Below are 141,318 nucleotides of genomic sequence, written 5' to 3'. Positions count from 1 at the left end.
AACGGTCGTGGTCCCAGCAGCCACCTGTTTCTTCCACATCAAAAAGTCCAGAGGCCATTACAGCAGCCGTGGTTTTATAAAGGCTGGGCACGGCGGTGGAATAGCCCCGTCAAGAGAAATGAGACCATCATGCACTAAACATAGAGAAAAGATAAATGGAAACGGAGTCTTTCAGTCTTCATTATCAAGTTTCCATGGGTTTGCCAAAACCATAGCAACCAGTTCAAGCAATGATTAACCTAATAATGTGGAGGCAAAGGGGGGGAAAAAAAATCCATTCAAGCCCCTAAAGAAGTCACTAGTTCTCCAGAGGTAGTAAATCCACTCGTTCTCCCCCCACACACCCCCCCCCCCCCCAAGCCCCCTTCCAAGCCCCCACCAACATGTAGCCCCATGGCTGGAAGACCAGAAGCATCCTAAGCATCGGGAGAAAAGAATCTGCAGTGCAGTAGAATCCACTAAAGTGCCTGATTTCCAAAATTACAGCTGTGTGGCTCCCTTTGGGGGCTTCTGCAAGACTTGCTCTTCACAGGGCTCTCAAGCTTTTCTTGCCCATATAGACCCTGAGTTCCCTGCTGCAATTTTTAGGGGGAAATAAAAAAATAAAATCAGCAAAGCTACTTTTGCAGACTGAGTGCATTGTTGTCCTCCTGAGTCCCACAGCACCCGCAGATAGCCAGGGCAAAGTGATGCCTCCCATAGGGAGATATCAGAGCAGAGCTGGGTTAGCAGGGAAAACATTAAATGATTTTATCACCCAAATAATCACAGTGTTTTGCCTGTGGCCACACACGGAGGCCTTGGAGCACTTTGCAGACTGTCAGAGTATGAAAACAATACCCAATTCAGCTAGGAAGGGGGGAAGGGGGAGGAATACTATTAGGTCTTTCATTCTGCCTATCTGATCTACGACACAGATAGATCACGTTCAGGACTATAGCGGTACACACAGAGATAGGCACACACTGCCTTTTCCTAGTCCTCAACCTTGCCCCATGGCCTGTGTTTCTCCAGCAATGTGGGTATTGCCTCCCAAAGCAATGAATAGGCAAAGCAGTGGAGCACTCTGCACGGAGGAACGGGTCCCAGGAGGCAGCAGGAAGAGCAAATCTCAAAGAAAAGCTCATGTAGAAAGTGAGACCTTCTCATCTTGCTTGTTAGCAGTGGCACCACAGTGTCCTCACTCCCTTCTCCTGGGCACACAGGGCACTGGCATTTCCTCCTCTGTGGAACAGAGTGACCCACAGTGGATCAAGACCACAAGAACGCATCGCTGCTTCTCCAAGATCCACCAGGCCCCACGTGTTTTCTGAGCTGACAAGTGCCTGCTTAGCACCAGGGCCAAACTGGCCTCTCCCTTCACCACAGAACTGGGTGATGTTGCCTAAAGGTGGCTGAATGCCAAGCACTGCCCAGCTCTCCCGCACTCGAGGACAGATGAGCCGGGCAGGGGTCAACACCAGGATGGACTCCCCAGAGCCCTATGCCTGGCCAGACCTTGAGGGCTGGGTCCTGGAGAGAGGGGAAGCGGCGAGCAGGGGGGAGCACTGCGCCGCGCCCCCGGCAGGGCCCGGTCCCTTCCGCCTCCTTCAGCACCATGGCCAGAGCCCGCGGGGCCGGTGCGGGACGGGACGCGGGAGACGCTCCCCGCAGCCCTCAAACCCTCCCCACTCCTGGGGGCTCCGCCACCACTTCCCGCCCCAAGTTTCCCGGGGAGCGGCAAAGGTGAATGGATGAGTGAATGAATGAATGGATGGAAGGATGGATGGATGGGTGGATGGATCGCTGGATGGATGGATGGAGCACCCCCGCCGTTGCGGCTCTAGCCTTGGAGTTGGGGGGGTGGGGGCAGGTTGGCGGGACAAGACCCCCGTGGTCCCGTACCGGGTCAGGTTTCACGCTCGCCTCTTTTGTTGTGGTGCGGGATAGGGGATGTTGGGGTGAGGGGGATCTGTTTGTGCGTGCGTCTTAGTTTCCAGTAACCAAATTTCTTTTGTTCTACAAATTGCCTCAATAGCGTCTCTTTGCCGCGGGCAAACGGGCTCAGATGAGAGTAATTAGCATCACAATGGGCTTTTGGCCTCGCGGGCCGCTTTGTCTAGCGGCTGCCGCCCCGCTGGGGCAGCGCGGAGCGGGGACCGACCCGGCCGTAAATCTACCGGCTACAAATTGAGTCCCTGGGAGTAGAGGGCCGGGGAGGGCTCCTAGGATTCATGTAGCTCCTCTTCTCGTCTCGATGTGACGTGGGAGGTGTTGCCTTTCCCACCTCCTGCGTTTTTAACACGCACACAGCCCCCTGTCCCAGCCTGGCAGCAGCCACCCGCTCAGGGCTGCGGGTTCTTCACAGCGGCCGGTCCTCCCCAGTCCCCGCGCAAGCCCCGGCTAACCGTTCCTCTCGGGAAGGATGAGGTTAGCCTGGGGAAACGCTGCCAAGGGAACCTGGCAGCGCTGTGCCCCGGGGACATCCCCAAAATAGCCCTCAAGAGCCGAACCTGTTGCTGAAAATTCGCCTGCGTGGGGAGGAGGGCTGCAGTTAGGCACACCTTTCCTGGACGCAACGGCCAGAGCCGGGGCAGCTGCCCGGAGAGACGGAGCATTACACAGACCGGCCAGGCTGGCTGCAAACAGAGGCCGGATTGTAATGCGCGGACATAGAAAGGGTGCGCACAGGCTCAGGATCCCGCTGCGCCCCTCTCTATCACCTGTCCTCCCCACTAAGGCATTCGACACACTGTCCCCGCATCAGTCACACCGTGGCCACACCAGCCGTACCACTCAGGCACCAGGCACACCACCCCGGCACCGCGCTCACCACCCCGGCACCGGGCATACCACCTTGGGCCTTCGCTGCCCTCCACGCCACGGACTGCCTCCGATTTTGAAACCCCACGTGAGTCCTCGGTGGGTAAAAAAGGGAAGTCACACAGGTGGGACCACGATACACTTTATTCACCTCTTTTTTCCCTTCTTCTTCTTCTGAAACAAAAAGACTCTAAAATACAGGCGACACCTCGCTCCCCGGTAAAACAGCCGGGGCACCGCTGCAAAAAAAAATACTCTTATATACAAAATATATATTTGTTACGAAATATAATCAATAAATATCGTTAGCGACAAATTAATATAATTTACCGTTTCCGAGTACAAAATCGTGATTCGTTTTTGCCCGCCCGCCCCCGCTGCGCTCCAGCCAAGCGGGACGGGACGGGATGGGGCGGGGGGAGAGGGGCACCCGGCGCTCAGCGCAGGGGGGGGGGTCCCTCTCCGCCCCACCGGCTATCCGAAGGCCAGAAGTGGGGCGCAAGCAACCGGGCGGAGAGCTCAGAGGAAAGCAGGGAAGGCGGCAGGGCCGCGGCGCAGGGCAGCGGGCGGCGGAGCAACGGGGCAAGGCGAGTCCCAGGGCCCCGGAGACGCGGCAACGGCGGGGGGTGGCGGCGGCTGGGGGGGGGCCTCGGGCAAGCCCTGCTCAGCCAGGCGGAGGCTCTGGGTGAGCGCCCAGATGTAGTTGTGCGCGAAGCGGAGCGTCTCGATCTTGGTGAGCTTGGCGTCGTCAGGGAAGGTGGGCAGGACGCTGCGGAGCGCATCCAGGGCGGAGTTGAGGTGGTGCATGCGGTTCCGCTCCCGATCGTTGGCCTTCATCCGCCGGCTCCTTTTCTGCTTGCTCAGCAGACCCTCGCTCCGCGCCTTGCCGCGGCCCCCGCCGCCCCTTCCCCTTTCTGCGGGCTGCAGAGGCCTCCCTCGAAGGCAGCGCGTTGCGGGACGGCGAGGCGCCCCGGCTGCCTGCGCTACCGCTGGCGGCGGAGGGGGGATCTTCAGCGCCGCCGAAATAGGGCTGCCCTTCGCCAGGCGAGCGGTCGCTCTGCGGGGCCATCCTGCAAAGCCAAGCCCGTGTCAGTCGGAGGGAAGCGGCCGGCCCGGGGGAGCCCCTCGCCCAGTGGCTGTACTTGCTGAGCTCGGGAGAGGCTGCGGGACAGGAGGGCGGCTTTGGCTGTGTTCCCCACAGTCGTTCCCCCTTCCTCGAGTGCGAGCAGCAAAGGCTGGGCGGCCGGCACACGACTGCCGTTAAGCCCCTATATATATAGGGCCGATAGACAATGGGGATTTCCCAGCCGGGCGGCGTGTGCGCCCCCCCGCCCGTACCCACCCCTTGGCACACTTTTATCTTATCAGCCCGGCGGGAGTGTGCCGGGCTCGGCACCGCCCGCTGCTCCGGCCCCGCCACGCCAGGCCCCGCCGGCTCCCCACGCCGCGACCCCCATCCCGCCCTCCGCTCCCCCCGCCTTCCCCTGGGACGGGACCGACTCTGAGAAGGAGGGGGCTGCACCTCGGTCGGGGCGGCCGCGCACGCCAGAACTCCGCGGGGGGTTGCAAGAGGGAGGTTCCGGGCCTGAGCCCCGGCGGTGGGATGGGGCTCCCGAGGCCCGGGATGCGCAAAGCGGGGTCGCCCCGGTGCCAGCCCTTGGGGATCGCCCCCGCCTGACTCCCCAAGATAGAGACACCATCACCTCCCGCCGGCTAGGCGCTGCAGGGAGCTCATGGGATAGTCGTCCTCCCCGCGAGGGGAAGTGAGGGGACCCTGCTGCCTCCCACGATCCCTCTTCTTGTCTCCGAAGTGCCGAAAACAGCCGTGCACCTCTGGGGACCGACCGGCGGAGCTGCCCCGTCGCCGGCCAGCGCCGGCGCTGGAGGGGAGACACACGCCCTTCTACTGCCCCCTCCCGCTCTGTGTCTTTGCTCCCCCCGGAGAAACGAGGGCTGGGCCCCGCTGGGGAAGGGTCTCCCCGCTGACCTCGGCCGCTCCCACCCCTCCAGCCCGGCTCCTGGCCCGGGAAGGGCTGCTCTGCCGCCGGGGCTCGGTGCGCAAAACGTGCCGGGGACTTTTGCGCACCGGCTGCGACGGGCGGTGGGGACCGGCCCGAGCCCGGGGCACCTTTCTCCAGTGCATGAGGGGAGGCCGGGAGCGGCGGGACCGGACCCTCCTCTGCACGACCTGGCACCTCCTGGGGTGCGAGCAGGGTGGCCGGGGGGGCGCAGCCCCGGCGAGACGGGAGCCCCCCTGCTCCTTCACCAAAGTGGCAAGGCGATTCCCGGCCGGGCATCCCGGCGCCGCGAACGGCCGGACAAGCCCTGCGGGTCTGCGACGGTACGGGGGGCAGCTCGGGCAGCTCGGCCCAGTCACCGGCCCCTCGGGGCGGCCGCGGTACGGGGCGGTGCGGGGAGGTGCGGGGCAGTGCGCTCTGCCTCTCCAGGAGCGCGGCGCGGCGGGCGGGCAGCCCCGCGGCGGCGGCACTGGAAAGGCGGGGGAGCGGGGCCCGGGGGGGGCGGCCGCCGCGGCGGCTCGGGAGCCCTTTCTCGAGGGGCGGCTCGGAGGGCAGGGGAGGATGAATAGGAAGGGCCCGGCGCGGTTTTCTTTTTTTTTTTTCTCTGCCTTTTTTTTTTTTGTGCCTGTGCAATTGGATGACAAAAAAATCTGGCGAGCGAGTTTCCAAGCCTCAGACTGCCCACTTCAAACGTCCTTCAAACAAAAGCTGAAGAGGAAAAGAAAGCCCCACCTGGTACCGCTGTTTGCTAAAATAATAATAAATAGATTTCGTTTAATAAATAATTACAAGAGATTGTAAAGTGGAGTGCTTTGGGAAGCATTAATCATGGGGCTGGGGGCAGACATCACCTGCTGGCAAACAAGACAACTTTATTGTTAAATCACCTTCCCACTGCCACTTTCCGATAACTCCCTCTCGTCGCCACAAAGCCCGGCAGGGTATGTTTACTCATAGTTAGCATAACAAGCACCATATTACCACCAACGTGATAAAAATCTGCGGGGGCACCTCTGCGGGCTCTCGCTCACACCTGGCCGGGCCGCCCCGGCACGGGGCTGGCACCCAACGGTCCTTCCAGGAGGGGCCCTTCTGCCGTTTACATTGGCCTAGGTTACCCTGCTTTACAACAGCTTTACTGCAATCCCTATCTCCTGGCCCTATTTGTCTTATTTTATTGAAAACATATGGTAACCAGCCGGGCCCCGGCGCATCTCTCGCCTGCCAGGCGTCGGGGCCGTTTGGCGAGCCGGAGCACGACCGCTGCCCGCTTGCCCGCCGCGAGCTGCTCACTGGGGTGAAAGGAGGACAGATAAGGCCGAGCCCGCTCCCGACCCCTCTTCCCCAGGACCGGGGGGCCACCGGCCTCCCCACGCCCTCCGCCCGCCCCAGGACCCCGCGGTGCGCGCCCGCGCCCTCTCCCCGCGGGGAACGGGGGAGACGCGGCGGAGGCACCTGCGGCAGGGCCTCCCCGTCCTGCCCCGCTCCCGGCAAGGGCTGGGACTGCTCAGGAGGTACCGTGATTTGCGGTGCCATATGTTGGGCGGCTAGGCACAGCCCTTCAGAGCCGCAGCAGCTGCTGCCCCGGCCCTACCTTGCCCGGCGCATAATACCTGGAGCCGCAACCCCGCGTCCCCCCTTCGAGAGGGTAGCGCGGCCGGGCCGGCTCCGCGCCTCTGCTTTGTGACTTTATTGTAGGGCTCAACAGATGCACGCCTGCCCCTCCTGCCCCTCGCTCCGGTGCGAACGGGCTGCTCGGGACACAAGGAGCACAGATGCCAGGCGCAAGGTGCGCCAGATGCCACCCTTTGTGAATTCAAACAATATTTCTCCCTTCCTCCCCCCAACCCCATCTTTTATCCGACAAGAGGGAGAGAAGAAGGCGCGCAAGAACAAAATATATACTAAATGGGGAAAAAATATAAATAGGAGCAGAAAGGGAAGCCCCGGGAAGCGGCCCCGGGAAGCGGCACCGGGAGCGCGTACCCTTGGAGCCGCCCGATGGAGCGCACGGTCGGGCGCACTGCAGCGGCCCCGGGTAGGGAGCCGCGGGGAAGTTTCTAGCCCCGGGCAGGAGCTTGGGGTGCTCGCCTTGGGGAGAGCAGCCTCTCCTGGAAGTCATTAACCAGCCCACGAGCACTGAAGCAGCGTTTCCGCAGCGCCGGGAACGGGCAGAGAGGCGGCTTGGGACAAGAAGGACAGAGCTTGCCTGACCACCATAAACCTTCACGCCCGGAACCTTTCAGAAGGGAGGGTCCAGAGCAACTGGTGCTTGCACGGAGGGTCTGGCTAGCAACATTTCTCCCCCAGTATGGGCTGGGGCACCTGGAAAATATATCCCTCTCCTTGCATATCACACTCTGCAGAACCAAATCATGATCTGCTCAAGGCTGTGCAAGGAGAAATATCTCCCTAAAGTTAGACTCCCTTTTCTGCACTGGCACAAATCCCACCAGATGCAAACACCAACACCCTCCATAACCATCTAGCTACAGAAATCTGCCTCAAAGGCCTGATCCATGCCAGAGCTGATGGGATATCCTCTACTCCATTGGGAGCTGGGCTCCACACTTGACGTGTTCCAGATTACAAGGGCTGGGGAGAGAGGCTCCTCAGGGGCAGGAATAACCCAGCTGAGCCCCAGGGTGAGGGATGATACCACTGTGCCAGAAAAGGAAATAAAGCCCAAGTTTCCAGTGCAAGCCTGCTCTACAATAACACCCTCACAGCATCCCAGAATGGTGGGGGTTGGAAGTGACCTCTGCAGATCATCTAGTCCAACTGCTCTGCTACAGCAGCTTCACCCATAGCAGGTTGCCCAGTACCATGTCCAGGTGGGTCTGGAATCTCCCCAGAGAAGGAAACTTCACAGCCTCACTGAGCAGCCCGCTCCAGGGCTTCTGCATCCTCACAACAAAGTTTCTGCTCATGTTCAAATGCAGTCTCCTGGGTTCCAGCTTGTTCTTGTTGCTGGGCACCACTGAAAAAGAGTCTGGCCTCATGCTCTTGCCCCTCATCCTTTAGCTATTGATCAGCACTAATCAGACCCCCTCTCTGTCTGCTCTTCCAGGCTAGACAGCCCCAGGTCTCTCAGCCTTTGCTCATCACAGAAATACTCCAGTTCCCTCAGCATCTTTGTAAATGGATGGAGCATCTCTTCAATGCTTGTGGGCCCTTAAAATGCAGCATGACAGGAGATAGCTTCATAAGGCTGCAAGAGCAGCCAGCTGCTCTGACACTGAAACATACTTAGGGTCAGAATGCAACAATGTCAAGCACAACAGAACCCTGGATTATCTCTGGCCAGGAGAGAGATAAGGAGGAAGAATGCCATGGAAAGGAAAGGCAGGGAACAAATACCAGGTATGAAAAGGTCAGTGATGCCTACAGGTAGGTGCAGTGAAACCTGTTACCTTACAGCATTTACCCAACCATCTGAGCATCTGCCCAAGTATCACAGAAATACTGTCCTCACCTCTCTGTGAGCTGGTTCACCTCCTGTCATTCACAGGTCTAGCCAGACTTGCTCCCCTCTGTTTGTGGCAAGGATTCCTTGCTCCAGCGGTTTCACCTGCCAGAAAGAGGGCTTCTCCTGCACCCTGATGACATCTAAGGCAGAAAGGATGAGTTACGTGTCCAGCACACTCTCTCATTTGGGTTTTCAAAGTGCTTTAATCTTTATAGTAAGGTTCTGGTGAGATGTCACAGAAGCCATCCCAACTCTCCTTTGAGTGAAACACAATGAGGGCTTAACAGGTGTACAAGCACTGCTGTACACCACAGACCTCAGTGTTCATTCATGTCAACCCTCCTTTAGACATCAATAAACAGTCAGGAACCATGGATAGGCTGATGTCAGGCTGCCATCTTCCTGCCTGGGACTTCTGTCCTGCAAGGACAAAAATCTAAGTGCATTTTGATGCATGGTGAGGTTATAAGCAGTGCAGACTGGTCATACGGCTCTGAAACTCCTCACCCTTGCAGCTACCCATCAAACAGACAGATGGTGCTTCCCAGGCTCCAGAAGTAATTAAAGATATGCTTTCTTCTCTGAATTAAGAGGCTCCACCAGTCAAACTCTGAACATAAGAGAAGGCACCAGAGCTGGCTTTTGAGAAGTGGGGAAGTTGCTAAAAGCCAGAAGTCTGGAAATAAATTCCCCACACGCCCTGGAAACAAGGGCAGGCAGTCCTCATAGACTCACATATCACTAACCCCTCTCCAGAACTTCATCAAAATCCTCAACATGAGACAGAAAGATGTGGAACATTGACCCTTCCTTTGCTCACCTGCCCATGCCCCCAGTGCATGACCCCTTTCCCTCCTTGAACACCTCTGTACCAGCACCATCTCTTCTCCTCCCTCCTTCCAGTTTCAGGAAGCAGCATCACTCCTCACCCACCTTCCTGTATCTGTATCTCACCATGCTGTCACTCCCATCTCCTCATATTCATGCCCCTCTCCTAGCATGCCTTGCTCTGATGTCTTTGCCAGGCAGCCTGGTTGCCCCATCCCAGCTTTCCCCAGCTATCTCTGTCCATCTGCACCCATCCCATCCTAGCTCCTGAGGCTGGTATCCCACTTCTGACCCTTCATCCAGCACTGAGCTTCTTCTACTGAGTTCCCAGCCTTTGAATTGGAATCTTCTCCTGCCCTGTACACCCCTGCAGTGCTGAGTTGAAGACACGTTTACATCCAGAGGGGATGGTTTTCTTCCCTCACTCAAGGTGTATAATGAACCTGGGAAGCCCACAAGCAGCACAGCCTCTCCTGCCAGTCCATACCAGGACATCTAGAAAGGTGATCAGCCAGCCTGGCTTCTGCATCTCAATGAGGAATGATGTATTTGCAAGAAAAAGGGGAGGGGAAACAAACAAGCAAACAAACAAACTGGAGAGGGGAAACAAACAAGCAAACAAACAAACTACCCCTCTGGATATTTTCACACCAAACACTGCGATGGTAACAGAGGACTTCAGCTCTGCAAGACAAGTCACCAGTTACCACCAGCCTTGGCAAGATGATCTGGGGACTCAAAACCCAAACCACACGCCAGCAGGTTGCAACAGAGAAAGGCAGTGAGCTCATGGCAGGCAGACCTCAAAGCACTCACCCACCTGCGTGCTTTGTAGCCATTTTCATGGCTATGCCAGCCCCAGCTGCAGGAGGGGAGCATCATTTCAAGCAGATCTTGAGCCCAGGCTGGGTTGGGGGGTTGCTCCAACCCATGGCCCACAGTGGTCAGGATTCTCAGCCAAAAAATTCCCCCAGGGTGGAGAATGTCCCTAGCCACCAAGTACCTTGAAGCCATATGAGGGTCTGGGCTGGGTCAATGGCACAGTGGTGGAAACCTGGGAGGCACAGGGCTGCCAGTGTGCATGCAGCATCCCCGGGTCCCAGCAGCTTCCTGGGGGGTTTTCAGAACCCTTATCAGTTTTCTTTGCTACCATAGTTCTTCAAACCTACTATAGCTCCTTTGGGCACCCTGCCCCAGCCACCTCCAGCAGCCCTCAGGTACCAGCATTATTTGGGAGGCTCTAGCTCTGGCCAAGCCCCTGTGCTCAGGGGCACATCCTCCCACATCCCCTTATCATCATATCCCCTCACCCCAGGGGCTACACCTCCCTCCCTCCCCCCCACCCCCAGCTCTTCACTGCCATCTCGCCACCGTTTTCCACCATCATTTAAGTTTCTGAAGTAATTTCTTTTTTTGTCCTTTCCTCCCCCACCCCTCCTTTTTTTTTTAAAGGCAAACCATCTACCATATGTTCTCCCCTGAAAGGGGTAATTGTTAACAGATCATTAAAACACCGTGGCGAGTGCTCTGAGATTCCTTCCCTCCTTACGCATTATCCTGTCTCTGTCACCCTTTCAATGAAGCTTTGAGGGCTCTGCTTTTCTAACTTCCTTCTCGGGGGAGAAGAGAAGAAAAAAGAGAGAGAAAAAAAAAGGGAGAGAAAGAGCCACTAAAGTGACCCTCTTCACGGCTCTCCTCCTTGCTTTTCAATGTCTTTCTCGACACCCAACAATAATTGGGGTGGGGGGCTGGCGTGCTGCAGCCAGGCTGGGGGCAGCAGGGCTGCATCCTGCCCCATTCACAGGGGTTGGGAAGGCAGGAGGAGTCGCCCTGCGGCTTCTCCTTCCACTGCTGGGCAGTGGGGCTGCTCAGCATGGGATGCTCAAAAGCTATAGCCTGTCCATCCCTTTATGCCCACTTGTGGGAGGGGGTTGTGGGGTGAGCCCAGACACACAGATCCCCCTGAGAGAGAGGGCCTGCATTAGGAATAGTGTGGCCAGCAGGAGCAGGGAGGTCATTGTGCCCCTGGACTCTGCTTTGGTTAGGCTGCACCTTGAGTCCTGTGTCCACTTCTGGGCCCCTCAGTTTAAGAAGGACATTGAAACACTTGAACATGTCCAGAGAAGGGCAACAAGACTGGGGAGAGGCCTTGAGCACAGCCCTGTGAGGAGAGGCTGAGGGAGCTGGGATTGTTTAGCCTGGAGAAGAGGAGGCTCAGGGGAGACCTCATTGCCCCCTACAACTACCTGAAAGGTGGTTGTAGCCAGGAAGGGGTTGGTCTCTTCTCTCAAACAATCAGCACCAGAACAAGGGGACACAGTCTCAAGCTGCACCAGGGGAGGTTTAGACTCGAGGTGAGGAGAAAGTTCTTCACCGAGCGAGTCGTTCGTCATTGGAATGTGCTGCCCAGGGAGGTGGTGGAGTCCCCATCCCTGGAGGTGTTCAAGAGGGGATTGGATGTGGCACTTGGTGCCATGGTCCAGTCATGAGGTCTGGGGTGATAGGTTGGACTCGATGATCCTCGAGGTCTCTTCCAACCTTAGCTATACTGTGATACTGTGAGGGCAGCCTTGCACAGCTCAGTTCCTTGGCTGGGATGGGATGCTTTCAGTGGCACAAACACATTTCATAAGGAGCTAAGCTAACAGCTGGCTGGGAACTGAGCTAAGCCCACAGCTGGAGCTGTTTTGAGGGGCCTGGACATTTCATCTCCCTTTCCTGGAGGATGAACACTATTTAGGAGATACAAAATGTTGGGAAGCTAGGGATCATTAGGGCACAGCCCACTTTTACCCAAGACCCAGTCTCAGCTGAGGTGAGCACAGGCACAGCAGTAGCATCTGTCCCGTTTGCTGGGACAAGAACCTTTCCAAACCTGCACTCGTGTATCTCCCAGCCCCATGGACAGGGAGAGGGTCCCTGGGAGGGCTGTGAGCACTATTAGCAGCACTGTTAGCAGCAGCACTGTTCAGGGCTTGTTCAGTAACAGCATTTTCCAAGGAAAGCAAGCCAGCAAAGCTACATCAAGCCTGGGATATGTCAGGTGCTGTGGCAAGCTAGGGGACTGAAAATGGAGCACCCCTCCTGTGAGGGCAGACTGAAGGAGTTGGGGCTGTTCAGTCTGCAGAAGAGAAGGCTCCCAGGTGACCTCATTGTGGCCTTCCAGTATCTGAAGGGGGCCTACAGGAAGGCTGGGGAAGGACTGCTCAGGCTCTCAGGTAGTGATAGGACTAGGGGGAATGGAATGAAGCTGGAGGTGGGGAGATTCAGGCTGGAGGTGAGGAGGAGGTTCTTCACCATGAGAGTGGTGAAGCCCTGGAATGGGTTGTCCAGGGAGGTGGTCGAGGCCCCGTCCCTGGGGGTGTTTAAGCCCAGGCTGGCTGAGGCTCTGGCCAGGCTGATCTAGTGTGGGGTGTCCCTGCCCATGGCAGGGGGGTTGGAACTAGATGATCCTTGTGGTCCCTTCCAACCCTGAATGAAACTATGAAACTATGGTTACCATCAGTTTAAGAAAAGCCTGGATGAGGCACTTAGTGCCATGGTTTAGTTGATTAGATAGGGTTGGGTGATCAGTTGGACTTGATGACCTCAGAGGTCTCTTCCAAACTGGTTGATTCTGTGATCTTGGTTGCTTTGAGATGGTCCAGGAGGGCTTACAGCTGCACAGCCCCTCACTACAGACAGAAGGGCACAGAGAATACCCCAAACAGGCAAAATTACATCTCAACAGCAGCATTACACATGGCCAGCTCCAGGAGGGTGGCTACCAAACTCATCATGAGCTCAGGTTGAGGGACACCCCTTTGCAGACTCCCTACTCTTGTGATAGGAAAGGTTGAGGCTTTCAGAGCTCACACTTAGGTTCCTTACCTGCATCTTGCCTCCATCCATCATGGACTTGGCCATTTCCCAAGAGGACTGTGCTCAACTCACCACACTCTGCAGCTGAATTTCAGGCACCATTTGCAGCACTCCTTTGGCACTGTCATCTTTACAAGTAGTGCACAAAGCCCTTTGAATCTGCACTTGCCCATCCCTGCAACAGAGCATGGGACCAGAAAGTGCCCAACACCTGTGCTGGGAAAGATGGGCAGGGGCCAGCTGTCCCAGGCAGCAAAACCCAGTTACATTTGAAAAACCCCAGAAACTTCAACCCCCTGCATACAAACTTCTCCAAGAACCAGTGCTCTCCAGCAGCTCAGCTCCTTTGCCAGCGCCTGCATGTAACTTCAGGGACCACACAGACAGCTCCTTCCTCACCCAGGCACCTGCCAGCCTGACACCCCAGCCCATTCCCCACCCCTGGCTCTTGTCCTTCAACCAGCAGGTTTGCCCCAGCACCCTCCAACCCCTCAGGGTGTTGTTATGCTTGTTTTAACCCAACAGGTTGTGGCCTCAAGCAGGAGGAGGCAGTCCTGCTCTGCTTTGCTCCAGCTGAGGGACGAGCCCCATGTTTTCACTGTGTGTTCAACCAAGCACCCCAGGAGAGCTTCAGCAAGCAACACTCAGCCAATGCCAGCAGCTCCTTGTGATTCCCAGGCAAAGCCTCCTCCTCCTCCTCAAAACCTGCTACAGGCAGTGACACCCCCACCCATGATGCTGACCCACAAAAGTCTCCAGGTGGAACTGGGCACCCCAACAGGCTGTGAGGTGGCTTTACCTTCTCGTGTGCATCCAAGATCTTCTGCTCTCTAGGATGGCAGTTCTCACCTACCTCTGCCTCTTCATGACAGAAATAAAACACTTCCCATGGAAGAAGTACCTCATTCAAGGGAGCAGGCTGGAAATGGGCAGGACACCCTCTTTCCCAAGAGGATTTAACAGTTGCCTTTGCTGAGGTCTTTTACTGCTGCTGCAAGGCAAAATTTTAGCCCTTACGGCTGCAGAGCCAGACCTCAGGCCAGGAGCTGAGCCCAAACAAAAACACTGAGTGTGAAAACAGGCTGGGGCTGGGTCAGCTTTAAGAAGCATGATGGCCTGAATGCAATTTTGGCAAATTAAGCAGCAGTGTTGCCCTCCCCACCACAGATGAAGATGCTGCCCTCTCTCCCCCTCCCTAGAAGAGTTGTAGACATCAAATAAGGATGCAAATCCAAAGCAGCTTCACATGCCACCAATGGGCTTGGCACCAAGGTGATCTCTGTGGTCCAGTGGAGCCCAGAGGGTCCCAGGCAGCAGGAGCACAGAATGGCAGCTGTTGGAATGGACCCCTGGAGAACATCTAATCCATCCAGCACCTGCACTCTGCAGTTGAACACCTACCAGCTTACTTCTCACCAAAAGGCAATTCCTGAACCCGCCTTTCAACAAGCAGCTTGTACAGAGAAGTCAGGAGCATTAGGAAACCCTGGTGAAGGAAAGGGTCTCAGGAGCACTGCAGATGAGGACAGCAAAGCTGGGGAATGGCCTGGAGAACATATCTTATGAAGAACGACTGAAGGAGCTGGGGCCATTTAGTTTGAAGAAGAGGAGGCTGAGGGGAGACCTCATTGCTCTCTACAGCTACCTGAAAGGATGTTGTGGAGAGGTTGGTGCAGGTCTCTTCTCACAGGTAATTAGTGATAGAACCAGAGGGAACAGCCTCAAGCTGCAGCTGGCCATTAGGAACATTTTTTTCATGGCAAGAGTGCTCAGGCACTGGAATGTGCTGCCCAGGGAGGTGGTGGAGTCACCAGCCCTGGATGTGGTTAAAGGTAGTTTGGATGTGGTGCTTGGGGATATGGTTTAGGGGTGAGCCTTGTAGAGTAGGGTTATTGGTTGGACTTGGTGATCCTGAGGGTCTTGTCCAACCTGAATGTTTCTCTGTGAATACAGAGCTCTTAAGCATTTAAATGGTTTTGAGACCTTAAGCCCCAGTCAGGAGGAAATCAGCTCATTCCACCTCCACAGCTAGTTCTCCAGCAGCCGTAGCTTGAGTGCCCCCCACTAATAGGGGATTTCCATCTTTAGTTGGAGGTCAAAGCCCACGGGAGCTGACCCTGCATGAGAGGGCTTCTTGGGGCAGGGCAGGGGACAGGCCATCAGGGAAACTGAGAGCCCTGGGGAGTTTTAGTCTGGAGAAGACTGAGAGGGGATTTAAGAAATGTTTATAAATATCTGAGGGCTGGGGGTCAAGAGGGAGGGGACAGGCTCTGCTCAGCTGCACCCTGGGATAGGACAAGAGGTAATGGATAGAAACTACAGCACAGGAGGCTCCACCTCAACGTAAGGAGGAACTTCTTCATTGTCAGGGTCACAGAGCACTGGAACAGGCTCCCCAGAGGGGTTGTGGAGTCTCCTTCTCTGGAGACTTTGAAGACCCATCTGGATACATTCCTGTGTGACCTGTGCTAGATTCTATGGTCCTGCTCTCGCAAGGGGGTTGGACTTGATGATCTCCGGAGGTCCCTTGCAACCCCTAACGTCCTGTGATCCTGTGCAACCTCGGCTGCTGTACAGACACAGGGAGCAGAGACTTGGTGCCTGGTGACATGGCGAGCCCTCGCCACCAGAGGGAGCCCTGCTCGGAGCTGTGCTAATTTTTACTGCGCCAGTTCTGGGCCCCTCTGTTTAGGAAAGATGTTGAGATGCTGGAACGTACCCATAGAAGGGCAACAAAGCTGGGGAGGGGTCTGGAGCACAGCCCTGTGAGGAGAGGCTGAGAGAGCTGGGGCTGCTTAGCCTGGAGAAGAGGAGGCTGAGGGGAGACCTTACTGCTGTCTACAACTACCGGAAGGGAGGCTGCAGCCAGGGGGGGGTTGGTCTCTTCTCCCAGGCAACCAGCATCAGAACAAGAGGACACAGTCTCAAGCTGTGCCAGGGGAGGTTCAGACTGGATGTTAGGAAGAAGTTCTTCCCAGAAAGAGAGATTGGCCATTGGAATGTGCTGCCCAGGGAGGTGGTGGAGTCCCCATCACTGAAGGTGTTTAAAAAGACTGGATGAGGCACTTAGTGCCATGGTTTAGTTGATTAGATGGTGTTGGCTGTGGTAAGTTGGGACTTGATGATATTGAAGGTCTTTTCCAACCTGTTTTCATCTGTGATTCTGTAATTAAAGCTTTTTATCACATATCATAGAATCATTTTGGTTGGAAAAGACCCTTTAACATCCCCAAGGCCAACCATTCTCTAACTCTAGCCTGGTGCATTCTTAAGTATAGTGATTTTTGCAGGTTTAAAGGCACATTTTAGTCAACACCAAATACCAGCAGGAGACACATGGATTTTTAACTGCTATCAACACATTTCCTAGCCAGAATTATCTGTGCTAACACCAAGTCATGCAGTATCTACCACCCTGCACCATGCTCCAGCCAGGCCACCAGCTCACCAGTGTGTATCACCCCAAGTGCTGTGCCAAGACTGTGCCTGGATGGGCTGTAATGATTCAAAATACAGAGGGGGAAGCTTTTATTGCCAGCTGAATGGTGCATGATTCCCTGTGTTGTGAGCAGCACAGTGACCCTGCTCCCTGAACCCACGGGGACAGAGAAGGGTTAAATTGAATGTCACTGCCCAGTAGCTCAGCAGGCAGCACTGAGGAGTTGTAGCCCTTTAGTTTCCTTGTTGCTGAACAGGCAGCTGCTCTATGCAGCCCTCCCACACAACAGGCAGGATAGCTTTGGGATGCAGGCAGGAGGAAGGCAGAAAGCACCAGGAGGCTGATTTCTGCAGGCAGGGTGCAGAACAGCTGCCCAGCATCTGCAGAAGGCAGGGTGATCTGGGGCATGGGGAAAGCAGGAGCATAGAGAGAATGAGCCATGGGAAGCTCACAGCTGTCAAAGCACTTCAAATTACAGACAAATAAAACCAACCTGTAACAGTTCTGGGACTTTGCAGAGTTGCTTCAATCTTTCAAACACAGGAAAGGAGCAGGTTTAAAGCTGCATCTGCAAGGAGTGGCCCAGTTGTGGCTGCTCCTGCCAAGGTGGCAAGGATTGAGCTAGGTGAGTGCTGTGCATCTGCTATTAAAATTTCACATCAGCTGTCTGGAAAAGCCCAGATGAGCTCCATCAGCATGGCTACAGTGGTTTTCACTTACAGCCAACCACAAAAATCAGCCCAGGACAACATTTTGAGTATGTGCCTTTGCATGCTTCCAGCTGATTTGCTCGTGGACACAGGGATGTGCATGTTTCAAAAGAAAATGCTGGCTGTAGGGTCAGTGGTGTGTGTGGAGCACCAGCTACAGAAGAGCCACAGGTCCACTAACACCACACCATATCCCCTCCAGACCTTGCTCCTGCAGGTACACTGGGCAGGATGGAGCCCATTCCTGCAGGGTCAAGGGCTCAGGATGGAAACAGCTGCTTGTAAGCACACATACACCTTGTGCACACCACAAACCTGCTCAAAAATCAATCTGCTAAGAGGGCATAGCATGGCACACTGAGAAGAGCCAAGCTTCAGGCTTAAATTTACCTTGCCACTGCAGTTTCCCCACCATCCCTGAGAGCTCAGGCGCTGCATCCCTCTCCTCCACCTACCTTCTGATTGTCATCATCTTTCCCTCCAGCCTCCACGGGCCTGTGAAGCCAAGAGTTAAATTTCCTCAGATCTGAGGGAATGGGAAGGGTGAACAGTATCTGAATCAATCCTTTATTAAACAAAGTCACACATTTAGTTCATGACTCTCCTCACCCCCCTCAGGCCCTGCATGTGACAGAGAGCAGTGAGGGTGGCTGGTAATTCAGTACAGACCATGAATTTCCTTGCTAAAGGGGAACTGCTCCCTGGTGTCTCCAAACACTCTCCCTGTTCCATTTTAAACCACACTTCCACTGTCATTTGTTTCTCCAGGTATCTTGTATTTCAAACTACAACATTTACAAGGCACTGCTATTGAAAGGGGAGGGGGGGGGAAATTTACCTTTGTCACCACAGAAAAATTAGCTTTGTCATTCCCACCTTCACAATGCCTCAGAGCCCCCCTGCCATCTCAAATCTATGCATTAGTTCCCTGTTGCCAAAGGCCAGGGCATGGCTCTGCCTCTGGTGATATCTCAGCATCTCCTGCTCTCAGCTCTCACCTTCCCAGCCTTCTCTCCACAGGAAATCAGTTTCAGCTTCAACCTTCCTACCTTTCACCAGCAGTCAGCTTGGTCCTCCAAAGCTGCCTCCTGCCTTTTCCACTTCCTCTCTTTGTACACAACCTTACCCTTGAAACACACCTTAAGCTTTTCACCTTGCCAAAATACATTATTCAGGACAGAAACCAGGAAAGTGCAGATGACAAGGATGTGGAGGGATTAAATATGCAGCCATAAGCAGGACCCAACACTAGAGTGTGCTGTGTAGGAAATAACCTCGCAGTGCAGACCATGGGCTGTGGGATCTCTCCTTCTAGACACCATCAGAAACACTGAAGAGCTGGAGGGGTCTCTCTTCTTTTGGCTCCTGAAAACATATGAAGCCTCCTCAGAAATCCTTAGTGAAGGCAGAGAGCTAAGGAAGAAGTCTTAAAGAAAGTTTTGAAGCAAGCAAAAAAAAACACATCCAGGACAAAGAAATTAAAACCAAAAGCAGGAGAAAAGCAGCAAGGAGAGAATAGCATCAGATATTCCTCTGGGTGGCTTAGTGGAGTGTCAAAGAAGAGAGTCACAAAGACAGGATATGTACCAAACCTGCTTTATTCTCATCCTGAATTCATCTTGAACACCACAATAGTTAGGTTTTGCATTTTGCCTGCAGGCCTGGGCTGGGGCTGGAAAGGCTGCAGCAGAGAAACGCTGAGGACAAAGCCACAACGACAAAACCCCAGAGCTCTTGGTGACTCCCCAAGCGCTGTCTCCAGCTCACTAAGAGCTCCAAGCAAGGCACTCTGTCCCAAGCATGTGGTCCTGTCCAAAAGCCCAGGCAAATCAGCACCCCAGGCAGAACCACACCTCAAGGCATTTCTACCTTTTGATTCAGCATTCTTAGCTAAGAAAATAAAACACCTCTTGAACATCTTTGTGGGGCTTGAAAAACAAACAAACCCAAATGAACACAAACATGAACCACAAAAACCCCAACCAATCACCCAACAAAAACACAACCAAAACCAAACCAACCAACCCACCCCAAACTCCTTCTTGGGTTTTATTTTGCTAAGAATGAATTTTAGAACCATCTCAGTGTAGAGAACTCAAAAAACCCCTTAAAAACAAAACAAATCTCTCAGTTAATTTACTAAAGAGAAGAAATACAGTACACACAAGACTCAGGCATCCCCTAAGTCTATACAAAAGCCAGGCAGTAATAAATTGCATTAAAGTAACAACCCCCCCCAAAAAAAATCCATCAAGCATCACACCTGACTGATTGGACACTGGCACCTGCCCCATTGTTAGAAGGCACAAAAGACTGAGCACTGAAAGCATTCAGCTTCACATCCATTACTGTCAGTAAATTCGTCAAGATTAGCATTAACCCCCCCCAAAATTTACTATTAAACACATGTTTAATATTCACCAGTAAGAAATCTGGTTTGGAAGGAGTAAGAGAATCAAAAAGCTGGGAAGGACAACCACTGAAAGAGGACATCCCAAGACAGAAAGGGCTCCTTTGGAGAAATCTACCTTCCCATCTTCCCAGGGGAGTTTTCTGGGCTGTGCAGCGCTCAGCAATTCCCTCCGAGAAGATTCCATCCCCCACAAGCCCACCTTCCAGCAGCACCACGACAGCACAGCAGCATTGGGGGCAGTGCAGAGGGAGCTCTTCTGCTGTGTCTTTGGTTGCAGACACATGGAAAGCAAGGAGAGCACAGAGGGATGGGCGTGCTGCTGACCCACCACCGGTCTGCTGGCCCATTCCTTACACCCCCAGTCTGTCACAGCCAGCACAAACCAGAACAGCTGGATTTGCCCCTTCTTGGGTTTTTTTCAGCCCTGTTTGAGGGTTCTGAAGTCACCCTGGGTAACACATGCAGCAGCCAGCTCCAGCAAAGTCAGGGGCAGATCTCTGCTCTGTCTCTTCAAAGAGTCTTTCGCTCAGCTTGTGCTCGGTGATGATGTCTTCCACCCGGGTGATGTAAAGCAAGGACAGCAGCACTCCCAGGAACTGTGAAAGGAAGGGGCATCTCTGGTCAGAGGTCACACACTGCTCATCTCAGGAAGGTTTTACACATTCTCTGCACACACATTGGGTATACAGCAGGAGTAGGGCAGTGACTGTGCTCCTCCTGAGCTTGGTGAGGCCACAGCTTGAGCAGTGTGGTCAGTTGTGGGTGCCACAGTGTACGAAAGACATTGAGGTCCTGGAGCCTGTCCACAGAAGAGCAGTGAGGCTCATGGGGATGTGGCATATGAAGAGCCACAAGGCTGGTGGGGATATGGCATATGAAGAGCAACTGAGGGAGCTGGGGTTATTTAATCTGGAGGAGAGAAGGCTGAGGGCAGATCTTATTGCTGAAAGGAGGTTGGAATGAGGCCAGTGCTAGTCTCTTCTCCCAGGTAATTAGCAATAGGATGAGGGGAAACAGTCTTAAGTTGTGCCAGGAGAGGTTTAGATTGGAGAGGAGTAAAAATTTCCTTTACTGAGTGGTCAGGCATTGGAACAGGTTGCTCAGGGAGGTGGTGGAGTCACTGTTCCTGGAGGTGTTCGGGAAGTGTGTGGATGTGGTGCTTCAGGATGTAGTTCAGTGGCCATAGTAGTTGGGTTATGGTTGGACTCGATCTTAAAGGTATTTTCCAACCTTAAAGACTCTATGATTCTACCTACAGACAGAAACTCCCATTGCTACTCTTCTTTGCATACAGAGGTATAAACAGATCACTCTTGTAAGGAGCTAATACAGCAGAATTGCCATCCCTGTGCCTCAGAGCATTAGAAAGTCTCAGTGGATGCAGCTAAGGGAAAGAGGACTCAAAACATCCAAGCAAACCCAAATCAACTCACCAAATCCTGCAACACATCACAGCAATACTGCTCAACTACCAGAATCACAGAATGGTAGGGACTGGAAGGGGCCTCTAGAGATCATTTAGTCCAGCCTGCCTGCCAGAGCAGGGTCACCTAGGGCAGGTTGCACAGGATGCACTTCACACCCAGAGAAGGAGCAGTGAGTTTGGACCTTTGGTGTCATGCTGCCCTTTCTGGAAAGGATCTGTGGGCTGCTAGGCTTCCCTCAGTTATTTTGGGATGCCTCCTAAGCCAAATGCCTGTGAGAAGCAGGGGAATTGGGGCTGTGTTAGGGATGGGAGGAAGGGCAGCCCTAGAGGATCCTTGTGTGTGGGTATTAGGGAAAAAAAATCTTTGCAGAAAGGGTTCTCAGGCACTGGAACAAGCTGCTCAGGGAGGTGGTGGAGTCACCATCCCCAGAGGGATTTAAAAGACTTGTGGATGTGGTACTGAGGGACATGGTTTAGTGGTAGTGGCTTGGCTATGATGCAGTCTTCTGCAGGCTGAAGTGCCCCAAATCCCTCAGCCTTTCTACACAAGGAGACATTTTCTAGCCACCCAATCACCTCAGCTTATCAGTTATGCTAAGTCTACATTAAAAAAAAAATGATCATGAGATATAGTCACATGGAGTTTAGCATATCAGAGTAAGCAATCAGATCCTGCCTTTCATGGATAGCACACTGTTACAGGCTGAGGCTAAGCTTTTAATTGTAAAGAAGGTTTTCCAGAGAACTCGAGAGTCCGAGGGGTGGGCTCTTCAAAGGGGCTGAAGGGAGTAAGAGATGTGTTTATCCCACACCATTGGCCTGCAAAATTCCTATATAACCTGAGAACATGGCATGTTTCTCCTCTCTCCTCTTTGTTCCCCTCTTAGGCTCTCTCCTGAACTTTGCTTTTACTTCTCCTGCGCTGACCAATTGTTTCGGCTGTGGCAGTGGGGGAGGTAAGGCAGTGTGGCCTTCAGGCTGCAGCTTGTTCAGGGGGGTAAAGCTGTTGTGTACAAGTGGGGGTGGGGTGGGGGGTGTAGCTGGACTACTGTCTAGTTTTGTGTGTGGCCAGCAGGAGCAGGGAGGTCATTCTGCCCCTGGACTCAGCACTGGTTAGGCCACACCTTGAGTCCTGTGTCCAGTTCCGGGCCCCTCAGGTTAGGAAAGATGTTGAGCTGCTGGAAGGTGTCCAGAGAAGGGCAACAAAGCTGGGGAGGGGTCTGGAGCACAGCCCTGTGAGGAGAGGCTGAGGGAGCTGGGGTTGCTTAGCCTGGAGAAGAGGAGGCTCAGAAGAGACCTTATTGCTCTCTACAACTACCTGAAGGGAGGTGGTAGCCAGGTGGGGGTTGGTCTTTTCTCCCAGGCAACCAGGACCAGAACAAGAGGACACAGTCTCAAGCTGTGCCAGGGGAGGTTTAGGCTGGATGTTAGGAAGCAGTTCTGCCCAGAAAGAGAGATTGGCCATTGGAATGTGCTGCCCAGGGAGGTGGTGGAGTCACTGTCACTGGAGGTGTTTAGGAAGAGACTGGATGGGTGCTTGGTGCCATGGTTTAGTTGCTTAGATGGTGTTGGATGATAGGTTGGACTCGATGTTCTCTAAGGTCTCTTCCAACCTGGTCTGGTCTATTCTATTCTACTCTATTCTATTCTACTCTATTCTATTCTACTCTACTCTAGTCTATATTTTTGTGTATGTTTATTACCTTTTATAGTTAAGTTTGCATTTGTAAATAATAATTTCCTTTTCCTTCCCAGTTTCTGTGTAGTGTGGTGTTTTACTCCTCAGGGTAAATTCCATGTTCTCTGTGTGTGGTGGTTTTAGGTTGTGCCAAGAAAGTTTTCCAGAGATCTTGAGCAGAAAAGTGATAGACTGTAAATAAATTACCATTGGATGTAAAAGTGGATGGAGGTAGAGATGGGATGGAGGTAGAGATGGGATGGAGGTAGAGATGGGATGGAGGTAGAGATGGGATGGAGGTAGGACAGGGATAGAGATAGAGATGGGATAGGGATAGAGATGGGATAGGGATAGAGATGGGATAGGGATAGAGATGGGATAGGGATAGGATTAGAATAGAATAGAATAGAATAGAATAGAACAGAACAGAACAGAACTAACCAGGTTGGAAAAGACTTTCTAGATTATAAAGTCTAAATAATCCCATTGATCACCTATCTAACATAAAGTTAGTTTGTATTAGCTAACTTTCTCTCTTTTTGGCTTCCTTTGCTCTGGCAGGTACTAACTGGTGCTTCTGCTAGCTTGTTGACCTTGACTGCCTTCTTTGTTGTGGGCAAGTACTGATAAGCTCTCTCTCTGCTTTTCTCCTTGTCCCGTGTACAGGGTGGAAGTGGTGGGGAAGAGGAGGAAACTATTAGTAGCCCCCTGGTTTTGCCCAGGGAGGTTCTTGTGCTGTTTGTAAATTGTAAATACATGTAATTATTGTGTGTTTTGTACCTATCCATTGCATTTCACGTTTCTAGATTGCAGTTTTGCTGGTAAAGGCAGCTTCATTTGTTTCCGTCTGAGCTGGTCTGGGGATTTGACGTCAGGGGTAATTTCTGTAAGCAGCTTTCAACCCACCACAATATGGTGTCAAACCACCACACACACTGGCCCCTTCTTACCTGGGGCAGCAATATGCCCAGCAGCACACCAGCCATGATGTTGTAGTTGTCCAGAAACCAAATCAGCACAGCGTTGGTGCACCCACGGACATAGATGACGTGCTGAACACTCAGGCGCTGCAAAACAACAGAGCAAAGGTTCCAGCAGGCAGCTGCTCTGCAGCAGGGACACAGAGTAGCTCAAAATTCAAGGCATGCAAATTTACTCCAAGGAGAGAGAGGAGAAGAGAGAGGAGAAGAGAGAGGAGAAGAGAGAGGAGAAGAGAGGGGAGAAGAGAGGGGAGAAGAGAGGGGAGAAGAGAGGGGAGAAGAGAGGGGAGAAGAGAGGGGAGAAGAGAGGGGAGAAGAGAGGGGAGAAGAGAGGGGAGAAGAGAGGGGAGAAGAGAGGGGAGAAGAGAGGGGAGAAGAGAGGGGAGAAGAGAGGGGAGAAGAGAGGGGAGAAGAGAGGGGAGAAGAGAGGGGAGAAGAGAGGGGAGAAGAGAGGGGAGAAGAGAGGGGAGAAGAGAGGGGAGAAGAGAGGGGAGAAGAGAGGGGAGAAGAGAGGGGAGAAGAGAGGGGAGAAGAGAGGGGAGAAGAGAGGGGAGAAGAGAGGGGAGAAGAGAGGGGAGAAGAGAGGGGAGAAGAGAGGGGAGAAGAGAGGGGAGAAGAGAGGGGAGAAGAGAGGGGAGAAGAGAGGGGAGAAGAGAGGGGAGAAGAGAGGGGAGAAGAGAGGGGAGAAGAGAGGGGAGAAGAGAGGGGAGAAGAGAGGGGAGAAGAGAGGGGAGAAGAGAGGGGAGAAGAGAGGGGAGAAGAGAGGGGAGAAGAGAGGGGAGAAGAGAGGGGAGAAGAGAGGGGAGAAGAGAGGGGAGAAGAGAGGGGAGAAGAGAGGGGAGAAGAGAGGGGAGAAGAGAGGGGAGAAGAGAGGGGAGAAGAGAGGGGAGAAGAGAGGGGAGAAGAGAGGGGAGAAGAGAGGGGAGAAGAGAGGGGAGAAGAGAGGGGAGAAGAGAGGGGAGAAGAGAGGGGAGAAGAGAGGGGAGAAGAGAGGGGAGAAGAGAGGGGAGAAGAGAGGGGAGAAGAGAGGGGAGAAGAGAGGGGAGAAGAGAGGGGAGAAGAGAGGGGAGAAGAGAGGGGAGAAGAGAGGGGAGAAGAGAGGGGAGAAGAGAGGGGAGAAGAGAGGGGAGAAGAGAGGGGAGAAGAGAGGGGAGAAGAGAGGGGAGAAGAGAGGGGAGAAGAGAGGGGAGAAGAGAGGGGAGAAGAGAGGGGAGAAGAGAGGGGAGAAGAGAGGGGAGAAGAGAGGGGAGAAGAGAGGGGAGAAGAGAGGGGAGAAGAGAGGGGAGAAGAGAGGGGAGAAGAGAGGGGAGAAGAGAGGGGAGAAGAGAGGGGAGAAGAGAGGGGAGAAGAGAGGGGAGAAGAGAGGGGAGAAGAGAGGGGAGAAGAGAGGGGAGAAGAGAGGGGAGAAGAGAGGGGAGAAGAGAGGGGAGAAGAGAGGGGAGAAGAGAGGGGAGAAGAGAGGGGAGAAGAGAGGGGAGAAGAGAGGGGAGAAGAGAGGGGAGAAGAGAGGGGAGAAGAGAGGGGAGAAGAGAGGGGAGAAGAGAGGGGAGAAGAGAGGGGAGAAGAGAGGGGAGAAGAGAGGGGAGAAGAGAGGGGAGAAGAGAGGGGAGAAGAGAGGGGAGAAGAGAGGGGAGAAGAGAGGGGAGAAGAGAGGGGAGAAGAGAGGGGAGAAGAGAGAGGAGAAGAGAGGGGAGAAGAGAGAGGAGAAGAGAGGGGAGAAGAGAGGGGAGAAGAGAGGGGAGAAGAGAGGGGAGAAGAGAGGGGAGAAGAGAGAGGAGAAGAGAGAGGAGAAGAGAGAGGAGAAGAGAGAGGAGAAGAGAGAGGAGAAGAGAGAGGAGAAGAGAGAGGAGAAGAGAGAGGAGAAGAGAGAGGAGAAGAGAGAGGAGAAGAGAGAGGAGAAGAGAGAGGAGAAGAGAGAGGAGAAGAGAGAGGAGAAGAGAGAGGAGAAGAGAGAGGAGAAGAGACCAGACCAGACCAGGTTGGAAGAGGCCCTCAAGATCATTGTGTCCAACCTATCATCCACTGAATCCACCAGAGACCTCCTCACTGATTTTCCCCATCTGTTTTTTTTTTTTTTCACAGTGTTCCACACCTGAACTTCTTCTTTAATTTTCTTCTAAACTCTTGGCTTGTTTGGGGCTTTTTTTTTTGGCACCTGCTTTTCTCAAAGAAATTAAAGCAAGCCTCATGTTAGACCCCCCCTGGAAAATGCAGAAGTCTCTCTCCAGGTTTCACCTTTGCTTCCAAGTTGAAAGTAGGGCAGTGGAAAAACATAAATTGTGGAGCAAGTGCTTTGCCACAACCTGTAAAAAGGGCAGGAACAAGAGGATTTCGGCCTCAGCCCTGCAAGCTGTGCTGCACCCTGACCCCAGCCCATAATATAGAAAGCACTTGAGGCTGCAGAGAGTCCTGAGCAGATGAATGGGCTGAAGTTAAGCATATGCTGAAGTGCTCAGGGAGTTAGAGCCAGGCTGGATGGAGCCTTTACCTGATTGAGCCAGAAATCAATGAACTCTAAATGAGGACAACTCACACGCAAAGACAACTGCTTGGTAATCCCCAAAACCAACAACTGAAGCTGCCATTGTGCACCAAGTGCCTCAAAGGAGCTCGGGGAGAGAGGCTTTTGCAGACCCAGCACCAGCACTCCAAGCTCTGTACTGAAGAACTCACTGGAGATCCAATTACCGATTTCCCTTCTCAATGGCTGAGCAATTAGTGCCTTGAGCCACCAGCCTCTGCTTTGGAGTCATTGGGGCTATTCCCAAGCCTGAAGAGGGAGGAGGGCCCATCCTGCTCCTAGAGGGATGAGAGGGCTGCCAACACAACCTGGGAAGTCCCACTCCTCTTCCAGGAATAACCATTACAGGCTTAAAACCAAAAGAGCAGGGGGCCCTGCCCATGGCAGGGGGGTTAGAACTAGATAATCCTTGAGGTCCCTTCCAACCCTAACATTTCTATGATTCTATAAAACACTTAGTAACAACTACATTGGCCTTACCAAAACTGATTTTACTCAGTGAGAAACTTCAGCTTTTTAGTACTAAAAGCTTTCCCCAGCTCAAGCCACTACTTAGAAAAGCACAAAAGAAACTTCCTTTGCATTAATGATGAGCTTTGGGAAGGTGTCCTTCCTGCACATCAAAGGAGGAATGGTGGAAGACACAGAGAAGGGAAGATGCCACAATCAAACACAAAAGGTATTCCAGGTAAAATAGTTTCAATTGCTGACTTAATTGCCTGGCAGAAGGAAGCATGCAGAAAACTGACCAGAAGCATGCAGAGAAGCAGCACTCTTTGCCTATGACAGTGGCCACTGGTTTACATTACCTCTTTGTCAATGGTTTTGTATCCACACATAGTGTTGATAATGCCTGTCTGGAAAGGAAACAACAAATATCAACTGAAGCAAAAGTAACAACCAAAACAAAATTATTGTATCTCCAGGGATGGGGCCCCAACCACCTCCCTGGGCAACCTGTTCCTGTGTTCCACCACTCTCATAATAAAGAACCTGTTCCTAACATCCAGTCTAAATGTGCTCTTCTCCAGCTTGAAGCCATTGCCCCCTGTCCCATCACTGCAGGTCTCTCCCCATCCTTCCTGTAGGCCCCCCTCAGCTACTGGAAGGCTGCTATCAGGTTTCCTCAGAGCCTCCTCCTCTCCAGGCTGAACCACCCCAGTTCCCTCAGCCTGTCCTTGCAGCAGAGGTGCTCCAACCCTCTGATCGTTTTCATGGCCCTCCTCTGGACCTGTTCCATCAGGTCCACGCCCTTCCTATACTGAGGGCTCCAGACCTGGATGCAGTACTCCGAGCGAGGTCTGGCCAGAGCAGCTTATTCCAGTGGCCCCAAGACCAGCTTTAGGTAGAGCTCTGCATGCTCACAGAGAAATCAGCATTGCCCATGTGTCATGACAGAAGATATTTGAACTGTCATCTGCCCAGCAACAGCGGCGTGGCATCAGAAACCAAAGCCAGCAATGACAGAGCTGTACAACCACAGCTGTTTCCACAGCTGGGTTTCATTTCAATGCATTTAGAACTGAACACATCTCATTAAGGCAATCAGAAATCAGGCCATCACAATGGCAAATTAAAGCTTAGCAATACCTAAACCCCAAGGAACAGCCAATGCTAAGAACTTTAACATTTTATAAGACAAAGCTGGCTGTATTTTTATATACCATCATATGTATGAATATAAAATTCATACATTAAAAAAAGACTTGGTCCTTGCCTTCATCCCTGATTACTCATGCATTTTCTCGAGGCATTTAATATGCCCTGTGGGTCCCAAAGCTCTGCTTGACCTGGCAAATGGTTTAGGTTGGAAGGGACTTTAAAGATCATCTAGTTTCATAGTTTCATTCAGGGTTGGAAGGGACCACAAGGATCATCTAGTTCCAACCCCCCTGCCATGGGCAGGGACACCCCACACTAGATCAGGCTGGCCAGAGCCTCATCCAGCCTGCTCTTAAACACCCCCAGGGACGGGGCCTCGACCACCTCCCTGGACAACCCATTCCAGGGCTTCACCACTCTCATGGTGAAGAACCTCCTCCTCACATCTAGCCTGAATCTCCCCACCTCCAGCTTCATTCCATTCCCCCTAGTCCTGTCACTACCTGACATCCTGAAAAGTCCTTCCCCAGCCTTCCTGTAGCCCCCTTCAGATACTGGAAGGCCACAATTAGGTCACCTGGGAGCCTTCTCTTCTGCATACTGAACAGCCCCAACTCCTTCAGTCTGTCCTCATAGGAGAGGTGCTCCAGCCCTCTGATCATCCTTGTGGCCCTTCTCTGGACACCTTCCAGCACCTCCACATCACTCTTGTAATAGGGGCTCCAGAACTGGACACAGTATTCCAGGTGGGGTCTCACCAGGGCTGAGTAGAGGGGGAGGATCACCTCCCTCGACCTGCTGGCCACACTTCTCCTGATGCAGCCCAGGATCTGATTGGCTTTGCGGGCTGCAAGTGCACACTGAGAGCTCATATTGAGCTTTTTGTCCACCAGCACCCCCAAGTCTCTCTCCTCCACCCTGCCATGGGCAGGAACACCTTCTACCTAGATCAGGTTGCTTAAGACCCCATGCAACCTGGCCTTGAACACCTTCAGGGAAGGGGCATCCACAACCTCCCTGGGCAACTTGTTCCAGTGTCTCACCACTCTCACTGTAAAGAATTTGCTTCCTAATGTCCAGACTATATCTGCCCTCCTCAGGCTTAAAGCCATTCCCCCTTGCCCTAACACCACAAGCCCTTGTAAAAAGAACCTTCCCAGTTTTCTTGTAGGTCCCCTTCAGATACTGGTAGGCCACAATAAGTTGTCTCTGAAGCCTTCTTTTCTCCAGACTGAACAGCCCCAATTCTGTCAGCCTGTCCCCACAGCGGAGGTCCTCCAGCCCTCTGATCAATCTTCGTGGGCAATGTAAAGCCCACCAGCATCAAAGAAAGCAACAACCAATGCCAGTGACATGGAAGAAATCCAAAATCCACAAATGAGGAAAATAAGGCAGAGCAAACTCTACTGTTTTCATATATCCTCCCCTCAAAATGAACAGGTGACGCTGAAATGAGATTTCTAAACTCTGGCGGCCTCTGAGCAGTAGGCATGGGGCTCCTAGGTCACCTCTCCAAGAAGGAAGAGGGATGTTTGCACCTGCTGCACACAAAGAGTGGCTGTCAGTGGGTCCATGTCCTCAGGGATCAGTCCTGGGACCAGTCTTGTTTAACATCTTTGTTGGTGACATGGACAGTAGCACTGAGGCACCCTCAGCAAGCTCACCGAGCACACCAAGCTGTGTGGCGCAGCAGACACTCTGGAGGGAAGGGATCCATCCAGAGGGACCCTGACAGGCTGGAGAGGTGGCCCTATGACAACCTCATGTCCAAGTGCAGGGTCACTTGGGCAACCCCAGGCACTGATAGGCTTGAGAGCAGCCCTGAAGAAAAGGGCCTGGGGATGCTGGGGGATGAGAAGCTCAACATGAGCCAGCAGTGAGCACTTGCAGCCCAGAAAGCCAAGCAGAGCCTGGGCTGCAGCAAGAGAAGTGTGGCCAGCAGGGCCAGGGAGATGATTCTCCCCTTCTGCTCCACTCTGGTGAGACCCCACCTGGAGTACTGCATCCAGTTCTGGAGCCCCTAGTACAGAAAGGATCTGGAGGTGCTGGAAGGTGTCCAGAGAAGGACCACGAGGATGAGCAGAGGACTGGAGCTGCCCTCCTGTGCGGACAAGGTGAGAGAGCTGGGGCTGTTCAGTTTGGAGAAGACTCTGAGGAGATCTTATTGTGGCCTTCCCATATCTGAAGGGGACCTACAAGAAAGCTGGGGAGGGACTTTTTGGGTGTCAGGTAGTGACAGAACTGGAATGGACCCAAGCTAGAGGATGGGGAGAATGGGGGAAATGGATCCAAGCTAGAGGAGTGGAGACTTAGATTAGATGTTAGGAAGAAGTTCTTCACCATGAGGGTGGAGAGATAATGAAACAGGTTACCCAGGGATGTGGTGGAAGCCTCATCCCTGGATGTTTTTAATGCCAGGCTGGATGTGGCTCATGATCTAGTGGCAGGTGTCCCTGCCCATGGCAGGAGGGTTGGAACTAGATGATCCTTGAGGTCCCTTCCAACCCTGACAATACTGTGAAAAGATGGAAGGAAGATGGATGTTAGAAAATAGCAGAAATAGCAGAGTTAGCTTTTTAAGCCCCCCTAAAGTTGGACTCTTACAAGGAACAAGGTTCAGCCTGTTCCTAAATAGAAGGCTGACTATCTTACAGGCCTGTTGGGAACATGTGAGGAGTATCCAACTGTCAACCACAGGTCATAAATACTCTTGGAAATCCAAGTTTGCAGTACTAGGCTGAAGCAGCCTGATCCTGTGTCTGCTGTGAGTAATGTCAGGTTTACAAAACACTTCAGCAGCACAAGCAAATGCAGGCGACAGAGGTAAAGGCATTAGCAACTGAGGTTTCCAGGCATCTGGGGACTCATTTTTTAGCTGCTGCACTAGTCTATGTCTACTTTGACTTGAAAACAGTCCCTTCAGAGTGCACCCAGGATGAGCCTGGCTCATGTTAGCACAAGGCTTCTTCAGAGGATCAGAATCCAAGCCCCGGCATGAGCTGGAGTTTTCCATGACTACAAAGCCAGTGAGTAATCACCAACCATATCTGCAGCCTTCTGGGGCAGAACTCAGCCTGTGTTTGGAAGCACTTGTCAAACACACCAGATTTATGCATCTGCTGGGTGGATTTTTTTCCCCCTGAGGCAGGCAGTCACAGTGTTAGAGTCATCCTGCTGAGGACACGTCTGTGACACCTGGATGTCACCAGGCACACAGATGGCATCCCAGGCTGGCAAAGCCACAAGGCCTACTGCACTGCAGCACCGTGCTGAACAGCCTACCTACCTCAAGAAGAAGTTTGCCTGTTATACTGGGGCATCTCCCCATCTTTCCATTAACTTCCCTGAGCTAAGTACCTCCCAGGCTCCAGCTGGGATGCAAGGAGTCTCACCCTCACCACTCTAAGGTTGCCAGTGGAGTATAGATTCATAGAATGGTTTGGGGTGGAAGTGATTTCCAAAGGTCAGCTAGTCCAACCCCCCTGCAGGGACATCATCCACTAGATCAAGTTGCTCAGAGCCCTGTTGAGCCTGACTTTGAGTATCTCCAAGGATGGGGCCTCAGCTACCTCCCTGGGCAAGCTGTTGCAGCATTCCACCACTCTCATTGTTAGGAACTTGTTTTTAACATCCATTCTAAATCTCTTCTCTAATTTAAAACCATTACCCCTTGTCCTGTCACTGCAGGCCTTTGGAAACAGTCCCTCTGCAGCCTTCTTGTAGGCCCACTTTGAGGTACTGGAAGGTTGCTATTAGGTCTGCCTGGAGCCTTCTCCTCTCCAGGCTGATCATAGTATCATAGTATCAGTCAGGGTTGGAAGGGACCACAAGGATCATCTAGTTCCAACCCCCCTGCCATCGGCAGGGACACCCCACACTACATCAGGCTGGCCAGAGCCTCAGCCAGCCTGGGCTTATACACCTCCAGGGACGGTACCTCAACCACCTCCCTGGACAACCCATTCCAGGGCTTCACCACTCTCATGGGGAAGAACCTCCTCCTCACATCCAGCCTGAATCTCCCCACCTCCAGCTTCATTCCATTCCCCCTAGTCCTATCACTACCTGAGATCCTGAGCAGTCCCTCCCCAGCCTTCCTGTAGGCCCCCTTCAGATACTGGAAGGCCACAATGAGGTCACCTCGGAGCCTTCTCTTCTCCAGATTCACTCCCAGCTCCCTCAGCCTGTCCTCAGAGCAGAGGTGCTCCAGCCCCCTGATCATCTTCTGGACCCACTCCATCAGGTTCATGTCCCTCCTGTATTGAGGACTCCAGAGCTGAACCCAATACTCCAGGTGAGGTCTCACCGGCAGAGTGGCAGAATCACCTCCCTCAACCTGCTGGCCATGCTTCTTTTGATGCAGCCCAGGATGCCATTGGCCTTCTGGGCTGCAAGTGTACACTATTGGTTCATGTCCAGCTTCTCATCCACCAGCCCCCTCAAGTCCTTTTGTGCAGGGCTGCTCTCAATTTCCTCACCCCCCAGCCTGTATTGATATTGAAGGCTGCCTCAACCTAGGTGCAGAACCTTACACTTTGCCTTACTGATCCTCATGAGCATACAGAGGATATATTACTTGTTTTCCTCAGAGCAGTTTGTGTGTTAGTGCTTTCCTGCCCAACAGGCTGCATTTGAAATCCTCCACATGTCTGATTATTTGTGCCAGTAGCCTGGAGTTACTAGTCACTGATTGCTGCTGTACTTGCCTTCACAGCACTGCTGTGTTTCACAGAACAGAAGAGAACAGAATCCTAGAATGGTTTGGGTTGGAAAGGATCTTAAACATCATCTAGTTCCAACCCTCCTGGCCATGGGCAGGGACATCTTCCACTAGACCAGGCTGCTCAAAGCCTCATCCAGCCTGGCCTTGATCACTTGCAGGGATGGAGCATTTCCATGCACATCAAGTAACCTTTGAAAATTAAACCTCAACAGAGGAGTGAGAGCCACAGAAAACCAAGAGGTGTTTTGAATGACCACTAAAAAACTGCCTCTATCTTCTTTTACCATGAACTGAGGGCAAAACCCTGAGCAACTCTGCTCAGCACAGCTGTGAAGCAGCAGATGCTGCTCTCACATACACAGCTTTCTTACTCTCAAACACCTAAGGCTTAAAGCATAACTGTTTAGCTTTGGTTCCTGAGAATAGCTCACCAGGTCAGTGCCAATTTCAACAGACTCTTTCTCACACACAGAACCCCATAACAGACACCTTCCTGGTATACAGATTTCTCAGCAACCCCTAGCAGGATTACTGACACAGATAACACTCTTGTTTTCCCTTTTATAGATTGAACACCCATGCTTAAAGGCAGACATTGGAAGGGCAGCACACAGGAGGCACCCACAGGCTATCCATCTCGAGCTCTGCTGTGCCTACTCTTATATGTAATGACAAGTTTCAATGACCAGTATTGTCCAGCAGCATCCTGTGACTCCTGGGTTGTGCTTGGGTTTTTTGTTTCTCCTTAAAGTTCTTCTGAACAGAGTCAGGTCTTGGATTGCATCACTGCTTTAAAAATGGCCTTTTAACCCATGTGTATGCCAGTTTAGTTCTCAGTTCTTTAGGGGCTTTGTTTTAGAGTTGAGGAGGGGAGGGAACTGAGCTTTCCTTCATTAGGAAATTGGGGAACAGCAACAGTGGTTTGTTTTCTTCTGACTTTGAGCAAAGTGATTAGATAGTGTTGGGTGATGGGTTGGACTGGATGATCTCAAAGGTCTCTTCCAACCTATTCTATTCTATTCTATTCTACACATACTCTATTTCTCTGTCTTATCTTCAGGACACAGACCAAACCCCAGTGAGGCAGGGACAACCCATAGTGGTTTTTGAGACCCCACCAGGAGCACTGCATCCAGTTTTGGTGCCCCCAGCACAAGAGGGACATCAAACTGCTGGAGTGGGTCCAGAGGAAGCCACAAAGATGATCAGAGGGCTGGAGAACCTCCTCTATGGGGACAGGGTGAGAGAGTTGGGGCTTTTCAGCCTGAAGAGAAGGCTTCAGGGAGATTTTAGAGCAGCCTTCCAGTACGTAAAGGGGACCTACAAGAAGGCCAGGAAGGGACTGACAGAATTGGGGCTGTTCAGTCTGGAGAAAAGAAGGCTTCAGAGACAACTTATTGTGGCCTACCAGTACCTGAAGGGGACCTACAAGAAAACTGGGAAGGCACTTTTTACAAGGGCTTGTGGTGTTAGGGCAAGGGGGAATGGCTTTAAGCCTGAGGAGGGCAGATATAGGCTGGACATTAGGAAGCAAATTCTTTACAGTGAGAGTGGTGAGACACTGGAACAAGTTGCCCAGGGAGATTGTGGCTGCCTCCTCCCTAGGGATGTTCAAGGCCAGGTTGGATGAGGCCTTGAGCAACATGGTCTAAGTGGGAGGTGTCCCTGCCCACAGCAGGGTGGCTGGAACTAGATGATCTTTAAGCTCCCTTCCAACCTAAACCATTCTATGAACCTATCAACAGTCCTTTATCAAATTCAGCATTACATCCACCCCTCAAATGAAAAGTGATGAATTAAAACTACTAAAAACTATATAAAACTCATTCATATGTAACTTAATGCCTGCTCCTAGTGCTGTCAGCACCAGTTAATACCAGTTCATTGCAGACTGAAGAACTGGTGTGGACTCCAGCTGACAGAGAGTCCTTCCAGGAAGGCTTTTACATGACTTAGAGCAGAGCAGGAGATTTAGTCTAGACCTGCACCCACAAGGATGCACTGACCCTGAGGTCATTTGCCCACCTTTCTGGACTTCTGCCCCATTTTTCTGGATGGCATGGTCACTCTGTTTAGTTTTCAATTCACACAGCAGCTGCTGCACATCACTCCAACCCCCACCCACAGAAGCAACTGGAGCCCAGCCTTCTTGGCCAAGCTGCAGCAGCAAACCCAGGGGAAAACACCAGCAAGACTTCATCCAGGCAAGCCATGAGGTTAGAGGAACTCACAAGATCTCTTCTGCTTTCTAAGACTAGTGGGACAGTAAAACAGCCAGCACATCCAATTCATTATTTTATCATTGTCAAGCTGTCAAGTCTCACACATCCATACACCCTGATTTGGGGAGAGGCCCATTTTCCTTCACTTCTAGATTTCCTACAGTAATGTACCTTCTCAAGTCAACACCAATGCCCTGTCCAAGAGCAGTGATGCCAAGATGTCAGGACTGACCTTATTTGAGACACAGCAGGTGTAGGGCACTCCACATGCCAGCGGTCCTGGGGCTGCACAGTTGTGGTACACATTCTGTGACCAGTCTCTGTAATCTTCCCCTCCACAGCACTTAAACTGGGAAAAGAAAAAAGAAAGCAAACACAAATGGCAAAGGAAGGAAATAATTGTTATCTTCACAGAAGCTCTTCTAGGAAATAGAAAACAAAGGGGGAATAAAACAATCTTAAGAGTACTGAGTCCCTGGAGGTGTTTAAAACCAGGCTGGATGAGGCTCTGGCCAGCCTGATCTAGTGTGGGGTGTCCCTGCCCATGGCAGGGGGGTTGGAACTAGTTGGTCCTTGTGGTCCCTTCCAACCCTGACTGATACTATGATACTTAGAACAAGAGGACACAGTCTGTGGCTTTAATTCTTTTCAGTCCTAGAAAAGGATATCACAGAATCACCAAGCTGTGCCAGGGGAAGTTTAGGCTGGAGGTGAGGAGAAAGTTCTTCACTGAGAGAGCTGTTAGCCATTGGAATGTGCTGCCCAGGGAGGCGGTGGAATCACCATCCCTGGAGGTGTTCAAGCGGGGATTGGATGTGGCACTTGGTGCCATGGTTTAGCAGTCATGAGGTCTGTGGTGACAGGTTGGACTTGATGATCTCTGAGGTCTCTTCCAACCTTGGTGATTCTGTGCTACCCTTTCCTAGGACTGAAAAGAATTAAAGCCACAGACAGTGTCCCTCCATCACTCATCAAGCTACTCCTCAAGGTGCCAGAGCAGAGCACTTGCTGCTAAGCTTCACTTTCCATCTTTCCTGAGTTGAAAGTATTATCTTTTCAGGCCTGGACATCATCAAGCAGCGTTTTCACATTCACTCCATCCTGAGCTGCAATATGCTTCTTCAGCTGGTTTTGGGGGGGCTTTCTTTTGCTTTGTTTTGCTGGTTTGTTTGGTTGGTTTGTTTTCAGGGGGGGTGTGTGTGTTTGGGTTTTGTTTGTTTGTTTGTTTAAGGATTGTGACTACATTTGTAATTAAGCCTAAAGGACAAAAAACCAAAGTGTTGCTGTAAGGCAGAAAACCAATGTTACCCAAATATTTTGGGGTCCAGTTCAGTAGAACTACAATCTGGCAAACAAACACTCTGAAGTTTTGCACTGACTTTCCAGAAACCTTCACTCTGTATCTTCAAAGAAGGGGGAAGGAGCAGTTTATTGAATCACTGAAGTGTCTCTTTGCTGGACATGCACATCATTGTGGGCAGTGCATGGAAAGTTTAAAGCATGATGAAGCCCAATGACAGCATTTCCTCAGGATGGTTTGCTCCTGACAAGACTTTCCATGCTAACTGTGTTTTTTCAAAGCAGGCTGCCATCTCCCTAATGATGTCATAAAACATACAGAGCACTGGCTGGAGAGCAGCCAGGCAGAGAGGGACCTGGGGGTGCTGGTCGATGGCAGGCTGAACATGAGCCTGCAGTGTGCCCAGGCAGCCAAGAGGGCCAATGGCATCCTGGTCTGCATCAGGAACAGTGTGGCCAGCAGGAGCAGGGAGGTCATTCTGCCCCTGGACACTGCACTGGTTAGGCCACACCTCGAGTCCTGTGTCCAGTTCTGGGCCCCTCAGTTTAGGAAGGAGGTTGACTTGCTGGAAGGTGTCCAGAGAAGGGCAACAAAGCTGGTGAGGGGTTTGGAACACAGCCCTGTGAGGAGAGGCTGAGGGAGCTGGGGTTGCTTAGCCTGGAGAAGAGGAGACTCAGGGGTGACCTTATTGCTCTCTACAACTACCTGAAGGGAGGTTGTAGACAGGCAGAGGTTGGTCTCTTCTCCCAGGCAACCAGTACCAGAACAAGAGGACATAGTCTCAGGCTGTGCCAGGGGAAGTTTAGGCTGGAGGTGAGGAGAAAGTTCTTCCAAGAGAGAGTGATTGCCCATTGCAATGTGCTGCCCAGGGAGGTGGTGGAGTCCCCATCCCTGGAAGTCCTCGAGAGGGGACTGGATGTGGCACTTGGTGCCATGGTCTAGTCATGAGGTGTTGGGTAACAGGTTGGACTTGATGATCTTTGAGGTCTCTTCCAATCTTAATGATTCTATTGCTAGACCACCCTTAGGAAAAGTCCCTCTCTACCCTTTCTGTAGGGTCCCTTCAGATGCTGGAAGGCAAATATAAGGTCCCCCTCAGAGTCTTCTCTAGGCTGAACAACCTCAGATTCTTTGGAAAACCTTGGGGCAGGCAGCAGAAAACACAAGTGAAAGAATTTGGGTGGAATTTAGGCTGAATTTGTCTGAATCTGGCTGGTTTGCTCAGGCTTTCAGCATCCAAATCACACCTAGCAAGGCAAAAGCTATGTTTTTTTGCCCCCACCTTCTAGCAGTGATCTAGAGGGCTTCAAATGCCAGCTGGGATGCTGAAGGAGCCTGTTCACAGCAACACCACAACAGAAGAGGCACGAGATCTTATCATAGTATCAGTCAGGGTTGGAAGGGACCACAAGGATCATCTAGTTCCAACCCCCCTGCCATGGGCAGGGACACCCCACACTACATCAGCCTGGCCAGAGCCTCAGCCAGCCTGGGCTTAAACACCTCCAGGGACAGGGCCTCAACCACAACCCATTCCAGGGCTTCACCACTCTCATGGGGAAGAACCTCCTCCTCACATCCAGCCTGCATCTCCCCACCTCCAGCTTCATTTCATTCCCCCTAGGTCTATCACTACCTGACATCCTGAGAAGTCCCTCCCCAGCCTTCCTGTAGCCCCCCTTATGTGCCTTATCAGTAAGAATTTGGTTTATCACATCACTCAGGCACTGAATTAGCCCTCGGGGGGGGGGAAAAAGAAACCAACAAACCTGCTTCTGAACAGAATCCATGATGTTCTTGAAGTCTAAATCATCATAGTAATTCTCAATTCCTCTCCTGATGTTATCATTCAAAAAGTTGATTGTCTAGAAGGCAACAACAAAACAAGATCCACAGGTTAAACACACCAAAACCACATGGAACAGCAGGTTAAAGCAACAAGTGTAACTGAGGAGCACAGAAGGAAAGGCTTTGGGTTCCTTTTAAAGAAAGAAAGAGAAAAAAGAAATGCCAGTTAGAAATACATCACAGCACAGTCCTGAAGGGCCAGCCCAGCCCTTCCCTTCCAAGGAAGCAGCCCCACTGCTGGGTTTGTGCTGGGAAGTGCTAACAGTGTGACATCTCCCCAGTGAGCTGCTGCTTTGCTGAGTCTGCAATCATCTCCCTGAGATGGTTCCATTATCCCCAGGCTGGATCCCTCCCAGTTGGCACTGAGACTCTCTTGTCATCTTCTGTGTGACAGAGCAGCAGGTTTGAGCAGTAGGTCTTGGCACTGTGCTCCACACCATGCCCTGGGTGACCAGAACTTTGTGTCTGTTGACCATCTGCCATGAATTTTATCTTCCATCAATTTTGTTTTCCACCATTTTCTTTTCCAAGGAATCCAGAGTTGCCAAATAAAGAGCTTTAATCCATCTTAAACACACAAACCCCAAAGTGTATCTGTGTGTTTCACAGTGGTTGTTTTGAGCAGCAGGGCAGTGGGGTAGTGACAGAGAAAAAAATTCTCTCTCCTCAGCTTGCCACATTAGAAATTAAACCCACAAGGTGCTTTTAAAGCTCAGAAGATGAGGCCAAAACCCCCAGCACAATCACAGCAGAGCAAAACCAGGGACTAATCATAACCAGAATGTAACAATTTTCCTTTCAATCCATCTGCCAAAATGATCAAGGCTAAATCTCCCCAGGTCTGAAGGAAACCTGGAATACAACTACTCATTTTCTCTGCATTACTAGTGGCAACAATTCAAAACAGAACAGAACCCTTACAGTGGTGAAGAGCAGTAAGAGAGGGTTTTGCAGGACTACCCTAACTGGCCAAGAAGAGCAGCAAACTTAAAAGCATAGAATGGCTTAGGTTGGAAGGGACCTTAGAGATCATCTACTCCAACCTCCCTGCCATGGGCAGTGATGCCTTTCAACTAGACTCAGCTGCTTAAGGCCTCATCCAACTTGGCCTTGAACACCCCCAGGGAGGAGGCAGCCACAACCTCCCTGAGCAACCTGTTCCAGAGTCTCACCACCTTCATACTGAAGTACTTCTTCCCAAGACCCAGTTTAAACCTACTCTCCTTCAGCTTCAAACCACTCCCCCTTATCCTGTTGCTAGACATCCTTAGGAAAAGTCCCTCTCTAGCATTCTGGTAGGATCCCTTCAGGTATTGGAAGGCAGCTCTAAGGTCCTCCCAGATTCTTCTCTTCTCCAGGCTGAACAAACCCAGCTCCCTCAGCCTGTCCTCATAGCAGAGGTGTTCCAGCCCTTGGACTATCCTTGTGGTCCTCCTCTGGGCTCACTCCAACAGCTCTTTGTCCCTATGATAGGGACACCAGAACTGGATGCATTATTGAGGTGGGGGTCTCACCAGAGCAGAGCCAAGGGGCAGAATCACAGTATTATCATAGTATCAGTCAGGGTTGGAAGGGACCACAAGGATCATCTAGTTCCAACCCCCCTGCCAGGGGCATGGACACCCCACACTACATCAGGCTGCCCAGAGCCTCAGCCAGCCTGGGCTTAAACACCTCCAGGGATGGGGCCCCAACCACCTCCCTGGACAACCCATTCCACGGGCTTCACCACTCTCATGGGGAAGAACTTCCACCTCACATCCAGCCTGAATCTCCCCACCTCCAGCTTCATCCCATTCCCCCTAGTCCTGTCACTACCTGACATCCTGACAAGTCCTTCCCCAGCCTTCCTGTAGGCCCCCTTCAGATACTGGAATGCCACAGTTAGGTCACCTGGGAGCCTTCTCTTCTGCAGACTGAACAGCCCCAACTCCTTCAGTCTGTCCTCATAGGAGAGGTGCTCCAGCCCTCTGATCAACTTTATTGTCTAGCTGGCCACTGACAGCTCTCATGCCACCTGTATCAGCTTATTTAGACTGGACAGATTTGAGAAGGAAATAGAGAAAGAAATGGGAAAAATCATTGAGACATGCAAAACAACTAAAGAGAGATTAGCACCCTAAGCCTTTACTACCTATTTCCTTCTCCTCCCTTTACCTCATAAAACAAGCACAGAAACCCATCCCTGAGCATAGCTTGCCCTGCTCAGACAGGTAATCCATGTGTCAAGAGAAGCCTGACAGCACACAAACCACACAGCAGGTTTTCTTTGCCCAAATGTCGAGAGCAACTCTCCCTCACCCCCTCAGCAAATACCATCTTTGGCATTTACTTAATTTTCTGCCAGCCAAATTCTCTGCATGCTGTGCTGCCCACACTCCTACACCAGGCAGACTGGATGAGTCTGGTGCTCCCACCACAGCTCAGCATAACTGATGTGGGGCCAAGGCAACACCTACAGCACCGGCTAAGGATGGCTTCTAGAAAGGAAGACAGCTCATCAGGAGTCAAGTTCAGGACTCTGGTCCAGCATGGAGAAAACACTGTCCAGAGAGAACATAACACCATTTCAAGATAACAATGATTTGCTAATGAAAAATACTGGGGGGGGTTTTAAGCTTGTTTTTAATATATATATATCATATGTAACATGAGGAAATGAGATTGGTAAGATGGGGTTGGGGAGAGAAGAGTCTTATTATTCAGCCATCTCCTTTCAATGCTCATGTTTTGCCAGGTTAGAAAGCAAGAAGTCCCAAGTCTAGAGGTCTAGAACTTGCCATAATGAACACATGTAGGTTTGGAAGCATTTCTAACTGAAAAAGAAACATTAAATGCTCTGCTGCCTTCTATTTAGTGAATGTGAATCTTTCTATATGGTCATACCACGCTCATAAATGATGCAGTTTCCTACAGGAAATAGTTGTGTTGCTTATGGATGTGGGCTGGGAAGAGCTGTCTTTTAGATGAGGTGAAACATTTTTGCCACTGAAAATGAAGGAAGTCTCCAAATGCAACTGGAAACCTCCCAAATCAGCGCTCTGACACCCAGAAGGCAAACAGAAGAAAGCATTTGGCAATACATGAAGAAGTTGGAAGCTGATTTTGCCTGTACTGCACATTCTTAGTTACCAGATTTTCTCCAAATTCTTCACTCTGGAATTCATCTTCAGAGTGGGTGGCCAGCTCCACCCACCCCTGAACCCTGGGGAAGTCTGGACCTGCCTTCAGACCTCCACCCATTACTGTGCAGGTGACAAGTGTAGCATCTCTCATTCGCTCAGTAACGCGGCTGTGACACTGCGGGCAGCGCTCTTGGGGATCAAAATCTCAGTGCAAGCAGCTCACCTGGTTTCTGAAGATCAGGGCTACCACTCCACCAGTCAGCTCAATCAGCAAGCAGATACCAAGAATGTACATGAACTGCAGGAAAACAATTGCAAGTGAGTCCCTTAACCCGAACGAACCCCAGCTCCTCCTTCAGTTAGCGCCCTTAAGTCTGTGACATTCAACTGGCAGACAAGATGGCATTTTACAGAGAGATGTAGAATTGTGATTCTGTTCCTCTAAAACTGTTTGTGCAGCAAGAAAGCCTTTTTCTCCTCACTTGAGTCATTCTGGGTTTCACCCAATTGGCAAACACGTTATTTTTTCTCTCTGCTGTGAATGGATTCAAACCCAACAGATGCATTTGTCATGCCAAGAAACAGCTCTCCATAACAGCATCCCAGAGAAGCACACTAATGGGCTGCTACAAGCTTAGTATTTATCTGTTAGCTTTGGGTAAAGCAGTGTTTTAAGATAATCCAAGCCATCTCACAGGATCACAGGATGTTAGGGGTTGCAAGGGACCTCCGGAGATCATTGAGTCCAACCCCCTTGCCAAAGCAGGACCACAGAGTCTAGCACAGGAATGCACTCAGATGGGTCTTGGAAGTCTCTAGAGAAGGAGACTCCACAACCTCCCTGGGGAGCCTGTTCCAGTGCTCTGGGACCCTCACAGTGCAGAAGTTCCTCCTCATGTTGAGGTGGAACCTCCTGTGCTGGAGTTTCCATCCATTACCCCTTGTCCTATCCCAGGGTGCAACTGAGCAGAGCCTGTCCCCTCCCTCTTGACCCCCAGCCCTCAGATATTTATAGACACCTATTAAATCTCCTCCCAGTCTTCCCTTCTCCAGACTAAAAAGCCCCAAGTCTCTCAGCCTCTCCTCATAAGGCACATGTGCCAGTGTTAAATCCAAACTAGCATTACCAGTGTTAAATCAAAGCAAAATGCTGGGCTTAGTAGCTCTTAGTGTGTTGCTTCACAGGAGGAAACTCTGCTGTACTGTGCATTGCCCAGGCAGGCACAGAGGCTGCACAAAGGGCACCAGCAGGACCTACCATCCTCAGTAGGAAGAAAAATGGCATCTATTAGCTCTCCATTTACTCATTCCTGTGTGTACACACACACATGCTCACTCACACACCACCACCACATGTGCATCTGTGACTACTCATCAAAGCCCAGGCAAAATATGAGTAACATCATAGTATCAGTCAGGGTTGGAAGGGACCACAAGGATCATCTAGTTCCAACCCCCCTGCCACGGGCAGGGACACCCCACACTAGATCAGCCTGGCCAGAGCCTCAGCCAGCCTGGGCTTAAACACCTCCAGGGACGGCACCCCAACCACCTCCCTGGACAATCCATTCCAGGGCTTCACCACTCTCATGGGGAAGAACTTCCTCCTCACATCCAGCCTGAATCTCCCCACCTCCAGCTTCATTCCATTCCCCCTAGTCCTATCACTACCTGACATCCTGAGAAGTCCCTCCCCAGCCTTCCTGTAGGCCCCCTTCAGATACTGGAAGGCCACAATTAGGTCACCTCGGAGCCTTCTCTTCTGCAGACTGAACAGCCCCAACTCCTTCAGTCTGTCCTCATAGGAGAGGTGCTCCAGCCCTCTGATCATCCTCCTGGGCCTGCTCTGGACACCTTCCAGCACCTCCAGATCCCTCTTGGAATAGGGGCTCCAGAACTGGACACAGTACTCCAGGTGGGGTGTCACCAGAGCTGAGCAGAGGGGGAGGATCACCTCCCTTGACCTGCTGGCCACACTTCTCCTGATGCAGCCCAGGATCTGATTGGCTTTGCGGGCTGCAAGTGCACACTGAGAGCTCCTGGTGAGCTTCTCCTCCCCCAGCACCCTCAAGTCTCTCTCCTCAGGGCTGCTTTCCAGCCAGTCCCTGCCCAGCCTGGATTTGTGCCTGGGATTGCTTTGACCCAGATGCAGGACCCTGCACTTGCTCTTATTGAACCTCCTGAGGTTGGCTTGTGCCCACCTCTCCAGCCTGTCCAGGTCCCTCTGGATGGCCTCCCTTCCCTCCAGCCTGTCTGCTGCACCACACAGCTTGGTGTCATCAGCAAACTTGCTGAGGGTGCACTCAATGCCACTGTCCATGTCACCCACAAAGATGTTGAACAAGACAGGTCCCAGGACTGATCCCTGAGGGACTCTGCTTGTCGCTGGCCTCCACTGGGACATGGACCCATTGACAGCCACACACATATGAAGAAATCCATAGCAACACCATGAGGTAGCTGCAACATGCCAGTATCTGAAATCCTTTTCCAACCCAAAGGATTCTGCAGGCATGAAAGATGGTAATTAGGTGAATTTAGGTCTGCTCCTTAGCAATGAACTTCATCAGGAGGAAAGTTTCATGGGCTCCTATGGAAATGATCTCTGAAAGATGGTTTAATTTCTGTGCTCTCAATAGTCAGTGTCACAAACTCACTGGACAGATATCTTCTCTCCTGATAAATTTGGAACAAGCCTGAGAAGCAGACACCAGAGACTCCCTTCATTTAAATACCCTACTGGATTTGCCAGCACAATGGGAACAGATAATGTACTTGGGAATAAGACAAGGCCACCCCACCCCACTCAAGAGTGGGGGAAAAAAAAAAGCCTGAGGTCTGACTCTCAGTAGAATTCCAGCTTAATTTCAACATCCACAGTTACTTCTTGCTTTGGCCTACAGTAATTCTTTAGACTGAGCTGTGCTGGAGGTGAAAATGATGGGTTTGTGCTTTATTTCTTGTTAGTCACATGTTCAATTACCATCTGCAACCACAGCATTACACAGGAATTGCTCAGAAATGTCTCCTTTTAGAAAGAGTGGGGAGAAAACCTCTCCCTATCTGTCCCACTTTCATCTCCCTCTTAGGGTCCTTCTCTCAAAGCCCTGCAGTGCCACAAAGCTGGTATCACAACATACACCTTTCCATCTTCCCTGCCTTCCACTTCCCAGCCAAGGGCAGACAGACTTCAGCCACTGGCAGCCTGAAGGGCATCAGCTTGAGCTGGGGTGCTTTTCTCTATCAGCTTCCACTGGGTTGAAACGAGAAGCGTTTGGAGAACCACCAGGGAGCACAGCTCATCTCTACACTTCATGTCCCATCAAGGAAGTTCACACAGCTTTAGGAAATCCCCTGTACCAACAGGGGAAGCTCTCCCTTTGGCCAAGGGGCAGCAGTATTTCCTCTCCTCCAACACAAATCACCCCAGCAGGGCACGTGCCGATGGTATGGGCAGACCAGCAAAAGAGCAGGCACTGTGGTGCCAGGCTGGCACCAAATGGTATGTCAAGAGCTGAGTTTGCTCAAGATCCACACCAACTGATAATAAGTCACATTCCTGGTTGTTTTCCACAAAGCCCTTAACTGCTGGAAAGGCTCTACAGAGGGACCTCGACAGGCTGGACAGATGGGCAGAGTCCAGCGGCATGAGATTGAACACATCCAAGTGCCAGGTTCTGCACATTGGCCACAGCAACCCCAGGCAGTGCTACAGGCTGGGGTCAGAGTGGCTGGAGAGCAGCCAGGCAGAGAGGGACCTGGGGGTACTGGTCGATGGTAGGCTGAACATGAGCCAGCAGTGTGCCCAGGCAGCCAAGAGGGCCAATGGCATCCTGGCCTGCATCAGGAACAGTGTGGCCAGCAGGAGCAGGGAGCTCATTCTGCCCCTGTACACTGCACTGGTTAGGCCACACCTCGAGACCTGTGTCCAGTTCTGGGCTCCTCAGTTTAGGAAGGAGGTTGACTTGCTGGAATGAGTCCAGAGAAGGGCAGTGAAGTTGGTGAGGGGTTTGGAGCACAGCCCTGTGAGGAGAGACTGAGGGAGCTGGGGCTGCTTAGCCTGGAGAAGAGGAGACTCAGGGGTGACCTTATTGCTCTCTACAACTACCTGAAGGGAGGTTGTAGACAGGCAGAGGTTGGTCTCTTCTCCCAGGCAACCAGCACCAGAACAAGAAGACACAGTCTCAGGCTGCGCCAGGGGAGGTTTAGGTTGGATGTTAGGAAGAAGTTCTATACAGAGAGAGTGATTGCCCATTGGAATGGGCTGCCTGGGGAGGTGGTGGAGTCACCATCACTGGAGGTGTTCAGGAGAAGACTTGATGGGGTGCTTGGTGCCATGGGTTAGTTGTTTAGGTGGGTTGGATTGGTTGATGGGTTGGATGTGATGATCTTGAAGGTCTCTTCCAACCTGCTTTATTCCATTCTATTCTAATTATTTTCCCAGCACTGGGCTCTGACCCTGCCCAGTCCTGTCACTGACAAGACAAAATACTGCTGCTCCCTGATGAAGGAGCATCCACAGATGTTAGGTTAGGGGTCTGCTGCCATAAAGCAGTTTTAGATTTAACTACAGTTTACATTTAATTTAAATATACATATTTTTAATACATATATTTTGTGTATATATAGAGATATATAATTATTATTTAATGGTTTGTATTTTCCTGTATTTTTATATATTTAAATAACATTTAAAATCTATAAATATAATATAATGTATAAGTAGTTTCATAGTTTCATTCAGGGTTGGAAGGGACCACAAGGATCATCTAGTTCCAACCCCCCTGCCATGGGCAGGGACACCCCACACTAGATCAGCCTGGCCAGAGCCTCATCCAGCCTGCTCTTAAACACCCCCAGGGACGGGGCCTCGACCACCTCCCTGGACAACCCATTCCAGGGTCTCATCACTCTCATGGTGTGTATCAATACATATAGTTATATTGTATGCATAGAAATTTATGTTCAGTTTTATAACTATACATTTAGAATAAGTTTTACTGCATATATAGAATTATGGGTTTGAGTTCAGATGACACTGAAAAGCAACAGCACTGAGTCTTAGGAAAACAATAAACCCCAACAAGGCTGGGGAGAGGCCTTGAGCACAAGCCCTATGTTTAGGAAGGAGGTTGACTTGCTGGAATGAGTCCAGAGAAGGGCAACAAAGTTGGTGAGGGGTTTGGAACACAGCCCTGTGAGGAGAGGCTGAGGGAGCTGGGGTTGGTTAGCCTGGAGAAGAGGAGGCTCAGGGGTGACCTCATTGCCCTCTACAACTACCTGAAAGGTGGCTGTAGCCAGGAAGGGGTTGGTCTCTTCTCCCAGGCAACCAGCACCAGAACAAGAGGACACAGTCTCAAGCTGTGCCAGGGGAGGTTTAGACTCGAGGTGAGGAGAAAGTTCTTCACCAAGCAAGTTGTTAGCCATTGGAATGTGCTGCCCAGGGAGGTGGTGGAGTCCCCATCCCTGGAGGTGTTCAAGAGGGGATTGGATGTGGCACTTGGTGCCATGGTTTAGCAGTCATGAGGTGTTGGGTGACAGGTTGGACTCGATGATCCTCGAGGTCTCTTCCAACCTTAGTTATACTGTGATACTGTAATACTTACTGCTTGCAGAAGGCATAAGTTGTCCCTTAAAGAAGCCAGAACACCCACAAAAGACACGAGGAACATTACAATACCCAAAAGTATTAAAATAATTGCTGGGGCTAGAAAAGCACTTTCTAGAGTTTTGTACTTCTGCCTTTCAACTTCTGCATAAATCCCAACAGCGAGGACGAGGGCTCCAATCACCTGAAAAAGAGAAGAACCAGGGTGTTACTCCTTCTGCCATCACCCAGCCATGACACTTTGTGAATGAACCTGTGGCTACTCACTTCAGGAGTAATTATGAACAATCATAGTATCATAGTATCATTCAGGGTTGGAAGGGACCACAAGGATCATCTAGTTCCAACCCCCCTGCCATGGGCAGGGCAATGAAAGTCTCAAATCAGTTCAGATGAAAATACAAACAAACCAACCCCCAAAACACCCCACCCACACCTCAAAGACTAAAGCAGAGGAAAGCAGAGTTAGAAAAAACAAACCCTGGGATTTGTATATATGCCAAGCACCACACAAGTTCTAAACCAGCCTGCAACCCACAGTCCCCTTCTATCAGCTCCTACTGTATTTAGGCTCAGTAAATATCAGAGAATTGAATCATAGAATTGTTTGGGTTGTAGGAGATGCCAAGGATCATCTAGATCCAACCCCCCTGCCATGTGCAGGGACACCTCACACTACATCAGGTTGCTCAGAGCCACATCCAGCCTGGCCTTAAAAACCTCCAGAGATGAGGCTTCCACCACCTCCCTGGGCAACCTGTGCCAGTGTCTCACCACCCTCATGGTGAAGAATTTCTTCCTAACATCTGATCTGAATCTCCCCATTTCTGCTTTTGGCCCAGTGTATCCTACACCTCCATTCCTCCTGCCACTGGGGGAAATGCACCCATTCAAAACAAAACCAAACCCTGCAAGTTGCAAAGGACACCCCATTCTCCAGCACTACCAGATAAAGCTGCCAAGTGAGGCAAGAAGTGATGCACTTCATGGAACGCAGGAAAAATGCTTGGAGCAAAATAATCATAGCAAAGTCAAAATCAATTGGTATTAATCCCACAGCATGCCTTAAGTTGGGTCAAAAAATGCAGAATTTGAGTTTTAATCATGAAAACTGCAGTGGAAAAACTTTACTGCTGGCTGCAACAGCCAGGCACATCCTCAGGGAAGAGCCCAGGTTCAAATCAGTCATTTTGGCAACCAGCCTTCACCTTTTCTGACCCAACCTCTCAGCACTGCCCCCGAGTCTGCTCCCTGCACAAGAGCAGCAAGTTCCTGCAATACAAGCTTTTGATCTCACATGGTACATCCCAAAGGTCTAGGTGGATATGTGACATAAGGAGATCTTATTGCAGCCTTCCAATATCTTAAGGGTGCCTACAAGAAAGCTGGGGAGGGACTTTTTAGGGTGTCAGGTAGTGACAGGACTGAAGTGTGGCTCAGGGGAGACCTTCTTGCTGTCTACAACTCCCTGAAGGGAGGTTGTAGCCAGGAGGGGGTTGGTCTCTTCTTCCAGGCAACCAGCACCAGAACAAGAGGACACAGTCTCAAGCTGCACCAGGGGAAGTTTAGGCTCAAAGTGAGGAGAAAGCTCTTCACTGAGAGAGTTGTTAGCCATTGGAATGTGCTGCCCAGGGAGGTGGTGGAGTCACCATGCCTGGAGGTGTTCAAGAGGGGACTGGACGTGGCACTTGGTGCCATGGTTTAGTCATGAAGTGTGTGGTGACAGGTTGGACTTGATGATCTTTGAGGTCACTTCCAACCTTGTTGATTCTATGATTCTCCTGCAAGCTCTGAAGCACTGACAACAAGCTCAATACTTGCCTGGCAGATTATCTGCTTAGAAAATTAAAACAAAACAAAACCCCCAAAACAAACCAACCAAAACCCATACAAAAAAGCTCCAAAACAAACAAACCAAATAAAATAAACAACCCAACAACCCCAACAACAACAAAAACCAAAATACTGAACATAAACCACCAGCATTATCTGAATTGTGGAAGTGTGTTGCTTCAAGACTGGAAAAGTTACTGAGATTACTTTCTTAGCCAGAGTTTTCTCATCAAAACTTTCCACTTTAAAGATTCAAAGGTGTCAGTGGGTAAAAACAAATCTGCTTTCCCACTTCAGGAGTTTAAAATATACAGATACATACAGATGTATTTGTACATCAGAGCATCACCAAGGTTGGAAGAGACCTCAAAGACCATCAAGTCCAACCTGTCACCACAGACCTCATGACTAGACCACACATACCTGCAGGTACCTTCATGCCCTTTCATCTCTACTTTGCTCACACACCCTCCAAGACCACTTCTAGCCTTTGAAGTGCACATGAAACTTTGTTCCTGCCTTTTGCTTTCCCAAACCAGCCTAGCTGAAAAAGAACACACCCCCCCCAAAAAATTCCCCATCCCCATTACAGCTTTTGCTGCCCCAAGGACCACAGTAGCCAAAATCACATCCCAGGGAAATGAAGGGCTTGGACAGGAAGCTTCTCGCCATGCCTCTGCTCTCTCCTAGAAGTGCCTCAAGAATCCCGTGTCAGGATACCAGACACTGTGTCACCCCCCATGAAGAGGAGTGGAAAATACCCCAGTAATGAAACTGCCTTTAACAACCCCAAATTAACTGTTCTGCAGGTGGTTTGAGGCAGAGGGCACGTGCCTGCAGGGAGGCAGGAGGGCTTCGTGCTGCCTTCAGCAGCAGGAGCACTGCTCTGCCAGGGGAAAAGCATCAGCTAACAAACAAAAGCTCTGAGCCTTGTTGTAGATTAGAGACACACACCTGTGCATTCCAAGCTTTACAAAGATTTCTGAAGCAGAAAAAACTGTTATGGGCAGGGAAAAGCACAGAATGATAAATCCTCATTTCCTAAGAGCAGGATTTATGCTTTTATTATCTTTGCTTTTTGTTTTAGCAGCTATCCTATGAGGACAGACTGAAGGAGTTGGGGCTGTTCAGTCTGGAGAAGAGAAGGCTCCCAGGTGACCTAATTGTGGCCTTCCAGTATCTGAAGGGGGCTACAGGAAGGCTGGGGAAGGACTTCTCAGGATCTCAGGTAGTGATAGGACTAGGGGGAATGGAATGAAGCTGGAGGTGGGGAGATTCAGGCTGGATGTGAGGAGGAAGTTCTTCACCATGAGAGTGGTGAGACCCTGGAATGGGTTGTCCAGGGAGGTGGTCGAGGCCCTGTCCCTGGAGGTGTTTAAGAGCAGGCTGGCTGAGGCTCTGGCCAGGCTGATCTAGTGTGGGGTGTCCCTGCCCATGGCAGGGGGGTTGGAACTAGATGATCCGTGTGGTCCCTTCCAACCCTGAATGAAACTATGAAATAGAAAGCTTTTCAAACCCTGAGCACGGTCAAACCAGTGTCAACAATTATTTACACCAAGCAGATGTCCTAACCTCACAACCATCCCACCCGTGTCCCTTCCTGTCACCAGGGGTGGAAACGCAGCTCGCACGTAGCGTCTGCGCTGTTTACATCCTGCAGCCTTCACAACAGCTCCCAGTTTGGCCATTCAAACTTAGGCTGCAGGAAAAATCTGCTGGACTTGATTGGTGTTAAATGAGTGCTGACCAGCAAATGCCCAGGGACTTTCTCTGAGGCTTTTGCATGCACAGAAGTTGCTGTTCCAAAGATGAAGGAAAGCAATTTCTTTGCGAGCAGCGGTTTTAACTCTGTATTTACAGCGCTCAAAGTGCCCGCTCTTCTGTTCGAAATCCTGCATGTTGTTTCAGCCAGGCAAGAAAATTCACATTGCTGCCTCCTTTGCCAGCAAAATTATTGCCTGAAAAGGTTCCAGTGATGACTGGCTTGTAAAATAAGCCCTGAGTGACACGGGCAGACACAGCAGCCATGAGGCCTGGAGTAAACATCCCCTCCGGCACTCCCAGCGATGCCTTCATTTCCTCTCTGCCTTGGGATAAAGCTGATATTGAGTTCCTGGTGATTTTAAGCAATCCCAGGGACTCGAATCCGGGTGTTCATCACTCACCATTATCTCATCACCAGAGAAACAGCAACAGCAGGGAGGAAACCCAGTGGCCTCAGCGTCCCGTACTGAGCCAAAGCCCCCCACAAAGCAGCCAAAGAAGACAAAATCATCCAAAATTCAAGCAAGCCAACACTCTGCTGCCAAACTTTACTCCCATTTACACCAATCTGAAAATTAATTAAGTCAGCAAGAGGAATGCAGCTGGGAAAAGAACCAGACACTGATATTTAGTGGTAATGAGCTCTGCTTTACTGAGCTAGAATAAAAGACAGTTCTGAGAGGGAAAGCCACGCGCTGCACCTCGCACAATGTGGCGTGTGTTTGGCCTGAAGACCAGGGACAGGCTGCTCAGCACCACCAAACGTCACCAAGCTCCCATCCTTCCCCTTCCCACAGCCCCTGTCAGGCCTGCCGCCCTCTCTCCCTCCCCAGGCAGAGCTGACAAACGGAAGCTCTTGGTCATAAACAAGGGCAGAGCGTTGCAAATCCACAGCAAGCGACTACAAAGAGTAAATAAAACCCTCAAGCTGCTTGAAAGAAGCTTTGTCCTCTGGGGAGACAGAGAGAAACATTTCAGAAGGGTCCTTTTTCTGCTACCAGATTAGTATTTACATCCCACCAGCAAGGGGCCTTGCTGCCAACGGAAAATGCAGAGTAGACAATGTGCCTGGTTTTTCATCGAGGACAAACTTATTATGTAAAAAGAGTCTGAAAAGTAATGCAACAAATGTCCCTTTTCTGAACATCACAGCTGTGGAATAGCTGCTGTGGAGCAACGCAGGGAACACCAGCAGGCTAAACCCAAGGGGTTTCCTTGTTGGTTTGTCTGCTAAGGCAAAAGACTTAACCTGACCTAGTTAAAGACGTCCCCGCTCACCGTGCGGGGCTTGGATAAGGTGACCTCTGAGGGTCCCTTCTAGCCCAGCACATTCTATGACTCTGAATGGATATCCAGGATCCTGAACAGTCTCATCTACACCCAAACACTTTGTATATCCCTTTCTGCTCACCCTTAAGTCATAGCTTTAATCACACACCCACTATCAAGCCTGCTGGATCTAAACCTCCGAAACCTCTTCTCCCCCACAACACTGGCAACAGCTTTGCACTCCCGCCTTGCAAATACCGTGTTAACTGAGAGGGGAAACACAGCCCAGCAAAACAAGAGCTTAAACAGGATAAAACTCAAAGAGCCAGAAAGAAAGGCTGCCTAAGCACCTTGGACCTCAGTGCAGCCTGCAGCCAGCCCAACCAAGTAGCACCACCCCAGTGTCTCAGAGCCGGGAAAAAAAAGCACCTTTTAAATCAGGGTCCTTAGAAGGAGCCCAGGCACTCCTTCCAGCCGGGGGGTGCCAGCTTAGGGTGAAATTGCCACCTTTGAGAAGTCAGTGGGAACAGCCTGGACCCACCGCCTGGTGACAGCAGGTGGGTTTACCTGCCTGCAGGCAGCCAGCGTGAAGCGCCTGCAAGTTTTCAAGCCAAGGCTGGGAAAAGGCGTTCTCCTACTGACTGGTGACTGGATCTGGAGGGCAAAGGCTTTATTTGCCCGGCTTACCTTGCCTCTAGGGGGAAAAAAACACACCATTTTAACGGCCACCTAAATGATTTCTAGCGGCCAAACTTTCAACCCTGCAAGTTCCCATCCGCCAAAACCAGTTTGTCGCTGCCTGGGGAAGGCCAAGCCGCTTACACCCACAGCCACAGGTGTGCCGGCCGCCGGCTCCGCAGCGGAAGCGCTAATTACAGCCCAAACCTCGGGGCCCGGCGTGAGGGAGACAACCCCCAGATTCCCCCGGGGGCCGGCATGAGGGAGACACCCCCCAGCTCCCCCCGGGGCCCGGCCTGGGGGACACAGCCCCCAGCTCCCCCCGGGGCCCGGCGGAGACAACCCCCAGCTCCCCCCGGGGCCCGGCGTGGGGGAGACACTCCGCAGGTCCCCCCGGGGCCGCCTGAGGCGCAGCCCCCTCCCTTCCTGGGGCTTTGGGAGCGCTGCCGCCCCCCGCCCTCTCCCCCCACGCGTGGGCAGCCGCCCCCCGCTCACCCAGAAGGTGGTGGAGTAGGTGATGAGGGTGAGCTTGAGGCAGAGGTAGGAGAAGCGGCCGCAGTACCGCACTTGCTCCGCGTCCCCCGCCGCCATCCTCCCACTCGCGCAGCACCTGCTGCCGCCAGACCGCAGCCTGCCGCCGGCCCTGCCCTACCCTGCCCGCCCCTTTCACGGCGGAGGGAGGGAGGGAGGGAAGGGAACGGCCGTCCTACCGGGCGGGCTCGTAGCTACCGCCTTCGCTTCCGGGAGCGGGATGGGCTGGGGGATCACAGTATCACTAAGGTTGGATCGTCTCCACGAGTGGGGAGCACGGCGTGGAAAAAGACCTAACAGGGAGGGGACAAGCCCCGGAGCGCTGCCGGCCGCGGCTGCTGCTTTGTCCCGCAGCTGGGGCCGCCAGAAAAGAAGTGCATCTGCTCAGAGCCATCGAACGCTGCTGCCGGAGCCAGAGCAAGGCAGGCTCCCCACACCCCCCCCATCCGCCTCTTCAGGCAGAAACACACCTGCCCGGCTGCTGGAGGGGGTTGGATTCAGCATCCATAGACGTCACAACCTCTTCTCCCAGGGAACAAGCGATAGGACAAGAAGAACGGGCCTGAAGTTGCACCAGAGGAAGTTTAGGTCGAATATTACCCAAAAAATTCCTTTTCTGCAAGAGTGGCCAGACATTGGAAGAGGCTGCCTGGGGAGATGGTGGAGTCACCATCCCTAGAGATGTTAAAAAAGCGTGTAGGCATGGCACTTGGTGACATGGTTTAATGGCCATGGTGGTGTTGGGTTGATGGTTACACTCAGTGGGCTTAGAGGTCTTTTCCAACCTTAATCATTCTGTGAACACAAAGCAGAATTCCTGCATTCTACAGCGGGGCAGCTCTGGAATGACAGGGAATTCACCTTTTCATTATAGCCCCCAGGCAAAGAGGGGCCCATCCTGCAAGTACCACCACCAGTTCAGCAGTGACCAGGCACAGCGCCTGACATTTTCTGTCAGTGTGGGGGTTTGCCCACGTCCAACAGCCAGGACAGTGGGGCAGTGTTGGGTTTCACACTGCCATCATGAACTGCAAACACCATTCATGCCTACGAGATGAAATAAGCCCTTTCAAGCTGGCAGTGCTGCACTCCTGTCCCACAAAGGATTCTATTTTCCTTTCGGGGGAAAAAAAGTCTCATTCAAAGGGGCAGACAACAGTCACAGAGCTGGTTGATGCATCCTGGCCCAAAGCAGGGACAGACAGCATTGAAAATCAGTGTCTGGCATCAGAGAAGATGAAGTGCAGCAGTGTTTATTCTGAAGTTACCCAGTAGAGAGACTGGGAAAGCTCCGAGCTGTGTATGTAAAGCTATATAAGTGCTCAGTCACGTATCATTTTGCTAGGCATGTACAATAAACCAGTAGTTGCTACCCAAACCATTTTTGTAAAGCTTTAAAAACACCCCTGGATAACTCTGTTATTAAAAGTGCTGTTGCTTATGCACGCAGTGCTGAACTCTGCTGCTGGGGAACAAATAGTCCAGCCCAGCTCTTTGCCAGCAACATAACAACAGCTCATCACCTCTTACATTCCTGACAGTAAGACATAAACTAATGTCCAAAAGCATTCATCTCCTAACATATCAACGAGTTCAGTTTTGAGGCAAATTTGCAAACGCTCCTGACACTTACCAAGGGCTTGCAGGCTGGAAATCACATCGTGTACCGTGTAAGCTCTGAGAATTAGAGGCTACCGCACGTTCTTCACATCTCAACGGGCACCGTTTGCATCCAAATACATTCCTGTTTCTTATGCTTCTATGAGCAGGTGACAAAATTAATAGATGTGGGGCAAGCAACTGATGTCATTTACCTGGACCTGAGCAAAGCCTTCGACACTGTCCCGCACCACATCCTGGTCTCCAGGCTGGTGACACATGGGTTTGATGGGTGGACCACTAGATGGATAAGGAACTGGCTTGATGGCCGCACCCAAAGAGTGGCTGTCAATGGCTCCATGTCCCAGTGGAGGCCAGTGACAAGCGGAGTCCCTCAGGGATCAGTCCTGGGACCTGTCTTATTCAACATCTTTGTGGGTGCCATGGACAGTGGCATTGAGTGCACCCTCAGCAAGTTTGCTGATGACACCAAGCTGTGTGGTGCAGCAGACAGGCTGGAGGGAAGGGAGGCCATCCAGAGGGACCTGGACAGGCTGGAGAGGTGGGCACAAGCCAACCTCATGAGGTTCAACAAGAGCAAGTGCAGGGTCCTGCATCTGGGTCGAGGCAATCCCAGGCACAAATCCAGGCTGGGCAGTAACTGGCTGGAAAGTAGCCCTGAGGAGAGAGACTTGGGGGTGCTGGTGGACAAAAAGCTCAACATGAGCTCTCAGTGTGCACTTGCAGCCCGCAAAGCCAATCAGATCCTGGGCTGCATCAGGAGAAGTGTGGCCAGCAGGTCGAGGGAGGTGATCCTCCCCCTCTACTCAGCCCTGGTGAGACCCCACCTGGAGAACTCCATCCAGTTCTGGAGCCCCTATTACAAGAGGGATGTGGAGGTGCTGGAACGTGTCCAGAGAAGGGCCATGAGGATGATCAGAGGGCTGGAGCACCTCTCCTATGAGGACAGACTGAAGGAGTTGGGGCTGTTCAGTCTGGAGAAGAGAAGGCTCCAAGGTGACCTAATTGTGGCCTTCCAGTATCTGAAGGGGACCTACAGGAAGGCTGGGGAAGGACTTCTCAGAATCTCAGGTAGTGATAGGACTAGGGGGAATGGAATGAAGCTGGAGGTGGGGAGATTCAGGCTGGATGTGAGGAGGAAGTTCTTCACCATGAGAGTGGTGAAGCCCTGGAATGGGTTGTCCAGGGAGGTGGTCGAGGCCCCGTCCCTGGGGGTGTTTAAGAGCAGGCTGGATGAGGCTCTGGGCAGCCTGATCTAGTGTGGGGTGTCCCTGCCCAATGCAGGGGGGTTGGAACTAGATGATCCTTGTGGTCCCTTCCAACCCTGAATGAAACTATGAAACTATGCTTTTCCCTTGTTGTGTATTTAACTAAGCTAACAGTTTTGGTTTTACTGTCCTAAAGCCATACCTCATTGTTTGTGCCCTGATTTCAGCAAACAAAATTTCAGGGCACGACCAGCTGGATGGGGAAGCCAATTAAAAGGACTGTTCATTTTCCTGTTGTTTTCACTCCAAACTGAGCCAGTACATCAAAACAGCTTCCTGTTATGAAACAAACTGAATAATCCTTTTCTTTGTCTGAACCCCAGACTTTGTCTAGACAATGAAATGGAAGGATTTCTGGCCACTATCAGTACAGCTTAACAGCAAATGGTGGCTTAAAGCAAGATGAATTACCTGAGGTGCTGAGGGTCCTTCTTGGTTGCACTCTCTCCATCTCAGCCTGATGCAGCACAGAGCTTCTGTTTTCCAGCCAAGAGTTTGGCATCTCTGCCAGCATCCAGGCAGACCATAGTTTCATAGTTTCATTCAGGGTTGGAAGGGACCACAAGGATCATCTAGTTCCAACCCTCCTGCCATGGGCAGGGACACCCCACACTAGATCAGGCTGCCCAGAGCCTCATCCAGCCTGCTCTTAAACACCCCCAGGGACGGGGCCTCGACCACCTCCCTGGACAACCCATTCCGGGGTCTCACCACTCTCATGGTGAAGAACCTCCTTGCATTACAGCATCTGCTCCTGAGGCCATCCAATGGCTCAGGTAGTGGTGGTTCTGTTCATGCTAAGGATCAGTAACTTCAACATTTCCTCCCTCACCTCCAGGGCTACCAGGGTTGTTGTGAGCATGTACAAAGCATGGTAGGTCCTGTGGTCAGTCTTCAAAAGCTGTGGTCTGCAGAGCATTTGACCCAGGACTTTAAGTGGTCTGCAGGAACAAAAAGTGGGCACTTCACCAAGGAGCTTCAGAAAGGCCCTGAGCTTTTCAGAACTACCTGTTTCATTTCTGCTCTTTTCTTCCAGTTCCCACCTAGCTGATAAAGCTGCAGCCTGGTTCCATTTTGCCCCACCCGAGGTGGATGCTCATGGCCCTCACATCCCATGCTCAGAGCTGTCCCCTAGACAAAAGCCCTTCCTCCCAAAGCAGACTCCAATATGATTAAAGCCTCTAGTGCCTGTATTACTCAGTGTTATTGTTCCAAAACACAAAATGCACCTTATTCACCCTTCCTGACCTTGCAGACCCACATCTTTTGTTTGCATCTCTCACCCTTTGCTCAGGCAGGCCTGGGACAGGTGACTCAGCACGGGAAGGTTTGGCCTTGAACAATCCTGCCCATAATAAAACCAACAGTAAACCCAGCCAACCCCAAGCCCCCTGCTTTCAAATCATCCCTTTTCCTAGGGTAACTCCAAAACCATTGGAAGGGTAGGGTTTGCCCACAGTCCCAGGCAAGTGTGAGTTTCCTGAGGAATGTGGAGTAAAATTCCCTCCAGTTTGAAAGTCACAAGGCTGATAGCACAGGCTGCATTGCTGGCTGGGGTCCAGCATGATAACCTTGTCAATGCACAACCAGCAAATGAACAAAAGGTGTGGGTGTGGATAAATGAAAGCAAGTCCCTGATGACTTGTGTGATGAAACGTTGATCAATGGGTGGCTGCTCTCTGATTACCACCCCAGTTACAGATCAGAGACCAGGGAAGGTGGTTCACAAGGAGGACTGTAGGAAACATAGAATCACAGAATGGTCAGGTCCAGAAAGGGCCTCCAAAGGTCATCCAGTCCACCCTCCCCACAGTCAGCAGGGACATCCTCAACTAGATCAGGATGCCCAGGGCCTTGTTGAGCCTCACCTTGAATATGTCCAGGGATGGGACCTCAACCCTAGGCAACCTGTTCCAGTGTTCACCACCCTCATAGTAAAGAACTTGTTCCTAACAACCCATCTAAATATGCTCTTCTCCATCTTAAAGCCATTGCCCCTTCTCCTGACACTACAGACCTTTATAAACAATCCCTCTGCAGCCTTTTTGTAGGCCCCCTTCAGGTACTGGAAAGCTGCTATTAGGTCTCCCTGGTGCCTCCTCTTTTCCAGGCTGAACAACCCCCATTCCCTCAGCCTGTCCTCATAGCAGAGGTGTTCCAACCCCTTGATCTTTCTCATGTGGTTTTGCAGCTTCTGGGTAAGGCAGTGAGTGGGCTTACCTGGGCTTACCATCTTGAGGAGAAGGAGATACTGCATGTAGTACTACAGGTAATCATCTTGATAAAACAACACTTGGATAATACTGACTCAGAGATGGGTTAATGGAAGGCTGCCTCCAGACGTTAATGAAGCAAGAAGAGGCCCTGGGGTGGGGTGAGCTGGTGGAAAAAAAGGGATCCTGAACTGGTAAATAGTGCCCTGTTACGGAAGAGCCTGGCACAGCTGCAGCTCCAGGAATTAGAGGAGCTGGAAAACCACTGCCATCGTTTTAATATCTGAAAACAACTTTTAATACCTGGAACACTTCTAGCTTCCAGCAGAGCAGTCATAAGCCAGTGCCAAGTTCTCTTTGAAATCTCAACCTCGACGTGTTGCTTATGTTTATGTCACTTAGTGCAAAGCTGAGGGCAGGCAAGAGCACTATGTGCAGAGCAGAGATGGGAGTCAAGGGTTCCTCTTTCCCACAAGGGCCAGACACTGCTCCTTGCATGCATGAGGCCAGCGCTTTTCTGCAGCACACACTGGGGAGGGGGATGCAGCAGCCCAGGGGAGTGACCCTGGTTCAGCCCCTCACCATCACATTGTGTGGGGAGCTTGGGAGTTAAGGCTCCTCTGAATGTTTCTATGCTAGAGAGCAGCCAGAGCAGAATTTCTGGAGCTCTGGGTGAGATTCTGGGTGCCAACTCCTCACTGCACCTTTATTAGAAAACCCAGCTGAGGTCTGGCCCCACAAATGCCTCTCTCCTGGCATGATTCACCGGTGACCCTTCGAGCACCAAAAGGACACATAGCTGTAATTTAAGTAAACTGAATCATACCCAATCTACTAAATATGGCTGGGCAGCTTATCTTATATAATGTAAAACTTATTGCTATCATATAATATTCATATGAAATAAATCACACAAAGTCAAATGACTTAACCATGTGGATAAGCCTCCAAATTGTCCTCTTGCAGAGAGCAAGACCACTGGGCTAAAATGACACTCAATATATTTTGTTTCTTCCTTGCTGTAAGAGCTTGCAGGAAGCTAGGAAAGGCCCTGGAAACAAAAGGACTGCAGGAATGCTAAACCTGGCAGAGTAGCTACTCTTGCACTTAAGCTTACAAAATCCTGCTATAACAGCATGTCCATTTCAGAGGTTATTTCAAAACAGAGAGGGGGGAAAACTTTCAAGTACCACTTTGCCACATCTCATTTGATGTCAAATTGGATGTTTAGATTTCGCTTGCAAGAGGCTCCACCTCCTCTCCAAGTTGCCTTAAAAACTGTGGAGGTTTTATCCCAGTACAGCTCCTGCCTTGCACTTCACTGTTACACAGGCAAAGAAAACCAAGTGCAACCCTGTGTCCTGCTGCAGAGGATTCAGACACCTGGTGCCTCAGAAAAACCAATGCCCTAAAGAAGAAGGATTTCCACTTAGATAGTTTTCTGGCTCCATACTCCCATTTGTATTTTCTTTGTCCTAAAAATAATCTAAAGGAAGACATTGCCTGCCACTGAGTTGGAAAACACCTTCCTTCCCCTCCTCTCTCTTTTTTTTTCCCCCCTTCCTTTTTTCTTTTTCACTTTCAGGGGGGGAAAATAAGAAAAGCTCAAGGGGAAGAGTTGTTCGTAGCTTTTTGCTCTTCAGGTGGAGGTTAAAATGCCAGGCAAGGAGGAGGCCCTCAGTATCGTTCACCTCTTCCTGGAACTGCATTGCATCGCTTGGAAAACAGGAGGAGAGGACACGAGACATCTCATCCTGTCGTCTTTCTAAGGCGTGTGCATGGGGACTCACCACACCAGCACCTACCGCCAGAAAATGAGCAGACGCCGGCAGACTTCATTTTGCCCTTAGCCCAAGGCAAAGCCATGAGCACGTTCTCCATTTTCAATGCTAGCAACGCTTCACAGGCTGAGCCCCCGGAGGACAGCAGCAACTGGACGGCGGTAACGCAGTTCACCCAGCCGGGCTGGCAGATTGCTTTGTGGGCTATCACCTATTCCTTCATCGTTATCGCCTCCGTCGTCGGCAACGTCACCGTCATCTGGATTATCCTGGCGCACAGGAGAATGAGGACTGCTACCAACTACTTCATCGTCAACCTGGCTCTTTCGGATTTGCTGATGTCCACCTTCAACACCATCTTCAACTTCATTTACGCCAGCCACAACGTCTGGTACTTCGGCGAGGAGTTCTGCAGGTTTCAGAACTGGTTCCCCATCACCGCCATGTTTGTGAGCATTTACTCCATGACAGCTGTGGCTGCAGAGAGGTAAGAGGGATGGAGAAGATAAGGTGTCGTGTCCCATCCCCCCCACCGCCCCCCCCCCAAAATAATCAATGCACACTAAGTTAATAAAACAATTACTGCAATACTTTATGCAATTGTTCCCCCACCTAAGCATATCAGGCACCTTATCAGCAAAGTGGGAGGAGTACCAGGTAAATAGACCGTGGGGGTAGATACATGGCACGAAAGGACAGCTCCTCAGTCTTGGCCTTGGCCTGAGTCACGCCTGAATGTGTAACGAGTTGCAGTGGCTGCTATATTATCACTCCTGTGGTATTGAGCATTAATTGTTTCTCAGTCATTCCTGCACACCCCCTTTTTTTTGTAAGCCATGAGAAGGATTTGGACAGAGCTGGAATGATACAAATATGCTGCAGGATGCTGAGAGTGCCAGCATCCACACAATCCTGCTTGTGAGTTCAGCAAACCCCCAGAAATAATGGGAATTGGACCAGCAGTGGCAGAGTCTTGCTCCAGTAGTTCAGAAGAATGACTTATTCCAAGAGGGAGGAAAGTAATTACAGTGATGTTGTTTGACTTCTGAGGTAATTTGGTATTTTCCTAATACTCTTTTATATCTGCCAAGTCTCTTTTGCTCAAGCTGAAATTTGTGGAGTCTGACTGTGTTCACAGCCCATTGTTAAGTAGCGTGACACTGTTTTTCTTTTTACTAGAAAGCAGCCAAAAGTCCCTGGGAATTTCCTCTCTTAATGGCTACAGCATGTAAAAGGAGGTGGCTGAGCTCCCTTCTAGGCTTTCTGCCCTCCTTCCCTTCACCCTTCCTATCTTCTCTCTCTGCCTCTTCCCCTCTGTGCGGCACTGGGAACATCTGTCTCTTTTTCATTCTGTGCCCCTGCCGTGATTTCACGGCTAAGGTCTTTCCCCAGGTAGCCAGACCTGGTGTCCAGAAATACCTGGTGGCTCTTTATCAGGCCCTCCTGTTGACTTTGCAGTTTCCTTCAAGTTTCCTCCTTTCCTTATCAAGCGTGCTTATCCATGAAGGGCTTGGGCAGGGAGCCAGCGTCCCTCTGGAGCCATCCACAAGCATTGCTCCGTGAGTCATCAGGGTTGCTCTCACGACTCCCGCCCCCGCTCACAGCTCAGTTCACCCCAGCACGCCCAGGGAAGCACACGATAGACAATCCAAGCCAAACAGCTAGGAGGGGATAGGTGGCTTTGACCTGTGTGTGTGTAACACCTGCTGACACCCACACGAGAGCTGGGCACATGGTGCAGATCAGGGCGGTGGCCCCTGTGGTTGCTGGAAGGATGGCTAGTAAGCACAGGGATGAACAATGTCTTCATCAGCCTGCAGTTGTCCAGATGAAAGCAAATCCCTATTGAGAAGCAACAGCAGCTCAGTTTGAGACTCAAATGCTCTTTTTCTTGGCTTTAAATCAAGGGCTGTTGGTAACTGCTATTTCATGCAAGTGGTCTGCCAAAGCATATTATTTTTATTTAAACACATCCATCCCATGCCCTGTCCTTGTGCTTCCCTATTCTCCTTCCCTGGGGACTCTTGGTGAAAGCACCTACAGACCAAAACCCTCTCTCATCACATGGCACAGAGCAGGAAGAAAACTTGGCTTCTCACTGCAAACCATATTTAGCTATTCTTTGCTTAACCTTAAAATAGCTCCCGACACTGTCTCCTGGAAACTCACAGCTCTCATTTATTGTTATGAGAACTTGTGTCCACTTGGGCTCGGTTGTTTAACTTTGATCAAACAATGTCTTTTTGAAGGGGTTTCTTGTAAGGAAGGAGGCTAAGGAGTCACAGCTCTGTAAATCATCTTTTCCATGGAAAAGGCCCTGGTGATACTGCTCACCACTGGGTTTAGGGCCACTCTGTTTCCCTGTTTCAAGCTGCTCTGTGTAACCAAGCAGCTGTTTCTACCTCACACTTTCCGCAGCACTCCAGGCAGAAACTTTATATATCAGCTCAAGTTTCACACTCCAGTTAGCAAAGTTTCCTAGGCCCTCTTCTGAAAGTGTACAGAAGTGCCCAAAATTCAGCTTGTTTTGTCTGCATAGGACAGGGACTGGAGGAAGGGTGCCAGAAGCATGCCCCTGGTGTCCCAGGATGTCACAAGGAGTGGGGCACAGAGAGCTTGAGCAGCAGGGAGGCAAAAGCAGCTCTGCCACACAGCAAATGCAGCCAGATCAGAGCAGATGTGGTAGCTCTCCCAGCTTGCAGGAGTTTGCCTAAAAGCACAGCTCACCTCCACCTAGAGCCCTTTGGTGCCTGCAGCATGGGGCATTGTTTAGACCCAAGACTTGCTGTCCACCAAGAGCCACAGGTGGTCAGTTTGGTCACTTCTGTGGGCAAACATTCACCACTTGATTCCTGCCTGACCAGATTTGAGCAGTGTACTTGAGCCTAGGACAAGCTAAAGGAAAGCAAGGTCTCATGGCAATTTTACAGCTAAATAAGGCTCTGCTGCCATGCAGCTCTGGCTGGCTTACTCTGCTGACTGTCCGTGCAGTCACTGTCTGTCCTGCAGCAGCGGCTGGGCAGAGTTCTCTCCCCAGGCCCTGGCCAAGAAACAACACAGATCCTGTCAGATTTGCACTAGGAAAACTAGGAGGCAATTGGCATTTTCCACCCTGTTTTGCCTTTGTGGCAACCACACCAAAGCACAAAGCACACAGCAAGCATGACAAGAAATGCATAATTGATTATCTACTCATTACAACACCACACATTTCTGCACAGGGAACTTAAAACCAGAGAGTGCTCTGGGCTTGCAAGTAATCTAATAGTCAGATGTGCCATGAGGGCTCTGAGCAGGTGTGGGACCAAAGGGTCAGCCTTTCCACTGCAAGCATGCCAGCATTTATGGGCAGAGGTGGATGGCACAGTGGGGAAAATCAGCGGGGAATAATCAGGGTAAAGGATACTTGAGACTCCAGCCTGCTGTGGTGATGATACAGGGTGTCAGAGGAGATTGAAATAATTAGGGGTTGGGGTGTTTTTTTGGGGTGGAAGAAGGAGAAAAGAGCACAGTATTAAACAGTGCATAACTCCAAAGCAACACGAACAGTCCACAGCCCAAAATTTCAAACCAAACAAACAATGCATTTCAAAAATTAATTAGGGGAAAAAAACACAAAGCAAAACAAAAAGAAACAACCTCAAAACCCAACCAACCAAACCAAAACACACACACACAACCCCCAAAACAACAAACACCCAAGCAAACAAAAAACAACAGAAAAGGGGGGGGAGGGGGGGGGTGTGTGGCAGGGAAGAGGAAGAAAATGTCAGGAGAATACTTCTGAAGACCAAAGATCTTCAGAGGTCCCTTCCAAGCCCTGACACATCCTGTGACCATATGCAGAATACATAGATCACAGAATGGTCCAGGCCAGAAAGGACCTCCAAAGGTCATCCAGTCTGACCTCCCCACAGTCAGCAGGGACATCCCCAACTGGATCTTGATGCCCAGGGCCTCATCCAGGCTCATCTTGAATATCTCCAGGGAAGGGACCTCAACCACCTCCCTGGGCAACCCGTTCCAGTGTTCCACCACCCTCATAGTGAAGAACTTCCTCTTGATATCCAGTCTAAATCTGCTCTTCTCTAGTTTGAAGCCATTGCCCCTTGTCCTGTCACCACAGTCCCTTGTAAACAGTCTCTCGCCATCCTTCCTGTAAGCCTCCCTCAGGTACTGGAAGGCTGCTATCCCCAGAGCCTCCTCTTCTCCAGGCTGAACAAGCCCAGCTCCCTCAGCATGGCCATGTAGCAGAGGTGCTCCAACCCCTGGACCCTCTCATGGCCCTCCTCCAGACCCTCTCCATCAGGTCTATGTCCTTGCTATATTGAGGACTCCTCCTCACACCAGAAGCACGTGGGTTTAATAAATTCTGCCCTGAGACTTGTAATCATTCTCTTCAGAAAGGATTTAGCTCCTTCTAAGTATTTATAGCCTTGAAACCTATCAAAGCATCTCCATAACTAAAGCTCACTCTGCCACCCCGGGTGAGGTTTTTTTCCCCCTCGCTGAGCTGGTCATAGAGTTTACCAAGCCAACTGTAAAAGCATTTACCTATTCCTCTTGCAGGTACGTGGCAATAATCCATCCCTTCAAGCCCAGGCTGTCAGCTGGCAGCACCAGAGTGATCATTGGGATCATCTGGCTGGTGGCATTCGGGCTCGCCTTCCCGCAGTGCTTCTATGCCGAGATCATGATGGACAACGGGACGACCAAATGCATTGTTGTCTGGCCTGATGATGTTGGATCCAAGCACCAGCTCACGTAAGAGGAACAAGAAAACTTCCAATTCATGCATAAGTTAGCAGGGCAATTCCTTTCCTCTCCAAACTGTTGGTTACAGGAAGTGCTGGGAGAGGATGTGGAGGAGGGAACCATACAGCAGGGGAATATGGGACTGGAGTAGCCCATCTAAGCTCAGTTGAAGCTGGCTGTGAAAAAGCTGCCAGGTAACCACGGCCCAGGGTAAAGAAGGTTGATGCACCATCCTCCCCTGCTTTGAAAACAGATACAGAGTAAACAGAGCTCAGTGGATTTAAGAGAAACCAGCACAAAAATTCTCTAAGGCTCTGTCCAGCCTGATCTAGTGTGGGGTGTCCCTGCCCATGGCAGGGGGGTTGGAACTAGATGATCCTTGTGGTCCCTTCCAACCCTGACTGATACTATGACACTAAAGAAGCAATAACTTTTTGACTCTAAGTAATTTGGATTTTCTCCCTCCAACCAGCAGGAAGAAACTGGTTATCCTTAATGCTGAGAAGCCAGCTAAAAATTATGCTGGTTTGTGGGGGGAAAAAAAGGCAACAACAACAAAAAAACACCCAACAACAAAACAAAACTCTGAGGAGCAGGTTTCAAACATCCTAAGGTTTTATAGAGTGACTTGTCTGGGCACACAGCTGCACTCCCAAAAGCTCCTAACCCTCACAGCAACTTCCTCCTGCTTCACAGTCAGATTGTTCAGCCAGATGAAACAAGCCATGCCCCTCATTTTGGGGATGTGCTGTGATTAATCATTATTCAAAGCATGTGGTACACAGAGCAGGTGGAGAGATTTATCAAGCACAACATATTTATATGGAAGGACTGTGGAAAAGGAACAAATTGATTAACAAGCTGGAAACAGTTTTTCTAACTAAACCCAAGTGATAAACTCCCTGCCTCCATTCTTCACTGTGAGTGCTTTTGCCCAGCTCCACACACCAGGGACACATTCCCCTTCATGGTCTTCATCTCTGGCAGACAGCTGGATACCTCCTGTGGTTAATTATTGCCAAATTAACTGGTTTTCACCCTAATATATGGCAGGTTCCAGGAGATCCATGTAAGCCTGGCCAAGCTCTGGTGTATTCAAGCCACTGGCAGTCAGTCATTCCCAGTCTCCAGAGTCAGAGAAGAGCAAAGAGTAAAAGGTTCTCATGTTGGGTGATGTTCTTCCCGGGGCTCCCTGGTTGTACTCCATGCTGGGGAACACAGTGAGCTAGGCTCCTGTCAGCTGAGAAGGAAGGGTAGCAGATAACCACATACATAAAAGTCACTGCTGACTACTTCATTCAGATGAAAAGCATGAGGTTTATTTCTCCCACATCCGCAGTTTGGGAAGGACTGACACAAGAGGTTCCCAGCATGCCAACAAAATCTCTGTGGGCTAGAAAGGCTGGTCCTGAACAGGGCGAATAACAGGGCAGGCTCTTTCTGGGATCCTCAGCTGAAGAGAATCACAGAATCAATGATTGGTTTGGGTTGGAAGGGAACTCCAAAGGTCATCTAGTCCAACCTCCTTTGCAGTAAGCAGGAGCATCCTCAACCAGGTCAGGTTTCCCAGAGCCTTTTTGAGCCTCACCTTGAATATTCCCAGGGATGGGGCCTCAACTACCTCCCTGGGCAACCTGTTCCAGCATTCCCTCATGGTAAAGAACTTGCTGAACCTGTGTTCAGTAGCTTCTGGACACACCACCTCCCTTTATTCACCAGCTCGCTCTGCCTGAACAGCTTCAGATTTGCAGGTTTCAGTGTCTCTCCTGGAAAGGAAACTGGAAGCAGCACTCCCCAGAAATCATCCTGAGCAAGGGATCTGTTGGGACAGATGCCTGTAATACACACCATGGAGAAAAAGCCATGTGCAGCCCTTCATGGGCTAGTCCAAATACTGAAGGGGGGAAAAAAATACTAAGAAACCCACAGGAAACCAAAAAAAGAAATGGAGAACTGGGTTCCTCCACTGACTGTGAGGTCTCCAAAACCTTCACAGTTGAGTAAAATCAGCCTTCCTGACTTCTAGACTTCAGAACAAAGGCAAATCCTTTTCTGCAGGCAAAATGGGGATAATTATGATTGAAACAAATTTAAAACCAGCCCCAAAACAATGCACTACTGTGACTGCCAGTGCCTGAGAAATATTGGATATGAAGGGACTGCATTGGTAGCAGTTTCACCAAAATAAAGGATCTTAACCACAGAGAATTTGTTTCCCCTGGGCCTAGCTTCACTTTGTAGTAAAACTGCAAGATGAAAAGTTTCTTTTTGCTATATGCTCAGGCTTAGGCTCCCATCCTCTCTTTCCCCTCCCAGGATGGAAACTCCAAAAGGGCTTTGCTGTGCTCTGCACATGGTGTTAGGCCTTCAAAAGAAGTTCCACACAGAGGACAACAGGGCAAGGTGGGAAACAGGCAGGGACAAGCTTGCCATGTTTCACAAACACAACAATAGGCAGTCCTTGCTCTGGTATTTGCAGCTACCCCAAAGAGCAAATCCCCAACACCCATTTTGACAGCTCCCTGCAACGCTGGTGATCCTGCTTGCTAATGGGGCAAATAACTCCAGAGCATTGTCACACTGAGAAAGACCATTTGCACCCAGCCTTTTGGGGTGACTGCCAGCAGCCTGTGCCAGAGCCCTCCTGCCTAAGCCTCATTTTCACACTGTTTATGTTAATCTGACAGCTGCTATAACTGAGCGAGCAGGTTGTTCCCTCCCCATAAATGGTGGTTGCTTAAAATAATCAACCCCCCAGCATGAGGGAGACAGCAGAAACTTGTGGGGTAACATGAAAAGCTAGGAAGGGACAAGCTAAAACACGGCTGAAGGAGCTGCCAGGGCTTTCAGCTGGAGCAGTAAACAAGGAGCCTGTTGGTGATCTATAATTGTGCCTGCACACACAAACAAAACCAGCCAGCAGCTCGAGTACACCAGTGACTGCCACTGACTTTCTGCATGCTGGAAGCAGGCAGTGGTCCTTCCTTGCTATCAGCAGAGTCAGCCCTGCTGACTTTGTGCATCCTGGTAGCTGCAAAGCTACATTTTGCAGTCTCTGATCCAGGCTTTTTACTGCTGCCAAATAAAGCTGTGGATGCTGCTGCATTCATCAGGTTACTCTGAGGGCTGAGGGAGCTGGGGTTGTTCAGTCTGGAGGAAAGGAGGCAGCGGGAAGGTCTCATTGTTCTGTACAACCCCCTGAAGAGAGGTTGGAGCAAGGAGGGGGCAGCCTCTTCTCCTTGGTGTCAAGTGACGGGACTAGAGGAAATGGTTACAGGCTGGGCCAGGGGAGGTTTAGGCTGGATATCAGGAAGTATTTCTTCACTGAAAGGGTTATCAGACATTGGAATAGTCTGCCCAGGGCAGTGGTGGAATCACCATCCCTGGAGGTGTGTAAGCAGCATTAAGTGAAAACTACTCTGTAGTTTTCCAAACTCTCCTTTTCCATTCCTGTGATGCAAAGGTTTGTATTTGCACAGCCACGAGTCTCCAACCTCTCCCTTTCCTGACTGCAGTGGGATAACAAAGTTCATGGCTGAACAGCACCATGAACTATAAATCCCCTGATAAAAGATAAATGTGTCCAGTTCTGGGCCCCTCAGTTTAAGAAGGACATCGAGACACTTGAATGTGTCAGAGAAGGGTAACAAGGCTGGGGAGAGGCCTTGAGTACAGCCCTGTGAGGAGAGGCTGAGGGAGCTGGGGTTGTTTAGCCTGGAGAAGAGGAGGCTCAGGGGAGACCTCATTGCCCTCTACAACTACCTGAAAGGTGGTTGTAGCCAGGAAGGGGTTGGTCTCTTCTCCCAGACGACCAGCACCAGAACAAGGGGACACAGTCTCAAGCTGTGCCAGGGGAGGTTTAGACTCGAGGTGAAGAGAAAGTTCTTCACCGAGTGAGTCGTTCATCATTGGAATGTGCTGCCCAGGGAGGTGGTGGAGTCCCCATCCCTGGAGGTGTTCAAGACGGGACTGGACGTGGCACTTGGTGCCATGGTCTAGTCCTGAGGTCTGTGGTGACAGGTTGGACTCGATGATCCTTGAGGTCTCTTCCAACCTTAGTTATACTGTGACACTGTGATATCCCTCTGTCTGCAAAGAGCAGTGAATCCATTTCAGGGGCTAAGCATCACAACCCAAGAGAGAGGAGCTTTGGCTATTTACAGAAGTCACTGCAGTGATGTTTGTGGGCAGAGTTTCTGCTTCTTTCTGCTTTTGGGTTGAAGTTAGTGGGAGCCAGACATGTGGCCAAAAGACAGCTGCTGAGAGACAGCCCTTCATTGATTATAAAAGCATGCTTGTTCTTCTTTTTCAGGTATCACATCGCAGTGATCGTGCTGATCTATTTACTGCCTTTAATGGTGATGTTTGTTGCATACAGCATTATAGGAATTACTCTGTGGAGCAGTGCAGCTCCAGACAACCACCTTAACAGAGTCTGCTATGAACACCAAGTTAATGCCAAAAAAAAGGTCAGAAGTGAAGCTTCAAAATAATTACCCTCAGCACACCAGCCCTGCTGGTTCTGATTCCAAATCAGAGCTTTGATTTGATACCAAATCTGGTGGGATCGGGCTTGAAAGGTTGACAAAATATTTTGGGCCAGGGGTAAAGGGATAAACTCTGGACAAGCTGGGGGGAGAAGGAGTTGGTGGGTGGGTTGGTGTGTTTGGGGTGTTTCTCTGTAACAGCAGTTATCCCATTTCCCTACCACATCTCTCTGACACAGCAGTTCCTCTACACAAAGTCCACTTGGTGCAGTGGGAAACTTGCTGTAAGTCTCTCTGCTCCTAGTTTCCATCAGGGCTGGTTTCTTTCTTTCCCAGAGCTGCATACCACACTCAGTACTTTGGGAGGGCAAAAGAGACCCAAAACAGAAGCAGCACTTCCCATTCCCCCAGCAAGCCCAGATGCTGACCTAGAGGCCCAGGAATAACACACTGGGTTTGTTTTCCTAGTTTGTGAAGACCATGGTGGTAGTTGTGATCATTTTTGCTGTCTGCTGGCTGCCCTATCACATCTACTTCATCCTGGGGAGTTTCAAGGAAGACATCTACCAGCAGAAGTACATTCAGCAGGTTTATCTTGCAATCTTCCTCCTTGCCATGAGCTCAACGATGTACAACCCCATCATATACTGCTGTCTGAACCAAAGGTGAGTAGTGTGCACAGAGAGGATTAAAATCTCAGCCTGAAAAAGCACAGATCTCTGTGCATAGAGAGAATTAACATCTCAGCCTAAAAAAGCACAGATCTCCATGCACAGAGAGAATTAACATCTCAGCCTGAAAAAGGACAGATCTCTGGAGGTAAGGACTGTGGTTTTTCAGCTGCAGTCCATAGAGCAAGCAGAGAAGTTAATTTGTACTCTGCCTAATCATGTGAGATTAGCCACACTCTGTGAGTGAGATTTTTAACTCAGCCCTTAAAAGTAAATTAAGAACAAAGCACTGGTAGCAGGTCTATGATCAGCACTGCCACATTTGCACCTGTTTCCACACAATTTCCAATGAAGGAGAGAGGAATCTGTAACCCCTGGAGCACAGCTGCTGATTTAATGCTGCGCTGGCTCAGCTTCCCCTCTTCCTGGGCCACCACCACACTGTCAGCACAGCCCAGAGCCCCCCACGCAGGTACCCCCAGGGAGAGCAGGAGAAACTCCTGGGTGACTTGTTGAAAGTCCTGTCCCAGGCACGCTGCCAGGAGAGAGCAACTGGAGAGCACAACCCCGTGGTGCCAAGAGATGTCTCTCTTGCTCTGCGCTGAGAGCAGGCTGCTCTCGGGATGCTGCTGCGGCAGGAGCCGAGCGTGGGGAGCTGCTCTGGCTGCCCTGCCGATCTCCATGCCAAATCCTGCCCACTGATCTCACTGCCAGACCTCTCCCTCACCGCAGCTCTCTTCAGTCTAGCAGTGAGCTTTAAGGGGAACAGATGGTTGGTTATGGGCACACCTCCTCCAGCACCTCCAGTGTAGTCCTCACTGGGACTCCACCAGCAGAACACCTAAATCCAGAGGAGAAAGAAGAGAAGAGAAGAAGAGAAGAGAAGAGAAGAGAAGAGAAGAGAAGAGAAGAGAAGAGAAGAGAAGAGAAGAGAAGAGAAGAGAAGAGAAGAGAAGAGAAGAGAAGAGAAGAGAAGAGAAGAGAAGAGAAGAGAAGAGAAGAGAAGAGAAGAGAAGAGAAGAGAAGAGAAGAGAAGAGAAGAGAAGAGAAGAGAAGAGAAGAGAAGAGAAGAGAAGAGAAGAGAAGAGAAGAGAAGAGAAGAGAAGAGAAGAGAAGAGAAGAGAAGAGAAGAGAAGAGAAGAGAAGAGAAGAGAAGAGAGAAGAGATGAGACCAGGTTGGAAGAGACCTTCAAGATCATCGTGTCCAACCCATCAACCAATCCAACCCACCTAAACAACTAACCCATGGCACCAAGCACCCCAGCAAGTCTCCTCCTGAGCACCTCCAATGACGGCGACTCCACCACCTCCCCAGGCAGCCCATTCCAATGGGCAATCACTCTCTCTGTATAGAACTTCTTCCTAACATCCAACCTAAACCTCCCCTGATGCTAGGAGAGTCACTCCTTGAGAGCCTTTCAAACAGCATCCTGCCCTTAAGCTCAGCCAAGAGACATTTTTGTAGCTCCCTCAGCCAAATCTACACTTAACATAACTTTCCCTTAGAAAGCAGGCAGCATCCTCCTTTAATTAGTCATATTTTGTTAAAAAGCTTCCAGTAGGTAAGGACACATTTTCCTCCAATGCTCTGCTTCTCACAACTGCTGTTATCAGCATGGGCAGCACCACCTACCAAGCACATATTAGACATCCTATTTCAGTGATCTTCATCTCTTTACTGAAAATGTAAGGAAATCTGATCAGCAATTCCTATTGCTCTTCCCTCCATGGTTTTACACAGTTAGCTCTTCACTCCTTTGATTCCAACACAAACTTGTCCATGGCTACTGAGAGGTAGAGCCAAGTCCATGGCTATTCAGAGGTAGAGCCAAGTCCATGGCTACTCAGAGGTCGAGCCAAGTCCATGGCTACTCAGAGGTAGAGCCAAGTCCATGGCTATTCAGAGGTAGAGCCAAGTCCCTGCATTTGTTCTTTCTCTGTGCAATTAAAAAAACTCCATTTCACCATTTAACTTCTTTCCTCATATGTACAGGTTTCGTTCTGGCTTCAAATTAGCCTTCTGGTGGTGTCCATGCATAAAAGCAACTGAGAAAGACAGACTTAGACTGATGCCCCCATCTCTTTACCAGACAACCTACAGGAAGTCAAGAACCACAAGTTTCAGTGCAGAAACTCAACTGAATGAGAAAGAGAAGACATTGTTTATCCTCACCAGGCGAACACTTTGATTTTCTCCTCCCGTTTCTGGCTCTATCCTGATACACCATTCCAAGGCAGCAGACTGCAGCAGCCTGAGGCAGGTCTTTTTTTGGTTTTTCTGGAGCAACTGTTTCCTGTGGACTTCTTCAGATGCCATCAGTGTTGAGAGCAGTCTGCTGATAATACTTATATCCATGTAGGTGCAAATATCACCCAGCTATGGAGGAGATTTTCAGCCCTCCCTCACACCAACAACTGCGACACAGAACGCCTTGCCCATGAAGACAAAAAAAAAGCAGCAAAGCAGACCTGAGGCAGTGTCTATCACTAGAACATGAGTTATTGTCTTCAGACAGTGCCATCCTGCTTTCTGTTCCACCAAGACAGTTAAATCTGGGAAAGAGGTCATGGAGCAGAAAGGCTGGATCAGTTTGGATGGACCCTTGGAGCTGCATGGGCAGCTTAGTCCCATGGCTTCAGTGGCCCCAAGGCAGGCAAGACTATGGGCCAAAGCTTGTTCATGACAAAGACAAATACCAACACATCCAGACTGAAGAGCCTGCTCTCAACAGTTTCTGAATTCTGGGAATTTCATGCCTGTGATTTCACCAGCATTCTCTGTCACCAGTTAAAAGTCAGAGACTGGTGTTTAAGGTGGTGTCATTGCACGGATTTCTATAACCTGACATCAAAAAATGATGTAGTTTTCCAATTAAATGGTGCCCAGATGATTCCTCCAACTTCACATAGTTCATTGTGGTGCCTCATTTGGCAGTTGAGGCTCTCTGAAGAGTCAGTAGCTAAGTGTGGGGTGCTCACTGGCTTGATCAGAGCTCATAAATCCACACAAATCCATCTTCTTTACAGAATCACAGAATGTTAGAGATTGGAAAGGACCTCCAGAGAGCATCAGGTCCAACCCCCTTGCCAAAAGCAGGATCACCTCAGGGTAGTCCACACAGGAATGCATCCAGGTGGGTTTTGAAAGTCTCCAGAGAAGGAGACTCCACAGAAGAAGGACATCGAAACACTTGAGCATGTCCAGAGAAGGGCAACAAGGCTGGTGAGAGGCCTTGAACACAGCCCTGTGAGGAGAGGCTGAGGGAGCTGGGATTGTTTAGCCTGGAGAAGAGGAGGCTCAGGGGTGACCTCATTGCCCTCTACAACTACCTGAAGGGTGGTTGTAGCCAGGAAGGGGTTGGCCTCTTCTCCCAGGCAACCAGCACCAGAACAAGAGGACACAGTCTCAAGCTGCGCCAGGGGAGGTTTAGACTCGAGGTGAGGAGGAAGTTCTTCACCGAGCGAGTAATTTGTCATTGGAATGTGCTGCCCAGGGAGGTGGTTGAGTCATCGACCCTTGAGGCGTTCAAGGGGAGATTGGACGTGGCACTTGGTGCCATGGTCTAGGCATGGGGTCTGTGTTGATAGGTTGGACTCGGTGATCCTCGAGGTCCTTTCCAACCTAAGTGATACTGTGAACCTCTCTGGGCAACCTGCTCCACTGCTTAGTCACCCTCACTGTAAAGAAGTTTCTCCTCATGTTGAGGTGAAATCTTCTATGTTCAAGTTTATATCCATTGTTCCTTGTCTTATTACTGTGCACCACCCAAAAGAGCTTGGCCACCTCCATTTGACACCTCAGATACTTACAGACATTGATCAGATCCCCTCTCAGTCTTCTCAAGTCTAAACAGCCCCAGGGCTCTTCTTAGTCCTAACCACAGTCTCACCCATTACTGTCTTTTCCCTGATACTACCTTCATCTTCCCTTTCCAGACTTACCCTCAATTTTTCCTCATTGTTTCCTTCTGAGACATGAAAATAAAGACTGAAATATGTCATCTTCAAAGCCTGAGCCATTATGTGCAGGCTTGCAAAACAGGAGGAGCTGAAATGTAAACATCAGACAGAAGTAATAGAGCATTCAGTACTGGTGTGATAAGTAGCACCTCACAATCACCTTCACCTTTCTGGACAGATTTGTATGTAAGTATCACTGAGCCATACCTTAGCATACAAAAAAAGATCCAGCTATTTGAAATATTTCCTCCTTGCTCTGTGAAACTGCAAAGTGATGTGAGGCTTAAATCCCCTGCTCTGTTTCAATACAGGAAACAGCAGATGCATTTTCCTTTTCCCCCTTAATCTTCTTTGCCTCCTTGGCTGCTGTGGAGAGCAACTATGTTAGACAGAGGCCCAGCAAACTTGTCTTGCTAACAGGACAATAGAGCACAGGTCTGTGTGCCCTTCTGAACAAAAATTCAGTATTTTAAATCATCCCAGCAGGTGGTTTCTAGTCTAGATGTTATCCTGCCCAGCCCTCTAACTAGCCAACCTGCTCTTCCTGAGACTGCACCACTGGGGTGATAAAGGGCAAAGGGAGAGCACCAAGATGCATTTACAGCCAGCCACCCCAAGTCTTTCTTCTGAAGGGATTCAAAACCATTTGGGAGGGATGCTCCACAGGGCACACATCTCTGGGATGGGACTAGCAGTTGCTCTGAGAAACCGAATCATAGAACGGCTTGAGTTGGGAGGCATCCAGTTCCACGTCCCCTGCCATGGGCAGGGACACCTCTCACCAGACGAGGCTGCTCAAAGCCTGGTCTTAAAACACTTCCAGGGATGAGGTGTCCACAAGTTCTCTGGGCAACCTGTTCCAGTTTCTCACCAACCTCACAGTAAAGATCTTCTTCCTAATGTCCAATCTAAATCTAGGTTGCTGAAGGACAAGTACACCCTGAGTTCACTCTTTCATATGCATAAGCTGTATCCCTCCCACGCCCTTTACACACCACAGCTTTCTAATGCAGATCTTTTCAGATCAAACAGGCCTATGTTGAGCATCCCATCCTCACCTCCATCTTCCATCCTTTCCCTAACAGCCAACTGGAGCCTATTTCAGATGCCCCAGTGTCACACTCACGCTGGCAGTGTTTCCCCTGTGCAGTTCCTGACAGACATTTTCTGACAGCTCAGGGCATTTCTTTGTCTTGTTTGGGTGCAGAAAGCAGAGGATGATTTCTTCAGGTCGCAGGTGAAACTCTCTGTGAGTCTGAAGGACTCACACTGCAGATCCTGAGAAGCTTCTTTAGAAACAGCAAGTTAAGAAAGCAGAGATGCTCTGAGCCCTTGTGAGATGCTGGAAGAAAAGGCATGTCAAGGCAGATGACATTACTTCCTGTGACAGATGAGGTAACAGGAACACTGTGCTCCACAGCAAACACTTATTTCATATCAATACAGACATGACTCAACACCAGGCAGCAGGGAAGCACCTCCAGGTCTGCCATAAACCCCTCGTCGTGCGCTGAGCGGCGATAAGACTCCCTGCAGCTAGCAAAGGAAACCAGCTGAAGAATCTCATTTGGATGGCAAAGGAACAAACAAAAAAGCACAGAACAGGGTTCAGAAGTTCAGAAACAACTTTATTTTGCCTTCTGCTATTTTCTTAAGAAAACAAAACAAAACAAAAGTCTGCTTGTTTTAAAACCCATTCAAAAGGCTTCTGAGAGAATTCCCCCAGAGGAGCATGGAGTGGAGGACATTACAACAGCGGTATGCAAATGGTCTTTTCCCCAGGAAATATAAGGTTTCTGTGTTCATACTGCAGTAATTACAGCTTAACAATTAGGAGGACTATGATTTTATTCGCCAAGCCTAAAAAGCTTTAAGTAAGACATCTCAGTCATTGCTTGGGTAACACCGGAGACATTTCTTCAGACAGTTATAGCCTTGTGATTCACATGGAACAGTTTCCTAGGGGTAAGAAGTAGTCTGGAAATGGAAGCCCCACCAGGGCTCCCTTTGGAAAAGAACTGCCATGCCTTGTGGAGCACATCACCTACGGTCCATGAGCAGGAAAAGTCGCACTGTTAGAAACACAAACTCACTCCCTATTTGTTATCAGCTGGGTCCAATAAACAAAACGACCTATGCCAGCTTCTCCAAAATTCACAGTCACCCTGAGACCAAGTGTCACTTCCACTTCTCAATCATACTCAATCCTGCACTGAGCCTAGCCCTCGGGTGCTGAAGAGCTCCAAACCCAGGTCGTCAGGCACGGCTCACACCACCCCTCTCCAGCATTGCCGGCGGCAGGCATAAGACTTGCAAATCTCCAAGCAATTAAAATGCAGTGCGAGCCCTGTGCCCAAAAAGTTTCTCCTCCTCTTCTGTCTCCTGCTTGGGGTCATAGCTGCACACCAAGGGTGTCAGACTATTCAAGCTGTAACATAAAATGGGTTACTGGAGAAGCGCACACAGCTTCAGCGTATGCGAAAGAGGCTTCCATACAGAACTCCAAGAGGGGATGTGCAAACCTGTGGTGTCTGAGCACCTGGCACCATGATTGCCAACGTTAACCCTATGCACACGGGGAGCTTACAGAGCCATCAGGCTTCTGTGGGGACACAACGGGGCTGCAACGGATCCATCACCGTGTAATCTGGCAAAGCCTCACATCATCACATTGGATTTGGTGCAGCGGGCTGAGGTTTCCCTGCGCTGCGGGCCCCCGGGGCAGCAGACGCACCCAGGCAAACTACACGCCCCAAAGATTTGGGCACTGTCAGCTCTGTGCCTCCGCTGAACTGCATGAGGCAAAACGAGGCGTGGGGACCTGGGTGAAAGCCACACTGTTTGAATCTGCCCCCGAATGCCCGGGAACGAAAACACACACACACAAAATGCAGGCACCACTGGAATTAGGTTGCAGCTCTCCCTACACAATAGCTCTTCCTAAAGCACTAAAGCCACCAGCCACCAGCGCCTCTTCCAGAAAGAACCACTAAACACCAGTTAACGCACATCAAAAAAAAGTTTAATATTTTCACAAGGATCACGTAACACCAGTAACTGGAGCTACCAGTGTGCAAAAGTAAAAAGACTCTCTACCTTTGCAAAACCAGTCAGGCATGCAATTTTTTCAGGTAGACACACACTTAAAGCTGCGACGACCGCTTGGTGACTCACACGTTACTTTACGGACATTCACTCACAGTGCACCAAAATGCATATTGAAATGTTACCGATGGGGCAATCCAAATCTTAGGGGAGTGGAACGAGGACCAAGAGGAGCGGCCTGCAAATTTCCATCTACTTTCTGCAGGGAAAACCATGCAGGCAGCTCAAATTCATCTTTTATTTTTGTGGTAGGAGAGCAGGAATTAAGGACTTGCTGCGTGGTCTCCCCCTTTGCAGAAAGTGTTGCGACTTTCACCTTCCTAACTGCTTCTCAATTTCAGTGATGCAAGCGGTGTGCAGATATAACAATGGCATCGACTTGACAGAGGACAGGACACACCAAGTTTTTGAATGATCTTCGTCGCTGCTTTAGGCCTTGGAATAAGCTGGGTCTGATTTTGGCTTTGTGGTTTTGTTCGGTTTAACACACCCAGGGCCTCAAAGGCGGGCCCAAAATCAAACCCTCGTATATTCCTTTCTCATCACAAGCTGCAGCTGAGTGTTTTGAGTGCCTGCTTGACAGTGTTAAAGGTTAAAGCTTTGTGAGGAATCAAACACCCATTTAAGGCGAGAGACGGAAGTACGCACATCCCAGTGACACGGTCGGGCTGCACAGTCAGGAGAAGGGCAGCTGCAGCGCCCTGATCTACACTAACAAGGAGATATGGAAAATGTTTCATTTTACTTTTTTTTTGTAAGAACTCAAACAGAAGAATACAGCACAGCCCATGTAGGGCCCATAAAACTACCAACTTCCCAGGCCTGGAGATTTGGATTACCCCAATCACCAACCACTTTGTTTTAACTGTCCGGGGGTGTCTTGCTGAAACGTGACGGGGTTTTGTTTTCCACCCAGTAACACAGCACTACTCACAGAAGCAATGGGGAATGCCAGAAGGAACCAGATCTGTGGGACAAGGGCGTTCACTTTTACCATGACAAAAACAGGCATCAGAGGAAGCGAGCAAAGTCGCGCTGCCAAGTCCCAGGACAGAGTTACGTGCGTGCAGGGTGCTGACACGCCCCGCAACGCTTTCACAACCGCTTTGGACGAAACCACAGCAGGTAGATTATGCAGGAGGGAAGTGTTGTTTCCCCTTCACTAAAAGCATCAACAACCAGGTCTGGCGTGGTCAGTGTGGTGGTGGTGGCGCCTAACAGGGGATGCTGCCAAGGACAAGATTGGTACGATGCAACGGTAGCTCTCAATGCACATCACTTGGGGGGGCAATTTCATCTCAGACAACAACCGAGTTTTGACAGCTGCAGAAATTAAGAGACTGTTGGGTTGGTTTGGGGTTTTTTGTGGGTTTTTGTGGGTTTTTTTTGTTGTTGACCTACAGATGGGGAAGGTACCAACAAGGTGAAGAAGAAACATGCAGATTGGGGTCCAGGAACAGGAGATATTATTAACAGCACACATTCTATCTTGTATCCTAGGTTTTTTTTATGTCATTAGTTGTATTCTGTTTTTCCCCGATAAAGCAGTGAGTTCTGGGTTTTTACCAGTTCTGACTATGCAGTCGCTGCTTTATGAGAAAGTGCTCACAAGACAGAATCGGGGGCCAGGGGTCGTGGAGTTCAGTTCTGCTCGGCATCGCGAAGCCTGCATCCCACCGCTGTGATGAGCGCTGCCCCTTTCCCGCTGCCGTCCTCCGACAGCAGGAAGGTCACGTCGCAGTTGGGCGCCAGCTCTTTGACAGTTTGGTGCATGATCCTTGAGAAGCTGGGAAAGGAAACAACGGCAGCAGGTGAGGGAGGTCCCACAGCATCTGCAGAGCTTAGCACGGTATAGGCTTTTGCAGTGCCTCCTGTTTCACTGGGATAAAAACTAAAATGCTGGTGGGTTTGAAGTCTGGGAGCAGTGTGAGTTAAGCATTTGCATCCCACCCCTGTCTGTGTGGGGTTAAGCCAGATTGCTAGTACCACAGCAAAAAGGAGAAAAAAAGACCACATATAGTATCACAGTATCACCAAGGTTGGAAGAGACCTCAAAGATCATTAAGTCCAACCTGTCACCACAGGCCTCATGACTAAACCATGACACCAAGTGCCACATCCAATCCCCTCTTGAACACCTCCAGGGATGGGGACTCCACCACCTCCCTGGGCAGCACATTCCAATGGCTAACAACTCTCTCTGGGAAGAACTTTCTCCTCACCTCCAGCCTAAACCTCCCCTGGTGCAGCTTGAGACTGTGTCCCCTTATTCTGGTGCTGGTTGCTAGAGAGAAGAGACCAGCCCCTTCCTGGCTACAACCACCTTTCAGGTAGTTGTAGGGAGCAATGAGGTCACCCCTGAGCCTCCTCTTCTCCCGGCTAAACAATCCCAGCTCCCTCAGCCTCTCCTCACAGGGCTGTGCTCAAGGCCTCTCCCCAGCCTTGTTGCCCTTCTCTGGACACGTTCAAGAGCCTCAATGTCCTTCCTAAACTGAGGGACCCAGAACTTCCCACCCATAGCCCTCCACACATACCAGAGATGGGCACTAGTCCTCTCCCCCTGCTACCAGCTCTTTCAGACTCTTGCCCTCACCTGCCATTGCTTTGCAGCAGCCAACCTCCTCTGCACACTGAACAGAAGCATCCTCCAAGGAAGCACCAGCCAGTTCAGTGCTGCTCTGTCATTGCCTTTGCAGAGCCAAGAGATCCTTCTCTTGTTGTGCAGCTTCCAACACGTTCAGCAAGCTACAGCCCCTGCAGTTTATTGTCAGTGCCCCAAGAATACTTCAGGAGTTCTTCTTGGTCCTCTCATTGCCCTTTAGAAAGCCCTGATCATCCCTAATTTAAGGCTTCTTTTCCCTGACTCTTATCCTGGCAGGTATGAGAGACCAGTTTGGTGCATCAAGACAAAGGACGTACAAGCAAAGGGCTACAGACAGCAGGCACACGACTGCTGAGGAGCTGAATACTTACTGTGGATGTAGTTTGTAGAGAGTCCCATCCACACCAACCGTTATCTCCAGGTGCTCTAATCCTCTGTTCTCCCTAATTTTATCTACAACAGCAGCCATTCCTGCACCACACAGCTGAGCTGCTCGCCTCGACACCGCCCCACACACAGTCTTGACAATGATGCTGTCATCGCAGGTGCTGTTGAGGCCCAGCTGCTGGAGGATGGCTCGCACCTGCAGCAAGGCTAACCTGTCACTGCAGAAGCAGAAGGGCACAGTGTTAGATCAAAGGTATCCTTCAGCCAAGTCACTGCCACAAACCCCACTGTGTTGATGGCTGCATTCATGCATCCATACCAGGCAGCAAGAGACCACAGGGGATGCAAATTCATTCACCCCAGCACCATGCTGCAGTGCAGCAAGGGAGACTCCAAGCCCTTTTCTTTTCCTACCAAAGGGTGCTTCAGGAAAATATTTTTAATGACCAGCTTGAGGTTTTTCCTCCCATAAAGAGTCAACAGGCTTTGAGATTACTTTAACATACAGAGTCTGAGCAATAAAGGCACAAAAATATCCAGTAAGGAAGTGCTCATTCAGCTAATGTTCATTCAGTTCAGTGATTATAGCCAGACACACACAAGAGGCATGGGAAAATGGTCTCATTTCCAGGCAAGCAAATACAATCATACAATAAGGGGATTCTTGACAGCCCTTCCTATAATTTAGCAGTGAGTATTGCTACAGATTCAGATGATGTTGTGAGGAGCCCTTCCACCCATGCACAGGCTCTTACTGAAACCAAAATTATCTCTGGAGAGCCAAGCAATGCTCTCCAGCTGTCCCTCCATCAGTGTCACATCAAGTGACACACTCTTTCACTCTCAATTTCTTACCTCTCAATCTGAGAAAGGAACTTGGTTTCAAAGATATGCCTGGTCTTGAGTGTCTCTGAAATCTGGCCTCGGAACAGGAAGCCCCGCTTGGTGAAGTCGATCAAAATGTTGCGGACTATCTCCCCCAGGTACATCCCACTGATCATTTTCTCATACCTGCAGCGAAAGAGAGCAGCCACAGCTCAGAAGGAGGCTGCTCACCTTTGCAGTGGCAGCATCACAGCTGTGTTATCACCCAGGTGTCCTGCCCAAGCCTATTGGAGATGTGAGCTATGCAACCTGATTTATACAGAATGGCAATTTACTAGGAAAGAATAGGCAGGAAAAAGCATGAAGACTGTGTGGGAAGCCTTGGGAGCCTACCTGCATCCAGCTCTGGAGCCCTCAATACAGGAATGACATGGACCTGATGGGAGCTGGTCCAGAGGAAGGTCATGAAAATTATCAGGGGGCTGGAACACCTCTACTACAAGGACAGTCTGAGGGAGCTGGGGTTGCTCAGCCTGGAGAAGAGAAGGCTCCAGGGAGACCTAATAGCAGCTTTCCAGTACCTGAAGGGGGCCTACAGGATGGAGAGAGACTGTTTACAAAGGCCTGCAGTGATAGGACAAGGAGTGATGGTTTGAAATGAGAGGAGATTTTAGACTGGATGTTAGGAATAACTTCTTTACCATGAGGGTGATTGAGCACTGGAACAGGCTTCCCAGAGAGGTGGTTGAGGCCCCATCCCTGGAGATATTCAAGGTGAGACTCAACAAGGCTCTGGAAAACCTGATCTAGTTGAGGATGTCACTGCTGACTGCAGGGGGATTGGACTAGATGACCTTTGGAGGTCCCTTCCAACCTGGGTTATTCTATGATCTACAAACACTTCATGTTTGTAGATCACTTCACTACCATGTTCTCCCAGGCAGGCTGTTGTTAAAGACCACTGGCACTTTGCCCAGATGGAAGAAACAAAAACTTGTTGCTTGAGAGCAGAATGGTGCCCAGATAAAAGCCAAATTTGCCATGCATCCTTGAAAGAACCCCAGAGAAAACTTGTCTCTATGGCACAGAAGTTGGGAGCCCTCCTGAAGCATAGCTGAAACCTTCAACAGAAAAAGCTCAGTGGCTCCCTGCAGCAGAATGACAGGTTAACTACAAGGTGCAGTGCTCTTAAGGGAGTCCTGTGCTGCAAAACCCTGTTGAGAGGTAAAAGCTGTGAAAAGGTATGTCCAACATGTTCACAGGATCACTGTCCTGCAGACCAGCAAGCTGGGGTTGATTTATGCTTTTCAGTTAAATCTAGCACCTGGTTTCCAGTAGGGAACCAGTAGCCTAAATATCACAAGGAGTCATCCTTCTTGGAGGTGTTCAAGGAAACATATAGACATGGCACTTTGGGACATGGTTTAATGGCCATGGTGGTGTTAGGTCAATGGTTGGACTCAATGATCTTAAAAGTCTTTTCCAACTGAAATAATTCTATGTTTCTAGGAACCAAGTTGTCTTGAACCTCTCCTGCCCCCAGCATTGCACAGAACTAAAACAGCTGCAGGCCTGCAAACAGGTTAGAGAGGGAACACCTTGCACCTGAAGACCTCTTCCCAGCACACAACAAGGAGCAGTCCAAGGGCAGCCCTGTGCTGAGGAGGGCAGAAGCCTGCTATGCACCCCCTTCCAGCTTCATTCTGGTTTGAGTGGAGCATTTTGGGGTCTGTTAGCTGCATCCTTGCCAAGAAAAAGTGAACATTTTCCCACTTCCTGAGACGCGCATTCAGTGATGCAAACTGTATCTCACCTCCTGAAGTCAAAAGCAGGGTTTTTGCCCTAGATGGAGAGGAGCCCAGCACACCATCCCGCTGGAAGCAGGCCAGACAGTTCATTTAATACTGTGAACTCTCTCAGGCTTGTACCCAGCAAGTGTTGTCCCTCTTGAGTGCCTAATTCTCTCTGAAATAAATGATTCCTCCTGGCAGTCTCTGCTACTGCCCTTGGCTGCTTATTCCATGCCAACACTGCCTCTGTGTCAGGCTCACTCAGCATCTACTTCTCTGGTCAGTTTGAGCTGTTACTTTTAAAGAGCTTCCCAGGGGTCCTGCCAACTTGTCTGCATCCCCCAAGTTTTCAGGCAGATTTACTCTAGTCACAAAATCTTTTTAAAAGCTCCTGGCATCAGAGCATTGCTGCAGAGGAGTTATGAAAACACACAGTGTGGGCATGCAGCATTTTCAGCCCAGTTTTATTGTTGCTGGGTACACCTCCTTGTCAGCCTTCATGAAGGGGGACAGGGAAGCATTTGCCCAAACAAGAGCTGGACCCCTAAAAGGGGAACAAGGAAAGCAAGTAGGTCCTCTAACATGACATACTTCATCCAGAGACATGCCTCAAACAAGAGCTGGCTGCAACTGCTTTACAACTGACTACTTTACAGTGAGCAGCTCCAACCTCCAATCATGCTGGCTGGTGAAGGCTGAGGATTTCTAGAGGCAGAGTTCACCTAAAAAAGATTAGGCTGAGACCAAGACAAAAGAATGACAAGTCATTTTAACCCCCTCAGTACCACACAGGCTGAGGGAGCTGGGGGTGTTCAGCCTGGAGAAGAGAAGGCTCAGGGGAGACCTAATAGCAGCCTGCCAGTACCTGAAGGGGGCTACAGGAAGGATGGAGAGAGACTGTTTAAAAGGGCCTGCAGTGACAGGACAACAGGCAATGGCTTCAAACTGGAGAAAGACAGATTTACATTGGATATCAGGAAGAAGTTCTTCACTATGAGGGTGGTAGAACACTGGACACAGGTTGCCCAGGGAGGTGGTTGAGGTCCCTTCCCTGGAGGTATTCAAGAGGAGGCTAGATGAGGCCCTGGGCATCCTGATCTAGTTGGGGATGTCCCTGCTGACTGCAGGGAGGTCAGACTGGATGGCCTTTGGGGGTCCCTTCCGGATTGGACCATTCTATGATTCTAAAAAGGGTCTTTAGTAATCTTAAGACTCTTGAAGTTCTCACAAAAATCCTGCTGCAGTCCTATGGCAGAGTATGGGCTGTGAAAGAAAAAGGCAGGCAGCAACCATGAAAAGCACAGAAGAGAGAGAACACACAGGATGGCAAGGCTGCAGTCATTTTCCACTCAACCTCTCCCTCCTCTGACTGGGAGAAATACAGTTCTCTCCTAAAAGCATTCAGAGCAGGTTGGCTTACACTTAGCACTCCATTTATCCCACATTACCTTTGCTTTCCAGCATTTAGTGAGTAGTCATCAACTGCTTTGTCATATATTGTCCTGATGTCATCCAGGCAGCCGTTATCCCCGAACGCTCCCCACTCGGTGTTCACACACATCCGCCCTTGATCACCATCCACCATCTCTATGTTCCTCATCTCTTCCATGTAGCAGGCATTGCTGCCAGTTCCTGCAAGGAGAAAATACTGACATTACTCTTTGTTTCATAGAATCATAGAACTGTTAGGATTGGAAGAGACCTCAAGGATCATCCAGTTCCAACCCCCCTGCCATGGGCAGGGACACCTCACACTACATCAGGTTGCTCAGAGTCACATCCAGCCTGGCCTTAAAAGCCTGCAGGGATGAGGCTTCTACTACCTCCCTGGGCAACCTGTGCCAGTGTCTCACCACCCTCATGGTGATGAACTTCTTCCTAACATCCAATCTGAATCTACCCATTTCTAGTTTTGCTCCATTCCCCCATGTCCTATCAGTACCTAACACCCTCAAAAGTCTCTCCCCAGCTTTCTTTTAGGCCTCTTCAGATACTGGAAGGCCACAATTAGGTCTCCTCAGAGCCTTCTCTTCTCCAAACTGAATAGCTCTAGCTCTCTCAGCCTGTCTTTGTAGAAGAGGAGCTCCAGCCCTCTGATCATCCTCGTGGCCCTTCTCTGGACACATTCCAGCAACTCCCTATCTTTCTTGTACTAGGGGTTCCAGAACAGTACTCCAGGTGTAGTCTCACCAGAGTGAAGTAGAGGGGGAGAATCACCTCCCTTGACCTGCTGGCTACGCTTCTCTTGATGCAGCCCAGGATGTGATTTGCTTTCTGGACAAAACAACAATAGAACAAGCACAACGACTGCAACAAAGCCTTCAGCGGGATCTTGGATGTGCTTTTTCTGAATGATGAAGTCAAACCATCATTTGAAAGGTCACCAAAACCCACCCAACTCTTCAACAACCAAGTAATTTTGCCATGGGGCATTGCTCAGGGTGGCTCAGAGAAGAAGCTCACCCAAGCCAGCTGGGCTGAGGGTCCCATCCTACAGGGAGGAGCAGCAGTGCAGCAGTTTTGGCTCACCAACCCTCACGTGCTTCTGAACTCAAACCCCTGTCAAGCAACCAGCTGGATTTTGAAGCTAGGAATCCCCTTCCACCAAAGCCCACAGAATTAAGGGGAAAGTCTGCTGAATTGAAAGCTTCAGAAAGTTCTGAGGCATCAGGCAAAGAAAACCTCTGGGGCTTTGCCAGCTAATTGCAGGGTATTTTTCAGTTCTTGCTTGTTTTTGTTCTGATTCAAATGACTCAAATAGTTTCTCCAGCAGGAAGAACTGAAATGAAGCCATTTCTGATTCTGCTTAAAGGGGATCCTAAGGAGCATGGCAATTACCAAGCTCTCCATGCACTCACAGGCCTCAGGGAGAAAAGCTTTGTTAGCAAAGAGAGACAGCTTTTATTGCTACCTGGTGGAAAAGTTTTCTTGAAGTGGCCTACCAAACTCTCACTTAACTCTGCATGACAGATTCTGCACCAATTATATCAGCAAGTCTGGTTTCCTTTGTGATTTTTTTGCAGTACTACATCAATAAAGCCTGAGCAAAAAGAGATCCTCCTAGAGGAGTACTCTGCTGTGGGAGAGCTGAATCGCAGCACAGGGGTTGGGGCAGCAGCAATCTGGGCCCACAAATGAAGTCATAGTATCATAGTATCAGTCAAGGTTGGAAGGGACCACAAGGATCATCTAGTTCCAACCCCCCTGCCGTGGGCAGGGACACCCCACACTAGATCAGGCTGGACAGAGCCTCAGCCAGCCTGGGCTTAAACACCTTCAGGGATGGGGCCTCAACCACCTCCCTGGACAATCCATTCCAGGGCTTCACCACTCTCATGGGGAAGAACTTCCTCCTCACATCCAGCCTGAATCTCCCCACCTCCAGCTTCATTCCATTCCCCCTAGTCCTATCACTACCTGAAATCCTGAGAAGTCCTTCTCCAGCCTTCCTGTAGCCCCCTTCAGATACTGGAAGGCCACAATTAGGTCACCTGGGAGCCTTCTCTTCTCCAGACTGAAGTCCCAGGTTTGCAGGACCAAACCACACCAAATCCAGTCTGGTCAGCCCTCCAACACCAAACCTCCTTGACCAGAACAAGATAAGGATCACAGGTTCTTAGGGGTTGGAATGGACCTCTGAAGATCACCAAGTCCAACCCCCCAGCCAGAGCAGGACATAGAATCAATAAGGGCTGCCTGAGTATGTGGATACCCAATTAAATACAGGCTGCTAGACTGACAGGCTTTTAGATGATCTCCCGCTGCCAGCAGATGAAAAGCAGAGGCTTGGCCTCATTAGTGGCAGTTTCCAAAGTATTCAGCAGTGCAGACTGAAAGCATCAGCTCTGCTAAGCAGGAGAGATGGCACTGGGCAGAGAGACAAGGCACCAGCATGATGTGAACTCGCCCTTGAAGGAATATTTTTCCCTGCCAAACAACAGCAGGGAAGTTCACCCACCTCCCTGCACTGGGGAGAGCAGGAGGACTGCCAGCTCATGCAGGCTTCCCACCAAGTGCTGTCAGTCTGGCCAAGACAGCTCAGGCAGGGCAGAGGGACCTGTCAGAGCCCCAGGCCTTTCACTCTCATTATGCCAGCAGTGCCCAGGCCACCTCTGACCCGCTGCTCTGCACACAGGCAGGCTGGCTGAAGAGCCTATCTGGCAGAGCTGCAGCAGGCAGTGGTGAGAGGATGCTCTCAGCACCCCAAGGACACGCTGTCCTTCCTGCAGGGAGCTCTGTCCCTGGAACACGCCTTCACCCAGGCTGCGCAGACACGGCTTCCAACCCACGCTCTAACTGTGCTGACTCATCCTGGACATTTTCCAGCTGTTTGGAGGAGAAACTGGTGGTGTTTTGTTTTCCCACAAGCCACCTCTCAGCTGAAAGCATTCTTAAAGCTTGCAGGTGGCTTGTTCCCTTCTCTCCCACTGAAAACTTATTTCTCTGGAGAACTTTGGGAATTCACACCACCCAGCGCCTCAGACACCCCAAGTGTGGCATTTGCCAAGGCATCAGCAGTCACCTGTGCAATTATTTCAGCTGTCAGTCACTGCACTTTGTCCCTCAGAGCTTCCCATCACATGTCATTTGGGAATTGTGGCTGTGCTTTACAAGTCTATTCTAAGAGACCACACGCTCAAGGGCTACCTGAACATCCCAGCAAGGAGATTCTTATGAGCTAAACTAACACAACCCTGCTGCTGAAGCTGCCTGAACCTTACTTATGTTTGCTTGCTTCACAAGCAGCACAGTGCCTTTCCCAGACAAACCAGATAGGATTTGTTCAGCATTACAGCCTGGGCTTATTGTGGACACAACTAAGCTGGCAGTTGAAGTTTGCTCTTAAATCTTACATTCAGCTTGCTTCTGAAGGGACAGCTGCTAACCTCCAAATCCTTCCCTCCTGGGCACCCTAGCTATGTTAACCACAGGGATGTCTCCCTGAGAATGCAGGCAGATGTGTAGATAAATAAAATAGTGCCACATGAAAAAACCAGCAGCTCTGAGACATACCCACAATGAGTCCGATTTCACAGTTTGGGTCTTCATAAGCACAGGTCATCATTGTGCCCACTGTATCATTCACCACAGCCACCACATCCAAGTCAAACTCCTTTGGGAGACAGAAATACAACAGTGAGAACCCTGGGGTTGGGGCAACCCCTCACACCAAAGGGGACAGCAAAAGGAGCACATCTAAGGGGATGCTGTCAAAACACGCTGGAAACACACAAGTGAAAGTAGCAGCCTGATGTTACACAGGGAACAAATAGGAACTTCATCTACCAGCAGGTACCTAAGGCTCTTTCCCATTCTTTCTTCACAATAGACTGTTTCTTCAGAGATAAAGCACATTCCTAGCTGTTCTCTCTGCCTCAGGCATACTTAAGTACAGATCTTGTATACAGACACATGCTAGAGAGCCATCTCCACTCTGTATTACAGCAGTGCAGTAGCAAATCCAGTAGCAAAGGTTTTTAAGGCTTCACCTGCTGACAAAAACTCTGCAGAATTAATGCTCTCCTCAGGCTATTTTTCTTCCCTTCCTAGAAAGCTTCAGCTAAGCTGCTTGAAGCTTTTTCAAGATCAAGGGTTGAGAGAGGGGGAAAAAAAACCTGTCATTAAGGGTGCACTGAGGTACATTCCTACAATCCCTGTGTTGAAAACTCCTGCTTCATCCATGCTGGGATGCAGTGGAAATTGCCACAGGGTTTGAAAGAAGCCTTGAAAGTGCTGCTGAATTTAGCATGTTAGAAGCTTCTGGGGAAAACAACAACAACAAACCACAAAGCAGTGAAACAAAATCCCCAGAGTAGTTCATTTTAAGTAGCAATTTTTGTTTGGTGGTTGAAATCTCCCATTTCCACTGTGTACCCTCCAGACTGTCCTACATGGTGGTCAGGCTGCATGTCAGCATCAGAGCCACCACTGCCACCCAGCCTCCTGTGGCAAGGCAAACACCTCCTGTGCTGGACTAGAGGCAAAAACTTGTGTCCTCCAGGCACACAAACCCTGACCCATGAGGGAGGAGGGTGAAGAAAACAAAGCAAACAAAATAACAACAACAACAAAGATCACCTCTCTTCTCTTAATTCCTTCTCTAAGCAAATACACTACGTCTTCTCCTTCACAGTCTGTAGCCTTGAAGCCTTTTGTCCAGTTGAGAAGGATACCCTAAAAAGGAAGAAAATAGATTGTCAAGTTTCCTGGTGCACTAGATTGTCCCCCAAAGCCCTACAGCTCTCTAAGGAATAATCACTGCATGTTTCTTCCTGATAATTCCCTGAGTTTGTGCAACTCTTCAGCCCATAAAAGCATAAAATCACAACACCTCTCACAGGTGACAACAGTCCCAGCATATGGCCATGAATATTTATGGCTACTTGGTACCTGGACTCATAGGAGACCTCAGCTCAAGAAGGAGGTTCTCCAGAATCCACCAGCATGGGTGCTATGGTTTGCTGAGCAACCTCTCTTCTCAGTTTCACTCAAAGGCTTCCCTGGGCTTGACCAAGCCTCCTATCACCAGCAACATGAATGCATTTTAGAGCTGGACACTTGGAAAGCTGCTCTTATCATCACTGCTTATTTCCTCCTTCCTTAGGTACAAAGCTTGAGGAGGGCAGATTTAGACTGGAGATGAGGAAGAAATTCTTTACAGTAAGGGTGGTAAGACACTGAACAGGTTGTCCAAGGAGGTTGTGGATGCCCCCAGGCAGGTTGGATGAGGCCTTTAGCAACCTGGTCTAGTGGAAGGTGTCCCTGCCCATGGCAGGGGGATTGGAACTAGATGATCATTAAGGTCCCTTTCAACCCAACCCATTCTGTGAAACTATGAATATTCATCTTACTTTCAGTACAACTCAAATGTTGTACACTTGACCTTTCAAATGCTTTACTGTGAAGCTATGTAGAAGAGTCTCTATGAAAAGGAATCTCTCCTTCTACATGTGGAATTTGCATCTAAAGCTACTGGGGAAGCTTAGGCTGGAAGTGAGGAGAAAGTTCTTCCCAGAGAGAGTTGTTAGCCTTTGGAATGTGCTGCTCAGGGAGGTGGTGGAGTCACCGTTCTTGGAGGTGTTCAAGAGGGGATTGGACGTGGCACTTGGTGCCATGGTTTAGTAGTCATGAGGTCTTGGGTGACAGGTTGGACTTGATGATCATAGAATCAACAAGGTTGGAAAAGACCTCAAGGATCAATTCAATGACTTGAAAAAGTGTGACAGAAACAGCAAGCTTAAAAAACACACCTGTGTCTATCTTCAATCCAAAGTGTTAAGTAGACAGGAAACAACAGCTGTACTGGTGTAGTTGATGGAAGTATGTAGCAGTGAAGAAGTTAAATGTTAAAGTGACAAGAAAAAGGGTAAACTTGATGGGGACACGTTGCAGGCTACGCTGTCACCATTAGAGTGTCATGAGTAGGCCCTGGCCCATCCACTCCATCCAGTGAGACAAGGTCAGCTGGGAAACAGGCACTGGCGGCAGGGAAGGACTTTTGCTTACTGCTCACAAAAGCAGGGAAGTATCACAGCTCAGCAAGTTCACACAACTGAAAAACCACAATGCCTTAAAAAAGGGGGATCACCACCAGGGGAAAATCACAGAATCACCAAGGTTGGAAGAGACCTCAAAGATCATCAAGTCCAACCCGTCACCACAGACCTGTAATACTCTTATCTGTAACAGCCATACTGTCCTGGGTTGGCTGGAATAAAGCTAATTTTCTCCCTGGTAAAGTCCTGTGTTTTGGATTTGGGTGTTGCTAAGCAGTGTTTATACTAAGTGAAGGACTTTTCTGCCCTGCCAGAAGAGGCTGGGGGTGCACAAGGAGCTGGGAGGGGACACAGCAAGGACAGCTGACCCAAATGAGCCAGAGGAGTACTCCGCACTGTATGATGTCATGCCCGGTATATAAACCAGGGAGAGTTGGCTGGTGGGGGCACCACAGCTCACAGATTGGCTTGGTCAGCAGGTGGTGAGCAATTGTTTTGTGCATCACTGCTTTTGTATATTCTGTTATTCTTATTGTCCCTTCCTTTTCTGTCCCATTAAACTGTCTTTATCTCAACCCGTGAGTTTAACCTTTGTTTTCTGATTCTCTGCCCCATCCCACTGTGGGGTGAGAGTGAGCAAGTGGCTGCATGGTGCTCAGTTGCTGCCAGGGGTTAAACCATGGCACATAGGCTGAGCAGCATTTGCATTATTACCTTTAAAGGAACTATTTATAGGAGCAGCTGTACTGGTCAGGGCCAGAGCATGAACCCTCCCCTCATACAACCTCCCTGTAAGTGTCACACAGTTGACACGAAGGCAGAGAAATCAGGCTTAGCATAAGCACAAAAGTAGATTCAACAGATACTAAGGAACTTACAGCATCCAGACTGGTCTGCTTGCAAGGGAAGGAAAACGTGAAGCCAAGAGGAAGACGTGCTCCTTTTATCCCCATGTAATCCAGGAAGTCAGAGATGCAGGTGACAATGTGATCAAACAGCTTCAAAGAGAAAGGACAGGCATTTGAAGTTGTATGTGTTACAAGGTCTACAGGGGGCATTCAAAAGGCCTGCAGAAGAGAAACACAGATACCTCTTCTCCTGTTCCCTGCATCACCTCTATGGGAATGGCATAGATCTTGTTGTGCATCTCAACTGTTCTCCTTTTACCGCTGCGGATTTTCACCAGCAAAACCCTAAAGTTTGTTCCTCCAAGGTCGAGTGCCAGAAAGTCTCCATTCTCTGTAAAAGAATGTGTGTGTGCATTTAAAGAACCACGAGCAACATATAAAAGACTGAGACAGTTGGAGCTATTCAGTTTGGAGAGGAAAAGTCTCTGAGGAGACTTTATTGTGGCCTTCCAGTATCTGAAGGGGGCCTACAAGAAAGCTGGGGAAGGACTTTTTAGGGCATCAGGTAGTGATAGGACTGGGGGGAATGGAGCAAAACTGGGTGGATTCAGATTGGATGTTAGGAAGAAGTTCATCACCATGAACGTGGTGAGACACTGGAACAGGTTGCCCAGGGAGGTGAGCAAGTTTTTAAGGCCAGGCTGGATGTGGCTCTGAGCAACGTGATCTACTATGAGATGTCCCTGCCCATGGCAGGGAGGTTGGAACTGGATGACCCTTGAGGTCCCTTCCAACCCTGATGATTCTATGATTCATCAAAAGAGGATTTCAGATGCTGCTTTGATTATTCCAGCCTTTTCTGTGTTTGGTTTTGTTTTAAACATGGGAAGGAGGACTCACACACCTGTTCCCTGAAATGGAAAGAACTGCTCAGGTTGTGCAAAAAGGGTTCAGATGGGTCTGAGTTATGAGACCAGCTGTGTTTTTCCCCCCCAGGCCATGGCTTGCTTGCACCCTGGGTAAGGACATGTGGTCAGGCTGCCAGCAACCAGCACAAGGGCAGTGCTGGCTGCCCTGTCGAGGGCTGAGATTTCCTCCTTTGTACAGCTCAGGACAGTTTCCAGCATTGCACCAGATCTGTCCACCCTCCACCAAACCCACCCCTCACTGCTGGGAGCACGTTTTGGACACCCTGCAGCCATGCCCTCACTCCAGCAAGGGCATGCCCCTAACCTGTCCCGTCGGGCGTGCTGCGGACGAAAGTGGGCAGCATTTTCACTTTGGCAGTCTCGTGAGTCTTCTTCTTCAGCCCCGCTTCCATCTCTGCCCTCATCCTCTTCTTCACCTGCAGCAGCTGCTCGTGGGTGAGCTTGAACTCGGCCAGGGTCTCATCGATGAGGCGGTGCTGCTCCGACAGCCGGTAGGCCACGGCCGTCACCATGGCTGCTCCCTTCCCGCTGCCGCTCTCGGACAGCAGAAACCGCACCTCCGAGTCGGGCACCAGGCGCCGCGTGGTCTTGTGCAGGCGCCGGGCGTACCTGTGGGCAGGGGAGGCTACAAGTCCACTCTCTGCATGCCACACACCTCTACCTTCCAAGGCCCCAAGAATCTATGCTGCTGACACAGGCCAAGTGCAAGAGGAGTGAGGAGCCTCATCACAGACAAACCAGCTACTGCCTCCCAAGCAGGACAGCTGTCAGAGAAGAGCAGTTCTTCCCTATGGCCTCTTTCCTCCTGAACTGGTCAATAGTAGGCTGAACATGAGCCTGCAGTGTGCCCAGACAGCCAGAAGGGCCAATGGCATTCTGCCTGCATCAGGAACAGTGTGGCCAGCAGGAGCAGGGAGGTCATTGTGCCCCTGTACACTGCCCTGGTTAGGACACACCTTGAATACTGTGTCCAGTTCTAGGCCCCTCAGTTTAGGAGGGATGTTGACTTGCTGGAGTGTGTCCAGAGAAGGGCAACGAAGATGGTGAGGGGTTTGGAACACAGCCCTGTGAGGAGAGACTGAGGGAGCTGGGGCTGCTTAGCCTGGAGAAGAGGAGACTCAGGGGTGACCTTATTGCTCTCCACAACTACCTTAAGGGAGGTTGTAGACAAGCGGAGGTTGGTCTCTTCTCCCAGGCACCCAGCACCAGAACAAGAGGACACAGTCTCAAGCTGCGCCAGGGGAGGTTTAGGCTGGAGGTTAGGAGGAAGTTCTACACAGAGAGAGTGATTGCCCATTGGAATGGGCTGCCCAGGGAGGTGGTGGAGTCGCTGTCATTGGAGGTGTTCAGGAGGAGACTTGATAGGGTGCTTGGTTGCATGGTTTAGTTGGTTGGGTGGTGTTGGATGATAGGTTGGATGCGATGATCTTGAAGGTCTCCTCCAACCTGGTCTACTCTATTCTATTCTAACTAAGAGAAGCCAGCAAAAAGCAGGGGAAAGTATCAGAGCCTCATCCCCTGAACCTGATCCTAGATAAAAGAAACCTCCTGGTTCCAATGCTCTGAGCCTCTCTCCTGGGGTCATCAAGCTGTCCTGAACTCAGTGGTTGAGATGGAGTGGGGAAACAGCTCAAAACCAAGAACTGCCCACATGTGTTACCTTAACAGGAATGGGCTGCCCAGGAGGGTTGTGGAGTCTCCCTCTCTGGAGATATTCAAGACCTGCCTGGATGACTTCCTGTGTGATCTGGTATAGGTGACCCTGCTCTGGCAGGGGGGGTTGGACTAGATGATCTCTGGAGGTTCCTTCCAGCCCCTAATGTTCTGTGATTCTGTGAACACAGCCCAGACCTGTCCATGTGGGAAAGCTAGGCAAAGGAGCACTCCTGGAAACAGTTTTGTTTGCCAACATTCCATGGTTTTCTTCAACCAAGGTAAAGATTGCTTTCAGCAAAATGAAGAGACACTGAAAGTGAAACTTTAAACAGATTTCTCCTTTCAACATTTTCCTCATAAACAACACTCAGCCCTCCCAGCCAGCTCCAATGCCAAGGTATCTCCCGTCTATGCTGTGCTTCTTGGTATATGCTTGGTACCCATAGCTAAATCCTCCAGCTGAGACTGGAAACTGACTGCTTACCTCCAGTTACGACTTAGTAAATACAACCCTTTTACCACAGCTACATAAACCACACCTGCCTGTTTGTTTCATTCCTCCATTCTGAGCTTGGAAGCCCTCAGGCAGGTGCTGCTCACCCAGCACACACAGGCCAGCAGCCACTCCCAAACACCCACACCATTAGGGCTCGAGCACTGGGGTTATTTTTAACACCAATACTCACACCAAACCCTGTTGCCAGGACCAGGTACACCCACAGCTGAGAAGCTCACCTTCTTCTCTGATTTCTACATAAATCTAAGCAGCTGTTTGATTATCACAGTATCGCTTAGGTTGGAAAGGACCTCGAGGATCATCGAGTCCAACCTATCAACACAGACCCCATGACTAGACCATGGCACCAAGTGCCACGTCCAATCTCCCCTTGAACGCCTCCAGGGTCGATGACTCCACCACCTCCCTGGGCAGCCCGTTCCAATGACGAATGACTCGCTCGGTGAAGAACTTCCTCCTCACCTCAAGTCTAAACCTCCCCTGGCGCAGCTTGAGACTGTGTCCCCTTGTTCTGGTGCTGGTTGCCTGGGAGAAGAGGCCAACCCCTTCCTGGCTACAACCACCCTTCAGGTAGTTGTAGAGGGCAATCAGGTCACCCCTGAGCCTCCTCTTCTCCAGGCTAAACAATCCCAGCTCCCTCAGCCTCTCCTCATAGGGCTTGTGTTCAAGGCCTCTCCCCAGCCTTGTTGCCCTTCTCTGGACACGCTCAAGTGTTTCGATGTCCTTCTTAAACTGAGGGGCCCAGAACTGGACACAGTACTCAAAGTGCAGCCTAACCAAAGCAGAGTACAGGGGCACTATGACCTCCCTGCTCCTGCTGGCCACACTATTCCTAATGCAGGCCAGGATGCTATTGGCCCTCCTGGCCACCTGGGCACACTGCTGGCTCATATTCAGGCAGCTGTCGATCAGCACCCCCAGGTCCCTCTCTGTTTGGGAGCTCTCCAGCCACTCTGACCCCAGCCTGTAGCTCTGCATGGGATTGCCGTAGCCAAAGTGCAGCACTCGGCACTTGGACTTGTTGAATGCCATCCCATTGGACTCTGCCCATCTGTCCAGTCGGTCGAGGTCCCTCTGCAGAGCCTTTCTACCCTCTAACTGACTAACATCTGCCCCTAACTTTGTGTCATCTGCAAACTTGCTGATGACTGACTCTACCCCTTCATCCAGATCATCGATGAATATGTTGAAGAGGACAGGGCCCAGCACTGATCCCTGGGGGACACCACTGGTGCCTGGCCGCCAGCTGGCTGTGGCACCGTTCACTACCACTCTCTGGGCCCGGCCCTCCAGCCAGTTCCTAACCTAACTTCCTAACCTAAATCTAACTTGCAAGATGGGGAAACCCAAGACAAAGCCAGTTTTCAACAGGTCACCAGAAGTGTAAGGCAGCATTTTTTTCCTGGTTTCCCAATGTATCTCCCGAAGAGACTACCCAAAAAAAAAGGGTTCAGCACAGTTCTTTTCAGAGCAACTGAGCTTACATAGGCACTTGGTGCCATGGTTTAGTTGATTAGATGGTGTTGGGTGATAGGTTGGCCTCAATGATCTTGAATGTCTCTTCCAACCTGGTTAATTCTGTTCTGTTCTGTTCTAAGTGGAAAATGGAGATCAAGGTGAACTAACACAGGTCTCCTCAAAGCCCACCCCATGGGCACAAAGTAGTATGCTGTACAAAGAAACTCTTCTTCCAAGAGGTCTGTTGAAGTCCCTTCAGACCTCAAACCACCAAAGTTGTCACTGACATCGCAGTTCCCAATCACTCAAAGAGTTTTCCTTCTTTTCTCTGTGGTGGTTGGTGGTGGTTTAAAATCTCACCCTGCTTCTTCCCTTACAGACGTCTCTCCTGTCCACTAAGCTCCCTGCCTCAGACCAAGCCCCTAGCCCTCACCTCACACCCAAACCACATGCCTGGGTGACCATCCTGGGGTCACATGCTTGACCCTTTGCCAACCAGAGGCCACAGCAGGTGATGAGAACTAAACAGCAAAGAGCAGAGGGACTCACTGTGGATGCATCTTGTAGAGGGAGCCATCGACACCCACAGTGGTCCGGAGGCGGCCGACCCCTTTGTTGTCCCGCAGCTGGTTGAGGATGGCACCCAGGGTAGAGGCTACCAGGTTGGCTGAGCGGAAGGACACGATGGTGCAGACGTGCTGGACGGCGATGCAGTCCTCGTGAGATGGCTCCACCCCCAGGCGCGTCAGAATCTCTTTGGCTTTGTTCAAACCTTCTTTGCTCCTGCGAAGAGAGAGCAGCGAAGGCTCCTGCTCAGTGGGGGAGCTATAAAATGCAGGACTGAGGCACAGCCAGTGATGGGTATCTCAGCCTGGGGTTTGAGAGAAAATTGAATCATGGAATGTTTGGGGTTGGAAGGGACCTTTAAGGTCATTTAGTCCAACTCTACTGCGCAGAGCAGGGATGTCTTCAACTAGAGCCAGTTGGTCAGAGCCATAAACAGCCTGACTTGCAGTGGTTCCTTGGATGGGCCATCTGCCACTTCTCCAGGCAACTTGTGCCAGTGTCTCACTGGCACTGATGATAAAAAGTGTCTTCCCTATAGGTATAAATCTTTAAAACCATCACCCCTTGTCCTGTCACAGCAGGACCTGCTAAAAAGTCTGTCCCCAGCTTGCTCATTGGCCTGCTGAAGCACTGAAAAGTCACAAGAAGGTCTCTCCAGAGGCTTCTCTCCTCCAGGCTGAACAACCCAAACTCTCCCAGCCTGTCCCCATAGCAGAGGGGTTCCAGCCTAGAGATCATTTTTGTGGCCTCCTCTGGACTTTTTGGGCATCTTGACGACAAAGCCCCATGAGGCTTATAAAATGCTTTAAGTAGGCTTTCATTCAGATAGCAACAGCTCTCTATTAAGGCCTGGGGCAAACATGCCACCTACAAACCATGCAATTCCAGCTACTACAGCAGCCCTGCTATGGGCAGGACTACTCCCATGGGTACTCAAGAGCCTGCCCTCCTTCAAGTTCATTTCCCACAAGACCAGAGGTAAATCATGTCACTGAAAGTCTGTCCAGTCACTACTGTGCGCAAGTTTCTCTCCAAAGCACACCACATGTTGGTTGTACCAGATGATCAGACCAAATCTTGTAGCCAGTGAGCTTCCTGCACTCTGAAAGTGAATGCAGGAAGCACAGAACCAGGACCAGCCCCATCCTGTGGAGCTGGAGCATCCCCCAGGAGCATTTGCCATAGCTTGGGGCTGCAATTGGTCCGGCAGCACCAGACCCAAAGCAGAACAGCAACCTCACGACAGCTCCTTCAGGGCATGCCCCTGAAAATTAGCAACTTCCAAACACTTTTACAGGCCTGGAGGAATTAAATGCACTTTCAACTGATGCTTTAACCTTCAAACACCTTCTCTCTGGAGCAAAAAGCACCAGCCCCAAATCCAGCACAGGCCTGAGCGTACACCCAATCCCACACTCGCTCACTCGCACATCCAAATAAATCAAGTGAAAAACAAAAAGCCCAAGCAAAGGTTTTCTAAGTGATTTCATTCTGAACAGGTCTTTTTTTCCACCCTTTTACAGCCTCACTAAATTTCTGTCTCTTGCACTGCATTTTTCCTCATTGGCACCCAGCAAAACTTCTGGCAAAACATATCCATGTCCAGCTCCCAGACAAAAACACCAGGAGTACATCTTGTCAGTACTAACTGCACCCCACACATCTTTTTAAGGACTCCTGCACCTTGCCAGCACAGGCTAGAAACTGGAAGCTGCACAGGGATGTGCCCCCTACTTATAACCAAAGTGCTCTTCAGGAAGTGAGGTAGCATTTCAGGGCAAATTTTGCTCTTAACTGAATTCCTCCCTAACTGCATTTTTCTCAGCAATGTGCCCTTGTGGCCAAGAAGGCCAATGGGATCCTGGGGTGCATTCAGAGGAGTGTGTCCAGCAGATCCAGGGAGGTCCTTCTCTTCCTCTGCTCTGCCCTGGTGAGACCTCACCTGGAGTATTGCATCCAGTTTTGGGCTCCCCAGTTCAAGAGGGACAGGGATCTGCTGGAGAGAGTCAAATAGAGAGCTGCCAGGATGATTAAGGGACTGGAGCACTGCCTGATGAGGAGGGGCTGAGAGACCTGATTAGTCTGGAAAAGACTGAGAGGGGATTTAAGAAATGTTTATAAATATCTGAGGCCTGGGTGTCAAGAGGGAGGGGACAGGCTCTGCTTAGTTGCACCCTGTGACAGGACAAGGGGTAATGGATATAAACTACAGTACAGGAGGTTTCACCTCAACATGAAGAGGAACTTCTTCACTGTGAGGGTCACAAAGCACTGGAGAACAGGCTGCCCAGAGAGGTTGTGGAGTCTTCTTCTCTGCAGACTTTCCAGACCCATCTGGATGCATTCCTGTGCAACCTGTGCTAGATTCTATGGTCCTGCTCTGGCAGGAGGGTTGGACTTGATGATCTCTGGAGGTCCCTTCCAACCCCTAACATCCTGTGATCCTGTGAAAAGCCAGCACAGTGACTACAGCACAAACTATCCTAGTGATGTGAATTTTGAAAGCTCCAAGGGGGGAGGAGAGGGGGGAGCCAGTAAGTACTGACCAAAGGGGTGATGACACACTGAGAAACCAACTGGCACATAGCTCAGAGGTCACCGCGCAGCACCCAGCACTGCCTACAGGCCTGAATGCTCTGCCTTGTCACGCTTGTTTTCCTCCTGCCCAGCGGTCCCGTGGATACAGCAAGGAGCAGCACAACTATTTGCTCAGAGGCACTAAGCCAAGTCACTCCCATGCTGAGCTGCAGGGTAGCAACTTGTGCGTTTTGTGAGCAGGGCAAGAAGTAGCACGGTGCATACCCTGTAGCTGCAGAGATCAGTAGGCTTTCAGAGTTCCTCCCAACACAGAAATACCGGTGGGGAGGGCACAGACTGTCTGCTGGGGGTGCCCACATGCCAGCTCTGCACCTGTGCTGGAGGCTGCCAGCCAACCCCAACGCAATGTATCTCCCCACAAAGCAAAAGACACTGGAAAATTAGCCTTCAGAGTCACTGTGGAACTCAGGGTGAAATGGGTGAGGTACTCACTTTTCTATGGCAGAAACGTGCTTTGTCTCAAACTTCCCTTTGGTGAGAAGCTCAGGGGTGATTCTTCCCTCAAAGAGCAGCCCCTCCTTGGCCATCTTCACCAGGATGAGCCTTACCAGCTCCCCCATGTACAGCCCGCTGACCATCTTCTCAAACCTGCAGGAGAGGACAGAATCAGTCACCCATGCATGCACAGGCAGCGCTGGGAGGCAAAGCCCAGCTGTGCCACCACCCACCCACTGCAGCCTGCAATCTGCCTCTTTGCCTCAGCCCTGGGCATAGTCACAGAATCACAGAATCAGCCAGGTTGGAAGAGGCCTCCAAGATCAAATCCAACCAATCACCCAACCCTAACTAATCAATGAGACTACGGCACTAAGTGCCTCACCCAGCCTTTTCTTGAACACCTCCAGGGACGCTGACCCCACCACCTCCCTGGGCAGCCCATTCCAATGGGCAATCTCTCTTTCTGGGAAGAACTTCTTTCTAAGATCAAGCCTAAACTTCCCCCTGCACAGCCTGAGACTGTGTCCTCTTGTTCTGTTGCTGGCTCCCTGGGAGAAGAGACCGAATCCACAACCCAAGCGGAAGGAGAGCCCAGAGTAGAAAACAAAAGCAGCACAGGTCACAAACAACTGCCTCACTCACAGCTGCTTCCCAGGATTAAGGGATCCACGGTCAATCTCTCGATCAAACTCAGTCCTGATGTCCTCTAGGGAGCCATCATCTCCAAAGGCCCCCCACTCCGTGTTAATGCACATCCTGCCCTCATCCCCTTCCACCAGGTCGATGTGCCGCATCTCCTCCATGTAACAGGCATTGGTGCCGGTGCCTTTAGGGAAAGGACATCAGAAGGTGCTAACCAAAGGGGCCAGGCAAAGGGAGAAAAGCTACATGTGAGCTGCTGCTGCAGCAGCAAGGTGTGTTACCAATGATCAAGCCAACTTCGCAGCGCTGGTCGTCAAAGCCACAGGTCATCATTGTCCCCACGGTGTCGTTCACCACGGCCATGATATCTGCGTCATAGTCCTGACGGAGGAACCAAACGTTAGTTGGACCATATGGCTTCTCTGCTAAAGTTTGCCTAGACCAACTGATTTCAGAAGGAACAGGAGACAAATAACTGGGTCTGAATACCACAGCTCATCTGTTCAAACATCACCTGTTCCATCTGCTGGTTCCCAATCCCACGTACCCGAGAAGACAGTGGGAGCAGACTAATGCACCAGGCAGCCCACAAAGCAGCAGCAGCCTCATTCTAGAAAGCAAGGAGCTGCTCTCACATAAACACCCTCAGGCAAGAAAGAAAAAGGCTCTACATGAGGGAGGGAGCAGCTCTGCAGTTAAATATCATGGAGTAATTTGAAGCACTCCTTGAGGAGTCAGACTGAAAAATCATAGAATGGCCTAGGTTGGAAGGGACCTTAGAGACCATCTACTCCAACTTCCCCACCATGGGCAGGGACACCTCTCAACTAGACTTGGTTGCTCAAGGCCTCACCCAACATGGCCTTGAACATGGCCAGGATGGGGCATCCACAGCCCACCTGAGCAACCTACTCCAGAGTCTCACCACCCTCATACTGAAGAACTTCTTCCTAAGATCCAATCTAAGCCTACTCTCCCTCAGCTTTGAAACATTCCCCCTTGTCCTCCTGCTAGAAACCCTTAAAAAAAGTCTCTCTGCAGCCTTCCTGTAGGATCCCTTCAGGTACTGGAAGGCAGCTCTAAGGTCCCCCCAGTCTTCTCTTCTCCAGGCTGAATAACCCCAGCTCCCTCAGCCTACCCTCAGAGGACTCCAGCCCTTGGATCATCTTTGTGGCCCTCCTCTGGACTCACTCCAACAGCTCTGTGTCCTTTTCGTGATGGGAAACCAGACCTGGCTGCAGTATTTGAGGTGGGGGTCTCACAAGAGTGGAGTAAAAGGGCAGAATCCCCTCTCTTGACCTGCTTCCCAAGTTGCAGATTTTCTCACAGAACTCACTTAAAAACATCTAGGAGTTTTATTTCAAGTGATGAGTTTCATACACAAATGTAAGTAAATAATGCAATGTAATAAGCTGTCTGCATGACAAGCACTCATTCCTTTCCAGCTCCTTCAGTGTGTTATTCTATTTGGTGCCAGTCTGATAACAGTAACTGACTACAGTAATGCTGTTTGGTGACAGTACAACTCAGCTTTGCTTAAGTGTCCACAACTGCCCAAACAGAGCAAATGCAGCACAGTTCCTGATTAATTTGGATGCTGAGTGATCACCATATCACCTGCTGCAAGCATCACAAACCCAAATCCATTCCATCTCATGCTCAGGGCCTTTTTTTGTTTAAACTAGCAACCCAGTCACCTTCACCCTCCATAAAATCAGCAGTGAGTAACTGGCAGGGAGCCACCAAGGCTCACTGAGCCTGGAATCACACAGTCACAGAATGTTAGGGTTGGAAGGGACCTCAAAATACCACCCAGTCCAACCCCCTGCCAGGATCACCTATACCAGATCAAACTGGAACACATCCAGGCAGGTTTTGAATGTCTCCAGAGAGGGAGACTCCACAACCCCCCTGGGCAGCCTGTTCCAGGGTTCTGTCACCTTCACAGAGAGAAAAAAAATTCCCCATGTTTCCATGGAACTTCCTATGCCTCAACTTCACCCACTGTCCCCTGCCCTGTAACTGGGCATCACCAAGCAGAGCCTGGCTCCATCCTCTTGGCACTCACCCTTTACATATTTATAAACATGAATGAGGTCAGCCCTCAGCCACCTCCTCTCCAAGCTAAAGAGCCCTCAGCTCCCTCAGTCTCTCCTCATAAGGAAGATGTTACACTGCTTAATCATCTTTGTGCCTCTGCACTGGATTCTCTCTAGTAGCTCCCTGTCTCTCTGGAACTGAGGGGGCCAGACTGAACACTATTCCAGATGAGGCCTCACCAGGGCAGAGTAGAGGGGGAGGAGAACCTCTCTCAACCTACTAACCACACCCCTTCTAATACACCCCCATTCTCTTCTGCTCTGCTCCTCTCCTGTTCCCAAGCAAGGCAGCTGCACAACTCAGCTGAGCCCAGGCCATGAGCAAGAGTTTCTCAGGAATGAGACATGTTGGTGTCGTTGAAAAGCTGCAGCACTGACACACAGCACTTTCTGGGTTTGGAGGGTGATAAAATTGCTGATGGTTGCCAGTGACAAACCACACCACAGTTAGTTCTGTTTTGTGCTCAGAGGAAAATCACAGCTTCCACACAGCAGCTCTGATGTTGCTCCATTTTCCCAGAAAATGGCAAACCCACACATGAGAAACTGGGTTAGCAAATACTGGAACAGGGTGCCCAGGGAAGTGGTTGAATTGCCATCCCTGGATGCATTTAAAAGCTTTCCAGATATGGTGCTCAAGGATGTGGTGTAGCAGTGGCCCTGGCAGGGTTACCTAATGGTTGGATCTGATGATCTTAAAGCTCTTTTCCAACCATAGCGATTCTGTGGTCCTCGTGCATGAATGCAGAGCTGCACCATCACTCAGACCACATGCTGAGGTGAGTGACACCAAGAGTGGTCCCTGGCAGAGAAACACCAGAGTGCAGTGAGGCAGTTACAAAAAGAATGAAGGACAACTCACCCCACGTTTCTTGATGGCCTTGTTAAGCAGCCTCACCACATCTGCTCCCTCCACTCCGCTGGCTTTGAACCGCTTTGTCCAGGTGATCAGAATACCCTGGGGCGAAACAAGAGAGCAATGTTCAACAGGGATGCCCCTGAAAGACACAAACTGACCCTTTGGTTTTTCTCTCCTTCAAAACAACACTTTATACTTCAAACACATCTTCAGGTCTCTTTTCTTACCTGACCTAACCAATCCAACCCCAGACAGCTGGCAGTCTTTGATTCTCCTTACAGTAAGCTAAAAGGTGGGAAATTGTTTTTCCCCTCCCTTGCCAGAAAACAGTTTGCTTGCATTTTGCATTTTCAGCCTGCTCCTCTCCCTTTCACTCCTCGACAGTTTTTCTTGGAAAACCATTTAATCCTTTTGGGCCATGGAAATCGACTGCTTTCAGAAAAAGCTGACAGTGCAGGACTGAGAAAAGAGCAGGGATGTGATGTTTGTGCGCCCAGGACTGGGCTGCAGCATGTTTGCTGCCTGAACTCCCCAGCTCCCGGGGCTTGTTTCACCGTCAGGTCACGTCCATGGGTGGAGGCACATGGGAACACTGGAAATGCAACAACGTTATGCCCCCAATTTACAGCACAGATCCAAAAGGAAATCATAGAATGATTTGGGTTGGAAGGGGCCTCTAAAGGTCATTTAGTCCATCCCCCTCTGCAGTAAGCAGGGACATCCTCAACCAGATCAGGTTGCCCAGAGCACTATCAAGCCTCATCTTGAATATCTCCAGGGACTGGGCCTCAACCATCTCCCTGGGCAGCCTGATCCAGTGTTCCACCACCCTCATGGTATGGAACTCCTTGTCTGCCAACTGCTATAAATGACCCACAAATCCACCACTACATTTTCAATTTAGCTAATGCCTGTCTGATCCAGAGCATTCAGGATGTAAGTCAACAATAACAAAAGGAAGAAAAGAGTGCAGACAGCAGTCAACAGGAAAGATGTCTCAAACCAGCTCAGCTTTTCATATGCATCACAATATTCACATCTATCACGACAAGAGTCCACAAAGCTACAAACCAGAAAAGCTGAAGCCTAAGAGGCACAAGCAGCCACTGCCCAGGTGTATGTTTGCCCATATCTCAGCTTCAAAACCAACTACACGTCTTGTGCACATTGTCCTCCCAACTGGGATAGCAACAGGAGACAGAAGGGTCAGGGCACCCCTTTCCAGACCAGGAGGCATCCTCCTATCACTCCACCACAAACTCAGTTTGCTGAAGTTTTATCACTGTGCTGCTCTCATTAGCATCATTTAGAAACCCAGCAGAGCCCCGTGCAGCAGCACAGGGAAAGCAGGGGCAAAGCCCACTCTGCAGGCACAGCTTTAAATGGCCCATTGTCCCAGGCAAATTCAGGAGGCTGGTCAAACCACACTGGCAAAGAGCAGCTCCTCTCAGCCTGGCAGGACTTTCAGCTTTGCCAGCAAGGCCTTGGCAGCAGGGAGGAGTCTATGGAATGCAGTAAGGTTGAGTAGGACCCAACCAGGCAGTGCCACCTTGTCGCCCTTGGAGAACTCAAGGACAACCCTGCCTCCTTCTGCTCACCAAGCACAGGAAATAAGCACCCAGGCAAGCACAGCCTCACAGAAGCAGCAATCCAGGAATAAATGTGGCCCACAGAATCTAGAGAAACAGATTTATCAGATGCCTGAAATATCACAAAAACTCTCAGAAAGAGAGGTGAGTTTTTTGTTTGGTTGGTTTTTTAGTAAGAGACGCTCTCCCTTGTCTCTTACTGTTCTCCTCCACGCTGCCACTGCTCATCTCCAAGTCTCCACAGGTGTCCCCAAGCCATCCCACATGCTACCTGCCTGCCCCTGCCCCACATAAGCATGATTTCATCCCAGCTGGCTTGAGCAAACCAGCCCACAAACATGTACCATGCAGCTAAATAACTTCCTCAAGGGCAACTCAGCTGCACGACCACACCCCCAGCATGACTCCGCTGCAGTCAGCGGCCTGAGCCTTACCATGCACCACAGCCAGACTGGAGAGCTGCACCAAAACTGATTCAGGACGAGGCAGCTCTCTGCTCTTAACTACATTCAGACCCTGAGTTAGTCAGCGCCCTTGATTTCAGCTTTCAGCATTGCTCAAGGAGTATGAAACGTAGTAAAAATCGTGTCTCACCTGGCCCTCCTCAGCACCAGCATCTGGGGAGCTGCTGCACCAGGCTAACCTAGAGACCTGCAAGCTAGAAAAGCAGGTCGTGCTTCAACAGTGCAGCCAACTCAGCGCTGGGCCTGGATGTCACTTTCCTGCATTAATTTGCTACGCCGTCGCCATAGCGATGCTGCACCAGGAGCGGAGGCTGCTGAGTCGTTTGTGAGACAATGAGCAAAAGGAGGAACATTTCGTGGCAGCCTCATCATGGGAATCTCATCACTCACTTCACACATGGTTATTTCCATCCCTTTGTGAAGCACGGCACGTCCAGGTGCCCTGCCCGATCCCCCTCGGCTGGGTGCTCAGGAGGGAGACCTTCATCCACACTGGTGCATGTGCTTGTGAAGTTCAGGAAAACCTGAGCTGCCAGGCTGGGTTACACCAGTTAAAACCTCATGGAGGGGTGAAAAAGGCTGCACAGGAGGCAGGAAAAACCACTGCTGTGTTTACATGGTAAACCATAACACTTGAAGAGCTCCTACAAAACATCAGATGCCTCCTTCGTCATCTGTTAACACCAGGCTGAACGTAAACACAGACATTAAGTCTGACAGTGAAACACAGCATTCATTTATCCCCAAAATGAGACCTGCCCAGGACACTGCTTTCATGGCTTTGCTTTAATTACATCCTGCTTCTTTTGCATAGTAAGAACATTGTGACATCATCTTACCTCGTCCAGCTTGGATTGTCGACAGGGGAACGAAAACGTAAACCCAACTGGCAGCTTCTTATCTTTGATTTGTTGTTTCTCCATAAAGTCTCCCAGGCACTCAGCAACATGATCAAAAAGCTGCAGGAAAGAGGAAAGTGTGAAACCAATGGGGATTAGAAACACAGTTTCAGGGAGAAAACACCTCAAACGAGGTAGGAAAACTGCGGCTGGGCGAGGGGGAAATCTCTGCTCCCCATTTTAAAAGCTCTTTGAATGACAAAGCAAAGAAAATGCTCTCTGGCAGTGTACATTAACTCCTTTAAGGATAAATTATTAAGTGCACTCTCCTTTTACATTCACACAAAAATGCTTTTCCTGAAACAGGCATCATGTGGCTCTTGAGTCTGCCATAACCTTTCTACTTAACATCTGATGAGAACAAACACTGCTCTTTTAACCTTGCAGTACCAAGAAGGAGCAGCTCAAAAGAACGTGAGGATGCAGTCCCACACCAGGTTGAGCCCGTTACAGCTAACACAGAAAAGATCAACATTTGCTTCACTCCAGCACTGCTGAGATCAGAGAAGCCAGTGCTTTGCAGGAGCCACCCAAAAGGACATTGTCTCTCAAATCTACTCCTGAAGCACACAACAAACAAACAAAAAAGGAAACCCAGGGGATTTGTCCAAATATTTACAGTATCACAGTATCACTTAGGTTGGAAGAGACCTCGAGGATCATCGAGTCCAACCTGTCAACACAGACCCATGACTAGACCATGGCACCAAGTGCCACATCAAATCTCCTCTTGAACACCTCCAGGGATGGTGACTCCACCACCTCCCTGGGCAGCACATTCCAATGACAAATAACTTGCTTGGTGAAGAACTTTCTCCTCACCTCGAGTCTAAATCTCCCCTGGCGCAGCTTGAGACTGTGTCCCCTTGTTCTGGTGCTGGTTGCCTGGGAGAAGAGACCAACCGCCTCCCGGCTACAACCACCTTTCAGGGAGTTGTAGAGAGCAATGAGGTCACCCCTGAGCCTCCTCTTCTCCAGGCTAAACAATCCCAGCTCCCTCAGCCTCTCCTCACAGGGCTGTGCTCAAGGCCTCTCCCCAGCCTTGTTGCCCTTCTCTGGACACATTCAAGTGTTTCGATGTCCTTCTTAAACTGAGGGGTCCAGAACTGGACACAGGACTCAAGGTGTGGCCTAACCAATGCAGAGTCCAGGGGCACAATGACTTCCCTGCTCCTGCTGGCCACACTATTCTTAATGCAGGCCAGGATGCCATTGGCCTTCTTGGCCACCTGGGCACACTGCTGGCTCATGTTTAGGTGGGTGTCGATCAGTACCCCCAGGTCCCTCTCTGCCTGGCTGCTCTCCAGCCACTCTGACCCCAGCCTATAGCTCTGCATGGGGTTGCTGTGGCCAAAGTGCAGCACCCAGCACTTGGACTTGTTAAATGCCATCCCATTGGATTCTGCCCATCTGTTCAGTCAGTCGAGGTCCCATGTTCACATGTTCTGGGAAACAACCCCAAATGGGAACATTTTATGCACTGTTTTGCCAAGGCTGAACCATGCAGGCAGCCTGCACTAGGCTTGCAGCCACCAATTCCTACCTTGAGAGCACCCTGTGACACCATGTGTGCCCAGCAGCCAGGCCAGGAGTCAGGCATGCCAGGAAGCTTGTGGGCATGAAGGCAAGGGATCCCTCTTTAATCAAGCTATCTGGAAAGCCCCTGGGGAAATTTGCAACGCTCAGAGCCCAGGTAGCTTCCAACACTCAAAGCTCAATTCAAGCCCTGGCAACTGAAGCAACAAAAATACACATTTCTTTCTACAACTGTCAAGAAGTCAGAAGTGCCTTGAACTACCACAAACAGAAGTCAAACTAATTATTACCAAGTCACCACCTGCCTCAGAAGGTAGATATTTTAACTCATATTTTAACTCCCTGGAATAAACAACAAAACAAACAAAAAACCCCAAAATAAACCCCAAACAAACCCCAACCCTATCTGCAGCACTGGTGGGACCAGGTCAGGAGAACTGCCCAGAAGACTGGGGGATAATTGGGAGGGAGCACAAAAAGCTATCTGTTGGTTGCAAGTAGCCTGCACAGCTTTATTAAGCACAATTACCCAAAAAAAATGAAGAGGAACATTTTGCTACTCAAAGCAGGTCAAGAAGTGTGTGTGTGTGTGTGTGTGAGAGTGTGTGTTACAATTTAACAGAGGACCTTAAAGCCAGTCACAAAATGAGGTCAGATTTGATTAAACAGAAGTACAGTAGTTTTCCAGGGAAAAATGTTGCCATTCATAGTCCTGGGCAAATCAAGGACATGTGCAGTGAAACAGCCTGGAAAAAGCTACCTACACTGCTGCACCTCTGTAGGACTGTTTTCAACCCTGCTGATGAGAGAGAGAGAGAGGGGAAAGAGAGCTGGGAAAACAAAGAAGTACAGCTAAGTAATAAAGTATGACAAGGTCTCCAGGAGGAGCAGAGGCATATGGCTTTATTTACATCTCAAAGTATCTTGCTATACACTCAATCCCTACTAAACTTGCACCTGCTCCCAGGATTACAGATGATAATCAAGGGCTAACCTCAACCCCCTCGGGAAGTCACACAGCAGGAAGCAGAAATACTGACTGTGGATGTTGCTGCATAAATCCCTCTCATGCAATGAGCCATGACTGCATAGGGAAGAGACAGGACCTGCTCTGCAAGTCCAGCTGAGAAGATGCCTCAGCATTCCCAGTGCGCTCCAGAAAGTCCATGCACCTGCTGGTGTTCGTCCATGCAGTCCTGGCATGACCTGCTGTGAGTTAGCATACAGACTTGCTGCAAGCAATGCTGCAGCCGTCAGTAGGGCTCTGGCAAGCAGTGGGATCCATGCCACAGCCTGCATCGGCAAACACAAGTCCCTGTTAGCCACATTCTTGATGCTACAGCAGCAGTCTCTGGTCAGCAGTGCATGGGCTGACTGTGCTGCAGCTGGTAACAAAGCACAGAGGAAGGCACTGCTCAAGAGGACATGCATCAATTTTGCTACACTTGGCAGCAGTAAGATTTTTCCCTAAGGGGACTCAAGGAAACATCTGTATGTGTCTGTGCCCAGACTGGCAGCCAAACCTTGCAAATGCCCAATAACTCTTGACAAGACAGCAGAAGCCATGTTACAAAGTACCTGCAGATTTCATCCAAGCAGGGCAAAGTGACTTAAGGATAAATCCAACTTCCTGCCAACCACATGTATGGAGTAGGCAATGGAGTGAGCCAAATATTGCATCAGGGAGACAGAGTGGACAGCACAGCCACGAGGAAAGGACCAGCCAGGCTTTATACCTTTACAGACCTGAATCAATACAACCATGAGATGCTGAGCAATATGATACCAGGCTTCATTACTTCCTCTGGCTATGAAGTTGCCTGCTCAGGTCAGGCTCCAAGAAATCTCCACAAGGATCCATTTGACCAGCAGCCAGCAAACTTTGGCAAGCAGCTGGAGGTCTGAGCTCACGCTCAAGACCACAAACAGGGAAGATTTAAGATGCAAATCCATAACCTACCCCCAGTGGCAGCAGGACAGAAACAAACACCACCAAAATGAAGCTTCAGGCACGCTCCCATTTGCTATGCTGACACCAAAGACAGGCTGCTTGCAAATTTTAGGCCTGTTATTACACTGCTGAAGTCAATGAGAGTTTTGCCCTTGACTCCTTGACAGGGAAGTGTCTCTGACTGGCCAAGCTGTCAGCCTGTGCCTGAACAGATGGGCAAAAATAGAGGTTTGAATGCAATATCAAAATGTGCTCCTGAAGGATGAAGCCATAAATCACAATCCTTTCAATAAGCTGATTATGTATTAGGCTTTGAGAGTATAACTCACTGAAGTTAATGACACAGCTTGCTGAATAACATCATCTTAGTAGCCTACCCAATGGTTAGTCCAAGTATTCCACTAACCTGGCTCAGAGATTTCAGAGAACCTCAACCCTACACATCAGTCATAAGCACCAAATCATCCCCTGCCCCTGCACCTCCTGGGCATCTGCCATGACTCCCTGTGAATTCCCACAGCAAGTGTTTTTAGTTGTGGCTGGATATTGTTGTGGGACAACTTTGAACCTGGATGCAGCTCTCATAGTGATGCTTCTAGTTCTTCTCTTCTTTTGCTAGTACTGAAATACTGGCAGTAACTGTCCCTCTGAGGGTAAGTGGAAGCCTTGCTTGCCTCTCTCTCAGTCTAAAAACTGTGACAAAGCTTATCAGTCTGAGCTCCATGCTGCTGGTTCCCAGCAACCAAATGGCCTTTGGATATTTAACAAAGCCCTGCAAAGAATGTAGACTTGACATCTCCTTTTCTGGCTTCTCCTCCACCAAGTCTCCCCTTAAGTCAGCCTGTCTTGCCTCCCAGGAACAGACACTTGCCCCTTGGTTCTCCAGCTCTTGATACTCTCTCATGGACAAGCAATACCAAACCTGCTGAAAACTATCATATTAGTCCATACCTGCCTCAGGGCAGCCCACCCAACTTTCTTGCCTCTACTATCCACGGGGAGCTCAGCTCAGCTCTCCTCCAAAAACTGTTTCATAGGAAAGCCACTGCATGACCTTTTGGCCAGCTAACAAAGTAATAACATCAGGAAAAGTCTTTACAAGGAAGGTATTTTATTGCTGTGGATCAGATATCACAGCAATGCCTCTTACAAGCTTTGATTATCTTCTTACACTCACTGACAGTTACTAGATAAGTATGTCAAAGGCATTACAGTGACTACAGTAAATATATTAAGGGTAAAACTGTCTTTTTTTTTTTTCTTTCATGTTTATTCTTCTGCAACAAGCTCTAAGTTTCCTGCAGGTCTGATACTCCTAACACCACCTCCTTCTACCAAGAAATGTAAAAACATCTTGCTGCTTCCAACAATGAACACAACCTGTTCTGTCTTACACTGACACTGAGACAAGTCTGTCAGTAAATTTTTCATTCTGATCCACCTCCTGACCATAAAAATAGAATAAATTCTTCCAAGGAACCTGATCTGAAATGTGAAGAGATGGATCCAAATATTTTCTACTCTTGGAACATGGAAGACTAGGGGGGGGGAGGGAACCAACACCAAAAAAACCCACTCTACCATTTATTTAGCATAAATTAAGTTGAGGTTGTGCCAAAACATTCCCTCAGCTTCCTGTCATTTTTCTCATGCATCACAGAATCAACCAGGTTGGAAGAGACCTCCAAGACCACCAAGTCCAACCAACCAGCCAACCCCAACCAATCAACCAGACCATGGCACCAAGTGCCCCATGTACTTGTGCTGCTCATGAATGCTGAGCTGCCCAGACTGCCAGGACAGATATGTGTCCAGAGAAGGGCCACAAGGATGAGCAGAGGGCTGGAGCACCTCTCCTATGAGGACAGACTGAAGGAGTTGGGGCTGTTCAGTCTGCAGAAGAGAAGGCTCCCAGCTGACCTAATTGTGGCCTTCCAGTATCTGAAGGGGGCCTACAGGAAGGCTGGGGAGGGACTTCTCAGGATCTCAGGTAGTGATAGGACTAGGGGGAATGGAATGAAGCTGGAGGTGGGGAGATTCAGGCTGGATGTGAGGAGGAGGTTCTTCACCATGAGAGTGGTGAAGCCCTGGAATGGGTTGTCCAGGGAGGTGGTTGGGGCCCATCCCTGGAGATGTTTAAGCCCAGGCTGGCTGAGGCTCTGGCCAGGCTGATGTAGTGTGGGGTGTCCCTGCCCATGGCAGGGGGGTTGGAACTAGATGATCCTTGTGGTCCCTTCCAACCCTGCCTGATACTATGATACTATGTGGCTGCCTCTATCCCTCATCTAAAACTACAATTGCAGGGCTGGTCACACTCATTGCTTATAAAGACTAAGTTGTTTTCCTGCTGACCATCCCTGCTTGTGGAAAGAAACTTTACTACAGCAGCTGGAATTTTTACTTCTAGGCCATTTCCTCCCCCCCCCCCCCCATAACTCAGCCAAACGTCTGCCACACAATGACAGCACCACCCAGGTATGCTTTATCACACTAACTGCTGCTGCCTATTTGTTTTTGATGTCTACAAAAAGCTGTAGTTGAGTCTGTACACACTGCAGGTGCAACTCTTAAGATGCTAAGGCCATTTTGGTGGTGTTTTTCTAAATTGGCAGTGTGAGCTAATCTTTAGCAACCCTTTAGCTAGGGTTGTTTAGTCATCAAAAGATGAGCCTAAAGGGAGACCTCATTGCCCTCTACAATTACCTCAAAGGAGGCTGGAGTGAGGTGAGGGCTGGTCTCTTCTCACATACAGGTGACAGGACAAAGATAAAACAGCCTCAGATAAAATAGCCTGTAGACAGGCAGAGGTTGGTCTCTTCTCCCAGGCAACCAGCACCAGAACAAGAGGACACAGTCTCAGGCTGCACCTGGGGAGGTTTAGGCTGGAGGTTAGGAGGAAGTTCTACACAGAGAGAGTGATTGCCCATTGGAATGGGCTGCCCAGGGAGGTGGTGGAGTCACCATCACTGGAGGTGTTCAGGAGAAGACTTGATAGGGTGCTTGGTCGCATGGTTTAGTTGATTAGGTGGTGTTGGATGATAGGTTGGATGTGATGATCTTGAAGGTCTCTTCCAAACTGGTCTATTCTATTCTACTCTACTCTACTCTATCCTATTCTACTCTATTCTATCCTAGTCTAGTCTAGTCTAGTCATGCCTGGGGAGGGTCAGGCTGGATATTAGGAAAAATTCCTTCACAGAAAGGGTTATCAAGCACTGGAAGAGGCTGCCCAGAGAGGTGGTGGAATAGCCATCCCTGAAGGGATACGCAAGACGTGTGGATGCGGCGCTGAGAGACGCGGTTTAATGGTAGTAGCGTAGCAGTAGGGGTGGGACTGTGGTGAGCTCTAGGTGAGCGGTTGGACTTGATGATCCTGAAGGTCTCTTCCAACCTCAACAGTTCTGTGGTTGTATGATGACAAAGGAGAGGTGCTTACCCGAGTCCCACTGCCGTGCATGATATCTTCAGGGGTGTTATAAATTTCGCTTTCCATTTGCACCGTTTGCTTCTTCTCATGCGACACCTTCACCCGCAGGATTCGGAAGTAAGAGCCCCCGAGATCCAGGGCAATGAAATCTCCTTTCTCTATGTGGGAAACAAGGCAGCAGCGATTAGAAATTGTACGCCACACAGATCTGAGAAACATCAAGCTCTTGTAACACACAGGAAGGGAAACAGCCAGTGGCTACACAGTGAGAAAGTTCTAACTGCAGCATGTCCACGTGAAGCACCAACCTCATTCCCTACAATGTAACATGAAGTTGGTGCCACACCAGCACCAACCACCACTGACACATAGAACTGCAGAATCATCAGGGCTGGAAGGGACCCCAAGGACCATCCAGTTCCAGCCCCGCTGCCACGGGCAGGGACACCTCACACCACATCAGGCTGCTCACATCCACATCCAGACTGGCTTTAAAAGCTTCCAGGGATGAGGCTTCCACCTGGGCAACCTGTGCCAGTGTCTCACCACCCTCTTGGTGAAGAATTTCTTCCTAACACCCAATCTGAATCTACCCACTTCCAGTTTTGCTCCATTCCTCCTAGTCCTATCACTACCTGACATCCTAAAAAGTCCCTCACCAGTTTTCCTGTAGCCCCCTTCAGATACTGAAAGGCCACAATAAGGTCTCCTCAGAGCTGTCTCCTCTCCAGACTGAACAACCCTAAGTCTCTCGGTCTGTCTCCATAGGAGAGAAGCTCCAGCCCTCTGATCATCCTTGTGGCCCTTCTTTGGACATGCTTCAGCATGTCTGTCTCTCCCATGTAATAGGAGCTCCAGAACTGGACACAGTACTCAAGGTGGGGTCTCACCAGAGTGAAGTAGAGGGGGAGAATCACCTCCCTCAACCTGCTGGCCACACTTCTGGCGATGCAGCCCAGGATACAATTTGCTTCCTGGGCTGCAAGTGCACACTGGTGGCTCATATTGAGCTTCTCATCCACCAGCACCCCCAAATCCATTTCTTCAAGTACATATACACATGTACAAGATGCACATGTAATTGCAATGAGGCTTTATCCAAACAGAAGGGACTCACAGTGGGCAGCCTGTACCTAGATCTCCATGAGGGAATGGGCAGAGAAAAGATCTCAGGAGAAAGCCAGAAAGTCATTGAAAACAGAGACAGTAACAGGAAGGGAGGTGAGACCACTGAGAGCAGCCTTTTAGCTGTAAATGAGCCTCTGTCATTTTGGCAAATAACAGTGAATAGTGGTTAGACTGTGCACTGCCCTGAAACCAAATTACACACAGATGGAGTTAAAGCAGGAACCACTTATTTCAGCCCTGGAAGCTGAGATTCACTGCAAACTGCAGTGAGAGAACACAAGTCAGAGAAACAACAGCCTGAAAACTCACAGGGTGGCACCCCGCTGCCGCAAGAGATATTCAGAAGTTGGGATCCCTCGCACAGAGCTCCTAAATAACTTCCCAGGAGCCAAGGAAACAGTTAGGATACTTCCATCTCCCTCTGTGGTAGAGAGGGGAGTTTGGATCTCAAAGTTCTGAAGCCAAATCCACTCCCCTCTCCCCACCCCAGACTGTGGCAACAGAGATGCATGGTCGAGCTGAGGAGTGACACTTCCAGCACCTCCTGGAGAGCAAGGCAAATATACCTGACTGAACCACTTGTGCTATCTCACCTTATCAAGGAGGGAGCAAACAAAGGCAACAATCATTAAGGTCTACAAAAAGATAATATTTAGGGAAGCAGTGTGGACAGTTTGTCACACAGGAGTGCGTGGCCAGACTGCAGTTAATCAGTGAGGCTCTTTGGAAGCATTTGTGTCTGCACATGCTATCCCCAGGCCCACTGAGGCAGCTCGGAGTGGGATGAAGCACAGGTGAACAGTGTTTTCTCATCCTGGTTTCCTCATCAACCTTTCTGCCATCTCTGAAGAGTCCTATGCCATAGGCAGGACAAATTGCCTTGCCCACATCCTGCACTGCCAACACGTATTGCCAGTCTCATCCTGCAGCACTCTTTGGCCTCTCCATCCTTCCTTTCAACTTCAAACTAGGACTTTGGGGAGGTCATTCTCAACATCACTGTATTTTCCTTTCTGCTTAAATCCAAGACATCTACCAGCTGGGAAGACTGGTACCTTTTGATCACAGAATCACCAAGGTTGGAAGAGACCTCAAAGATCATCAAGTCCAACATGTGTCACCTCAAACTTCAACTCAGCTCTCTGAGCCAGTATTTGGTGAACTATTTACCCACAAGGATTTCCTGCCCCAGCCTTGCTTCTGATATTGCCCTGCCCAATCTCAAATCAAAACTCCTAAAGCTTGGCTTCATGAATTGCTCCACCTCATCACTCCATGCATCTCCAGGAACCCCCTCCCACTTGGTAAAGCTGATTAGCATTCCTTAGAAGGGAGGCCATCCAGAGGGACCTGGACAGGCTGGAGAGGTGGGCACAAGCCAACCTCAGGAGGTTCAGTAAGAGCAAGTGCAGGGTCCTGCATCTGGGTCGAGGCAATCGCAGACACAAATCCAGGCTGGGCAGGGACTGGCTGGAAAGCAGCCCTGAGGAGAGAGACTTGGGGGTGCTGGTGGATGAGAAGCTCAACAGGAGCTCTCAGTGTGCACTTGCAGCCCACAAAGCCAATCAGATCCTGGGCTGCAGCAGGAAAAGTGTGGCCAGCAGGTCAAGGGAGGTGATTCTTCCCCTCTGCTCAGCTCTGGTGAGACCCCACCTGGAGTACTGCATCCAGTTCTGGAGCCCCTATTACAAGAGGGATATGGAGGTGCTGGAAGGTGTCCAGAGAAGGGCCACAAGGATGATCAGAGGGCTGGAGCACCTCTCCTGTGAGGACAGACTGAAGGAGTTGGGGCTATTCTGTCTGGAGAAGAGAAGGCTCCCAGGAGACCTCATTGTGGCCTTCCAGTATCTGAAGGGGGCTACAGGAAGGCTGGGGAGGGACTGCTCAGGATCTCAGGTAGTGATAGGACTAGGGGGGATGGAATGAAGCTGGAGGTGAGGAGATTCAGGCTGGATGGGAGGAGGAAGTTCTTCCCCATGAGAGTGGTGAAGCCCTGGAATGGGTTGTCCAGGGAGGTGGTTGAGGCCCCATCCCTGGAGGTGTTTAAGCCCAGGCTGGCTGAGGCTCTGGCCAGGCTGATCTAGTGTGGGGTGTCCCTGCCCATGGCCGGGGGGTTGGAACTAGATGATCCTTGTGGTCCCTTCCAACCCTGACTGATATTATGATACTATGACCTCTATCAGGAGCAGCCCAAGAGAGGCAAGGGCACTGCCAAAGCCCTTATGGCTTTCCAAGGTCACAGTGTCCTGCAGCAAACAAAAGACCCTCGAGCAAGAAGCCACAAAGACCAACAAGGTCCATAAAGATGAACATAGCAAAACAACAGTGGGAGCCCACAACTCCTAACAATCCTCCTCATTTTACTGCACTGCAACTTGCTGCTTCAGACACGGGCAGACTCTGAGTCTGCTGAGATACAGATCTCGCAGTGCTTCCCTGCCTGCTTCTGAGCAGCATGGCTTCAAACATTGCTTTGCTCCAGTGCAAATGTCCTTTAAAACATGGCTGCAGATGAAGTTCCTTTTATGGGGATCAGAATAACAAACTGAGCAACTCAGAATCCTCTTCACCGGAACAAGACCGGAAGCAAAACATTTACCTCAAGTGTCTCATTAAGTCAAATACCCAAATAAGCTTTATCATATGAGCATCATTTGTCAAATGCAAGCCATTACCTTCAATGAATAATGGAAAAATCCACACTGGACCAGATGGGCCTTTTCCAAGCCTGAACACACCTCAAACAAATACTGCACTTCAGAAGTGTCTTCCCCGGCAGCAAATTATCAGATCACCGTGCTGGATTTCCAGCACCATCGAGCTCAGGGCAAGGTAAAATTCACCAAGAGTTATCCTTTCCAGTTAAAAACAAAACAGGACTCTGAACTAGACTGTCAAGCAGTTTTCTTTCAATCTACTTCAGGAAATAAACCCAGGTAGCAGCATTTAAGCTATGCTTTGTAACACCGAGGTGCGATCAAACCTGCTGTAAATTAATTAGGGAAGATCTGAGAGCATTTTGAATCAGCCTGAGATAACACTCTGGGCATTCTGGACAACCAAAACCACCACTAAAACCTTGTGGCTTTCATAAATTAACTCTGAATGAAGTGAAAAAAAAATAAATCCTGCTAACACCAACATCTCCAGAGTCTGCAAAATTATTACTCCAAAGCTCCTTGTACACAAGCCCAGATCTGAAAGCAAACAACAGTATTTTTCTGAACAGTCAGCTCTCATAATAATAATCAGACTCGGAGGAAAGAGCTTACAAGGCAGTAATTAGAGACAGGCCAGAGAAAAGGGCAGGCTTTCAGCCTCTGGCTTTCATGGAGGGACAGCTGAAGGCAGACAGTGCTGTCAGCTGGGGGCTGAACCCACGCTTTGGGCACTGCAGTGTGGCTGGAAAGCAGCCCTGAGGAGAGAGATTTTAGAATAAATCAAACCAGGTTGGAAGAGACCTTCAAGATCATCGTGTCCAACCCATCAACCAATCCAACCCACCTAAACAACTAACCCATGGCACCAAGCACCCCAGCAAGTCTCCTCCCGAACACCTCCAATGACAGCGACTCCACCACCTCCTTGGGCAGCCCATTCCAATGGGCAATCACTCTCTCTGTATAGAACTGGGGGTGCTGGTGGACAAGAAGCTCACCAGGAGCTCTCAGTGTGCACTTGCAGCCCACAAAGCCAATCAGATCCTGGGCTGCATAAGGAGAAGTGTGGCCAGCAGGGCAAGGGAGGTGATTCTCCCCCTCTGCTCAGCTCTGGTGAGACCCCACCTGGAGTACTGCCTCCAGTTCTGGAGCCCCTATTACAAGAGGGATATGGAGGTGCTGGAAGGTGTCCAGAGAAGGACCACGAGGATGAGCAGAGGGCTGGAGCACCTCTCCTATGAGGACAGACTGAAGGAGTTGGGGCTGTTCAGTCTGGAGAAGAGAAGGCTCCCAGGTGACCTCATTGTGGCCTTCCAGTATCTGAAGGGGGCTACAAGAAGGCTGGGGAGGGACTGCTTAGGATCTCAGGTAGTGATAGGACTAGGGGGAATGGAATGAAGCTGGAGGTGGGGAGATTCAGGCTGGAGGGGAGGAGGAAGTTCTTCCCCATGAGAGTGGTGAAGCCCTGGAATGGGTTGTGCAGGGAGGTGGTTGAGGCCCCGTCCCTGGAGGTGTTTAAGAGCAGGCTGGATGAGGCTCTGGGCAGCCTGATCTAGTGTGGGGTGTCCATGCCCATGGCAGGGGGGTTGGAACTAGATGATCCTTGTGGTCCCTTCCAACCCTGACTGATACTATGATACTATGATATCCACAGGGGTGCCCCAGAGTCTTCTGGGGGAAGAGGGAAGGAGGCTGCACATCTGCCCTGGCTATACACATGTGACGGCTGAGCTGGACATGGCAGGCACATGCAGGTGAGTCAGGGAAAGAAATGCCACAGCACTCACCCACAGCAAATATTGCTCATAGCTGGGGCCAGAATGTGCTTTTTCTGGGAAGTAACGAAATGGCTTTGCCCCCACTTCAAACAGCTACCCAAAGGGACACTTGTAACCTGCACATACAGATTACCATCATGCTATACACAGGTTGTCTGGGGTAAAGCACTGCCTTGCTTCTAATCCACGCTGCAAAGACACTGCCCATGGCATGCCTGTGCTGGAGAGGCTGGCAGGAGCCAAGTGGGCACAGGATCAAGAGCTGAGCACCCTGTGCACAACACACCAGGCTGTTTTTAATAGTAGGTGAGTAATACGTGATCTGAAACGAATGCCTCAACAAACAGACACGCTTACACTCCAGCAGGACTGCCCACTGCTCTGGCTCCTGCTCAGCCCCAGCAGCATTCTGCAGTCTCTCTCCTGGCTGGGCACAGATCCCTTTTCCCCTGTGCCATGCAGTATCACCAAGTCTCCCCAGTTTGTGCCATGCAGCAACCTGCAAAATCATTTGACTCGGTGCAGGCAGTGCAGATTTCTTCATGTGCAGTGCCTGATGGAGCAGGGAACTGGAGAGAGATACTCAGTTGTGCTCTGTACTCAGCTGAACTCAAATAGGTGTGAAAGAAAACACAAAGATTTCAGAGCTAGTAGGAAGGCTGGAAGCCCTCGAGACACCTCACCTCCAAACCCTTAGAGCAATCCCTGCCCATGACCCAGCTGTGTGGCAACTTCTGGCTCTCTCAAGAGGCTGTGAATTTCACCACCACATTTCCAGGGCCAGCAGTGCTGAGCTGGGGGAATTCAGGATTCAAGTTTGCTCTCCCTATGCTGTCTTTCTTTTTAACAGAAAATCACATTTCACCTAAAAAGTTTAAGGTGGCAGAAAACAACAGCAAAGCAGATCTACCAAAGACTTACACCTGCCAGGCAGCACCAAGTAACACAAAGCACCAGGATCCATGTTCTTTCTTAACCAAGAAAATCTTGGGTTCATCTCAAAGAAGGCCTTAAACCAGGTAACTGCATGATGCAGTTCTTTAAACTATACAACTTCTGCACAAGGGGGACATAATGTGTGGTTGGCACCAAACCACAGCTGACCAAATTCATGCTACATGAGGAGGAAATCCAGTGTTCCAAGGTTGGACACGATGATCTTGAAGGTCTCTTCCAACCTGGTTTATTCTATTCTATTCTAAATAATAAACACTTCAACATACTGCTTATATTTGTATACTCTACAGTTAGTGGGTTGTTTTTAAAAGACACTAAAATATATCATTTTGGGGTCAAACACCAACACATCTTTTTTTGTTTCTGCCTTGTGGCAGTTTCATCAGGTGCAGTGAGCGCAGAAAAACCATGGAAAAACCTCAGGACAGCAGAGCTTTGGAGCCACCCACTGCAGCCTCCTTGAATTCTGCAAGTTTGCTCTAAGACAGAGTCTGCAAGAGGTAGTAACAGAAAGCAAAATGAATGCCAGGAACCTCAAATTCAGCATATATAAGTTCAGATTTCCACTGGGGGGAAAAAAATAGGGGGTGGAGGGGAAGAAGAAACGCTGAGTCAAACAGCAAAGGACTAAAAGCCACTCTATTTGTTAAGATTCCAGATCACCAGCATGAATTGCAGAAATCAAAGAACTGCCTGTATGAAGCTGGCAGACAAACCCTCACCTAGAATAGAATAGAATAGAATAGAATAGAATAGAATAGAATGGAACAGAATAGAATAGAATAGAATAGAATAGAATAGAATAGAATAGAATAGAATAGAATAGAATAGAATAGAATAGAATAGAATAGAATAGACCAGACCAGGTTGGAAGAGACCTTTGAGATCATCGAGTCCAACCTATCACCCAACACCATCTAATCAACTAAACCATGCAACCAGGCACCCCATCCAGGCTCTTCCTAAACACCTCCAGTGATGGAGACTCCATCACCTCCCCAGGCAGCCCATTCCAATGGCCAGTCACTCTCTCCATGAAGAATTTCTTCCTCACCTCCAGCCTAAACCTCCCATGGCACAGCTTGAGACTGTGTCCTCTTGTTCTGATGCTGGTTACCTGGGAGAAAAGACCAACCCCCACCTGGCTACAACCTCCCTTCAGGGAGTTGGAGACAGCAAGAAGGTCTCCCCTGAGCCTCCTCTTCTCCAGGCTAAGCAACCCCAGCTCCCTCAGCCTCTCCTCACAGGGCTGTGCTTCAAACCCCTCCCCAGCTTTGTTGCCCTTCTCTGGACACCTTCCAGCATCTCAACATCTTTCCTAAAAGTACTGACTGTCAGTGGACTGATCACTAAGAAGGGCCCTTCCACTGGTATCATCAAAATGGATTTGACAGAGGCATCACAAAATCCTCCAGCATCTGTGGGAACAGACCTGCACACAGAGGGGAGGCTGTCTTCAAAATACTCCCTGGGCTTGCCAGAAACCGAACTGCTCTTGTTCGTGGCAGTGCTTTGGTGTGTTTTTAACAGGTTTCCCATGAAGCACAGCACATTTACTACGGAAAACCAACACTGAGCTCCTTACCTGACCCATCAGGAATGGACCTGACAAACGTAGGAAGCATCTTCACCGCAGCTGTTGGGTTGAAGTCCCTGGAGAGGCCGTTCTTCATCTCCCTCCTGAAGCGAGCCATGACGTCTATCAGCGTTTCGTCTGAGAGCCGCATGGCGTAAAGGTACTTATCAATCTGGGGAGAAAGTCAAACACCACTGTGGAGTGAGAGGCTGCCCTGAGGTGCACAAGTGGGGCTAGACCCCTCTCGAATTGCAAGAACAGAGCCTAGCTCCAGCTTGACCCCAGGGCTCTGGTCAAGCTGATAACACAGCCACACACTGCTTGCTTTGGCTTTTGACTCAAAGCCAAGGGAAATGTGCAAGTGCTAGGACCTATGTGAGCTGAAGCCCACTCCATCCTACTGCCTTTCCAAGGCAAGTCCCAGTTTCACATCATTCTGCCTCCTGTTTTCCACACAAAACCATTCATCCACAACCTCACACCACCATCTTTATTTAGAATAAACCAAACCAGGTTGGAAGAGACCTTCAAGATCATCGCATCCAACCCATCAACCAATCCAACCCACCTAAACAACTAACCCATGGCACCAAGCCCATCTCCAGCCCACCTCTCCACTTCTCAGCTCTCCTCACTGTCTGTAAGCTGAACTGGCTCAAGCTCAAAATCTGTCTTTTGATATCTTGCCCCAGCTGAGGTAATGTGAAGATCACTGCAGTCCACAGAGGTGCCTTGTAGTTAAAACCTTTCATTGGGAAGGTCTTGCCACAGTGCCTTCAGGGCTGAGAGATTATTTCTGGGCAGCAGATATTTTTCCCTATCCCACTCCAAAGCTATCACAGCCAGGAGGGTCAGGAGAGGTGGAACTTGGTTTTGGGCAGGTAGCATCTTCCTCCTCAAGACAAAACATCAAATTAAAAGTTGTAGATTCCTCCCTTGTGGCTCCCTAAGACAGGAATTTTCTTTACCTCCCTGGGGAAAAAAAAAGGGGAGGTGGTTCCAAGTTTTCCCATAGTATTTCTTGCCCTAATTATTACACCCATCTTCAACATCAGGAAGAGTGAGACATGCTTTGATGCCTCAAAAACACAGCTTGGCCTTGGGGTCTTATTGCTAAACACTCATGTCCCACCCCTTTCACCTCGGCTGCCAGTCTGCTCTTGCCTTGTTTCATTATCTTACAAATTTGGTTCTACAAACAGCTCAGTCTGAAGCCACACCTTTGGGATCACTTTTGCTTGCAGCTTAGCAGGACTAAGAAAATAAAACCCTGCCCATGCTTCTTGTTCCTTGGCAAAACTGGAAAAGCCACCTCATTGCAAATCCTTTGCCATCTGTGTGCCAAAGCTTGTGTGTCTCCTTCGCTTCTCTGGAGGCATGAGAGCAAGCTCAGCTCATCCCCCAGTTGGCATGAGGTCTTACAGGACCAATGCCATGATAAAACACCCCATGTGAAAGGTATGTACATGAGTGCTCCTTAGACTGGGGACCTGGAGACAGGAAGCGATGAACAATGTCGTTGGCAGAGGAAATGGAGACAATCAAAATGTAATTAAACCCTAAACTGACCCTGAACACAGCTTCAACTTAATTGCTCCTGCAGAACGTACTTCTGCTGAACATTGTCAAGGTCTGCACTAAAGATAGTCTATCTCCTTGAGCCAGATGCCCTCCCACCATGACCAAGCATTTACACGGGCAGGGGAGGAAGGCATGGATGGATGGTGCTGCTGGGCACAGCCCCCTGGGCTGATCCTGAGCTGCAGGGCTGGGGGGGGCAGGCAGGCCTAAACCATGGGGGCCACAGACAGAGGCTGCACAAACTGTGAAGTGTTTGGTGCCACTGCCTGCAGAAGAAGAGCAAAACAGTCATCAAATAGACACTGAGGAGAAGGTAGAGTGCAACAATATGAAATTACACTCCACCTTTGCTCTGGGAAGTGATGGTGCAGACAGAGCTAAATGGCAGAAAAAAAGCTGAACCCAGGTTCTCTGCAACAGAGGAGCATCCCCACATCCCTGTGCCAGCTGAATGGGGTGACAGCCCCCTCACAGCAACCCCCACAGCCAGCCCCCGGTGTCATTTCAGCCCGAGAACAAAAACCTAGAGAGGATGTGCCCTCTCTGCAGCCCCAGATGCTGTGAGGATGGATGCAGAGGCTGGTGTCAGGCTGAGTGGGAAGGTCTCTCCCTCCACAGCAAATCCTGCTGTGTTTTTTTATTCCATCAGAGGGTGTCAAGTCATGATGTCAGAGTATAAGGTTATCCCCTTTTAAAGGGACAGGGAAAAAAACAAACCTTCTCTTATCAAGGCTGAGCTCTCAGCAGCCCACGCTGCCACTCAGAGGCCTGATTCCCCAAATCTCCCAGAGAAAGCCACACTAACACATCATTCACACAGTCAGACTTCACTCTGCAATTTAAACACCCCCCTCCAAAGCCCTGCTGCCACATCTTCCTCCCAAAAAACAGAGCTGAAGGATTCCCCCCCAACCGAAAGCTCTGTTGCGAACGCAGGTTTCGGTGTTTGCAGAGCCAGGACCAGACAAACCTTCTGTTCTCCCCACCTCTGCCCCTGTGCTGCCCTCAGCATCCAGGGAACACAGAAGGCAAGGCTCTTTTTCCTCCTGTGAAAACCCAGTGAGCATTGTCAGCGCCCTTACATAATTGGGCTGGACCCTCCTGCACAGGGAGCATCACGTCGCGTCACATCGCATCGAGGCCATCTTCACCGCCGAGACTCACAGGGCAGGAGCGGGGGGAGACAGAGTCTAAACCTCCCTTCAGAACGAAAATCATTCCTGTGTGCTACAGTTTCCAAAACCAAGGCAAAAATGCCCAGCATTTTTTTGCCTCCCGGGCAGGAATGGGGCTAGTCATGCTGGCAGCACGGCTCTCCTGTGCTAGCAGCACAGCAGCCCTCCGAGGGGAAGACCCTCAGCAAAGAGCCATAAATAACTTCGGGGGGGAAGGAGTCTGCAGGGAGCTAGAGGCTGGATTATGGAGGTTTAATAACTCCCTACCATGCCTGCAATAAAAGCCGATCAGAGAGCAAATCTCAGCCTTGACTGAGGGGAAGCTATGGGGGGAGCTGGCAAAGGACAGAGACAGGAGCCAGCTGAGTCCCACTGAGGCTCCCGTGGGAGACGAGTGCCAGCCCTTCCTGTGGGATGGTGGAAAGCAACAGCAATTTCAGGCAGGCAGATGTGTGGGCAAGGAGCAAAAAAAAAAACCACTCCTTTATTTAGCTGCCATCTCAGAGCCATCCCTCCAGGAAGGGCATCTTCTCAGACAGTCACTACAGGAGCCCTACAAGAGCACAATCCCTTTTCTCCCCTCACTGTGCTTAAAAAAACCAACCCTAAAACAAACAAACAAACAAAACATCCACCCAAACCAACCAGACAGAATCTGGGAGCAATCTTTTAAAACTAGGATTTCACAATCTGAACCACATGCACATCATTTTTCTTGGTCACAGAGGAAAGATGGGGTTTTCTTTTCAATGCTTGGGCATAAGAAGTTTCTGAAAAACCCAGTCATGGCAGCAGCCTCCACAGGAAGTTGTGAATAATTGTGAGCACATAATGGAACAGGCAGCACTCAGGGGCATTCCTTAAATGCATGCCTCACTCCCTGGACACTGACAACAGTCAATGGCATCCAAGAAGAGAGCACTCCCACAACCATTTCAGTAACCACCAGCACCTATTTTACTGACACAGCCTTTGCACCAAAAGCTCTCGCCACATGAACACTTTGCTGCAGAGCTAGTCGTACTCCATACTCCTTTCAGCTTCAGGAAGATCCATCAGGAGCTAGGGCTTGTTAAAACAAGTAGTTTAGACACCCTGGAACTGTTTGTGCTTACTTATGATTTATCAGATGGGTTCCTCAAAAGCCTTTATACTGGGCAGGTCAGCACTACAGGGCTGCTCTTTTTTTTTTGATGCCACTTGCTACATTTTATAGCCCATCCCAATCTTTTCAAGGTGATGTGGCATTCACATGTTACTCTGGGCTTGCAAAAGCTTCTTTATTCTGTCCTCAGGTAACACAACAAGAAGGTATTGTTCCTTTGACAGAGAGAAACCAGGCAACACCTAAAGGCTCCCTTTGCTGGGGCCAGCTCCTGCAGGTACAAACCTGCTGAAGACAAAAGGTACCGAAAGGTAGTTTTACAACAGCTCTCCTGCACACAGACCAGTGGCACTGATGCCAGGGAGGCTCCATGATGCCCATATCCCTGAGGATGGGAGGCAGCCTCTTAAAGAAATCCAGGCTTCAGCGTGGGTTGTGCAAAGTCCTCTTGTCAGAGTGAGGATGCTGAGCTCCTGCTGCTGCCCCAGAGGATCACAAACACCCAAGGAACAGACACTTTTAAAACCAGCTGGATAATTATCCTGCCTGGAGTGAAACCACATGTGTGTTTTCATACAGTACAGGCTATCATAGTCTTAATCTTAGGGCATCTATCTTTGTTTTCAGAAGAGGAGACTGAGGGGAGACCTCATCACCCTCTACAACTACCTCAAAGGAGGTTGAAGCAAGGTGGGGGTCGGTCTCACATGCAACAGGTGACAGCACAAGAGGAAACACAGCCTCAAGTTGTGCCAAGACAGGTTCAGGTTGGATAATTAATAAAATTCCTTCACCAGAAGGGTTCTGAGGCACTGGAGCAGGCTGCCCAGGGAAGTGGTGGAGTCACCATCCCTGGAGACAGTTAAAGCACACGTGAATATGGTGCTGAAGGACATGGTTTGGTGGAAATAGTGGTGGGATTGTGAGCTCTAGGTGAGCGGTTGGACTTGATGATCATGATCTCAAAGGTCTCTTCCAACCTTAAGGGTTCCATGGTTCTGTGATTACACATCACCAGCTCACTTCAGCACAGCAGGGTCACCTGTGCATGTGCTCCACCTGTGGCTTCACTGAAAAATGTCCCCTTGTACATGCTGCGCAGCCACATTGCTGCCAGGACGTGATGGACAACCCACACCTTCAGCACCACACATCCACCTTGCCTACTTCTGCTTGCCCTGACTCTTCTTGAAAAATGTTCCAATGACTGCAAAATTTGGAACAAAAATTTACTGCCAGGCCTAAGGAAGTGTTCAAAATCCACCAAAATCAGTAAGGAACCACCAGTTCTGAGATCCTATCCTGACGACCTGAAGCCACCAGCCCCATCTGTACCCACCACAGTCTTCCTGCCACACTGAGCGTTAGAGCCATGCAGGGATGAGAGTCAGAAGAAACAGGAGGAGTTCATGCAAGGGAAGAAGGATGCTCTGCCTTGGTGTGGTGCACAAACCCTTTCCCAAACACCTTAGTGGTACTCTTAACCCCTCCACAGCAGCATCCTCAAGGTGACCTGCCACTCGTGCCTCCAAATGCCAAGCTGATCACTGCCATGGGCCAGTGAGGCAGAGGAGCACCTGCTGTGGCCCAGGAGGTCCATGAACCTGAGCTGGGGCAACGCCTTGGTCAGCAGCCCCTGGCTGCAAGCACGTACCAGCTGAAAGTGCTGCTGTTCCGGAAGCAGAGAGCAGAGGGAGGGCCCTGAAACGAAGCCATGCAGGCACGTATTCCCATAAACGGCACGCTGGGATGGAGCACAAACCCCTTTGCCCTGCAGGGAACCAGGCAGTGGAGGCCACCAGCTCCCAGTGGCCTCGGGGCAGCAGAGCAGTGGGGCAAAGCTTCTTGACTGCGGCAGAAACCCTCCCTGAAGGGCTGCCAAAAGCGAGCGGGCCCAATATCCGTTCCAAAGGGATATAAACAGGAAAAGATGTCTGACATCCTCCAAAAGCAGTAGCCTGGTTTTGGTTTATTTTCATTCAACTTAATTTGGTGTTTTTTTAATTTTCAGACAAAACCAGACTGATCTATAAGAACACTTCACAGCTCCCTGGCCAGACGAGGAGCTGTGCTGGCAGACAATAGCAGCCTCATGGTGCCAAAGCAGCCTGCAATAAATAACCCCTGGTAACACCACAGAGCTCCCCCCAATGCCTGCATGCTCCCACCACTGTTCCTTCCTTTCTCAGCCTTTCTGCTGCTCCTCAGCCAGCCCAGCACCCTTGTGCTTATCTTGAGTTTCTAAATATAACAGGCAGAGCCAGACAGAGAAGGCCTTACCCAGGCAAGCATGCCTGGCGCCAGCAACAGCACTTACAAACCTGCCGGGAAAGGGGAAATAAGGGGGCTGGGGAAAAGGAAGATCCATGTATGTGGGACCAGAAGGTGCAGCAAGGTAGAGGCTGTGTGCAGCCTTCAGTTCCTCATGAGAAGGGCTGGACAGAAATGCAGACCTAAAAGCCATGGAAAGAAATGTGGAAAATACGGGGTGCTGTCTCAGGTTTTATCCAACAGAGGAGTGGGAATGAGCGAGGCAGGGGGGATGGGGCAGGATGGGTCACCCACACACAGGAACCAAGGTCTCTGTCCTCTGGTACAGCCAAAAGCCCAAAGGGAAGAGGTGCTCTCCTCCTACCAGGACAAGCCCTGAGACCACTACAAACCAGCCTCGCTAAAGTTGTCACTGAGCTTCACCAAAGTATTTTAGGGATGCCCTCAACAGGCTCTCAGCCATGTGCCTAGGTGGGTCACACAGCACAGCCGGAGGAGGTGGCAGTGGGGAAGCCTCTGCTTCCTGACGTCAGCACTGCTCTGTCACAGGGCCCAGGGCAATTATTTTCCCAGTTTGTGTCCTCACAACCTCAGACCCAGGCTCTCTGCTCCCTGCAGCTCTGCAATATGCTCAGTCCGAACCGAACTGCCATGTTCTCATTTATCCCCGCTCTGCGCCCCTTCCCTGGGGCAGTGCTGGATCCCGGGGCTATGCCCACAATGCGACAGCAGCCACCGAACACTGAAGAGAAAAGAAGCCAACAGAAAGACTTCTTCTTTTTAAGCACAACTGCCAACCACTTCCTGCAATGACACAACTCCAAAATTGCCAGCTCTTCGCCTTCGTCACCCCCGCGCCGGGGTGACAGATACCCACAGGCACCCTGGGGAAGAAGGGAACCTCCCCTCCGCGGGGATGCTGGTGCCTGGAAGCCCGTCAGCACCACCAGCATCCTCGTGGCCTGAGCCCCCTAGCCCCTGCAGGGCTTCGCCGAGCTCCGTTTGTGCGGCCTGACCCGCGGCAGGCCGCTGGGCATCACCCACGCCCGGCAGCCTCCACACCCCGCCCCGGGGATGCTCTGGCGGGGTCGCCTGCTTGGCCTTAAAAAGGGGTTCAGTCCCCTTTCTCCCCACAGCTGGGTCGTTGTGGGGACAAAGCAATAAAACCAGGATGAAGGGAGGGGGGAGGAGGGGGTGGAACACCAACGAAAAAAATAAAATTAAAAAAAAAAAGGCGATTTGGCCGGAGGAAAGGGGGAGTCGCGGCCCACCCCATGCAGGTCCACCTTACCTTTTTGACCTGATCCTCCTTCAGCTCCGTGAAGTAGTAGGCCAGGAGCTGGGCGGCGATCATCCTGCCGGCTGCAGCGGGCGGCTCCGCGCACGCAGCGATGCAGCGCCCGGGGATGGCCGCGCCGCGCCACCGCCGCAGCGCCGCCCCTTCCTCCTCCTCCTCCTCCTGCCCCAGGCCGGCCCGGCACCGCCCACCGCACCCCTCCCAGTGCCCGCTGCTCTTCATCCCTCCCGGGATTGTTTCTGGTGGACAGAGCGCGGAGTGTCGGGGGGGCAGCAGCCGCCTGCTGGACTCCAAAAGAGCGTTTTACAGCAGCCTTGGAGAGAGGGCGCTGCCCCTGCGGGAGGGGAAGAGCAAACTGCAGGCAAATACCCAAACAAACCTAACGCAAATGTGTTGTCAGAAGAGCCCTTAGAAGCCTTTGAAAAAAGAGCAAAGCTGCGGGAATCTCCATTAACTCTGAGCATGTCCTGCCCAGGTGCAGCGATGCCTCCTCCAGAGCCAGCAGGACCCAGCCTGGCCCAAAAAAAACCCCTCACATAATCACTTTGGCCGCGGTATTTTCGGGGATCCCACTTCAAATACGCTGTCAGCCAGGACCTCTCCTCCGCGTGCCTGCTGCCCACATTTCTGCCACGTTGGGCTGCATTCCCCAGCACCCCAAGGAGGTGTGAAGCCTTCACCCACCACTGTGAAGCTTCTGAGGATTCTGTGTACCTGGAGCAGGTCCAGAGAAGGGCAACAATGCTGGTGAAGGGTCTGGAGAACAAGTCTTGTGAGGAGTGGCTGAGGCAACTGGGGAGACCAACTCAATCTCTACAACACCCTGAAAGCATTGCAGCTAAGTAGGGGTCAGTGTCTTCTCCCTAATAACTTATGATAGCACAAGAGGAATTGGCATCAAGTTGCACCAGGGGAGGTTTAGGTTGGACATTAGAATAAAATTCTCCACTGAAATAGTTCTTAAGCACTGGAACAGCCTCCCCAAGCTGCTGGTTGAATCCTCGTCCTTGGAAGACGTTTCAAAGACAGAGATGTGGTTCTGAGGGCATAGTTTAGCACCAGACTTGGTGGAGTAAGAAAGTGGTTTGACTCGATCTTAAAAGTCTTTTCCAACTGAAACAGTTCCGTGATTCTATGAGCAAAGCGACACAATACCCCTCAGAAAGCCAAAAGCCAAACACAGCTGCCAAGGTGACACAGGTTTCTGCCTGTGCCGTGTCTGTCCTTGGGGACAGGAGCACACACCCATGCAAACAGTGATGATGCCGGAGGCGTGATTTGCATAGAGATTGTCTACCAAAGTCCAAGTGATTAAAAACCTGCTTCTTCAGTTTCCGGCTTCCTTTTCAGTGCTACTTTAATTAAATGGTTGCACTGGCCAAAAAATCAAGAGCAGCTCTGGCAGCCACATCCCTCTTTAGGCTGCCCTAGCGGCTGCAGGCAGGGTGGGCAGGATTTCCTCCTCCACCTCATGGCGTTAGCTTTAAGCTCGTTCTCGGCGAGACTTCGAGCAATCAGTTTCACTGACGTGCGTGAGTTAGCGCTGCTCGTTTGTCTGGCACACACTAGCGAGCAGGCACGCCGGCGTCGCCCTGCCACCAGCCGCAGTTGGAGCCCCTGGGTGGCACCGCAGCGCGGGGCTGAGCAGCATCGTCCGGAGAGCGTCCAGCAGCTGCACCCAATCCCTTGCACAGGCTGGCTGAGCTCTCATTCTGATGTAATTCACTGTTCAGCCACGCTCCTCCTCTTCTGACGGTTAGAACCTATCTTTAATTCCCAGCCCAGGCTTGCTCCTGTTTTCAATCCATCTGTCAGCTGCTAATCCTCGTCTTTCAGCTGCAATTGCTCTCCTCACTCTCTGCTGTTTGGTTTCTATAAATACAAGGGAAAGTAACCATATACGTCCTCAGCTTTTGCTTTCTGCTAGGTATGACAAACCCAGCTCCTTTTGGTCTCCTTTCCCTGAAAAGCCCAGGCTGCTTTAGCAGCTCTTTTCCATACTGGCTCCAGCCTGAATTCATTTCTATCTTTCACAGCAGCTAGAGCTGGATAAGTTATTCCAGAGAAGGCCAAAATCCCTGCACTGATGTACACAGTTCTCCTACTGCATGTACATCATCAACTCCCTTTCTATTAACAACCACAAACCCTGAGGCTCCTGAGCTTAACTAGGACACCAACATCCCCTACATGACATCAGCCACTGCTCCCAGGGAATGGCAAACCATGCCTAAAAACATCCTTGTTCCCTGATTCCCCAGCGTGGGCAACGGACTCCTGGTTGTCAGAGATGTCCTCATCCAAAAGTTGCCTTACAGCAGCCCAGATCAAAATTCAGAAGCAAAAAATCTCTTTCTGCACATGTGCATTTACATGGGCCTTTTGTTCCTGTAGGAACACAGCCTGGCACTGCTCGATGCCCACAGGCTCTGTCTTACTGGAGCTCCCTCTACACAAGGTTTACAAGTCCTACTCTCCACCCCTCCAGCTCAGACACTTAAGCACTACCTAAATACACAATACTCCCCTCAGTTACCTTGCTGCAGGAATGCTTGCTCAGTTAAAATACTTGGACACAAGCTCAAGTTGTTTTCAAGTTACCTTTGATCAAAGGAAAGCAATTCAGACCATCCCCTGTGGCTCTCAAGGAATTTGAATCAGCCAGCTAAACCTCTGGGAAACCCTAAATATTCAAAGTGGTTGCAAATACGAATGGTCTTCTCTTTAACATGTCACCTGCCTTAAGGTCATGCAAGAGGAAGGCAAGTTTCTTTTCTTCATCAGCCAGAATCGTGATTTGAAAGTGTCACAAATCATTCAGGTGGTTTTTATCTCCACTGACCACTGGCACTACAGAATATTCTAAAACTCACCAGGAACAACTTAAAGGAATTTCCTTTAAGCTACAGAAGGGAGTAAGCTCTGCACATCACTACTCTGAAGCCCCCTTGGTGCAAGGAAAATAACCCCCAAACACATTACAGAATCCCAAATAAATCGAAGTACAAAGTCTACACTTCAGCAGGAGGTGGTTCATATGACAAAGTCAGAAGCAGTTAAGGAATGGTTAAAGAAGTGCTGCAAATAATCAGAGGGCTGGAGCACCTCTCCTATGGGGACAGACTGAAGGAGTTGGGGCTGTTCAGTCTGCAGAAGAGAAGGCTCCCAGGTGACCTAATTGTGGCCTTCCAGTATCTGAAGGGGCCTACAGGAAGGCTGGGGAAGGACTTCTCAGGATCTCAGGTAGTGATAGGACTAGGGGAAATGGAGTGAAGCTGGAGGTGGGGAGATTCAGGCTGGATGTGAGGAGGAGGTTCTTCACCATGAGAGTGGTGAAACCCTGGAATGGGTTGTCCAGGGAGGTGGTTGGGGTGCCATCCCTGGGGGTGTTTAAGAGCAGGCTGGATGAGGCTCTGGCCAGCCTGATCTAGTGTGGGATGTCCCTGCCCATGGCAGGGGGGTTGGAACTAGCTGATCCTTGTGGTCCCTTCCATTCCTGACTGATACTATGATACTATGGTTTGTCTTCAGCTGCTGAGCATGGTATTCAGAAAAAAACACCACCACTAAGTAACTCTACAACCTAAAAGCCATTAGAGAAGAAGCAACAGTCCATCCAAAACAGCTGCCACCTTTAAACATTTAGTATCTCTAAAATGCTCCTTGCAAGGATAAGTAAGAGTGCACCACCAGCTTTGATGCTGTAGCCAGTGCTGGGATGAATAAGCTTTCCTCCTACCAGAAAGCTGGAAGGGCAGCTAAATATCCTCATGGACAGCCAAACCATTTGCAAGCTCTCTCTGCATTGCCAGGCCAGTAGCAGGCACATGGGCATTATTTTTGGAGGGCCAGAGAAGAGCCATGCATAGGCTGCCTGGCACAACCAACCAGCTCCGCGTCACTACAGGAGGAAGCTGCCTCTGCAGGCCTCTCATATCTCCTTGCCATGCCATGCAGCTCTGGGTTTTCCCTTCTGCTTTACTGGAAAAGATCAATTCAGCAGCTAATTAATTACCAGTGCCGACTGCACGCTGCCAGGCATCCAGCAGGCTATTTTGAAAGCCACCATCCTTTAAGACAAATGACAACGTGACACCTGATGACTTGCAGCTATTTTGATTGTGCTCTAATCTTATTGTCCAGGTTTAGCTGCACTGAAGTGTTTCAACTGACTGAAGAAATTCAGTGCATCAGTTCTCCTGAGTGCATTTTTTGCCCCTTGCTTTGCCTAGTCCTTCATTAACTGTGTGCTGCTCTGTACAAGTTTGTGTTCAGATTGGGCTCCCATACAATGAAGGGGTTTGGGTTTTAATCACAGCCATCACATGGTTTTGTTGACCTCACCTGCTAGATGCTTTCTATTTTTGTAAGGAAACAACGAGGTTTTAGTTGTGTTCTGAGGGCCTGGAAATTGATCCATCCACTTTCATCCACACTGCATTTTCCTTCCACAGTACTTAACACACAAAGGGACAGAAAGAATCTTAGAATGGTTCGGTTTGAGAGGCACCTCCAAAGGTCATCTAGTTCAAACACCCTGCAGTGAGCAGGGACATCCTCCACTAGATCTGGTCGCTCAGAGCTTTGTTAAGCCTGACCCTTGAGTATCTCTAGGGATGAGGCCTCAGCTGCCTCCCTGGGCAACCTGTTCCAGTGCTCCATCACCCTCATGGCGCAGAACTTGTTCCTAACATCCAATCCAAATCCACTCTTCCCTAGCACCATCTCTGAGAAACAGTAAGTTTCCAGTCCACCACTGCCTCTGGCTGACAAGGGAATTTTTAAGCAGCTTTTGAAGCTCCCACCCCCGTTCAGCCTGCTCTAGTCAAACTCGCTTTAGCAGCTGGGTTGGACTAGATGATCTCGAGAGGTTCCTTCCAACCCCCACCACTCTGTGATTCCAGGGTAAGAAAGTGTTTGCACAGAACAAATCAATGTACATTTGTGCTAAACTTGGTGCAGAAGCTACAAAGAAAACTCTTACAGCAGCAGAGATATTGATTCGATGAGCGATCCAGCCAAATGAGGTTAAATGCATGATGCAATTTCACCTTGCCTGGAGGCACAGCAAGCAGGCTCTAACCATACAGCCAGCCAGGATGCTCCAGCTCATGTTTCCCCTGTGAAGGAACAAGATTAGCCAGGAATGCCTCGAGGGGGCTTCATTCCATGCCCAGCAAAGGCCACGCCGCATGCGGACGGAGCAGCACGCACTTATGAAGTGGTTTTTTTTGTGCTCCCGGTACAGGACAGCAGGAGGAGATTTCCAACAGAGGAACTCTTCCCCTGGGAATCGTGGAGCCAGGCAAGCTCAGCACGTCTCACCAAGCTAATAGTCCCAGCCAGGAAAGCGCTGCAGACTTTGCATGCGCTCAAAACACCGGCACAGCTTGAAGCCAGGGATTGTGTGAGACCGCCAGGCACTGCTGCAGCTGCAGTGCTCAGAGGGAAGATGGCCACCTCTGACCCCAGGGAAGCAGGACCTCCCCTTCCCCAGCCCTCTGCTGACAAAGGCTGAGGGCTGCCAGTGGTAACTACTGGCTAACAGCTGGGTTTTCTTTTTAATCTATAATGTGGTTTAACATTTATTTAATACATATGACATACAAAAGCAGCTATTCTCATATGTTATCACAATTATGATTTAGCATTAAACTCAAATCATTTTATAGACAAACAGCATTCTGAATGCCTGGCAGCATACCCAGGCTGTTGGGCAGTGTCACCACCATTCACACACCACTATTGTCACATGCCACAGCAGCTGGCAAGGGCACAGCACACACGCAGGTCTGTGCCCAGCCCCAATGCTGTCCCCATCAGGTTCCCCAGGGAGGGAACAGGGTACAGAGTCTGTGTGATGTTTAGGATAATACAAGAAATCACCCCATATACTTTGTCCTTCACTTCTCCAGAGGGTTGCCACAAGCCCCAGTCATGTTTCAGGGGGATTCTGCCCTGTTTTGTAGGAGCAGCTTCAGGGGGAGGGCCAGCTATGTGTTTTAATAAAGTCCCTTTGGAAGGAGTTGAGCACCATGCACTGGGCTGAGCATTTGAGGGCCAAATGACACCACACAGGGCTGTGGCTTCCCAGGCTTAAATCCCAATGACCTTCAGAGAGGAGGCAGTTTTTTCTGTCAGCTGTGCACTACTCAGCTAAGGATCACAAACAGCCGAGGCCGCACTGTGGCTGTGGTGTGAGGAGAGTGGAGAAAGGAAGCAAATCCAGCAAAGGAAGAGTGTTGTCTACTCTTTCACATGTGAACAGAGACTCCTGGCATAGATGGAGATGCTCCTTGTCTCAGTCCTTCGCACCTGGGCAGCATGCAGTTGTGTTTGCTTTTATTTCTTTGAAGTGGTTGCTCTCTTACAGCATCAGAGGGATGCAGAGAATGTGACCCCCACACGAACAAGAGTTGTAAACCAGAAAGCAGACAGACACACCAGCCCAAAACCCACAGCTTATGATAAAGCCCCATTATTTGAGAGGCCTAGCCAATGATTTTTTTAAACCTCTTAGGGATGGCAAGCTTCATTACACACCAGGCAAATCCAATTACTCCATCTTTAGTTAATTGATACTTCCAAAACCTACGACTGCATGAGCTGCACCACAAAGGACTTCTCTATTCAGCTCCTCACGTTCATGCAGAAGAGGGGAAGGAGCTCCCAGGAGTCCCCCCACCACAGAACAGCCTCTAGCAAAGCTATGCTGTGCAGCTGAGGAAGCTTCTAGGAATTCTTTAGTTCTTTAGTGGTTTCTTGTGCGGTGTTTTAAGAAAGAAAAAACCCAAAGCACAGGAGAGGGCACTAAAAGCAGCACAACTAAACTGTCAAGTTCAGGGAGGACAGAGAACTGCTTGAAAGAGTCCAGTGCAAAGCCACAAAAATGGTTAGGGGAGTGGAACATCTCCCTTTTGAGGGGAGACTGAGGGAGCTGGGGCTCTTTGGCTTGGGGAAGAGGCGCCTGAGGGATGACCTCATTAATCTTTATATATAATGTGAAGGGTGAGTGCCAAGAGGATGGAGCCAGGCTCTGCTCAGTGATGCCCAATGACAGGACAAGGGGCAACAGGTGGAAGTTGAGGCATAGGAAGTTCCATGTGAACATGAGGAAGAATTTTTTTTTCCCCCTGTGAGGGTAACAAAACACTGGAACAGGCTGCCCAGGGGGGTTGTGGAATCTCCCTCTGGAGGTATTCAAAACCCACCTGGATGTGTTCCAGTTTGATCTGGTATAGGTGATCCTGATTTGGCAGGGGGGGTTGGACTGGATGATTTTTTGAGGTCCCTTCCAGCCCTTGACATTCTGTGATTCTGTGACTTGCAGGGAGGATGAGCAGCACTGTTTGCATCACAAATCACAGAACTGTTAGGGTTGGATCGCCTAGTTCCAACCCCCCTGCCATGGGCAGGGACACTTTCCACTAGATCAGGCTGCCCAGCATGCAAGCCTCCCCTGATGGCCAGAGGTGAAGGGGAATGAGTCGAGGTGTTTCTCCATAAACCCAGAAAAGAACCTGCTCTCTGGTACTTCATAATGTTTAAAAGCAACTCAAAGCCCCAAACACTGTCCTAGGATGGACTCCTTCCCCATAGCAGGGTACCTGACAGCACCAACATGTGGCAGCTATGGCAAAGGGCCACCTTTCACACAGTGTGCTCTCCCTTGTGCTACAGGCATCCTCAAAAGCAGCATGGGGACTAACTCAGAGAGCCCCTTTTGCTGTGGGGCTGGTGGATAAAGCAGGCAACTAATTCCCAAAGTACTTTCATCACCCAGCAGAGAAAGCAAAGTCACTGCTGTGCTAAAATGCTTAGTGGATGATTACAGGCATCTCCCCCTGCCCAGAGATGAGTCCTCACTGAGATGGCATGGCTGCATCACTGCTGCCTCTGAGGGGTGCAGGTATAAGCCTGTGTCCACAGACATTGCTAGTAGCCATAGTGCCATTACCCACCCAGCCCCACCAAGGAAGTGTGGTTAAAGCAATGTCAAGTTAACAGTAAGCAGTCAATGCTGAACAGGAGAACCACAGAATGCTAGGGGTTGGAAGGGACCTCCAGAGATCACTGAGTTCAAGCCCCCAGCCAATGCAGGATCAGCTAGAGCAGACTGCACTGGAGCATGTCCAGGCAGGTGTTGAAAGTCTCTAGAGAAGGAGGCCCCTCTACCCCTCTGCATTCCTGCCCATGCAAGATACTGGGTCATGTATGTTGCAATGCAAGTTACAATGAATTGAGTCAAGAGCATTTCCATGGCACTATGCTTTCCAACAGAGATCCAGCCTGTTCACATCCCTGGGCACTTTGCATACAAGCCCACTCTGCTCTTCCCTCACACACTAAAACTGCAGTACAAGTGTAACCTATCCAAACTCAACCCTTTCTTTCCCCCTGGGTCCTGGGTATTCCTCACAGCAACTTCTCTCTCCTCAGTGCTGGAATTCCAACTCATGTCACATCTCTGTAAAGGCAAGCAACAACCATCTCAGTTTCCTGCCTCAGCTTGGGGCCCTGCATCAGTTCAGCACTTTTTCTTCCACTGGGGGAGAACTGCTGCATCAAGCAACCCCTTTTCCTAGTGCTTTGGTAGCAGGCCATTATTGCAGACTATACACACACAAAGCAGGCAATGCACACATACACATATTTATGTGCACACACCCCCATGTTTACATGCACACAGAAGAATACCAGTAAACCCAGTTTCTGAGGCAATAAAAGGGCAGTGGTGCTAAGGTGATGAACCTAATGTCAATGAGTTGCCCTTCATGACCAGGAGGTGCAGCATTTGCTGCATTTCACAAAGCTTCTCTTGACTCCAGCAAACTGGGATGAGCACAAGTGCAAACTTATGGCACTCTACCAAATCTTCAATACTAGAAAATACTAGAAAATAGATATTACACCAAGAAAGAAAAAAAACAGGCAAAACACAGGATGCAAACTACTTTGAGGTTTCAGAAGCCAAGGGATAAGTTTAAAGTATTTGCAGCTGTTAGAGTCGCAGCTTGTCCCTGGAGAAGAGGCAGTTCAACACCAGTTAAAGGATGGCTGTATAACCAGCAATTCCCTTAAGTCAGGAGGAGGCAGACACAATTACTTAAATGAAGGTGAATACAACCTGATCTATTGTACTACACAGAGACAGCTTTCCTAAACCTGCTTTCAGCTCCTCACAGATCACAGAGCTCCTTCGCTGAAGCTTAGCTCTAACACCCCTACTGTGTGGGAAGGCTTACAAAACCAAAGCCCATCCTTTATCCTTGCTGGAAGCAGCTGGCCTCCAGCAAAGAGCTGGTTCCAGTACACTGGTATGCACCATCCCAAGAGCATGTGAACAGCATAGTCCAAATCACTGCCTTTAAACTATTTAGTACATCTTTGCCATGCCAGCAGTAAAATCACAATGAGGAGCTTGCACTTTCAGCATGGAGAACAGCACCTGCCCTTCTTTTTTTGGCTACCCACTAGTACAAAACAAGGTGACACCTCTCAATCCCAGCTAAGAAGCCAGTTTCCATTAAGTATACACCTCTCTCCTTGATCCAGCATTTGATGACAGCCAAAAATCAGTTTGCATCACAAGTCCCAAACCCGCAGGGTTGCAGTCATTTGTTCTAGGTTTGTGCTCCTTTTCCAGCAAGAACCAGTGTGAGAAAGACTCTCCTCCCAGGACAGGTTAATATCCACACAGTACAGAGCTCTCCCCAGTGCCAAGCTAACCTCCCTACCCTTCATCCCAGAAGGGGTGTGAAGCAGGCACTTACTTTGCACAAGGGGGAGCAGCAGTAGCCAGGCACATCCAGGGTGTTGGGCTCCGTCCGTGTGGCCATAGCAGGAGCCCCTCTTGCCACGTCACATTGTCATCACAGGGGGCTGTCAACAAGAAAAGAAGCAGAACTGTAGGTTTTCATATCTCTCCAACCCCAGAATGCCTTTGAAAGCCACACAGCCCATGGGCAGATGCTCTCTTTAAAAAGCTGGGATACTGCAGATCATCATAGAATGGCCTAGGGTGGAAGGGACCTTAGAGATAATCTACTCCAGCCTTCCTGCCACAGGCAGGGACACCTCTCAACTAAACTCAGCTGCTCAAGGCCTCTTCCAGTCTGGCCTTCAACCCCCTCAGGGAGGAGGCATCTGCAGCTACTCTGGGCAGGCTATTCCAGAGTCTCACCACCCTCATACTGAAGAACTTCTTCCTCAGATCCAGTCCAAACCTACTCTTCCTCAGCTGAAAACAACCAAGCCTTGAAAAACCTAAACGCTCACGTTACAAGTCGGTACAGAAGGACGGTCACAAATGGTGGGCTTGCAGCCCAGCATCACCCAGGAACAACCACAGATTCTGAGCTGTTCTGTGATAATTTGATGATAGATTTTCTTCTTCTTTTTTTTTTTTTTTGTTTGGACAAAGTCCAAATCTGTCTCAGCAGAGACTGGAAGCAGATGCAAATGGCACCTCCAAGGAAAATTTTGGCTTCTGCAATTTCACAGGCTGTTGTCACAGAACATTTTTAGGATCAGAAACCAAATGAAGCCAGCCCTGGCACATCTAAACAATCTGTTTGGGGTCCTCCTCTCTCCCCACCCCAACACTCATCCCCTCACACCACTCTAAATATCTCAGGTCCTTTTGGGTGCCTGTGCCCAGGGGCAGCAGTGGCAATAAGGGGTCTCTGTGCAGAGAGATAGGAGCTACCCTGAGCTGGATTCCTCTGCAGCCCTAAAGACGACTGCAGTGGGACAGGTATCCATACTGGTGCCCACTGGTAACCCTTCTACACAAGAAAAAATGTTATTTTAATGTCACCTTTGTTCCTCACCCTCCAGATCCTTTTTCTTTTAATTAATTTTCCCCAAGTGAAGTCTGTTTTGCCTGTGATGATGACCACTGAGTGCTCTTCCATCTATGTCCCCATAAACCAGCTTCCCCCCCCCTGCTGAGGAGCAGACTGAGAGCAGCTGGGTTCATAGAATCATAGAATCAATAAGGCTGGAAAAGACCTCAGAGATCATCAAGTCCAACGTGTCACCCAACACCTCATGACTAACTAAACCATGGCACCAAGTGCCATGTCCAATCCCCTCTTGAACACCTCCAGGGATGGGGACTCCACCACCTCCCTGGGCAGCACATTCCAATGGTGAATGACTCTCTCAGTGAAGAACTTTCTCCTCACCTCCAGCCTAAACTTCCCCTGGCACAGCTTGAGACTGTGTCCCCTTGTTCTGGTGCTGGCTGCCTGGGAGAAGAGACCAACCCCCACCTGGCTACAACCTGGTTGGTGAGTGACAGGCAGCCAGCCAAGGTTAATCCACCAGATCAGGTTAAATCCAAACCTAAACCAGATTCTGGACCCCTGTTTTCTTTGTCATATTTTCACACACACACCCCCCAAAAAACAGGAGAGAGAGAATAAACAATTTTCAAAACTTCAGGTGTCAGAAAGAAAATTCATATTTTAATTAAATAAGGTTCTTCATCCTTCTGAGCCATTCCTAGGAGTAAGCCTGAGAGGCTGGCTTCACAGCACAGCTACAAGAGATGGGTGATAGAGAATCACTTCTTTGTAAACCTAAATGAAATAGCTTTTATTGCCATCTCAGTGCTTTAAATGGGCAGCCCAGCTCTATGGACTTCCTGGTCAACAGTTCTGGCTCCAGATTTCAGCAGCAGACACCAATACTTAGTGCAGCAATTCACCATCCACTTCTCCTTGTCTTGTCCTTCCTTCCCTGAGGAAGTTATCAGTTTTGGCCAAGCAAAAGCATCCTCACAAAAGCTCAAGTATCTTAGGCCACCACAACTTGTCCCCTGCTAGAGCCTTTGACAGCTGCCATGAGTTCACCAGTCCTACCTGGGACCTGACCCAGCACTGACAGAGCCATGGTCTCGCTCAGGGCATCTCTGACCCCCAGCAGGGTTACAAACATTTCTGCTTTGGCATTTGACATCGACACAAAGAAATGGTTTCATCACAACTTTTACCTGTAACCATGCTCTGGACAGATAATAGCAAGAATAGCTTGTGGCTATCAGTCAACATTTCAGACCCAGAAATGCCCTCAGCTGTTTTATGATCTGCCCTTAGATACTACTAACTCAGGTCACCAGCATGAAGCTTCAGGGATGCAGGTAAGGTGTAGGTGAGGAGGTTTCCTGCTTTTCAGTATCAGCCTGGTCGATGCCTCCCTTCCCCCTGCCCAGCAGTGTCTTTGCACGTGGTTTAACAGATGCTACCCAGGGTGGTGGGATGAGCACCCTCCTGGCACAGCTTTGTCAGCACCCCAAGTTACATGTAGCAATTTGTTTCGGTCTCCCTCTGCAGCACTGCGCATTCACAACAGCAGGGCTCAACTTTGACTCCTTAAACCTTGACCAGAGCTGGGACAATAAATCCAAACAATTTCCAACTGCAAAAGAGGAATTTGCTGAAAAATAAAACTTGAGTTTTTCACATACCCTTGGCTTTATCTGGAGAGCAGTCTGGACAGTAAGACACAGCCACCAGCACAAACAGGATCCCAAATACATTTAAAAGAGCAAAAGAGCCTCTCCGCAGCCGGATGACGATGCTGCTTCATTTGGATCTGCTTTCCAAACACTTACACAGCACCCCCTTCCAATCACAACATGCCACTTTGAAATGCCAGTACCACTTAGCTCCTGAGTCTATTAGACCATGAAGCAATAAACCCAGGGAAACGAAAATAACCCAGATACCTACTTTAGCACCCAGCTGAGTTGACAGGTGTTATCCCGAGGGCTCCATGGCAAAAGCATCCTCAGAAATGCCATCCCTTGACCTCTGCACAAGAGGCGTCATGCAGCTGATCTCCAGAAACCGTGGGGGGCTTCCTAAGAGATGCTAATGTTAACTACAGCCCTTTGTTTCTTTGCACTCAAGGTTTCTCCCCGTCAGCTTTCTGGCATTTGCCAGCGTGGTGCACGCTTTACTGGGCAGATATGGAGCTGCAAATTCCTTCATCCTTCTCTATCCACAGCATTCTGCAGCTAAAGCATTAGCCGGCCAGCAGATGAAAATGCCACTTGCTGCTTATTCCTGCTGCAGTTCGGGGAATTAAAACCTCTTTGTTTGCAAGCTGTAAACAAATTCTTCTTAATCTTTCTATTAAAAAATGCCAATTATGCTCCCTAACAATGTCACTTCATTGTGATGAAAGAAGGCATTGCCACTGCTCTGATCATGATAACATATCAGCTGCTTTTAGAGTCAATTCCTTTTTGTGCAAAACTTAATGACCATGCAGTTATTCACATTTCAGACTAACAGACCGGGCTTTAGACCTACAGCCCTGCTGCCTTGCTCTGCAAACACCACACTTGAAAGCAGCAGAGAAGTCTCCAGAGCAGAATTCCCGAGCTCAGAACGCAAAACACCTTTGCCATTTGCTCGGCACAGCCGGGCTGGGGCCCGGGTTAAACTCAGCTGCTTCTCCAGAGAGCCAAGGAAGGAAAGGTGAATTCTCAGCACGCTGTCCCAGGCCCGTGGCTGGCGTTTGGCTTCACTGGGAGCCATGTTTATGTCCAGCTTCCTGGTCCCCCTCTGGTTTCAGTGCATTTCCTGCAGAATCGCTGGCCACAGCAGATGTGCCCTTCAGGCATTTCAACTTTTTTTCTCTCTCTCATGCCAGTATTTATCTCATTTGTTTCCAGAATCAGCTGCACCTCCCA

General features: G+C 50.2%; 4 protein-coding genes across 6 annotated transcripts; 1 reads left to right on the top strand and 3 right to left on the bottom strand.

Annotated features, from left to right (window-relative positions):
• Nucleotides 1–2,935: 2,935 nt before the first annotated feature.
• NEUROG3 (neurogenin 3) lies at nt 2,936–3,871 on the bottom strand. Its single transcript, XM_068139255.1, is given in 2 exon segments — nt 2,936–3,696; nt 3,698–3,871. Coding segments are annotated over 2 exon segments (549 nt in total). The 3' UTR covers nt 2,936–3,321.
• Nucleotides 3,872–18,693: 14,822 nt separating this feature from the next.
• Nucleotides 18,694–52,758, bottom strand: TSPAN15 (tetraspanin 15). Its single transcript, XM_068140292.1, has 8 exons — nt 52,613–52,758; nt 46,572–46,757; nt 41,189–41,263; nt 37,762–37,857; nt 34,925–35,041; nt 26,955–27,002; nt 23,595–23,711; nt 18,694–20,136 (listed from the first exon to the last, which is right to left on the bottom strand). Exons 1-8 carry the CDS (start codon nt 52,706–52,708, stop codon nt 19,984–19,986), a joined length of 888 nt encoding a protein of 295 aa, XP_067996393.1. The 5' UTR covers nt 52,709–52,758; the 3' UTR covers nt 18,694–19,983.
• A 6,657-nt stretch (nt 52,759–59,415) lies between these two features.
• On the top strand, nt 59,416–74,194 carry TACR2 (tachykinin receptor 2). Of its 2 annotated transcripts, XM_068140294.1 has the most exons (5): nt 59,416–60,017; nt 64,100–64,294; nt 68,598–68,754; nt 69,241–69,437; nt 71,437–74,194. In XM_068140294.1, exons 1-5 carry the CDS (start codon nt 59,614–59,616, stop codon nt 71,630–71,632), a joined length of 1,149 nt encoding a protein of 382 aa, XP_067996395.1. In that variant the 5' UTR covers nt 59,416–59,613; the 3' UTR covers nt 71,633–74,194. The 2 variants fall into 2 exon arrangements, with proteins under 2 accessions (XP_067996395.1, XP_067996394.1); XM_068140293.1 differs by lacking the exon at nt 71,437–74,194 and having other exon boundaries at nt 59,523–60,017; nt 69,241–69,441.
• A 2,209-nt stretch (nt 74,195–76,403) lies between these two features.
• On the bottom strand, nt 76,404–140,462 carry HK1 (hexokinase 1). Of its 2 annotated transcripts, XM_068140291.1 has the most exons (19): nt 140,351–140,462; nt 137,387–137,495; nt 120,194–120,356; nt 112,095–112,243; nt 105,112–105,231; nt 102,223–102,318; nt 99,543–99,642; nt 99,262–99,445; nt 98,614–98,769; nt 95,566–95,799; nt 91,690–91,994; nt 90,699–90,847; nt 90,487–90,606; nt 88,191–88,286; nt 87,126–87,225; nt 83,561–83,744; nt 80,353–80,508; nt 79,482–79,715; nt 76,404–78,294 (listed from the first exon to the last, which is right to left on the bottom strand). In XM_068140291.1, the coding sequence occupies exons 2-19, from the start codon at nt 137,450–137,452 to the stop codon at nt 78,150–78,152; spliced, it is 2,757 nt and encodes a 918-aa protein (XP_067996392.1). In that variant the 5' UTR covers nt 137,453–137,495; nt 140,351–140,462; the 3' UTR covers nt 76,404–78,149. The 2 variants fall into 2 exon arrangements, with proteins under 2 accessions (XP_067996392.1, XP_067996391.1); XM_068140290.1 differs by lacking the exons at nt 137,387–137,495; nt 140,351–140,462 and adding an exon at nt 127,608–127,728.
• Nucleotides 140,463–141,318: the final 856 nt, after the last annotated feature.

Source organism: Melanerpes formicivorus, unplaced genomic scaffold (genome assembly GCF_026170545.1).
Source record: "Melanerpes formicivorus ecotype bairdi unplaced genomic scaffold, bMelFor1.0.p_v2 SCAF_6, whole genome shotgun sequence".
Taxonomy (NCBI): Eukaryota; Metazoa; Chordata; class Aves; order Piciformes; family Picidae; genus Melanerpes; species Melanerpes formicivorus.
Note: the sequence above shows the minus strand (reverse complement) of the source record. Positions and strands in the feature narration are given on the sequence as shown.

Coding starts and splice junctions, on each gene's coding strand:
- TSPAN15 (XM_068140292.1), bottom strand. CDS start 52,708: ATGGCGGCGGGGGACGCGGAGCAAGTGCGGTACTGCGGCCGCTTCTCC. Junction 27,003..34,924: donor CCTGCTGTGTCTCAAATAAG/GTCAGTCCTGAC, acceptor TTTCCTTTCCAG/ACAGGCATTATCAACACTAT. Junction 23,712..26,954: donor ACAAAACCATTGACAAAGAG/GTAATGTAAACC, acceptor GTTGTTTTGCAG/CGCCTGAGTGTTCAGCACGT.
- TACR2 (XM_068140294.1), top strand. CDS start 59,614: ATGAGCACGTTCTCCATTTTCAATGCTAGCAACGCTTCACAGGCTGAG. Junction 68,755..69,240: donor AAGTTAATGCCAAAAAAAAG/GTCAGAAGTGAA, acceptor TTGTTTTCCTAG/TTTGTGAAGACCATGGTGGT. Junction 69,438..71,436: donor TACTGCTGTCTGAACCAAAG/GTGAGTAGTGTG, acceptor TCATATGTACAG/GTTTCGTTCTGGCTTCAAAT.
- HK1 (XM_068140291.1), bottom strand. CDS start 137,452: ATGGCCACACGGACGGAGCCCAACACCCTGGATGTGCCTGGCTACTGC. Junction 105,232..112,094: donor TGCACGGCAGTGGGACTCGG/GTAAGCACCTCT, acceptor TCTTTCCTGCAG/CTTTTTGATCATGTTGCTGA. Junction 79,716..80,352: donor TTCCTTTCTCAGATTGAGAG/GTAAGAAATTGA, acceptor CTGCTTCTGCAG/TGACAGGTTAGCCTTGCTGC.